The 121896-nt window shown below is 45.3% G+C and overlaps 2 protein-coding genes and 1 non-coding gene across 5 annotated transcripts; 2 read left to right on the forward strand and 1 right to left on the reverse strand.

Annotated features, from left to right (window-relative positions):
- The first annotated feature begins 8303 nt into the window (after nt 1-8303).
- trnas-uga (transfer RNA serine (anticodon UGA)) lies at nt 8304-8385 on the forward strand. The gene has a single exon. It is a non-coding gene; the product is annotated as a tRNA-Ser (tRNA).
- A 26375-nt stretch (nt 8386-34760) lies between these two features.
- dnajc12 (DnaJ (Hsp40) homolog, subfamily C, member 12) lies at nt 34761-70237 on the reverse strand. Its single transcript, XM_048550887.2, has 5 exons — nt 70040-70237; nt 57008-57086; nt 42074-42213; nt 36959-37175; nt 34761-35232 (listed from the first exon to the last, which is right to left on the reverse strand). The coding sequence occupies exons 1-5, from the start codon at nt 70115-70117 to the stop codon at nt 35138-35140; spliced, it is 609 nt and encodes a 202-aa protein (XP_048406844.1). The 5' UTR covers nt 70118-70237; the 3' UTR covers nt 34761-35137.
- A 12626-nt stretch (nt 70238-82863) lies between these two features.
- Nucleotides 82864-121244, forward strand: sirt1 (sirtuin 1). Of its 3 annotated transcripts, none has more exons than XM_048550885.2 (9): nt 82864-83083; nt 92024-92176; nt 98436-98677; nt 100005-100157; nt 107852-107999; nt 108926-109005; nt 110849-111035; nt 113418-114008; nt 118461-121244. In XM_048550885.2, the coding sequence occupies exons 1-9, from the start codon at nt 82903-82905 to the stop codon at nt 118790-118792; spliced, it is 2067 nt and encodes a 688-aa protein (XP_048406842.1). In that variant the 5' UTR covers nt 82864-82902; the 3' UTR covers nt 118793-121244. The 3 variants fall into 3 exon arrangements, with proteins under 3 accessions (XP_048406842.1, XP_048406843.1, XP_059509150.1); XM_048550886.2 differs by having other exon boundaries at nt 92027-92176; XM_059653167.1 differs by lacking the exon at nt 100005-100157.
- Nucleotides 121245-121896: the final 652 nt, after the last annotated feature.

The following is a 121896-nucleotide window of genomic DNA, read 5'->3' on the forward strand; positions in this document are numbered from 1 at the left end:
GATCGCAGATGTGTGTGGGCAGGGATGGGACTAGGGGGAAAAAAAACAAGTGAAGATAGGAAGAGATGAATTCTGTGGGACAGGAGTAGGCTGAAACAATGGGTCTACCCAGGCAGCCCTGTTTGTGGAGTTTTGGATGGAGGTAGAAGTGAGCTGCGTGGGGCTGGGGAATTATCAGCTTGGAGGCAGTGGAGGGCAGATCACCAGGTGAAATGAGGTCAGTGACAATACGAGCTACACTGGCCTGAAGTTCCATGGTGTAGTCATGGTCCAGGAAGAGATTGGAGAAGGTATCTGAGAGCTGGCACTCAGCCTCTGCAATGAAGAGGTCAATTATTGCAGCTCCTTTTATGTTTCTGGCATGAGCCCTAACCAATGTGTGAGGGGCAGTGCCACGATGGTGCCAGTCCTGCTACACTGGCAGCTGGAATGAAGTGGCTGACATTAATTGCCCATGAGACATGAGATGGAGATGCCTGGCCCCCAGCCTCCTGGGAGACAGTGCCCTGCAAAGGCAGCCTCACAATGCTCCCTCCTGTCCCAGCGAAGCCAAAGCACTGGGTGGCGGTTCAGACCCTGGCAGAGAGCAGCCGATCAGTCACTTTCTTGTGGTACTGGAGCCAGGTTCTCCTGAGGCAGCCAGTGGAATTGAGCCCCACAGTCCCCTCTGCCCAGGCTGCTCTGCTCTGTCGGGATGCCCTCCTGTTCCCATCCAGGATGTGGGCAGGAACTTCCCTTCTGTCCTGGACAGTCTTCAGGAGAGCCGCTAGGGAGCCCTCGCTACCGAGTGATGATACTTTATCCCCGGTCTGTGCCATCTCCAGGGGTGTTCTGGGGCTGACGGCCAGAGATGGGTGATGCTGCTGGGTTAGGGAGAATGATCAGTAATGATCAGTAATGATGCAGGGTCATGTGAGGGCTAACACATTCCAAACCCCACCCACTTTCTGCATAACGGGTTTTCCTCTCTGGCAAGCAATTGAAAAGCAGTTCAGGCTGGGTTGTCTCATTATTGATCCATCAGCCAATGGAAGCAGTATCCAGCCACTTCCTAATGTTACACACCTCCATCATATCCCTCCAAAACTCTTGACCCTTAGCTTTTCCGTAATCCCTCATTCCTGAAGTAGTTCCAGTAAATCTCTTCTGAATCCTTTAGAAATCCTTCCACCAGCCAGAATTATAAACCATTGTCGCAGTGAGGTTGAGCTGTTTTTGATCAGTTCAGAAAAAAACCCTCTTCACTGTTGTGCTTACTGCTTCCATTGAGAGACAGAGACAGAGATACAGAGACAGAGAACAAGAGATAGCAAAAGAGAGGGACAGGGACAGTGAGAGACAGAGACGGATGCAGCAACCAGAGAGAGAGAGGGAGGGACAAGGACAGAGAGAAATAGCAACAGAGGGACAGATACAGTGACAGCAACCGAGAGAGAGACAGGAACAGATACAGCAACAGAGAGACAGAAAGAGAGAAACAGAGAGAGAGGCAGTGACAGAGACAGAGACAGAGAGAGAAATAGCAAAAGAGAGAGAGACAGGGACAGCGACAGTGAGAGACAGAGATAGATACAGCGACAGAGAAAGAGACAGACAGAGACAGCAACTGCCCCCTACTGCTCATTTTATGATTTCCTCCTCGTACAAATAAACTTGCCAAAAAAAATTAATTCAACAAGAAATAATTGAGTGCTTCTCAAACTATTCACGGTAACACATTTCAAGGAAGGTGGAGTTAGTCACAGTTCGAGACAGAAAAAATAAATAACATTTCAAGAATTTAAAAGCAACGTCACTGTAAAACCTGCTATGTAGTTATAGAATACCTACAGTGCAGATAAAGGCTATTCGAAACGAACAACTGCATAAAGGCTATTCAGCCCATTGAGTCTGTACCAGCCCTTGAAAGAGCCTCCCACCCTAATCCCACAATCTTGCATTTACCAAAGCCAACCTTCCTAACCTACACATACCTGGACATTATGGGCAATTAACACTGGCCTATCCATCCGAATCTGCACATCCTTGGGCTATGAGAGGAAACCAGATCACCAGGAAGAAACCCACACAGACACAGAGAGAATGTGCAAACTCTGCACAGTCACTCGAGGCTGGAATAAAACCCAGGCCCTTGGCATTGTGAGACAGCAGAGCTAACCACTGAGGCACCATATATGCGAGCAAACCCAAACTGGAGCATGATCTTGGAAGGTGACATCCAGGAGAACAATGGAAATGCTTAAGGGATGGGGGGAGGGAGGGGGCAGTGTTAGTTGGATGAGGAACCACACAGTTGCACAAATGCTCTATATTATATTTCTCTGGATAGAACATAGAACATAGAACAATACAGCACAGAACAGGCCCTTCAGCCCTCGATGTTGCGCTGACTTGTGAACTAATCTAAGCCCCTCCCCCGACACTATCCCATCATTATCCGCATGTTTATCCAAGGACTGTTTAAATGCCCCTAATGTGGCTGAGTTAACTACATTGGCAGGCAGGGCGTTCCACGCCCTTACCACTCTCTGAGTAAAGAACCTGCCTCTGACATCTGTCTTACATCTATCACCCCTCAATTTGAAGCGATGGCCCTCGTACAAGCTGACATCATCATCCCAAAATATCCAAATAGGTTACTTTAGAAGTGTGACCACTGGTTGCTATGGCAGCAAACACAGGAGCCAGGTTGCACACAGCAAGATCCCAGCACCGAAATGAGTGAGCACTCAGCCAGTTTGTTAAAGCTGTTGATAGAGAGGATGCGGTAACATTAGGATAAGTCAGAACCAGCACTGTACAGCACAATGGGGTCTTTACTATCAATCTGAGCAAGCATTGGTTTGTTTACTCCTTCCTACCTGATAGATTGTGTATGTCTCATAGTGGCATTTCACCACCTTCATGATACCACTTCATTTTAATGGACTCTAGAGTCTCACCACTCTCCTTACGTTTTCGCTTTTCCTCCCTTCAGAAAGGTTCCTCTAGAACTCAAACAGTGCTCGAGAATTCTCACCAAAGCTATTTATCCTGCTCTAAACCTCTTTAAGAAAGCTTCATGTCAGAACTGGATTTACATTCCATTTTATAGACAATACTCTGCATGGACTCAGGGGGAGCAATGGTAAACCACCCTGGAGCTGAACTGCTGGGTGGCCGGGATTATTTAAAGTGGGCAAATCTGAAGAGATCCAATTGGAAAAGGATGCCTAACCTTGGCAATATAAATGGTGCTGTCGTGGAGAGTGTGACACGGAGACGGATTTACTGCATCGATCAAAGCTGTTGTCAGTATCGCCCAGAGAAAACCAGATCAGGAACAGGTTCTGAGTTCACACAGGTATGGTCTAATACCTGCATAGAAGATTGTACAATTCTGCTCACTGTTCCAGAGAGATATCCAGGTAGAGAAGAGAGTACTGCCGAGCTCACCTGAAGATAGATGACATTTACCAGCTGAGCCTTTCAGAGCACACTGTGGTAGGGCGGACATAGGGTAGGGGTTGCTGGTAGATGGCTGGCTATAGAACATAGAACATAGAACAATACAGCGCAGAACAGGCCCTTCGGCCCTTGATGTTGCGCCAACCTGTGAACTAATCTAAGCCCCGCCCCCTACACTATCCCATCATTATCCATATGCTTATCCAAGGACTGTTTAAATGCCCCTAATGTGGCTGAGTTAACTACATGGGCAGGCAGGATGTTCCACGCCCTTACCACTCTCTGAGTAAAGAACCTGCCTCTGACATCTGTCTTAAATCTATCACCTCTCAATTTGTAGCTATGCCCCCTCGTACAAGCTGAAGTCATCATCCTCGGAAAAAGACTCTCATTGTCCACCCTATCTTATCCTCTGATCATCTTGCATGTCTCTATTAAATCCCCTCGTAGCCTTCTTCTCTCCAATGAGAACACTCCCAAGTACCTCAGCCTTTCTTCATAGGGCCTGCGCTCCAGACCAGGCGACATCCTGGTAAATCTCCTCTGCACCTTTTCCAAAGCTTCCACATCCTTCCTGCAATGGGGCGACTGGAACTGCAAGCAATATTCCAAATGAGGCCACACTAGCATTTTGTACAGTTGCAGCATGCTGGAGAAAGCTCTGAATATATTCTGCTGAGAACAGCACCGTGTAATTTTCCATAAAGCACTTGGCAAGCTTGTGAAAGGCACTATAGAAACATATGTCTTTCTTCCTTAAGGCAAATTAAATCCACAGTACAGATATTTTTAACATACCAAAAAAAAATCACCAATTCAGTGGCGCATTCTTGTCAGGTCATTGTTTCTCCTGATTTAAGGGGTTGGTCATCACCATTTATTCTCTAACCAAAGTGAAGTTCTAAAGGTTTTCATAATGGGTGAAGGGCAGAAGGGACTCAGTTGGACGAGGGATTGTGAACGCAGTACTGCTCCAATCTAAACAGTGGCTGTTCTGCCAAATGCATTTACCGATCCTCTGAGTATGTAAAGATATCTCAGATTTCACAGTCCTCTTCTTTGCTTTGCAGTACAAAGCATTTGCAGTTTGGATATCTGTTTGGCATTTAAATTGAGTTACAGCAATATCTTCATGTAAATTGCAATATAGTCCTTTTGATGTTAAGATGATGCATGGTTGATTCGGTAGCAGAGAGAGAAAATGTGTGAACAGCTACAGAAAGAGGAACGCTACATTAAGAAGGCAAACACGACTTAGTTACAACCCTGGGATAACACAACGTGGAGCTGGATGAACACAGCAGACCAAGCAACATCAGAGGAGCAGGAAAGCTGACGTTTCAGGTCGGGATCCTTCATCTGAACGAGGACCCAGACCCGAAACGTCAGCTTTCCTGCTCCTCTGATGCTGCCTGGCCTGCTGTGTTCCTCCAGCTCCACACCATGTTATCTCTGACTCCAGCATTGACAGCTCTTGCTGTCTCTTAGTTACAACCCTATTTGTATGTATAGCAACACCCACACTTAACTGTTGTAAAAAAGAACAGCAGAAATACTGCCAATATTGGAAATGCGAAATAAACACAGAAAATGCTGGAAATGCTCAGCAGCCGCGGAGGTGGTAACAGAGCCAGAATTAACGCCAGATCACAGCCCTCCAACAGCAGTTCATAGCTGGGTTAACTGTGGGAAATGCAGGGTTGCAGGGATAGGGTAAGGGAGTGGGATACTCTTCAGAAGGGTGGAATGGACTCGATGGGCCACATGGCATGCTTCCATACTGTGGGGATTCTATGATTCTTTGATTGGACTCGAACAATGTAGAAAATATACAAAACAGCAGCAGTGGTAGGCCATTCAGTCCATCAAACTTGCCCCACCATTCAGTTAGAGAGTGGCTGGCCTGATTCCTGCACATTTCCATCCTTTTCCTGTTAACATATACGCACACTCTTCCCTTCCTTAACAAGAATTCATCCACCTTCACGTTAAAGATGTTCAAAAGCTGTGCTTCCACCACCTTTTGAGGAGAGGAATTCCACCAGAGACCTAGGTTCGATTCCAGCCTCAGGTGACTGTATGTGTGGAGCATAGAACATAAAACATATGTGGAGTTTTCACATTCTCCCTGTGTCTGCATGGGTTTCCTCCACAGGTTAAAGATGTGCAGGTTAGATGCTAAATTACCCATAGTGTCCAAAGGTGCGCAGGTTAGATGGATTGGCCATGGGAAATGCTCTGTTACAGGGATACAGTTGGAAGGGGGGTCTTGGTGGGATGTTCTTCAGAGGGTCACTGCAGACCCAATGGGTAGAATGGCCTCTTTCCGATCTGTAGGAGTTGTCTGATTCTGTGAAAGACTCAGAACCCTCGGTGAGAAAAAGAATTCTCTGTATTCAGTGGGCAAACCATGTTTTGTAAACAACGAGGCCTTGCTCTAACATAACTAAAACCAAATTGGCACAGAGGGAGACAGCAAGCTCATGGCTCCTGTGCGTGTATCTGTCTGAAGAAGGGAGATGGCAGGTACTGAATCTTGGAGCTGCTGTAGGATTCAGCCTCTGCAAAGGCATTGATAGCTGTTCAGGAAGGAAGGAGGCAGCTTCTCAGATTTTCCTGGGTAGTTTCGAGCCCTGCAGACTCCAGCAGCCAGACCAGGTTGTGGTTAGGGACTCAGCTAACGTCTGTAACAAGTCAAAGAGTTGATGGTGAGTGTACCCAGAGCTCACAGTGTTCCAGAGCTGATAAATTCAATAACAAGGTACAGTACCAGCTGGGTGAGGCAAACCAGAGCTTTAAACATCATCACAAGTAATTTAGACAAGATCTTATGTAATACAGTGCTGTATTGAACTGTGTATCTTGTTTGGTATCAATGAGGCTTTGCCTACTGCCTGGGTTTATGATGTAGATGATCTAGATAAACTCAACGTCAAATAAAAATGAGGTGCTGCAGTTGCTGGGCACACAAGTTCTGAAGGAGAGTTGTATCAAAACTTGAGACATTAACTTGCCGAGTCATTCAGCATGGAAACAGATCGTTCAGCACATCTCCACAATGTCGATTAGATCTCCCTAACTGAACTCATCCCATTTGCCTGCATTTAACCCATATCCCTTTTAAAATGCCCTATCTATATGCCTGTCCAAACATCTTTTAAATGTCGTCTCTCTCTCTCCACGGCCACATACCTGCTGAGTTTCTCCAGCACTTTCTGTTTTTATTTTTTAGTCCAAGGCAGTTTCAGTCAAAAAACAAATTTTAAATTCAGCAACTTCATTGTTATTTAGCGGAAGATGTGGGGAGCTGGGGGTGACAGTAACGTGATGGTGCTGGTCAAGGAACCAGAGCCTGGAGAGACGATGTAGAGATTCAGGTCCAAATCTCACAGTAGCAGCAATTCAATTCCATTAACAATTGAAATAAATCAGGAATTTATGGTACTGTTGACCATACATGCCCCAGAGTGGCATTAAGCACTAACATCGGAAGGAGACCTGCCATTTAGACTTGGCCTGGTCTGTACCTGATCAGTGATAAGGTAAACCCTCAGTTCCTCACTGAAGTAGCTCAACAACACATCCCTTTGTGTCAGTGTCACAACCACTGTCAGATGGAGTGTAGCAGTTCAACAGGGCAACTCAGAAACACTGTCCACAGGGCAGTTAGGGATGGAGGTGGGGTAAATATCGACCTGGGCACTTCCAGTCACCTTCACAAAGGTGAATAGGTGAAGTTGAGTAATGTGGGTTTGTACCAGGTGTTAAAGAGCAAACCCAGCACCTTTGGAAACATGCCACTGTGACCTGACACACAAAACCTCAGTCAGATACAAACTCTTTCCAATTGTGAGATCACAATTTAAAATCTGAGATAACAAGGTGTAGAGCTGGGTGGACATAGTAGGCCAGGCAGCATCAGAGGAGCAGGAAGGCTGACGTTTCAGGCTGAGACCCTTCTTCAGAAATTTCAGAAACTTCAGCTTTCCTGCTTCCCTGATGCTGCTCGGCCTGCTGTATTCTGCAGATGATGGAGAATCCGAGATACCAAAGTGTGGAGCTGGATGAACACGTCAGGCCAAGCAGCATCTCAGGAGCACAAAAGCTGATGTGCTCTCTGAATGCCTGTTCTGTACTCACTCATGCCTCAATCGTCTTTAAAAACCCTTTCAAAACCATCCCCTCTTTCAGTCTCTTGTCCCTCACACTGACACAACACAGCCTCTGCAGCATTTTACTATATTAATGTGTCACAAGGGCAGTACATCGTAATATAACCAGGGCCGTCCATTTGAAAAGCTCACATGACTGACAGGGTGAAATCAGAGGGTCATAGGACACATTAAAATCCAGCTGCTTGCCTCAGTGTGCTCCTTTATAACAGTGAACACACTTAAAACTGGGAGGCAGGAACACCACAGCGACACCTGTACACCTTTGTTGAGATTGGGCACGTGTGCTGCTTATCCACAGTAAATGGGTGAAGGGGTGTGCCTTATTTACAGTAAATGGGTGAAAGGGTGTGTCTTATTTACAGTAAGGGGGTGAAAGGGTGCAGCTTATTTACAGTAACTGGATGAAGGGGTGCAGCTTATTTACAGTAAATGGGTGGGCAGGGTGTCTGGTTCACAGCCGGTACCCTGCTCTGGGCTTGGTGCTCGGTGCTATGGGCTCGATGCTCCGGACTCTGTGCTGTGGGCTCTCGACTCTGTGCTATGGGCTTTAGAGTCTGTGTTGTCGGCTATGAGCTCTGGGCTTTAGGCTCTGTGCTGTGGGCTCCGGGCAGGAGAGTGTGAGCAGGTAGCAAAGGGCTGCCGTGCCTGGTGAAATCCTTCCTCTGCCACGTTATGCATATAGCAGCGATGGCCGAGTGGTTAAGGCGTTGGACTTGAAATCCAATGGGGTCTCCCCGCGCAGGTTCGAACCCTGCTCGTTGCGGCACTGACTTTTTTTCTGAATCCTGGTAACATTTTGTTGTTTCAGGTAAAAATACCCGAGCTGCAAACGCTCCTGCTCGGCAGCGTCGGAGAAGCGTGAATCTCAGCCTCAGGTCCTGCTGCAGATATATTGCACAGCCACCAAACGACGCGTCCCTAACCCCAGGGTTATCGAAATTAAATCACAGTTTCCAATCCCATTCCCGGTCCACGCAGCGTCATCCCAGTTTCTGGAAATATGCAAAAAAAACGGAAATATGCAAGAAAAACGGAAATCCCTCAGAATTGAGGAAGGGTCACTCGACCCGAAACGTTAACTCTGATTTCCCTCAACAGATGCTGCCAGACCTGCTGAGCTTTTCCGGCAACTTCTGAGTATTATATGATTCACAACACCCCCAGCTCTTTCGGTTTCAATTCAGGAAATATGCATCCCGATAAAGTTAGGACAATTTCAGTTCCCCGTCAGTTTCGGGACAATATTAGCTCCTAGGAAACAATGCACCCTGTCGGTTTTGAGTCCAAGGCCGACACACACTGCACATTCACGACTGGAAATTACATTGGGAGAGTCACTCTTATAAAGCACCAGACACTGCATTTTCTGCATTACGGTGTTGTGCACTTATGGTTTTGTTCAGGTTTCTTGTACTGATCAGTGCGAGATACATGTTTGCACCCTGTCTAATGCGTCCCAGCCAGTGGTCGCTGCCTGCATTCTATGGAGACGAAGACAACCCTCAGCAGAAATCAGAGTATACTCAGGGCCAATAGCTCAAGCTGAATGTTCAAGCTCACCCTTCACCCATTGGTCACCTTTTATGTCTATCATTGAACCGCCCCATCCTACACCAATCAGAAAACAGATATCTCTCCCATTAACCGAGCGGATCATTCCAAGCTGTCAATCAAACAGCCAACTCGACCAAACAGTTTGAAGGGTCCCGACCTGACAGATAAACTGTCCTGTTTTTCTGATGCTGCGTGGCCTGCTGTGTTCCTTCAGTTCCGCACTGTATTGACAGCCAAACAAACAAAACAGTTGCTTAACAAAGAAATGCAAACCACGATTTAAAATTAAAACGAGCAATCCCTTTCCAATGGAATGATGCAGTTGCTGAGGGAGGGATGGTGAAGTGGTTATTCACTAACATAACACATGAACAAGTCCAGCAATTGTTTTCCTAAACAACAGCAGAAATAGCTAGAAAAGCTCAGCAGATCTGGCAGCGTCTGTGGAGGGAAATCTGAGTTAACGTTTCGGATCCAACAGCCCTTTCTCAGAGATAATGGGAACTGCAGATGCTGGAGAATCCAAGATAAAGTGTGGGGCTGGATGAACACAGCAGGCCAAGCAGCATCTCAGGAGCACAAAAGCTGACGTTTCGGGCCTAGACCCTTCATCAGAAAAGGGGGATGGGGAGATGGTTCTGAAATAAATAAGGAGAGAGGGGGAGGCGGACCGAAGATGGATAGAAGAGAAGATAGGTGGAGAGGAGAGTATAGGTGGGGAGGTAATAGGTCAGTCCAGGGAGGACGGACAGGTCAAGGAGGTGGGATGAGGTTAATAGGTAGGAAATGGAGATGCAACTTGAGGTGGGAGGAGGGGATAAGTGAGAGGAAGAACAGGTTAGGGAGGCGGGGACGAGCAGGGCTGGTTTTGGGATGCAGTGGGGGGAGGGGAAGAACTGGGCTGGTTTTGGGATGCGGTGGGGGAAGGGGAGATTTTGAAGCTGGTGAAGTCCACATTGATACAATTAGGCTGCAGGGTTCCCAAGCGGAATATGAGTTGCTGTTCCTGCAACCTTCGGGTGGCATCATTGTGGCACTGCAGGAGGCCCATGATGGACATGTCATCTAAAGAATGGGAGGGGGAGTGGAAATGGTTTGTGACTGGGAGGTGCAGTTGTTTATTGCGAACCGAGCGGAGGTGTTCTGCAAAGCAGTCCCCAAGCCTCCGCTTGGTTTCCCCAATGTAGAGGAAGCCACACCGGGTACAATGGATACGTATACTACATTGGCAGATGTGCAGGTGAACATCTGCTTGATGTGGAAAGTCATCTTGGGGCCTGGGATATGGGTGAGGGAGGAGGTGTGGGGACAAGTGTAGCACTTCCTGTGGTTGCAGGGGAAGGTGCCGGGTGTGGTGGGGTTGGAGGGGAGTGTGGAGCTGACAATGGAGTCACGGAGAGAGTGGTCTCTCCAGAAGGCAGACAAGGGTGGGGATGGAAAAATGTCTTGGGTGGTGGGGTCGGATTGTAGATGGCGGAAGTGTCGGAGGATGATGTGTTGTATCCGGAGGTTGGTGGGGTGGTATGTGAGAACAAGGGGAATTCTCTTAGAGTGGTTATTGCGGGGGCAGGGTGTGAGAGATGTGTTGCAGGAAATGTGGGAGACACGGTCAAGGGCGTTCTCGACCACTGCGGTGGGGGGGGGGGAGGTGTTGCGATCCTTGAAGAACGCGGACATCTGGGATGTACGGGAGTGGAATGCCTCATCCTGGGAGCAGATTGTGGCAGAGGCAAAGGAATTGGGAATAGGGGATGGAATTTTTGCAGGAAGGTGGGTGGGAGGAGGTGTATTCTAGGTAGCTGTGGGAGTCGGTGGGCTTGAAGTGGACATCAGTTTCTAGCTCGTTGCCCGAGATGGAGACGGAGAGGTTCAGGAAGGTGAGGGATGTGTTGGAGATGGCCCAGGTGAACTTGAGGTTGGAGTGGAAGGTGTTGGTGAATTGGTGAATTTCCAGCATCTGCAGTTCTTACGGTTTTTATTCAGCAATTGCATTCAATGCTCTGAGCTCCTACAGTTGGGGTGTACGGTTGGTTCTGAAATTCAACAGATGAAATGGATCAACTGAGAAGGAGCTAGTCAGGCAGATTGACCCACATTCAATATGGTTGACTCTGAATTTCCCTCTTTAGGGTTAGCCAGTAGGTGCTAGGCCAGGCAGTGATGCCCACATCCTGTGAATGACTAAAAGAAAACCTGGGATCGGAGATAATGGGAACTGCAGATGCTGGAGAATCCGAGATAACAAGGTGTGGAGTTGGATGAACACAGCAGGCCAAGCAGCATCTCAGGAGCACAAAAGCTGACGTTTCGGGCATAGACCCTTCATCAGAAAAGGGGGATGGGGAGAGGATTCTGAAATAAATAGGGCGAGAGGGGGAGGTGGATCGAAGATGGATGGAGGAGAAGATAGGTGGAGAGGAGACAGACAAGTTAAAGGGGTGGGGATGGAGCCTGTAGAGGAGCGTATAGGTGGGGAGGTAGGGAGGGAATATGTCAGTCCGGGGAGGACGGACAGGTCAAGGAGGCGGTATGAGGTTAGTATGTTGGAAATGGAGGTGCGGCTTGAGGTGGAATGAGGGGATAGGTGAGAGGAAGAACAGGTTAGGGAGTCAGGGACGAGCTGGGCTGGTTTTGGGATGCAGTGGTGGGGAGGGGAGATTTTGAAGCTTGTGAAATCCACACTGATACCATTGGGCTGCCGGGTTCCCAAGCGAAATATGAGTTGCTGTTCCTGCAACCTTTGGGTGTCATCATTGTGGCACTGCAGGAGGCCCACGATGGACATGTCGTCTGAGGAATGGGAGGGGGAAAGAAAACCTGGAATTGTTTAGATCATAGAATCCCTACAGTGTGGAAACCGACCCTTTGGCCCAACAAGTCCACACCGATACTTGGAACATTCCAGCCAGACCCATCACCCATAACAACTAATCTACACATACCTGAACACTATGGGGCAATTTAACACAGCCAATCCACCCTAACCTGCATATCTTTGGAGAGTGGGAGGAAACCGGAGCACCCAGAGGAAACCCACGTAGACACGGGGAGAATGTGCAAACTCCACACAGTCGCCCAAGGCTGGAATCGATCCCGGTTCCCTGGTGCTGTGAGGTATTTACTTGAAGGCCCACAGTAGGGAATTGTAGCCCTGAAGAGCTGTCGCACTGGGCTCGAGAAATGGCCAAAGGCAACAGTGATGATCAGAGTAAACCCTCGAAATCACCACTGCCCAGCCAAGATCGTGCAGTGGAAGTTTGGACAAACTGCTAATATGCCACATTATAGTGAGGAAAAAGCACTTGGAGTGGATTGGGCTCATTCCAGGACACAATCCTCAGTCATCTTCTGCAGTGACTCTGTTTTCACTATTATGTTTCTGTATTCTTTGATTTATTTGTGCCCATGAATTGATTGCTCCATGGTTTGAATATTCTCAATGACTGAGGGTCCGCAGCTTTCTAGGGAGGCAGTTCTGAACATCCACTACAGCTGATCGAAAACCTTTCTCCTTGTCTCAGTCCAAAGGGCTGATCCCATATTGCGACCCTGCGCTCCCTGATTGTAGACACTACAGTCAGAAGTTAATGCCCAATCAAGGCCTAGCTAGGAAACAGAGCAGGATAAGAAAATGTGCCAAGAATGAAAGCAGGCATTAAACTGATAACATTCTCCAAAGAGAGAGAGAGAAAGAGATAGTCATAGAGCCACAGAACTGTACAGCAAGGAAACACACCTTTCAGTCCAACTTGTTCATGATGACCAAATACCCTAAATTTATCTATTCCTATTTCTCAGTTTTTGGTCCATTTTCCTCTCAACCCTTCCTATTCATATACCCATCCACATGCCTTTTAATTGTCATAATTGCACCAGCCTCCACCACTTCCTCTGGAAGCTCACTCCATAAATGCGCCACCCTCTGCATGAAAAAGTTGCCCATTAGTTCCCTTTTAAATCTTTCCCCTCTCACCTTGAACCTTTGGCCTCTAATTTTGGACTCCCCCCTACCCGGGGAAAAGACCTTGACTATTCACCCTATCCATGCCCCTCATGATTGCGTAAACCTCTACAAGGTCTCCCCTCGACCTCCGATACTCCAGGGAAAATAGCCCCGGTCTATTCAACTTCTCCCTACAGCTCAAACCCTCCAACCTGGCAACATCCTTGTAAATCTTTTCTGAACCCTTCCTATAGCAAGGAGACCTAAAGCGAGCACAGTATTCCAAAAGTTGCCATACTAATGTTCTGTAGAGCTGCAGCATGACCTCCCAACTCCTATACTCAATGCACTGACCAATAAAGGCAAGTGTCAGAAATGCCTTCTTTACTACCTTGTCTACCTGAGACTCCACTTTCAAGGAACTATGAACCTGCACTTGTTTGGCAACACTCCCCAGGACTTTACTGTTAAGTGTGTAAGTCCTGCCCTGATTTGCACTTCCACAGCAGTGGTGCAGATCTTTAAGCAGGATGATAGGTGAGAAAAACCGCAGAAAAGATCATTGTGATCTCAGGTTGTATATTTAGAAAATAGGAACAGGAGTAGGCCATTGATTCCTTTAAGCCTGCTCCACCATTCAAAATGATCATGGCTGATCCATATTCCCCAAGCAATGGTGAGCCTTCCAATGTATGCATGAAGTACTGTGAACAGCACAGGCAATAACACTGAGACCAGAGGGTGGATGTACTGTTGAAACATTAGTCAGTGATAGCACTCTCACCCTATGGTTTGGAGAGACTGAGGTCCAGGATGATTCATTTCAGTGTTGCCCTGAGAAAGTGCTGCAATGTCTGAAGTCCTCTCTTTCAGGGCCAAGGTCCCCATTTGCTCCCTCAGATTCTACCATGGGAGTTGCAAACAGGGCAGCTGTCCCCAGTGTCCTAGCGAACATGTATCACTTAACCAGCACTGCCAAATGCAGGTAAATCTGGTTTTTTCACCTCACTGCTTTCTGTGGAACCGGTACATGTACATTGCAATAATTCCCAAGCTACAACAGTGGCTATGTTTGAAAGAATATGAGTCTGAAACATTTTGGGGTTCTGAAAGATGCAATGTAAACACAATGTTCCTTTACTGGAGAGGTAGGACTTAATAATGATGAAAGACCTAAGAAAATGAGGCCTGCATTCACGTTAACAAGGAATTGTTAAAACTGGAATGTAAATCTGCTAAAAGTTCTCAAGGATTAGTGAAGGGATCGAGAGTGCAGACAGTGAAAACTAATTCCCACTGGTTGGTGCATCAGTATAATGAGGAGGAATAGATTGGCTTGTATTAATCGAATCATAACAGGGAAAGTTTTTGAATGCAAAACGCTGTGGAATGCAACACCACAGCTAAGTATTGAGGCTAGTATTTTGAGGGAAATGATAAGTTTCCTCTATGGTATACCCAGCTGTTGAATCCAGAAGGATTCACATTTCTATGCCCATTCTTTCAATATCAAGTCATGTCGAAAGGCAACGGGAGATGAGTTCAGATCTTTGGAATGAGGAATAATTAAATGTGTGTCCCTGGGAGATGGCAGGATTCTGGGACAAAACTAATTGGATGGATTTGGAACAGAACATGACCAACTTTATGATCAACTGAAATATTCCGCTATGAATCGTTAAGATTTTTTGTACATTTGTTCTCATTCAATATTTGTTCTTGAAGCATCGAGCTCTGACCACTGAGCAGCTGATCAACTCGTTTGGGTGATTTGATTGGTTGCTTTGATGGTGATTGGCAGCTGTATCGCCTTCCTGGTGAATAGATTAGATTAGATGCAGTGCTAACCACTGAGCCACCATGCCATCCTAACTTAGAACTTAGCCAAAAACAAAGATTCCTCAATATCAGCAGGGCATGTTGAGATTGAGTGGAGTGAGTCTCGCTGTGAGGCAAGTGAGCTTTTCTCACCATATCTCAGCACTAATACAGTGGGATGGCATGGTAGCTAGCACTGCTGCCACATAGCACCAGGGCCCTGAGTTCGATTCCAGCCTCGGGAGACTGTGTGGAGTTTGCATGTTCTCCCTGTGTCTGCATGTGTTTCCTCTCAGTCTAAAGATGTGCAGGTTAGGGTGGATTGGCCATGCTAAATTGCCCACAGTGTCTAGGGATGTGCAGGCTGGGTGGGGTTAGACGTGGGGAAAATGCAGGGTTACAGAAATTGGGTGGGATGGACTTCAGACGGTTGATGTGGACTCAATGGGCTGAATGGCCTGCTTCCACACTGTAGGAAAAAAAAGATTGAACTTGCCACTTTAATTACCATTCAAATCCTTGCCCTGAGAATCTCATCCTATTTTCACCCCCAATCTTATCAAATCCCATTCACAGAGGAACTTGCTGCTCAGCCATGGTCATCCACTAGCCCAACATCCCTTGGGGCAGCTCCAATAGTTCACACTTGCCCAGCTGTGTTCAGCATCAGGGAGATGGCAGAGTAATGGGGAGGATGTGGAAATATTGGCTTCTCTTAGATTGGCCAAGGGGACTCTGGAGGTCCGTTGTGGATGAGATGGTGGAGCGAAGAGGAGCAATACCATCGCCAGGGTGAGGAAGGCTGGGCTACAGTGAACCTTTCACCTCTCCTGAGTGAGTGCAGATCTCCACTGTGCCAGCACAGCAATCTGACACCCCCTCCTTCCCTCACTCAGCCTGATTACCTCCCACACAACTGTGTGACCTCATGCTGCCTCCTCACTCCCCTATGAACCTCCCACATCTTTCCTCATGTGCCCCAGCCCTAGCAGCCCTCTACCCTCGTGCATCTTAGCCGTTTTCCCCCTTCATGTCATTACGTCCCATAATAGGAAGAGCACAGGGTGGAGTGAGCTGTTGAATACCTGTGACCTCAGGCCCCTCTGAGAGAGGACAGGAAACCTCGTTGAAGGGATGCTGTCACATCCATGAGTTAGAAAGCCTTGCCATTTCACTGCAATGGTCACATTGACCAGGTTTGAAGACCACAGCTTATCAACGAGTGCAATGCCCTCTGCATCCTGGGTCTCACAGCAGCCCATCATCACCCACCCACAGAGAGGAGAGCCCCTGAATCTCCCCTGATCACTGGAGGGGCCAGAGTTGGCCCTGGCTCCTGGAATACCAGCAGCACGAACAGTGATATCTCACTGGCCTCTGGCACATCCCCCGCTGAGTCTCAGACTCCTGCAGTCTCTCAGACACTGGGAAGGGAGAGATGCCTTAGGCCATATGCAGTCAGAACACTGGCTGAGGTCCAGGCACGAGGGGACCTTGTGGACCTGGCCAGGAGGGGACAAGGTGGTCCTCGGCAGAAGGGGGCCTTGTGGCCCGGCCTGGAGGGGACCTGTAGCCCTGGGCAGGAGGGGACCTGTGGTCCTGGCCAGGAGGAGAACGTGTGGTCCTGTGCAGGAGGGGAGACTGTGGTCCTGGGCAGGAGGGGACACTGTGGTCCTCAGCAGGAGGGTATCCTGTGGTGCTGGGCAGGAGGGGACCCTGTGGTCCTGAGCAGGAGGGGACCCTGTGGTCCTGGGCAGGAGGGGACCCTGTGGTCATGGCCAGGAGGGGACTCTGTGGCCATGGCCAGGAGGAACTTGACGCAGATGCACAGGGAGCAACAACAGTAGCAGCCAGGTGTCCACGAGGCACTCATCCTCATTCCTGACTCACTGTTTGTAAATGCTGAGACACTGCAGCAGCACAGCTAATCACAGAGTCATACGCACACAGACCCTTCAGTCCAACCAGCCCATGCTGACCATAATCCCAATCTAACCTAGCCCCACCTGCCTGCTCCTGGCCTATATCCCACCAAACCTTTCCTATTCATGTACTTAATCTAAGTGTCTTTTAAATGTTGTAACTGTACCCATACCCACCACATCTTCAGGAAGTTCATTCCACACACGAACCTCCCACTCTGTAAAAAATTTGCCCCCATGTCTTTTTTTAAATCTCTCTCCTCTCACCTTGAAAATGTACCCTGCAGTTTTGAAATCTCCCATCCTAGGCTTAATGGTGAGAGTCTTTTCCCTATCTGTACCTCTCATGATCATTTAAACCTCTGTAAGGTGACCACTCCACCTGCTATCCCCAGTGGAAAAATGTCCCAAACTTTTTCAAACCTTTCATACCTGGCAAAATCCAAGTAAATCTCTTCTGAACCCTCTGCAGCTTGATAATGTCCTTCTTATAACAGGGAGACCAGAACTGGACATTGTGCTCCAGAACCGGCCTCACCAATGTCCTGGAATTTCTCAAGAAGGATCGAGGCCCACAACGTCAGCTTTCCTGCTCCTCTGATGCTGCTTGGCCTGCTGTGTTCATCCAGCTCTGCACCTTGTTATCTCAATCCTGTCCTGTACACCATCCTTTACTCCAAAATAAAGTTTCAGGGAAGCAAGATGGCACCAGCAAGCAAGAAGTTGGTTTAAGTGTGTCTACTTCAATGCCAGCAGCGTCCGGAATAAGGTGGGTTAACTTGGAGCATGGGTTAGTACCTGGGACTTCGATGTTGTGGCCATTTCGGAGACATGGATAGAGCAGGGACAGGAATGGTTGTTGCAGGTTCCGGGATTTAGATGTTTCAGTAAGAACAAAGAAGATGGTAAAAGGGGCAGAGGTGTGGCATTGTTGGTCAAGGACAGGACTACAGTTGCAGAAAGGATGTTTGAGGACTCGTCAACTGAGGTAGTATGGGCTGAGGTTAGAAACAGGAAAGGAGAAGTCACTCTGTTGGGAGTTTTCTATAGGCCTCCGAATAGTTCCAGAGATGTAGAGGAAAGGATAGCAAAGATGATTCTCGATAGGAGTGAGAGAGACAGGGTAGTTGTCATGGGAGACTTCAACTTTCCAAATATTGACTGGGAACACTATAGTTCAAGTACTATAGATGGGTCAGTTTTTGTCCAGTGTGTGCAGGAGGGCTTCCTGACACAGTATGTAGATAGGCCAACAAGGGGCGAAGCCACATTAGATTTGGTACTGGGCAATGAGCCCGGCCAGGTGTTAGATTTGGAAGTAGGTGAGCACTTTGGTGATAGCGATCACAATGCTGTTATGTTTACTTTAGTGATGGAAAGGGATAGGTGTATACCACTGGGCAAGAGTTATAGCTGGGGGAAAGGCAATTACGATGAGATTAGGCAAGATTTAGGGAGCATAGAATGGGGAAGGAAACTGCAGGGGATGGGCACATTAGAAATGTGGAGCTTATTCAAGGAAAAGCTCCTGTGTATCCTAGATAAATAGGTACCTGTCAGGCAGGGAGGAAGCTGTAGAGTGCAGGAGCGTGGTTTACGAAGGAGGTGGAATCTCTGGTCAAGAGGAAGAAGAAGGCTTATGTTAGGATGAGATGTGAAGGCTCAGTTAGGGTGCTTGAGGGCTACGAGGTAGCCAGGAAAGACCTAAAGAGAGATCTCAGAAGAGCCAGGAAGAGACATGAGAAGTTGTTGGCGGATAGGATCAGGGTAAACCCTAAGGCTTTCTATAGGTATTTAAGGAATAAAAGAATGACGAAAGTAAGTTTAGGCCCAATCAAGGATAGTAGTGGTAAGTTGTGTGTGGAGTCAGATGAGATAGGGGAAGACCTAAATGAATATTTTTCAACAGTATTCACTCTAGAAAATGACAATGTTGTCGAGGAGAATACTGAGATACAGGCTACTAGACGAGGTGAGATTGAGGTTCACACGGAAGAGGTATTAGAAATCCTTCAAAAGGTGAAGATAGATAAGTCCCCTGGGCCAGATGGGATTTATCCTCGGATCCCCTGGGAAGCCAGGGAGGAGATTGCCAGGTCTTTGGCATTGATATTTAACTCGTCATTGTCTACAGGAATAGTGCCAGATGACTGAAGGATAGCAAATGTTGTTCCCCTGTTCAAGAAGGGGAGTAGAGACAACCCTGGTAATTATAGACCAGTGAGCCTTACCTCAGTTGTTGGTAAAGTGTTGTAAAAGGTTATAAGGGATAGGATTTATAACCATCTAGAAAAGAATAAATTGATTAGGGATAGTCAGCATGGTTTTGTGAAGGGAAGGTCGTGCCTCACAAACCTTATTGAGTTCTTTGAGAAGGTGACCAAACAGGTAGATGAGAGTAAACCAGTTGATGTGGTGTATATGGATTTCAGTAAGGCGTTCGATAAGATTCCCCACAATAGGCTATTGTACAAAATGCGGAGGAATGGAATTGTGGGAGATAGAGCAGTTTGGATTGGAAATTGGCTTGCTGAAAGAAGACAGAGGGTGGTAGTTGATGGGAAATGTTCATCCTGGAGACCAGTTACTAGTGGTGTACCGCAAGGGTCAGTGTTGGGTCCACTGCTGTTTGTCATTTTTATAAATGACCTGGATGAGGGTGTAGAAGGATGGGTCAGTAAATTTGCCGACGACACAAAGGTCGGTGGAGTTGTGGATAGTGACAAAGGATGCTGTAGGTTGCAGAGAGACATAGATAACCTGCGGAGCTGGGCTGAGAGGTGGCAAATGGAGTTTAATGCAGACAAGTGTGAGGTGATGCACTTTGGTAGGAGTAACCGGAAGGCAAAGTACATGGCTAATGGTAAGATTCTTAGTAGTGTAGATGAGCAGAGAGATCTCGGTGTCCATGTACACAGATCCTTGAAATTTGCCACCCAGGTTGACAGGGCTGTTAAGAAGGCATACAGTGTTTTAGCTTTTATTAATAGAGGGATCAAGTTCCGGAACCAAGAGGTTATGGTGAAGCTGTACAAAACTCTGGTGCGGCCGCACTTGGAGTATTGTGTACAGTTCTGGTCACTGCATTATAAGAAGGATGTGGAAGCTTTGGAAAGGGTGCAGAGGAGATTTTACTAGGATGTTGCCTGGTATGGAGGGGAGGTCTTACAAGGAAAGGCTGAGGGACTTGAGGCTGTTTTCATTGGAGAGAAGGAGGTTGAGAGGTGACTTAATTGAAACATATCAAGTAATCAGAGGGTTAGATAGGGTGGATAGGGAGAGCCTTTTTCCTAGGATGGTGACGGCGAGGACGAGGGGGCATAGCTTTAAATTGAGGGGTGAAAGATATAGGACAGATGTCAGAGGTAGTTTCTTTACTCAGAGAGTAATAAGGGAATGGAACGCTTTACCTGCAATGGTAGTAGATTCGCCAACTTTAGGTACATTTAAGTCGTCATTGGATAAGCATATGGACGTACATGGAATAGTGCAAGTTAGATGGGCTTCAGATCGGTATGACAGGTCGGCACAACATCGAGGGCCAAAGGGCCTGTACTGTGCTGTAATGTTCTATGTTCTATGTTCTATGACTGAGAAATTAAGGCAAATGTATCAAGCATCTTCTCAACTGCCCTGTCTACATGTGACACAAACTTCAAAGAACATGCCTGCCTTGATCCTCAGATTGGCATCTGACAGGGAAAGCCATGCCCTGTGCCCTCAGGGCTGCTGAACAGACACTAATGGCTGCAGTCTATTACCCCAGGCATTGACCATCAGGATGGAAGGCAGGATGAGAGTTGGGTCAAGTCCTCCCCCTCATAAGGAGAGGCACCAAGCCAGAGGAGGAGTCACACACAGCTCCCTTGATTCCCTCCCCTCAGCTCTTCGCAGACCACCACCTCCATACTGCCCAGAACTTCCTATCACCTTTGGACGTATATCACACAGGGGTTGGTACCCTCCCTGCCTTTCGGGGTGGAGGACAGTGTGAAGGCCCAGTGAATGATGAGCACTGCAAGAGTGACCAGCAACTGAGAACTCACAGCTCCCTGGTCAGGATGTCAGCACACCACGTTGACTAAAGGGAGGGAGTTATGATGCCATGATCAAGGCTGGGATGACTATCTCGCCACCCTCACCTTCTTGTAAACCCAGGTTAAGATTCCAATCTTCATGAATGGAGAATTTAAGCGAGTTACCACAATTAATTTGAAAGGTGGCTGGGAGGAGGCCTGAGGAGGTGCAGGGGATATTTACCAGAATGCTTCAAGGGATATGAAGTGTTTTAGACATAGAACATAGAACATTACAGCATGGTACAGGCCCTTCGGCCTTCGATGTTGTGCCGACCTGTCATACCGATCTCAAGCCCTTCTAACCTACACTATTCCATGTACGTCCATATGCTTATCCAATGACGACTTAAATGTACCGAAAGTTGGTGAATCTACAACCGTTGCAGGCAAAGCGTTCCATTCCCTCACTACTCTCTGAGTAAAGAAACTACCTCTGACATCTGTCCTATATCTTTCACCCCTCAATTTAAAGCTATGCCCCCTCGTGCTCGCCGTCACCATCCTAGGAAAAAGGCTCTCCCTATCCACCCTATCTAACCCTCTGATTATTTTATATGTTTCAATTAAGTCACCTCTCAACCTTCTTTTCTCTAATGAAAACAGCCTCAGGTCCCTCAGCCTTTCCTCGTAAGACCTTCCCTCCATACCAGGCAACATCCTAGTAAATCTCCTCTGCACCCTTTCCAAAGCTTCCACATCCTTCTTATAATGCGGTGACCAGAACTGTACACAATACTCCAAGTGCGGTCACACCAGAGTTTTGTACAGTTTCACCATAACCTCTTGGTTCCGAAACTCGATCCCTCTATTAATAAAAGCTAAAACACTGTATGCCTTCTTAACAGCCCTGTCAACCTGGGTGGCAACTTTCAAGGATCTGTGTACATGGACACCGAGATCTCTCTGCTCATCTACACTACTAAGAATCTTACCATTAGCCCAGTACTTTGCCTTCCAGTTACTCCTACCAAAGTGCATCACCTCACACTTGTCTGCATTAAACTCCATTTGCCACCTCTCAGCCCAGCTCTACAGCTTATCTATGTCTCTCTGCAACCTACAGCATCCTTTGTCACTATCCACAACTCCACCAACCTTAGTGTCGTCTGCAAATTTACTAACCCATCCTTCTACGCCCTCATCCAGGTCATTTATAAAATTAACAAACAGCAGTGGTCCCAACACCGACCCTTGCGGTACACCACTAGTAACTGGTCTCCAGGATGAACATTTCCCATCAACTACCACCCTCTGTCTTCTTTCAACAAGCAAATTTACGATCCAAACTGCTATATCTCCCACAATTCTATTCCTCCGCATTTTGTACAATAGCCTATTGTGGGGAATCTTATCGAACGCCTTGCTGAAATCCATATACACCACATCAACTGGTTTACTCTCATCTACCTGTTTGGTCACCTTCTCAAAGGACTCAATAAGGTTTGTGAGGCACAACCTACCCTTCACAAAACCATGCTGACTATCCCTAATCAATTTATTCTTTTCTAGATGATTATAAATCCTATCCCTTATAACCTTTTACAACACTTTACCAACAACTGAGGTAAGGCTCACTGGTCCATAATTACCAGGGTTGTCTCTACTCCCCTTCTTGAACAGGGGAACCACATTTGCTATCCTCCAGTCATCTGGCACTATTCCTGCAGACAATGACGAGTTAAAGATCAATGCCAAAGGCTCAGCAATCTCCTCCCTGGCTTCCCAGAGGATCCTAGGATAAATCCCATCCGGCCCAGGGGACTTATCTATCTTCACCCTCTGTAGGATTTCTAATACCTCTTCCATGTGAACCTCAATCTCACCTAGTCTAGTAGCCTGTATCTCAGTATTCTCCGCGACAACATTGTCGTTTTCTAGAGTGAATACTGTTGAAAAATATTCATTTAGGTCTTCCCCTATCTCATCTGACTCCACACACAACTTACCACTATTATCCTTGATTGGGCCTAATCTTACTTCCGTCATTCTTTTATTCCTTAAGTACCTATAGAAAGCCTTAGGGCTTACCATGATCCTATCCGCCAACAACTTCTCATGTCTCCCCCTGGCCCTTCTGAGCTCTCTCTTTAGGTCTTTCCTGGCTAACTTGTAGCCCTCAAGCACCCTAAATGAGCCTTCACATCTCATCCTAACATAAGCCTTCTTCTTCCTCTTGACCAGAGATTCCACCTCCTTCGTAAACCACGGCTCCTGCACTCTACAGCTTCCTCCCTGCCTGACAGGTACATATTTATCTAGGATACACAGGAGCTTTTCCTTGAATAAGCTCCACATTTCTAATGTGCCCATCCCCTGCAGTTTCCTTCCCCATCCTATGCTCCCTAAATCTTGCCTAATCTCATCATAATTGCCTTTTCCCCTGCTATTACTCTTGTCCAGTGGTATACACCTATCCCTTTCCATCACTAAAGTAAATATAACAGCATTGTGATCGCTATCACCAAAGTACTCACCTACTTCCAAATCTAACAACTGGCCGGGCTCATTGCCCAGTACCAAATCTAATGTGGCTTCATCCCTTGTTGGCCTATCTACATACTGTGTCAGGAAGCCCTCCTGTACACACTGAACAAAAACTGACCCATCTATAGTACTTGAACTATAGTGTTCCCAGTCAATATTTGGAAAGTTGAAGTCCCCCATGACAACTACCCTGTCTCTCTCACTCCTATCGAGAATCGTCTTTGCTATCCTTTCCTCTATATTCTGGAACTATTAGGAGGCCTATAGAAAACTCCCAACAGGGTGACTTCTCCTTTCCTGTTTCTAACCTCAGCCCATACTACCTCAGTTGACGAGTCCCCAAACATGCTTTCTGCACCTGTAGTACTGTCCTTGACCAACAATGCCACACCTCCGCCCCTTTTACCATCTTCTCTGTTCTTACTGAAACATCTAAATCCCGGAACCTGCAACAACCATTCCTGTCCCTGCTCTATCCATATCTCCGAAATGGCCACAACATCGAAGTCCCAGGTACTAACCCATGCTGCAAGTTCACCCACCTTATTCCGGATGCTCCTGGCATTGAAGTAGACACACTTCAAACCACCTTCTTGCTTGCCGGTGCCATCTTGCTTCCATGAAACTTTATTTCGGACCACCCTACTCTCAACTTTTTCTATAGTCGAACTACAATTTTGGTTCCCATCCCCCTGCTGAATTAGTTTAAACCCACCCGAATAGCCTTAGCAAATTTCCCCCCAAGGATATTGGTACCCCTCTGGTTCAGGTGAAGGCCATCTTGCTTGTAGAGGTCCCACCTACCCCAGAAAGAGCCCCAATTATCCAAGAATCCAAAACCCTCCCTCCTGCACCATCCCTGTAGCCATGTGTTCAACTCCTCTCTCTCCCTATTCCTCGCCTCACTCGCACATGGCACGGGCAACAAATCAGAGACAACAACTCTGTTCATCCTAGCTCTCAGCTTCCATCCTAGCTCCCTGAATTTCTGCCTTAAATCCCCATCTCTCTTCCTACCTATGTCGTTGGTGCCAATGTGGACCATGACTTGGGGCTGCTCGCCCTCCCCCTTAAGGATCCCAAAAACACGATCAGAGACATCACGCACCCTATCACCTGGGAGGCAACACACCAACCGTGAGTCTCTCTTGTCCCCACAGAACCTCCTATCTGTCCCCCTAACTATGGTGTCCCCAATGACTACTGCTCTGCTCCTCTTCCCCCTTCCCTTCTGAGCAGCAGGGACAGACTCTGTGCCAGAGACCTGTGCCCCGCTGCTTTCCCCTGGTAAGTTGTCACCCCCAACAGTATCCAAAACGGTATACTTATTGTTGAGGGGAATGGCCACAGGGGATCCCTGCACTGCCTGCCGGTTCCCTTTCCGTCCCCTGACCGTAACCCATCTGCCTTTTTCCTGTACCTGAGGAGTGACTGCCTCCCTGTAACTCCTCTCAATAACCCCTTCTGCCTCCCAAATGATCCGAAGTTCATCCAGCTCCAGCTCCAGTTCCCTAACGCGGTTTTCAAGGAGCTGGAGTTGGGTGCACTTCCCGCAGATGTAGTCAGCAGGGAGACTAGTGGTGAACCTCAGCTCCCACATTCTGCAGGAGGAACATTCAACTGCCCTGACCTCCGTTCCCATTATTCTAAATTCCCAAGACTGTTAAAAAATAAAGAATAAAATATAAACTTGTTCCCTTACCAATAAGGCACACAGAACTGTTTTTTTGGTTAGAGGAGGAGGATGGGTGGGAGACACGACCCGAGTAGTGTTTCGGGCAACACAACCACATATTACCTCACTCACTCACCAGTCCCGTGTCGGCTCCTGCTCAGCGTACCCTCCGCCTATTCACGAGCTAAGCTTTTTGTAGATTCAAAGACAGTGACTCACCGGCTTCCCAACAGGCCCCTGCTCCAAGCTCCCGCTCGTGCTGCTGCTGAACCAGAAATGCTGTGAGGTTAGTTTGGAGGACTTCGCTTTTCACCTTACAATGTAGAGTTGAGATTAAAATCAGATCAGCCATGACCTTATTGAATGGTGGAGTTGGCTTTGAGGGCCGAATAGCCTATTCTTGTTTGTACTGCAGTAGGTGGCCAGGAGAGAGCATTGCTACCTTTGTGGGTCTCTATGCCTATTAGGAGCAAAGCCCTTAAGTTAGTGCCGTCCTTTGTGTCTCCGTCTTTGTCCTCCTCCATCCTCCTCTCCAATTACAGTGAAGTCTCCCAGTTTTCCTGGGATTTACTTCTATGCTGTATCCAGCTCCTCTTCTCCTTCATAGATGACAAAGTGTGGGGCTGGGTGAACACAACAGGCCAAGCAGCATCTCAGGAGCACAAAAGCTGACGTTTCGGGCCTAGACCCTTCATCAGAAAAGGGGGATGGGGAGGAGGGTTCTGAAATAAATAGGGAGAGAGGGGGAGGCGGATCGAGGATGGATAGAGGAGAAGGTAGGTGGAGAGGAGACAGACAGGTCAAAGAGGCGGGGATGGAGCCAGTAATGGTGAGTGTAGGTGGGGAGGTAGGGAGGGGATAGGTCAGTCCAGGGAGGACGGACAGGTTAAGGGGGCGGGATGAGGTTAGTAGGTAGAAAATGGGGTTGCTGCTTGAGGTGTGAGGAGGGTATAGGTGAGAGGACGAACAGGTTAGGGAGGTGGGGATGAGCTAGGCTGGTTTTGGGATGGAGTAGGAGGAGGGGAGATTAGGCCCGAAACGTCAGCTTTTGTGCTCCTGAGATGCTGCTTGGCCTGCTATGTTCATCCAGCCCCACACTTTGTTGTCTTGCATTCTCCAACACCTGCAGTTCCCATTATCACTTCTCCTTCAAACTGCTGGTAATCCCAGCAATGGTCACTTACCCTCACCCTGGTGCTGCTGAGCCTGCAGAGCTGTCAGCCAATCAGATTGTCCAGAAGTTGGTTTAGAGACAGTAGGAACTGCAGATCCTGGAGAATCTGAGATAACAAGGTGTAGAGCTGGAAGAACACAGCAAGCCTAGGAGCATCAGAGGAGCAGGAAGGCTGATGTTTTGAGCCGAAGAAGGGTCTAGGCCCAAAATGTCAGCCTTCCTGCTCCTCTGATGCTGCTTGGCCTGCTGTGTTCATCCAGCTCTACACCATGTTATTTCAGATTGCCCAGAAGCTGTCCAAGGCAGGGCTTCCTATCCCCCTGGGGTAGAGAGCCCACTCTCATCCAGTTTATCCTGCTGCCAGTCTGCCAGTGTAGGAGGGCAGCCAGCTTTCACACTGGCAAGGGAGTGTGTAATCAGTCCCTCTGTAAAATCTCCACAATCAGCTCTGACATATTGCCCTGGATTACTCTGGATCCTGCTGCTTCTCAATATGATCAACCTCTGGGCCATTTGCTGCTGGCCTGGTAGAATATAATTTCAAATCTTGGTACAATGTCTTCAGTATTGACTTGAATTGATCAAAACTGTGGTCTTCCTGTTTGTAGCCTCAGTGCCATGTTCCTGAGGTCAGCCCTGCAAGGGTGCTCTGTGGATTATCATATTTCCTGGGAGACTAAGGCAGTGGTTGTCGACTTTATTGTTGCTGTTCAATTCCCAGTTGCTGTGTTATTAGCATATTTTCAGTTCATTAGGGCAAAGGATTTCACTTAGAAAGTCATAGTCATTTGGAACAACAGGATTTAGGTGAAGGTCTTGAACAAGAATCGACACAGATTCGACACAGAGAACACACCAGGCCAGGCAGCATCGGGGAGTGGGAGAGTTGATGGTTTGAGTCTGAACCCCTCATCAGTCCAGATGCCAGCATCTGCAGTTCTTGCTACCTCTGACTTCAATGAGACATTTTTTTGCAATATTCAGAAATTGATCTCATATTCCACAGTTATCCTGCCCTTTGGTGTTCTTTGTCATTTCCCCTTGATATATAACACTGTGACTCCACAGATCGGTTACAGATATGTCCTGATCATTGATTTCTTCAGCCTTTTGAACATAAGAAAAACTTTTCCCTTTTGCAAGTTCAGTTGAGCAGCTAATTGCAAGCAGCTATCAAACATGTTTGTTATTACTTTTAGCGAGAGGTTACCTTGTTCATCAAAGTTAAAATTGTTCAAAACTTTCTGAAGTCAAATGAGAAAGAAGCAAGCAGGAGATTGGCCCATTACTGCTCATAGAAAAGTGAAAGTATTGATTTATTTTGTCGTGCCTGTTAATGAATTTTTGTCTGATTGTGGAGATTTTAAAGTGTACCCGTTTATCGTCCATGCAACTTTGTAACATCCCCATTATGATCTACTTATTTAACAATGGACAGAATCTTAATAACACCCTTTCAATGAAAGATGATGACAGCCTGTGATAAAGTCCAACCGTATGTAGAATTATCAATGCTTTGCTTCTAGTTACTGTGTTTTATCGGGACACTGTACCTGTTGGTGCCTTTACATCTCACCCCATTGTAACAGGGATATCACTGTTCTGTGCACTCATTTTCTGTTCTGTGCTGGGGAAAATTATTCCCTTAAAAACCCAGGCTCTCCAAGTTTCAGCACATATACCACACATAGGGAAATGGTTGCAGAATGTTTCACTCACTGATAGATGCTATCTGTGGTATAGCAACCTGTTTGTGAGTTCGACGATTGGAAAGCAAGGCTGTCATAGATACATTGACAAGCTGCTGAAGGTATTACTTGGGTTCTCACCATCAAGAAAGAACAGAATTGTCTTTATACTGTGACACACAGCAAAGCTGGACAACTAACATTGGGGGAATACAGTAGTCTCCCACAATTATTAAATCTTAATGTACACAGCCACACTTACTGCTCTTCATAAACAGTAGACCAGAAGTCATAGTCCCCAACTCCTTGCCTGTCACCCTTGTTGCCCCAATTGATATACAAACCCGATTGAGCTGCGCAGTTGATTCTTAAGCCAATGTTTTAGCAACTGGCCACCTGCTATCACCAGGGTATTTCTCGAAGTTATTCCGTGGTAGAGCTGTGGATACATTGCACCTTCTCCCAGTGTCAGAAGATAGGGACAGTTTTCAGCGTGGAGCAGATGGAAGGCAGATGACATTGATGTCCTTGGGCCTAGACCTTGACCAGTGTGATTATGTAATCTCTTCTCACAGAATCCTTACAGTGCAGAAGCAGGCCATTCAGCCTATCGAAACCACACCAACCCTCTGGAGAGCATCCCAACCAGACCCATATCCCTACCCCATTACCCAACATTCCCCATGGCCAATCCACCTAACCTGCAGATCTTTGGATTGAGGGGTGGGGGGGGTGCGGTAGCAGAGGACACACAGACACGGGGAGAATGTACAAACTCCACACAGACAGTCGCCCAAGGATGGAATCAGACCGTGGCTTTGTGAGGCAGCAGTGCTAACCACTGAGAGCTGCTGTGCCATCCTAGCTCTTGTTTATTGGGTGAATATTAACAACAAAGACACTTGTATATATAATGTGTCTCTAAATGATGGAACGTGCTAAGCTAGTTTACTGCAGCAAGATCAAACAGAATTTGACACTGAACCACATAAAACGCTATTAGGAGAGGTGACCAGAAAGCTTCATCATAGAACTAGGTTCTGGGCAGCACCTTAGAGGAGGTGAGAAAGGCAGCTTACAGAGTAATCTCTTCAAACCAACCTGCTACAGACAGAGTTCTCCAATCATGTGAAACAAAGCTGGCATTTCAGACAATATTTGTGCCCCATTAAAAAATCCATGAATGTCAATCAGTGCAGTCTCTGGGTTAAAGGTAAGATTTTGGGTGCCCTTCCAAATTTAACATTTTGTGCAGAAGGACATCAAGCACCACTATCTCCTCCCACCAGCCAAGTGTGACATTTTACAATAGTCACAAAGTATTTCCAACTCCTGCAACACTCCACTTCACACTTTAGCCCCAGTTGAGGAATTTCTAAACATAGGCTCTTAAATGGTTAACAACAAATTCCTGCCTGCATCATTCTATTGTTAAATTAATTTGTGCGATAAATCATCTAACACACAGCACCTCAATAACAACAAACAAAGTTGGCTCAGAGATAGTAAGAACTGCAGATGCTGGAGAATCAGAGATAACAAGGTGTGGAGCCGGATGAACATAGCAGGCCAAGCAGCATCAGAGGAGCAAGAAAACTGACGTTTCGGGTCTGGACCCTTCTTCAGAAATGGGGGTGAGAAGGGGGCTCTGAACTAAATAGAGAGAGGGGAGGTGATGACAGAAGGTGGATAGTGGAGCAGATAGATGGAGAGAAGACAGACAGGTCAAGGAGGCAGGGATGCAGCTAATTGGTGAGTGTAAGTAGGGAGTTGGGATGGGCGTTGGTCAGTGAAGAGGGAGGAGCAGATAGGTGGGGGAGAAGACGGACAGGTTAAGGATGCAGGGACGAGGTGGGGTGGTCTTGGGATGAGGTTGGGGCTGGGAGGTTTTGAAGCTTGTAGAGTCCACATTGAGACCATTGGACCGCAGGGTTCCCAGGCGGAATATGAAGTGCTCTTCCTGCAAGCTTCGGGTGGCATCGTTGTGGCACCGCAGGAGGCCCAGGATGGACATGTCATCCAAGGAGTGGGAAGGGGAGTTGAAATGGTTTGCGACTGGGAGGTGCAGTTGTTTGTCACGAACCGAGCATAGGTATTCCACAAAGTAGTCCCCAAGCCTCTGCTTGGTCACCTCAGTGTACAGGAGGTCACATCAGGAACAGTGGCTACAGTATACCACATCAGCAGATGTGCAAGTGAACATCTATTTAATGTGGAAGGTTAGTTTGGGGCCTGGGATGGAGGTGAGGGGGGAGGTGTAGCACTTCCTGCGGTTGCAGGGAAAGGTGCTGGGGGAGGGTGGTGGAGCTAGTGCGGTGTGTGGAGCAGACAAGGGATTTACAGGGAAAGTGGTCCAGAAGGCAGACAAGGGTGGGGAGGGAAATATATCCTTCACAGTGGGGTCAGATTGCAGACGACGGAAGTGGTGGAGAATGATGCGTTAAATCCGGAGGTAAGGCATTTGATAAGGTTCCCCATGGCAGGCTGATGGAGAAAGTGAAGTCACATGGGGTCCAGGGTGTGCTAGCTAGATGGATAAAAAACTGGCTGGGCAACAGGAAGCAGAGGGTAGTAGTAGAAGGGAGTTTCACAAATTGGAGACCTGTAACCATTGGTGTTCCACAGGGATCTGTGCTGGGACCACTGTTGTTTGTGATATATGTAAATGATTTGGAGGAAGGTGTAGGTGGTCTGATCAGCAAGTTTGCTGATGACACTAAGATTGGTGGAGTAGCTGACAGTGAAGGGGACTGTCAGAAATTACAGCAGAATATAGATAGACTGGAGAGTTGGGCAGATAAATGGCAGATGGAGTTATCCAGGCAAATGCGAGGTGATGCATTTTGGAAGATCAAATTCAAGGGCGAACTATGCCGTAAATGGAAAAGCCCTAGGGAAAATTGATGAACAGAGAGATCTGGGTGTTCAGGTCCAATGTTCCCTGAAGGTGACAATGCAGGTCAATAGGGTGGTCAAGAAGGCATATGGCGTGCTTTCCTTCATTGGGCGGGGTATTGAGTACAAGAGTTGGCAGGTCATGTTGCAGTTGTACAGGACTTTGGTTCGGCCACATTTGGAGTACTGTGTACAGTTCTGGTCGCCACATTACCAAAAGGATGTGGATGCTTTGGAGAGGGTGCAGAGGAGGTTCACCAGGATGTTGCCTGGTAAGGAGGGTGCTAGCTGTGAAGAGAGGTTGAGTAGGTTAGGATTATTTTCATTAGAAAGGCAGAGATTGAGGGGTGACCTGATTGAGGTCTACAAAATCATCAGGGGTACAGACAGGGTGGATAGCAAAAAGCTTTTTCCCAGAGTGGGGGACTCAATTACTAGGGGTCATAAGTTCAAAGTGAGAGGAGGAATGTTTAATGGAGATATGCGTGGAAAGTTCTCTACACAGAGGGTGGTGGGTACTGGAACGCGTTGCCAGCAGAGGTGGTAGACACAGACACGTTAGCATTTTTTAAGATATATTTGGACAGGTACATGGGTGGGTGGGGAGCAAATGGACACAGACCGTTAGAAAATAGATGACAAGTTAGACAGAGGATCTTGATCGGCGCAGACTTGGAGGGCTGAAGGGCCTGTTCCTGTGCTGTAGGTTTCTTTGCTTGTTTGTTTCTTTTCTTTGTCAATGGGGTGATATGTGAGGTCAAGGGGGATTCTGTCTTTGCTCACAAGCTTCAAAATTTCCCCACCCCTGACCTCATCCTGAGTTCAGCCCATCTCATCCCTGCCTCCTTGGCCCGTCTGCCTCCCCTCCCACCTACCCATCCCTCCATTCTCACTGACCAACCCCCATCCCAACTCCCGACCTACTCTCACCTGTACTGGGTCCATCCCTGCCTCCTTGACCTGTCCAACTTCTTTCCACCTATCTACTCCTCTATCCACCTTCTATCATTGCCTCCCCCCCTCTCTATTTATGTCAGAGCCCCCTCCGCTCCCCCATTTCTGAAGAGGGGTCCAGGCCCAAAACATCAGCTTTCCTGCTCCTCTGATGCTACTTGACTAGTTTGTTTAGTTATTTAGATTTACTTCCACTTACTTATTACAGTTATGGTCAGATGTATTGTTTGTACATGTTAAAATTTTCAGCTTGTACCTGAGATTTTCCATACAGGCCTGATAGCAGTTTCCTGCAGGGAGAGAGCATGAAGCCTATATGGACCATTTTGACAAGCAGCAGCTCACTATTGTAATTTATTTCGCTCGATCCTGGCTGATTGTCTCCAAGGAATTTGCCACAGGATGGCAGTATTGTAGCAGTTACTTGACACGGACTTGCCTTTTGCTGAGTTTTTCACTGAAAGAGGGCAGAAAAAGGCTTGGTTCAACTGCACAAATCTATAATGAAATACTGCGATCGGCATTAAATCGTTGTTTTGTTAAATCAGGTGCTGCAAATGCGCAAAGAACTCCAGGAAATGGGAGAACAGGAGCCAGTTTGCACAGACAATGGGTACTAAACCTCAGAATAAAAGAGCAGCAGTTGGCTCAGACTTGGCAAGGCCGAACACAACAAAATTGATAGCATTTGCCATCATTTCCCAGGGCCTGCATCTAGCAGCAGCTTCTGGTGTTCACAGTAACGCAGGTGAACCCAGAGATCCAGCAGATCCAAGAGTCAATGTCAGTTGGTTGCTGGTCATCCACAGGGTGCAATGTTCAAGGTGCCCAGATGGAAATCTGGAATCATCCGAAGGAATAAGAGCTGGCCTTACTATTAAAACATTGAAAATGTTGTCCCTTTGTTGATTGGGTTTACCCTGGTTTAACATGCTAAATTCGTCATTGTATAGTCAAACATCACGAAAACAGACGCTTCCATCACACTCATCCAAACCAACCAGACATCTGAATCACCAGCCCACTCTCACCCACTCGCTTCCCTGCTCTCACAGTCTCTCCCTCCCACCCTCACTGTCACTCCCTCCTGCCCTCACTGTCACTCCCTCCCGCCCTCACTGTCACTCCCTCCCGCTCTCACTGTCACTCCCTCCCGCTCTCACTGTCACTCCCTCCCGCTCTCACCGTCACTGCCTCCCGCTCTCACCGTCACTCCCTCCCGCTCTCACCGTCACTGCCTCCCGCTCTCACCGTCACTCCCTCCCGCCCTCACCGTCACTCCCTCCCGCCCTCACCGTCACTCCCTCCCGCTCTCACCGTCACTCCCTCCCGCTCTCACCGTCACTCCCTCCTGCTCTCACCGTCACTCCCTCCCGCCCTCACCGTCACTCCCTCCCGCCCTCACCGTCACTCCCTCCCGCTCTCACCGTCACTCCCTCCCGCTCTCACCGTCACTCCCTCCCGCTCTCACCGTCACTCCCTCCCGCCCTCACCGTCACTCCCTCCCGCCCTCACCGTCATTCCCTCCCGCCCTCACCGTCACTCACTCCCGCTCTCACCGTCACTCCCTCCCGCTCTCACCGTCACTCCCTCCCGCTCTCACCGTCACTCCCTCCCGCTCTCACCGTCACTCCCTCCCGCTCTCACCGTCACTCCCTCCCGCTCTCACCGTCACTCCCTCCTGCTCTCACCGTCACTCCCTCCCGCCCTCACTGTCACTCCCTCCCGCTCTCACCGTCACTCCCTCCTGCTCTCACCATCACTCCCTCCCACTCTCAGCATCTCACCCTCCAGCTCTCGCCATCATTCCCTCCTGGTCTCACCGTCACTCCCTCCCAGTCTCACCATCACTCCCTCCCGCTCTCACCGTCTCTCCCTCCCGCTCTCACCGTCACTCCCTCCTGCTCTCACCGTCACTCCCTCCCGCTCTCACCGTCACTCCGTCCCACTCTCACCGTCTCACCCTCCAGCTCTCGCCATCATTCCCTCCTGGTCTCACCGTCACTCCCTCCCACTCTCACCGTCTCTCCCTTCCACTCTCACCGTCACTCCCTCCCGTTCTCACCATCCCTCCCTCCCGCTCTCACCGTCTCTCACTCCCGCTCTCACTGTCTCTCCCTCCCGGTCTCAACCCCTCACTTCCCCGCTCTCATCCCCTCACTTCCCTGCTCTCACTCCCGCACTTCCCTGCTCTCACCCCATCACATTCCCACTCTCACCGTCACACCCTCCCACTCTCACCATCTCTCCCTCCTGCTCTCTCCCCCTGTCTTCCCCACCCTCACTGTCACTGCCCAGCCTACTTAGCCACTTCTATAACTCAAACCCTCCAATCTCAGCAACATCCCTGTACATTTTTTCTGAACCCTTTATGAGTAGGACAGGTTTAGAGGGATCAGGGCAAAATACTGGCAAATGGGACCAGATTAATTGAGGCTATCTGGCTGTGATATCACGTGGAGTGAATCGAATTGGCTGAAGGCTGGTATCTGTAACGCTGGGGACCTGTAATGCTGGGGACCTGTGATGTTGGGGACCTGTAATGCTGGGGACGTGTGATGCTGGGGACCTGTGATTCTGGGGACCTGTGATGTTGAGTGTCACAGATGAAGGACAGGGTTAATGTAGATAGAATTATGGATTTTTTTTACCAAACACAATGAATAGAACATGGAGCAGAGACCGCAGTGTCCTATAGGAAGGAAGATTTTCAAAGGACACATATCAAAAGAGTGTTAGAAATAAATACTTGGTTTGAAAGGCTAGGTACACAAGGCTAATGGGCTGAAAAGCCTCCCTTATTGCTGTGATTTTTATGATCTGGTGCTCACATGCTCAATCAACCAAGTATTGTTGATTATTAGGGACTTTGGAACTCACTTCTGAAAACAAAGGCTGCAGAGTATTCTGACATTAAATACAATGATTAATTTAACATACCCTTTAAATAAATTAAGAAGGTGTAACATCACATTTTTATTTGCTACGTAAAATGATGCTCCAAGATCACATATAGCTCCACATATATCTACAACACTCACAGGTAAACTCAATAATATTAATATTTAACAATCAAGGGGTAACCAAAGAGGGGGAGGGGTGTAGTTTTATCATTTCTAACCATTGGTCCCATCTGTCTCTCTCTCTCTCTCTCTGGTAAGGAATTACTATGAGGTGTTTATTTTTCACCAAGACTGGAAGTGCACAAGATAACACAGTAAAAAGACTCTGCACAACATCAACAGTTAGAGGAGGAACTTATCACAATGAAAGACATTTTCACAAATTGACTGAGAAACGAGATGACCCATCCAGTGGTCGAGCCAGTTTCAGATTTCATAGTTCCTGAATTTCCGGAGCAGTTCTGAGGGAGAGTCTGCTGACCAGCGGAAAATGTAATGGCAGTGGTTCACGTTGGAAAAGCCTGGAAGAAAACAGATATCAAACAGGTCGGGATGTGGTTCCCCAGCGGCGTTGCTCATAGCGAGTCACAGGACATTCCACTGTGAATTGGCATGTCTGTACCAGGGGGTGGGGGTAAAATGTTCCATTGAGTACCTGCGCTGCATACATTACATGACGTACAAGACTTTAACATGTTATAAATGTTTAAACAGTTTGGACTCAATAGCGGGTTCAATAGCTTTAGGGCTTGACCTCTCCCATGTCCTTACCCGCACCCACAAACACCAGGCCTTGTTATCACATGTTCTGAGGAAGGGTCACCATTCCCAAAATGTTAACTCTGTTTTTTCCTTCACAGATGCTGCCAGATTTGCTGAGTTTTTCCAGCAATTCCTATTTTTTGTCCATGTTATCACATAGTCTGCAATTACATAGAACCAACTGTTAGCCACTTACAGCCCCTAGTATTAGCTATTCATGCTCCTAGCCAGACTGTCATCTACTCCTTTTGTTTGTCCAACTGTTCTTCTCTCTCCTTAGGCTCTATCCTCAGCTATCATTTACTCCTTATCCCTTTCCTCTATCCTAGTGTCTATGTATAAACGGACACTTTCCCAGCTACCATCCGTTCTGAGGAAGGGTCATTCGACCCAGAACATGAACTAATTTCTTGCCACAGATGCCTCCAGACCTGGTCTGCTCCAATGTAACAATAGTACCCAGATTGTAGCACATAGTTCATCGATCATAGGTCATCATAGGATCCCTACAGTGTGGAAACAGGCCCTTCGGCCCAACAAGTCCACAACAACCTTCACAGCACCCACCCTGAACCCAAATGGGCAATTTTCCATGGCACCTAACCTGCACATCTTTGGGCTGTGGGAGGAAACCAGAGCACCTGGAGGAAACCCACGCAGAGAATATGCAAACTCCACACAGACAGTCACCCATGGGTGGAATCGAACCCAGGTCCCTGGCGCTGTGAAGCAGCAGTGCTATCCACTGAGCCACCATGCTAACCATCTCTTTGGGATTTTTGTTTCCACTTTGTTCATTCATGTGATGAAGGTGTCACTGACCAGGCAGCATTTATTGCCCATCCCTAATTGCCCAGAAGGCACATTGCTGTGGGTCTGGAGTCAGACCGGGTAAGGACGGCAGTTTCCTTCCCTAAAAGACATTAGTGAACCAGGTAGGATTTCCCCAACAATTGGCAAATGGATTCATGATCATCATTAGACTCGTAATTCAAACTCCCAACATTTGCTGTGGTGGGATTCGAAACTGGGTCCCTGGGATGCTATCTGGGTCCCTCCAGCAATAGTACCACTAGGTCATCACCTCCCTATAAATAAAAGGACAGATCCCATTCACAAACATTGACCATCCTTAGCTGCTGCCAATCAGCTATTTATAACCTAAGTAAACACTGGGTGAACCGTGATTATATAAATTCAATGAGCTTTTCACCTCATGGTCATGATTAATCCTCTATGCTGGCTGGAATATAAAGGTCTATTGATTTCAAGCATATTGAAGGTATATTTCTTCCAGTGTGTATTCTCACATTGGTCTGTAAAACTGGTTGCTTCAGTTTTGCGCCATTTTATATCAGGAACGTGCTGAAATATTTATAGCCCTCACTTTTACTTCATGTCTCCAGCCCCTGTTAAGTTGTCATTTCCACAGCATTTACATTCTGCTTAAATTTTTAAAAATAAAAGTTAGTCCTTAGTACTCACACTGAGAGGAGAGGCTTTCGGAACAACTTGGGTCTTCACTAGCCATTTTTTTCTCTTCGATCCCAGCACCAGCCTGTTCCTTATTGTCCTGAGACACTGGAGTCCATTCCTCCTCTGCTTGCTCTCTCCGTTCCCCTGTCTGGGTCGAGCTCTCTGGATGTACAAATGGTGCCTCCAGCATTGGCTCCTTCTTCCCTCTCACAGCCCAGTGCATGGACTAGGAAACACAAGGGATGTCAAGGCGGTAACGTTTCACCAACTTCTGCTCAGGTCACAACTTTTACATTCATGTCCTTCATGTGGGGTTTTTTTATTTTTTTATTTTGCAATTATACAGATCTTGCCCCTGAAACTCTGAAAACTGCAGCACAGTATTTGAAATGAAGGGTAAACACGGTGAATTGTCACACAGGAGGCAGTCTTTCACACAACATCCATTGATCCAGATCTGGGAGTGAAGGTTAGTCTGCCCTGCATGCTATTCTATTTGTTAATCAACTTGGACCTTCCTCAGCAATGCAAAACGTATCTTATGGGTGGGAGGGTAGAGAGATTTTAAATCTGAATGCAAAGTCCACTTCAACAATAAAACTTCCCACATGTGAATTGTTGCTATGTTAGCCTCGAGCAGTTAAACACTCCGTGATTAGCTGTCCAAGAGACCCCCTATCCAGAGCCAGTGCTTTAGAAACTGATTGGTTATTTTGGGCGTGCCTGGTGTTCACTGTAAAGGTCAGGGTGCATTCTCAAGGCATTCATCCCACAAAGAACAGAAACATTGATGGATTTCCCACAAAGATTATCACGTTCACATTAAACACCGACACCTGTCTGTCTCACACATCGATCAACTCAACCAGCACACAGCACGCCGTCACACTCACACCGACTCACACTCACACCGACTCACATGGACACACTCGCACCGACACACACCATCACACTCACAACGACACACATGATCACACAGACATACACCATCACACTCACACCGACACACACCATCACACTCACAAACGGACACACTCACACAGACATACACCGTCACACTCACACCAACGCACACCATCATACTCACACCGACTCACACTGACACTCACACCATCACACACCGTCACACTCACACCATCACACACCGTCACACTCACACAGACACACACCGTCACACTCACGCTGACACTCACACCAACACACACCGTCACACTCACACCGACTCACACTGACACACTCACACTGTCACAATCACACTGACACACTCGCACTGACACACGCACACTGACACACACTAACACATTCACATGACACACTCACACTGACACACGTACACCTATATACACACTGACACACACCTTCACACTCACACGGTGACACACATCGACACACTCGCATGGTGGCACACACTGACACACTCACACTAACACAGACCAACACTGTCACACTGACACACTCACACCGACACACACCATCACACTCACACCGTTATACTCATGCCAACACACGCACACTGACACAATCACACCGACACGCTCAGCATGTCTGTACTAATTCTGTGGCTAAAGCTAATCTTCTGCCTTTTCCCCATGTCCCTATATACCATTTCTATCCAAATACCCACCCGAGGCCGCTCTTGAATGCCTCAAATGAAGCGGCCTCCACCACATTTGCAGGCAGTGCATTCCACACCTTAACTACTCACTGTGTGACAAACAGCTTTTCCACACCAGCCTTGCTTTGTTCTTCCATCACTTTGAATCCACGTCTCTCTTGTTCTTGTTCCCTTTTACCAGCGAGAATAGTCTCTCCCCATCCAGCCCCCTCATGATTTTATCTTCACCCACACTAAATTGCATGAGGTACAGAACAATAGCTCCACACTCAAAAACATTAAAAAAGGGAGTTATTCTAAATGTGATCAAGTAAACATTACAGATCCTTATCCAATACCTTTTTGATTAATATTACAGTCTTTGCTGGATAAACCATTTGTTGTGAAACATTTCAACTTTGAAAGAGCTTGTGCTGTTGTTTCATTCACCCGTTACTTTTAATTTATAATCTTCATTCTAGTTTACAGTTTCAGTTCTGCAGGAATATGGACAATGATACACTGATGTAAGTTGTTGATCTTCTAACTTTATTCCTTTATTCTCCTGGTTTATATTAAGAAGGACTTCAATGTTAATTACTGCCTTATTTCTTTATTTTTCTACTAATTTTATAAAGGTAACACTTGAATTTTTAATCTTTGTTTATTTTATTACATTGCACCTAAGTACCTTTGTACTTAAGATGTGCGCAATATTGTACATTTTTCACTGTACCCCTGTACCTGAGTAGACAATAAATTCTAAATCTAAATTAGCCTGGGGGGGAACAAGGATTTTGAAAAATATATATTTATTTATAATGCTCTCCTTCACTACTGTCTGTTCTTTCTCCCTGCAGTTCCAGTGTAAGAAACACAAAGAATAATGCTCAAAGGAATCTTAATGTAAATCTTTTTGAAAGATAGGGGTCTGGTTTAGTGCCACACTACCTAAGTAAATGCCCTTCCAGTCTCCAAATTCACCATCACTGATAGCAGAAGATTTCACCCTGACTTCTACATTGCTGTATCGTCTAATGAGAATAGTGAAATATCAGCCTGCACACACACACACACACACAAACACACACACATACACACACACACACATACACAGGCACACACACACATGTACCCATGCACACGTACGCATGGACTCTCACACAAGCATGCACACACACGCACACACGTACGCATACACACATACATATACACACACACATGCACACGTACACACGGACTCTCACACAAGCATGCACACGCACACACACATGCACAACATGACAAATGTAAAACCCAGCAGACTGAAAACACCGGCCATTCACAAGGAACAGAAGATATGTATGGAGAAACCGAATCAATGGCAGGGTGAAGCAAGCTCCCAAAACAAACACAGTTTTTCCATGCAAGTTCCTTTTAAAAGGGGTATGTGACCAAATATTGAAGTTCAAAGTCCTGATTTCAAATAATAATGTAAACAGCAGGTTATGTTAGACTAGGTATTAACAGGACTAAATAATTAGTTACCTCAAAATAAAGGCACCTCTAGGCAGCATTGACCACATCAGATTGAATATCATATCAAATCTGAAAGAAGGTAGGGTCCAAGTATTAAACTTAAATACGGGCCGTGATTTTGGCACAGACGCTGAGCTAGCTGAAGTAACCTGGCACATTTATTCAAGAGACCGATCACTGAGAAACAGAGGTAGAGATTTAAAGCAATATTTCAGAATTCTCAGAATAAATACATTCCTCCTGTAAAGAAGAATTCTAAGGAGAGCACCCACTATCCGGGATTAACTGAAGGAGTTAGGGAAAGCATCAAAATTAAGAGAAAAAGCTTATAATTGTGCAAAGATGCAAGGCAGGTAAGATTTTCAGAATATAAAGAATGGCAGAGAATGATGAAGAGGTTAATCAATAAAATAAATCAGACAATGAGATGAAACTAGCTCAGAATTCAAACAGACACAGTAGCTGTACCAACAGGCATTTACAAATGAAAATAGTAAATAAAGCAAGTGTCCACAGAGTGAGAACGTAAAGTTAATCACAAGAATTAGGAAATGGTGGATGAAATTAACAAATATTTTGCTTTTGTCTTCATCATAGAGGATACAAAAAGCATTCTAGTAATAGTGGCAATTCAGGAAGTGGGAAGGAGCGAGGAACTTGGTGAAATCATAATCACAAGGGAAATAGGACTGAACAAACTGATGGAGATGTGGGCCAATAAGTCTCTGGCTCCTGATGGACTTCACTCCTGGGTTTTAAAAGTGGTGGCTCATGAGGTAGTAGATGCTTTGCTTTTGATTTTCCAAAATTCACTAGATTCTGGATAGATTGCGTCAGACTAGACAGCTGTCAATTTTACAAGAGAGGAAACTACAGGCCATTTGGCTTGAATTCTGATAAGGGGAATGCATTGGAATTGATTGTTAAGATGCTTATAACTGTGCACTTTGAGCATCTCAAAGGAATTGAAAAAATCTGCATTGTTTTGTGTTGGGTAAATTGTATTTAACCAATCTTTTGGCATTCCTGAAGGAACAACATGCACACTGGATAAAAGGCTTCCTGTAGATATACTGCACTTAGATTTCCAGAAGGAAATTTGACAAAATATCAATTAAAAGAAGTTATTGCACAAATTAGGAGAGTATGGTTCGGTGGGTAACATATTAACATGAACTGAGGATTGGGGTTAGCTGGCGGAAAACAGAGTTTGAATAAATGGTTTCTTGACTGATTGACAAGATATAACGAGGTGAGTCCCGCTGGACTCTCTTCTAGAGCATCAACTTTTTACAATTTATATCAGCGACTTAGGTGAGGGGAGCAGTGGCATGGTAACTAAATTTGCAGATGACATACGATAGGTAGGAAAATATGTTGCTAAAAGGACAGAGGTTGTGGGTGGGTATAGGTAGGTTGAGTGAGTAGGCCAAAATATTGCAGATGATTTGTAACATGGAAACAGTGAAATTGTTCACATTAGCAGGAAAGAAATTAAAAAGAGTGTTCCCTAAAGAGAGAATGACTGCAAAATTCCAAGGTGCAGAAGGATCAAAGTTAGTGTACAGCAAGTGACTAAGAAGGCTAATGGATGCTATCCTTCATTATGCAAGGAATTGTACGTAAAAGTAAGCACATTATGCTTCAGTTGTATAGGGCGATGGTGGTGCCACATCTTGAACACTGTGCGCAGTTTTGGTCTCCTCATTTTAGGAAAGTGTAAATGTGTTGAAGGAGGTTTTTACAGCACACAAAGAGCTAAGTGCACACATTAAATTAGCAAATGCATCCTTCTCCAAAATAATAGAAAAATCTGTGGAGAGAAAGTAGAGTTAATCTTTCAGAATGAAGAAGGGTCACTAGACCTGAAACATTAACACAGCTTTCTCTCCACAGATCCTGCCAGACCTGCTGAGGTTTTCCAGCAACTTGTGTTTTTATTATTCTAGATCAACATTGTCTGACTGTGCATTTCGAATGGGAAATCAGGGCTTAATCCATAAGCTACACACCATTCTAACAGTATCACTCAGTGTCTCCCACTGCTGAAATGGAATCACTATCCTGCTGCGACACCATTGGTCATAACGGGAGCGCCTCTCTTCATTGGTCAAGGTCTCTTTCGCTTGTTGCAGTTTCTGAAATTGCTCCACTGGATTGGGGAGAGAGAGAGAGAGAGAGAGAGAGAACAAAGCTCACTTAATGAAGCTGGTAGAACATGGAACTTTAACCTGTACAGTGCACATATTTATTGCTCATTGAGAAAGCATCCCCCTGCACTATTCACTGATAGGATCAGAACTTATTTCTGGCTGTAGCTTGCTGAAGGGTCCAAATGTGAATGTTGATGTAAACTCACCATTCTGACTTAGAAATATATTGCTGTTCCTTCACTGTCACTTGATCAAAATCCTGCAATACCCTCCATAAGGACATGTCAGTCTATGAAAAGTACATGGGCTGCAGCAGTTCAAGAAGGCAGTTCACCACCACCACCTCAATGGGGTAACTAGGGACGGGCAATAAATGCTGCCCAGCCAATGGTGCCCGCATCCCTTCAGTGGATAAAGAAAATAGAATCTCTACCACTGGACAAGCCAATGAGGTTCACTGAGAACACCTTCACTTAACCAAGCATCACAAAATTGGAAAATAGACACAGTACAGAAAGGCCATTTGGACCATCATAACTCATCAGGTTTTGCCTCTGTTATCCCAGCTTTTTCAGAGCACGATTCGAAGTGTGGATCACCCTTGCCTGAAGCTGTTCATAAGTTTCCCATCACCAGTCCTGAGCCTGGGTCACCTGGGAATTAATATGTTGACTAGCACATGGAATCAGTATTGGGTACACCATGAAATAATGCTTTATGAGAGACATAGAAATAAGGAGCATTTGGCTCTTCAAGCCTGATTTGACTTTCAATGTGACCATGAACTCTATCTCACTCCCCATCCCCCTTGATGCCTTCAAAATCTAAACGTCTGTCTTTTTCTCTCCTTTGAATGCATTCAATGACTCGGCCTCTATAACTGTCTGTGGAAGAGAATTCCACAGGTTCACTAACTTCTGTATGAAGAATTATTTTCATATCTCAGTCCTAAATAGTCTCCTCCATACCCTAAGACTGGGTCCCATAAGTGTAGACCTCCCTACCAGGAAAACATCCCCCTCGAATTAGTCTTGCAGCACTGTTGGAATTTTATTCTTTTCAATCACACCTACTCGCACCCTTCAAAACTTTAGTGAATTTAAGCCAAGCCAAGTCAAACCAATCTCTCCTCATGGGACAGTCCTGCCATCACTAGCATCACCACTGTGGTCCTCCACTCTGTAACCTGCTACAGCCTTTCTTAGGTAGGGAGACAAAACTCCAGGTATGGTCTCGCCCAAGTCCCTAAATAACAGCAGTAAAACATCCCTTTTTCTAAACTCATATTTATCCATACCTTTTATATCGTTCTGTAAGACGCTCTCTCTACCATGTCTTTTCTAAGTTAAGAAGCCTCCTAACAGCCTGATTCTAATGCAGGGCAAGTGTTTGGATTTTGACTCAGTTACAAAATAGCCTCTCATTTTCTGTTCACTCAATGCCACAGATCAAGTCTTGTGGTCCCTGGGCTTGAATAATTCCAATAAAGCTTTGTGATTAAAACCAAAAGATAAATCTTCAAGCTGCCTCGGCTAGGCTCAAAGAATGGTTAGAGAAACAACTGGGATGGTTACAGTAACAACTGAGATGGTTGGAGTAATAATTTGGATGGTTGGAGTAATAATTGGGATGGTTAAAGTAACAACTGAAATAGTGAGAGAAACAACCAGGATGGTTACAGTAATAATTGGGATGGTTAGAGTAACACCTGAGGAGAAAGCAAACAAGCACTGGCCATTCAGCCCCTTGACCTGGCCCTGCTGTTGAATTAACTCGTAGAAGAACTTCAGCTCAAGTCTATGCAGCCTCCTTTGTTCCATTTCCCTCAATCCCCTAAACTAATGAAAATCTCAGCTGAACCCTGTGTTTTGGGAGAAAGACAACAAGCCTTCCCTCTCAGCTGCTTTTGGGTCCTAATATGTCTCTACCCATTTTGGGGGTAGGTCTAACAAAAGGTCCCTTTGCAAGGTCTAGGTATGGTGTGTGACCCTTCAATATGCCCTCACAATCCTCATGCCAGCTCATAACTGGCAACAGTTTGATGGACGTGTTACAAAACCAGCAATTGTCAGGGAGTTTGGGAAATGCGGGTTGAAAGCGTGGATAGGGGCATCACACTGTCTACCTTAGTTTAAAGATAGCCATCCCAAAGAGAGAGAGCAGAACCTTCACAGAGCAAGATATATCCCATCTCCCAGATACCACAACACTATTTAAAAGGAAAGCATTGAACTAACCCTAAGCACCATATTTTGTCACATAGACCTGTTTTCAATATGATGTTGCTTATCATTGGAATGTTCAAAGAAATTAATTCTGACTGACACACACGCCTGTGTTATTACTTGGCTTTTTGACGCCAAAGTGTGTGCAATTACACACACACAAGCTTAATACACATCTGTATCTTAGCTTTCATCCTCCTGAATCGAATGGGTGGCCCGGTGGTTAGCATCTGCTGCCTCACAGCGCCAGCGACCCAGGTTCAGTTCCACCATCAAGCGACTGTCTGTGTGGAGTTTGCACATTCTCCCCGTGTCTGTGTGAGTTTTCCTCCGGGTGCTCCGGTTTCCTCCCACAGTCCAAAGATGAACAGGCTAAGTGGATTGGCCGTGCTAAATTTTTCATAGCGTCCAATGATGTATAGGCTAGGTGGGTTAGCCATGGGAAATGCGGGGTTGAGGTAGGCTTTATGGAGAGTCAGCTCAAACTCTCAGCTGAATCTCTCCTGTCCTTCCAACTAATTTCAAAAATTGCATTGTTGCAAAGATCAGCTGAACAGAGACAAATATTTGATTTAAAGCGTATTGTTTTTGTAAACCATCTGGGTGGATTCCCAGCTCCAAACAGAAACATGCAGATTCTAACAGCCCGAACTGGCTAGTGTCAGGTTTCAGGACTGAAAGGAGGTTTTCTTCAAATAAAATACTGAAAGGTCAATTTTACTCAGGGTTACTCAGTGACTGAAGTTTCCACTTTTATGAAAGCAGACAGGAGTGACCGTTGCATCATTATTTCTGGTCAACAAACTCCAGGAACAAACACTTTTGCAAACATGACTACAGTAAAAGTGCCTGCACAATCAAATGGTGCCAAAGTATGGTGACTCTTTGTGAGCTTTCTATAGCAGACCTTATTCTTACATAGCTTACAATTGTTAACACTGCATTCCTCGTTCCGTTCTATTATCCTAATGCACTTTGTATGGTATGATCTGCCTGCACTGCATGCAAAACAAAACTTTTCACTGTACGTCAGCACACGTGACAATAATAATTTAAACAATCCATGACGCATCATGGTAACCCATTTCAGGAAATTTCAAGCAGCATGGATCATTGAACTATCCTTTTGGAGTTCTTATTTTATTCATTCGATGTGGCCAACTCTTATTGCCCATTCCCAATGCCCTTGAATTGCACAGCTTGCTCCTCTACTTCAGAGGGCATTCAACCACAATGCTTTGGGTCTGGAGTCACATGGAGGCCAGACCAGGTAAGGATGGCAGTTTCCTTCCCTAAAGGACATTTCTTTGACAATAGTTTCACGGTCATCATTAGACTTTTAATTGCAGAATTGTCCTGAATTCAAATTTTATTGTGGTGGGATTTAAAGCCTGGTCCCCAGAACATTACCTGGGCTGCTGGATTACTAGTCCAGCCACAACACCATTGTACCATCACTTCTCAAAGAGTGAGGAAGTGAGTCAGTCAGCTGTCTCTGCAAAAGTGACTCAATGAGAAAGGAGCTGCAATACTCTGATGGTTGTCCCTCCATTGCTGTCCAACTGCAACCCAGTGTTGCTTGGCTTGCCTGCCTCAACCTTATTAGACAGTGTTAGTATTCCTTAACTTGACACTTTCAGTGTCAGCACATTCACTGTGATCTTTGAAGGCACTGACACAAGCAGGTCGCTCATTTCAGTTACACTGAGTAGGGTTGGAGGCAGAGATTCCTCAACAGAGAGCTCTCAAGAAGTGACCTCCAGCCACTCGATGGCGCCAACTGTGGAGAATGTAGCCCCACACTGTGCCCAGGCCAAATGCATCATTTAATCCCACCATCGAGGAATGCTCAGTTCAAACACCAACACTGCCATGGGATATGCAGCTGAACATAGAACATAGAACATAGAACAGTACAGCACAGAACAGGCCCTTCAGCCCACAATGTTGTGCCGACCATTGATCCTCATGTAAGCACCCTCAAATTTCTGTGACCATATACATGTCCAGCAGTCTCTTAAATGACCCCAATGACCTTGCTTCCACAACTGCTGCTGGCAACGCATTCCATGCTCTCACAACTCTCTGCGTAAAGAACCTGCCTCTGACATCCCCTCTATACTTTCCACCAACCAGCTTAAAACTATGACCCCTCGTGCTAGCCATTTCTGCCCTGGGAAATAGTCTCTGGCTATCAACTCTATCTATGCCTCTCATTATCTTGTATACCTCAATTAGGTCCCCTCTCCTCCTCCTTTTCTCCAATGAAAAGAGACCGAGCTCAGTCAACCTCTCTTCATAAGATAAGCCCTCCAGTCCAGGCAGCATCCTGGTAAACCTCCTCTGAACCCTCTCCAAAGCATCCACATCTTTCCTATAATAGGGCGCCCAGAACTGGACGCAGTATTCCAAGTGCGGTCTAACCAAAGTTTTATAGAGCTGCAACAAGATCTCACGACTCTTAAACTCAATCCCCCTGTTAATGAAAGCCAAAACACCATATGCTTTCTTAACAACCCTGTCCACTTGGGTGGCCATTTTAAGGGATCTATGTATCTGCACACCAAGATCCCTCTGTTCCTCCACGCTGCCAAGAATCCTATCCTTAATCCTGTACTCAGCTTTCAAATTCGACCTTCCAAAATGCATCACCTCGCATTTATCCAGGTTGAACTCCATCTGCCACCTCTCAGCCCATCTCTGCATCCTGTCAATGTCCCGCTGCAGCCTACAACAGCCCTCTACACTGTCAACGACACCTCCGACCTTTGTGTCGTCTGCAAACTTGCTGACCCATCCTTCAATTCCCTCGTCCAAGTCATTAATAAAAATTACAAACAGTAGAGGCCCAAGGACAGAGCCCTGTGGAACTCCACTCACCACTGACTTCCAGGCAGAACCATTAGTGAGATGCAGAGGTTGGGAATTCTACGACTGAAAGGTTCACCTCCCATCAAAGCTTTATCAGCAACATTCGTTATATCCACCACCAAGAGTGGCTCAACAGCAGCACTAGTGATCAAGCTGGTTGGGTACTAAAGGACATAGCTGCTAGACTGAGTCTGCGGCAGGTGGTGAGGGAACCAACAAGAGGGAAAAACATACTTAACCTCATCCTTACTAATCTGCCAGTTGCAGATGCATCTGTCCATGACAGTGTTGGTAAGATTGACCATCGCACAGTCCTTGAGGAGACAAAGTCCCACTTACACATTGAGAGCAACCTCCATCGTGTTTTGTGGCACTATCACCATGCTCAATGGGACAGACTTCACACAGAGCTACCAACTCAAAACTGGGTATCCATGAGGCGCTGTGGGCCATCAACAGCAGCAGCATTGTACTCCAGCACAATCTGTAACCTCAAGGCCCGGCATATCCCCCACTCAACCATTACCATCAAACCAGGGAATCAACCCTGGCTCAATGGAGAGTGCAGCCGCGCAGAGCAGGAACAACACTAGGCGTAGCTGAAGATGAAATGTCAACCTGGTGAAGCCACCAAACAGGGCTACTTGTACGACAAATACCGAAAGCAGCATGTGATAGAGAGCGCTAAGCAATCCCACAAACAACGGATCAGATCTAAGCTCTGCAGTCCTGCCACATCCAGTTGTGAATGATGGTGGACAATTAAACAACTCACTGGAGGAGGAGGCTCCTCAAATATCCCCATCCTCGATGGAAGAGGCCAGTATATCAAGGCAAAAGATAAGACTGAAGTATTCACAGCAATCTTCAGCCAGAAGTGCCGAGTGGACGATCCTTCCCAGACTCCTCCAGTGGTACCCTGCATTACTAGTATGAGGTGATTAGGTGATTGGATGTTAGGGTGGCACGGTGGCTCAGTGGTTAACACTGCTGCCTCATAGCACCAGGGACTCGCGTTCAATTCTGCCTCGGGTGACTGTTTGTGTGGCGTTTGCGCATTCTCCCTGTGTCTATGTGGGTTTCCTCCAGGTGCTCCGGTTTCCTCCCACAGCCCAAAGATGTGCAGGATAGGTGGATTGGCCATGGAAAATTGCCCATTTGTAGATTAGGTGAGTTATAGAGGGAACGGTCTGGGTGGGATACGTTGAGAGTTGGTGTGGATTGTTGGGCCAAAGGGTCTGTTTTCCACACTCTAGGGATTCTATGATTCTATGATTACAGATAAGAGTCTTCAGCCAGTTCTACACGATATCAAGAAACAGTTTGAGACACTGGATACTGCAAAGGCTACAGACCCTCCCTGACAACACTTCGGCAATTGTGCTGAAGCCTTGTGCTCCAGAACTTGCCGCTCCCTGAGCCAAGCTGTTCCAGTATAGTTACAGCACTGGTATCTACCCAGCAATGTGGAAAATTGCCAAGTTATGTATTGTAGATAAAAAACAGGACAAATCCAACCCGGCCAATTGCCGCCTCATCAGTCTCCTCTTGATCATCAGTAACGTGATGGAAGGTGTCAGTAACAGCGCCACCAAGCAGCACCTGCCCAGCAATAACCTGCTCAGTGACACCCAGTTTGGGTTCCGCCAGGGCCACTCAGCTCCTGACCTCATTACAGCCTTGGTTCAAACATGGACAAAAGAGCTGAATTCCAGAGGTGAGGTGAGAGTGACAGCCCTTGACATCGAGGCTGCATTCAACTGAGTATGGCATCAAGGAGCATAACTGGAATTGGGATAAAATCTCTGCTGGTTGGAGTCATACCTGACACATAGGAAGATGGTCATGGTTGTGGGATGTTAATCATCTCAGGTCCAGGACATCTCTGCAGGAGTTCCTCAGGGTAGTCTCCTGGGACCAACCATTTTCAACTGTTTCATCCATCATACAATCAGAAGTGGGGATGTTCATCAATGATTGCACAATGTTCAGCACCATTTGTGACTCCTCAGATACTGAAGCAGTCCATGTTCACATGCAACAAGATCTGGACAATATCCAGCCTTGGGCTGACAAGTGGCAAGTAACATTCGCGCCACACAAATGCCAGGCTATGACCATCACCAATAAGAGACAATCTACCCACCACACCTTGACATTCAATGGTATCACCATCACTGAAACCCCACTATCAACATCCTGGGGGTTACCATTGACCAGAAACTCAACTGGACTCATCACATAAACACAATGGCTACACAAGCAAGTCAGAAGCTAGGAATACTGAGGTCTGCAACTCACCTCCTGACTCTCCAAAGTCTCACCATCTACAAGACACAAGTCTGGAGTGTGATGGAATACTTCCCACTTGCTGGATGGGTGCAGCTCCAACAGCACTCAAGAAGCTGGACCCCATCCAGGACAAAGCAACTTGATTGGCACCAAATCCACAAACATCCACTCCCTCCACCACTGACACTCAGTACCAGCAGTGTGTACCATCTCAAGAGGTACTGCAGAAATTCACCAAAGATCCTCCGACAGCACCTTCCAAACCTACGACCACGCCCATCCAGAAGGACAAAGGCAGTAGATACATGGGAACACCACCACCTCCAAGTCACTCACCATCGTGGCTTGGAAATATACCACCACTCCTTCACTGAAATGAAAGGTGTAGAGCTGGATGAACACAGCAGGCCAAGCAGCATCAGAGGAGTAGGAAAGCTGACGTTTTGGGTCTAGACCCTTCTTCAGAAATGGGAGGGGAAGGGGATTCTGAAATAAACAGGAAAGGCAGATAGAAGACGGATAGAGGAAAAGATAGGTGGAGAGGAGACAGACAGGTCAAGAAGGCGGGATTGGAACCAGTAAAGGTGAGTGTAGGTAGGGAGTAAAGGAGGGGATAGGTCAGTCCAGGGAGGACAGACAGATCAAGGAGGCAGGATGAGGCTAGTAGGTAGGAGATAGGGGTGGGGCTTGAGGTAGGAGTGGATAGGTGAGAGGACAGGTTAAGGAGGCGGGGATGAGCTGGGCTGGTTTTGCGATGCAGTGGGGGAAGGGAGATTTTGAAGCTTGTGAAATCTACATTGATACCACTGGGCTGCAGGGTTCCCAAGTGGAATATGAGTTGCTGTTCCTGCAATCTTCAGGTGGCATCATTGTGGCACTGCAGGAGGCCCAGGATGGACATGTCGTCTAAGGAATGGGAGGGGGAGTTGAAATAGTTTGTGACTGAGAGTTGCAGTTGTTTATTGCAAACTGAGCATAGGCGGTCCACAAAGCAGTCCCCAAGCTTCCACTTTGGTTTCCCCAATGTAGAGGGAGCCACAATGGGTACAGCGGATGCAGTATACCACATTGGCGGATGTGCAGGTGAACATCTGCTTGATGTGGAAAGTCATCTTGGGGCCTGGGGTGGGGGTGAGGGAGGAGGTGTGGGGGCAAGTGTAGCACTTCCTGCGGTTGCAGTGGAAAGTGCCGGGTGTGGTGGGGTTGGAGGGGAGCGTGGAGCGGGCAAGGGAATCACAGAGAGAGTGGTCCCTCTTGAAAGCAGACAAGGGTGGGAGGGAAAAGAGTCTTTGGTGGTGGGGTCAGATTGCAGATGGCAGAAGTGTGGGAGGATAATGTGTTGGATCCAGAGGTTGGTGGGGTGGTGTGTGAGGACAAGGGGGAATTCTCTTTTGATTGTTATTGCGGGGAGTGGGTGTGAGGGATGAGTTGTGGAAAATGCGAGAGACACGGTCGAGGGCATTTTCGACCACCATGGAGGGGAAGTTGCTGTCCTTGAAAAACGAGGACATCTGTTGGCAATGGAGGCCAACTCTCTGGATGCTTTCAAAAAAGAGATAGACAGAGCTCTTAAAGATAGTGGAATCAAGGGTTATGGGGATAAGGCAGGAACAGGATACTGATTGTGGATGATCAGCCATGATCATAATGAATGGTGGTGCTAGCTCGAAGGGCCGAATGGCCAACTCCAGCACCTATTGTCTATTGTCTATCTGGGATGTCTGGGAGTGGAATGCTTCATCTTGGGAGCAGATGCAACAGAGGAGAAGGAATCGGGAATAGGGGATGGTCTTTTCGCAGGAAGGTGGGTGGGAGGAGGTGTATTCTAGGCAGCTGTGGGTGTTGGTGGGCTTGAAGTGGATATCGGTTTCTTGATGGTTGTCAGAGATGGAGACAGAGAGGTCCAGGAAGGAGAGAGAGGTATCAGAGATGGTCCAGGTGAACCCGAGGAGGTAGAGGGCGTGGATGGTGTCACGGACGTAGGTAGGGAGTTCCTGGGCCAAGGGAGAGAAAATAGAGTCCAGATAGGTGGAGATGAGTTCAGTGGGGCAGGAGCAGGTGGAGACAATGGGTCGACCAGGGCAGGCATTCCTACTATTGCCATTCCTTCACTGTTCTTGGGTCAACATCCTGGAATTTGCTCCCAAATGGCATTGTGGGTCAACCCACAGCAGGAGGACTGCCACGGTTCAAGAAGGCAGCTCACCCCCACTTTCTCAAGGGCACTAGGGATGGGCAAGAAATGCTGGGCCAGACAGCAATGCCCACATCCCACAGAATGAATGGAAAAAAAATTCGGCATGCAGGAATACAAGCCTTGGCTTGGGAGACTGTAGTTACAGCAGCACTGGACTGCAGGGCTCATTACCATCCAGAACGAATTCAGTGAGGGCACTAGCTCCAGTCTCAATATCCACTGAGACCATGGTTTATATTATTTACAAAATACATCACAGCAACCTCCTAAGACAACCTTAAAAGTGCACCACAACACTGTGATCTTGTGCACCTGAATAATCAAAAGAAGCAAGATGAGAGGATCACCAAACACCTTCAAAGGCTCCAATTCACTCACCATCATGACTTAGACATACATCAGTATTGAGCAGCAGACACCAGGCTCATGTTCAGCTGAATAGGGAAGATTAAGATAATCTAATGGAGCCATTTAAAATGATTAAAGGATTAGATAGGCTGGACAGAGAGAATCTATTCCCATTGGTTGTGAAATCTAGAGCAACAAAACGTAAACATAAAATTAGAGCAAAGTGGTTTAGGGGTGATGTCAGGACGTACACTTTTACACAAAGTGAAATCTAAATCTCACATGGTGGCTGCTCAGTGGGTTAGCCTTGCTACCTCTCAGTGCCAGGGACCTGGGTTCGATTCCACCCTCGGGCGACTGTCTGTGTGGAGTTTGTACATTCTCCCACAATCCAAAGATGTGCAGGTGAGGTGGATTGGCCGAGCTAAATTGTTCATAGTGTCCAGGGATGTGCAGGCTAGGTGGATTAGCCATGGAAAATGCTGGGTTACAGGCATAGGGTAAGGGGCATGGGGTTGAACTTGATGGGCCAAATGGCCTCCTTTCACCCTGAAGGGGATTCTATAATTCTAAATCCGGTACTGTCTTCCACCAAACAGCTGTTGAAATTGGGGAACTGTTGTAAATTTCAGAACTGCTATTCATTAGGCAAGAGAATTAAAGAATACAGAAACAGACTAAGTGTGCAGAGTTGAGGCAAAAGGTGAGCTTGAGTGAAATTAATTGAGGTGAAACGGTGAGACACGAGGAGCTGGCTGGTCTACCTCCACTCCTTCATCGTTGTTGAATCAATATCCTGGAACTCATTACCAAGCTCTACTGAGGAAGTATCTTCAATTCCAAGAATGTGGGCTTTGAGGAAGAGATCCAGCATCTGTTCAGGGAACTGAGCTTCAAAAAAAAGATGCATTTTCACCAGGATCACCCACAGACAGAGGGAATTAAAGAAGCTGGAAAGTAAGGAGCACTGCACCAGATTCAATCCTAGAGGTGAAAAGGCCAGTGTCCCACCCATTCCAACCCCTCATCCAGTGGAAAACCTGCCGCACCATGTCGTAGGCCAAAGAGATCGAAATTTAGGAGGTCAAAAGGTCGTGAGAAATAAGAGCTGGAGTAGGTTTGTTGGTGCATCAAGATCAAGTGCTCAATGGAGCGTGAAGCTACAAACTCTTGCCTATGAGGCAAGAACACTGGCAGTCAGATAAAGCAACATTATCACTGTGGTATCATTCCCAAAACACACATGATCAGGAAGGAATTTTCCTGCACTAATTGGAAGGAAATATTACTATAGCCCACTCAACTGAACACCTGGCAAATCTAGTTGTAGATATTTCTTAAAGAGCCATATGCACTGTGAATAATATTCCCATTGCATTGCTAAAACAAAGCAAATGAATTTAGCCAAAATTAATTTTAAAATAACAGACAACTCTTTGTTCCGACCTGCACTGTCGGTATGGCAGGGTGAGCTTGGTCCCAGTCTCACACATCAAATACATTTTACAAAATAAGCATAGGAGTTTGTTTTGTTTCGATGCATGTCCCTGAATAAGGAGGATCTGGGACAGGAATAAAATCACCTGAGTTCCGAAGTTTCATCAAAGCCAGTGGAAAATGGAAATCCGCTGTTTACAGGTTACCCATAGCAACGCATGTGTGACGTACTTTCTATCAGTGATCTGGGTAGATGTATGCTAAAGAAACATACCACGCATCACCCCCGTGCCTATTGATACTGCCTACTGCTGATGAGATTCTGTTTAGTTTACTGTTTTTCCATCATTTTCAAGGTCATTGTGAGACAGAGACAAAGAAATTTGTTCATGAAAAATTGGAGCTATTGTGTCCAGGTTTAATATAACACAGCCTTGTAAACACCAGCATAAAACACTCCATGACTCATACATCAGTGACGTGGCTCAATTTAAATTCATCTCATGACAATCAATCAGCGCATGTAATGAAACTATCTGAACAAGTCTTCTTTAAACTGTACCCTTGCCACAAGAATGAATGAGCATCTCTTGCTCAGACTTTTATTTTACATTTTTACACAGAATTTGTACCTGGAAGATTGCTGGGTAGCACACAGGATATTCTTTGTAAGATTCTGCAATGAACATTGGACATACTTAACAGTCAAAGCAATTTTTTTTGTTATTGTCAGATGTGCCTTATTGAAATGACCATCTAGTACCGAGGGGGCACTGTCAGGAACAGTTAGCATTCAAAGGGAGATGCTGTCTGGTTTGACAGTGTTTCTGAAAGGTCAATAGTTTACTGGCAATTTGCTTCTTATTCAGTCTAACATTCTTGTCCATCGACTTCAACTACCAACTAAACCATTGGCGAGAAAACAAGAGCACTGAGATTTTTAGTTCTCTTTACGAAAACCTTTCTCCCTGTAATCTTGCTTTGTACACCGAGTTAGAATTCTAAAATACCATATACATTTTAACACAAAAAGTAATTTGCCAACAATATTATGAAACATTTCCATGTGGAATCTCTTCTGCATTCCAAATTTCTTCGATTGCATTTGCTCCTTGCTCCTACACACTGTCACAAAAACCAGTCCATATTTAAGGGGCTAACTTTGCTCCAACTAGGCTTTGTGTACAGGTTGGTTCCTGCTTTAATTTTCCAGTTTACTCCTGATGCCCACATTACTCAACCTACTTGCTCCATCCCGTAGGCATGTTCCAAATACCAGTGGGAAATGTTGTACAAGGGTAGAAGTGTTAATACTGAGGAGTCCATTTAGCACCATCCATTACAATAATGTCAGATGGATCTGGTAGTAGAAAACCTATGGACTGCAAAACAGTAAGACTTACTGTGCAAAGCCTCCTCATAGTCTATGTCTATTACATTTTGGAAAAGCAAATCAGAGCAGGACATATACACTTAACAGTAAGGTCCTGGGGAGTGTTGCCAAACAAAGAGACCTTGGAGTGCAGGTTCATAGTTCCTTGAAAGTGCAGTCACAGGTAGATAGGACAGTGAAGAAGGCATTTGGTACGCTTGTCTTTATTGGTCAGTGCATTGAGTATAGGAGTTGGGAGGGCATCTTCGTTTGGACACTTTTGGAATACTGCATGCAATTCTGGTGTCCCTGATGTAGGAACGATGTTGTTAAACTTGAAAGCTTCAGAAAAGATTTACAAGGATGTTGCCAGAGTTGGAGGGTTTGAGCTATAGGGGGAGGCTGAATAGGCAGGGGCTATTATCCCTGGAGCATCGGAAACTGAGGGGTAATCTTATCAATGTTTGTAAAATCATGAAAGGCATAGATAGGATGAATAGTCAATGTCTTTTCTCCAGGATAGGGGAGTCTAAAACTAGAGGGCATAGGTTTAAGGTGTGAAGGGAAAGATTTAAAAGAGGCCTAAACTGCAATGTTTTCAGACAGAGGGTGGTGTGTGTACGGAATGAGCTGCCAGAGGGTCCAACAGAGGCTGGTACAGTTACAACATTTAAAAGGCACCAGATGGGTGCATAAATAGGAAGGGATATGGGCCAAATTCTGGCAATTTGGATTAGATTAATTTTGGATATTTTAATGATTTGGGGAAAGTTGAACCAAACAGTCTGTTTCTGTGCTGTATATCTCTACGACTCTATTATCTATCAGTTGTTACTATCATACAATAAACTACATCTTGTTAAAAGGCAAGAGACTGCTTCTCATTGGACTACTAGGTGGTTTCCATCTATCACACCAGATCAACCTGGCAATACCAGAAAACAGGATGGTACCAACATTTCTACCTTAGAGCACAGTGAGCACTAGTGAAGATTCATCTTACATAAGGTAAAGGTAAAGGGCAGGCATTCTCAATAGGAAATGCTCGCAGCGAGTTATATTACCACCGACTGAGTTAGAATGCTTCATGGACAGAAAACGGTAACATAGGAGTAGGCCATTCAGCCCTTTGCCGCTGCTCAGCTATTCTAGATTATGGCTGATCTCCTACATCAAAGACCTTTTTCTCACTATTCCCCATCCCTTGATATCTTCAAAACCTAGAATTCTATCGTCCTCTGTCTTGAATACAATTACTGAGCTTCCACCAATGAAAAACAATCTTTTAGGTCTGAAGGGAGAAAGAGATTTGAAAGAAAACTTCTCACCGTTGAATCAAAATGTGTATTTAATCCTTCATTGTGAACATAAATGCAGTCATAATGCTGCCAAGCCTGCAAGCTTGGCCTGGGGGCATTCTTGGAGATCTGATCATGTAATGTACTGATCACATGATGCCATGTCACGTTATATCTGCACACATGACGCATGTTAAGTTACAGCATTTGTGTAGTAAGAGGCCATTTCACTGTATTGGGGTAGTTATGTTTGTGGGCTTTTCTTGCTCATGGTTTTGGTCCAAGTGGTAGAAACAGGAAGGAGAAGGCCATAAATTGAAGGTGGGGAAGAGATGTAACCTGAGCGCAGGAGTAAGAAGAAAAGACTAATGACAGGAGCATGGAGAAATGAAGCGTGGAGAAATGGTGGGGGCGGGGGGGGGGGGGGGGGGGTGGTAACGGTGATGGCAGTGAAGGAAACCAACATAAAAGAGAGGGGAGACTCACTCACAGAATGGACATTGCTTCGCCTGGTCATTGCTGAAAATATTCCTCTGTCTCCCTCTCTCCGTCTGTTAGATTTCCCCTCTCCCCCCTCTCCTCAGTTTTCCTCCCCACTGACCTGCACCCTCCGCCACTTCCCCAGTCACCCCCTCCCTATGCTCTCTCCGCCAGACGTTCTCAAGGTTCAGGCTCTCAGGCAGTGGGTGAATCGCTGAATTCAGTGCAGCATTGCCAGGGCAGAGCTTGCAGTTTCTCAGATAACACACTTACCTGCTTTCGGGTTGTGTGGGTGCTTGTCAGGATGGCAGGTCAGTGCTTTTGCTTTGAACTCTGCAACGATCTGCTCTGTCTGACAAAATAAAAGTTCAGTCAGTAAACAACTTGCAGCACAAAAGATAAACCTTACATCACCAATACCAACTGGAAAGCAATTATTCATTCTGTCGGATGCAACGAATCAGCAACTCCTTTTGTGCATTTATTGTTTCTTTTTGGACAGTTTACTTTGCATTGAGGAAGTTGGTAGCTTGCTTTGAATGTAATACATTCATCATGGTAACAGCTGGCATTAGGCTTTCTACACGCACAGCAGCCATCACGGTAACTGCTCATCAAATACAATCAAAATTTAAAATTTTTCACATCATAACTCTGACGTGTGAGCTAAATGCAATTATTCAGTAAGACAACATAGAAAGAGGAATGATCTTGAAATATTTGAGTTTGAGTGGGTTTTCCAAATACAATGGGTATTTTCTGTTCTATGAGATCTCAGGGATGTGCTTTACAGAAACAGGTGATACACAGACACACACACAGACCCCTGTAAACTTCCATTCATAGCACAACTACAGACCCTTCAGCCCAACCAGTCCATGCTGATCATAATCCCAAATTAAACTAGTAGGGAGGTCCAAAACGTTATCTTTTGTGCTCCTAAGATGCTGCTTGGCCTGCTGTGTTCATCCAGCCCCACACTTTGTTATCCTAAACTCGTTCCAACTGCCTACACTTGGCCCATATCCCTCCAAACATTTCCTATTCATGTTCCTATCCAAATATTTTTTAAACATTGCAACCGTCCTGCGTCCACCATGTCCTCTGGGATTCACTCCACACACAAATCACTCTCCATATGAAAAAAAAGTTGCACCCATGACTTTTTTACATCTTTCTCCTATCACCTTAAAAATATATCCCCCCCGAGCCCCCACCCGTCCCCCCCCTCATCCCCGTCCCCCCCATCCTCCCCCCCCCCCGCCCCGTCTTGAAATCCCTGGGGAAAGGACACCTGCCATTCACCTTAACTATGATTTTATAATGATTTTATAAACCTCTGCAAGGTCATCCCTCAACCTCCCAAGCTCCAGAGAAAGAAGTCCCAGATTATCCAGCCTTTCTTTATAACTCAAACCGTCCATTCACAGCAGCATCCTGGTAAATCTTTTCTGAATCCTCTCCAACTTAATAACATCCTTTCGATAACAGGGTGACTATATCTGGACACAGTATTCCACAAGAGGCCTCATCAACATTCTGTACAACCTCAACGTGACATCCCACATCCTATTCTGGAAGGTCTGAGTAATGAAGGCAAGTGATCTAAACATCTTCTTAACTGCCCTGTCTACATGTGATGCAAATTTCAAATAATTCTCTCCCTGAACCCATAGGTCTCTCTGTTCTACAACACCACCCCAGTTTTGGGTCTTTAAGCTGTTATAATTACTCAGGATCTCCAATCTAAAGAAAAGGCCCTTATATCGAACATCGAACATAAAGCAGTACAGCACAGTACAGGGCCTTCAGCCCACAATGTTGTGCCAAACTTTTACGCTAAACCTAAGGTCTATCTAACCTCCATCGTTATCTCATACTATCATCCATATGCCTATCTAATAGCCACTTAAATGCCCCTAATGAGGCCGACTTCACTACCCTTTCCAGCAATGCATTCCACTCCACTACCACTCTCTAAGTAAAGAACCTACCACTGACATCTCCCCTGTATCTACCTCCATTCACTTTAAAACTATGCCCCTTCATAATAGCTACCTCAACCCTAGGAAAAAGTCTCTGGCTGTCCACTCTATCTATACCTCTGATCATTTTGTACCCCTCTATCACGTTACCTCTTATCCTTCATCATCCCAAAGAGAAAAGCCCTAGCTCTCTCAACACCTTCTCGTAAGACCTTGCCTCCATTCCAGGCAACATCCTGGTAAATCTCCTCTGCACCTTTTCCAACACTTCCACATCCTTCCTGTAAGGAGGTGACCAGAACTGGACACAATACTCCAGATGTGGCTGAACCAGGCTTTTGTATAGCTGGAGCAAAACTTCACAGCTCTTGAACTCAATCCCTCTATTAATGAAAGCTAACACACCATACGCCTTAACAACTCTATCCACCTGGGTGGCAGCTTTCAGAGAACTATGGACATGAACCCCAAGATCTCTCTGCTCCTCCACACTGCCAAGAATCTTTCCACTAACCCTGTATTCTGCTTTCAAGTTTGTCCTTCCAAAGTGAATCACCTCACACTTTTCAGGGCTAAACTCCATCTGCCACTTCTCAGCTCAGCTCTGCATCCTATCAATGTCCCTTTGTAACCTAGAACAGTCCTCCACACCATCCACAACATGCCCCACTGTACCCATTGTATTTGGAAAACCCACTCAAACTCAAATATTTCAAGATCATTCCTCTTTCTATGTTGTCTTCGTATCATCTGCGAACTTACTAATCCACCCTTCCAGTCCCACATCAAAATCATTTACAAAAATCACAAATAGAAGAGGACCCAGAACAGATCCTTGTGGTACACCACTCGTAACTGAGTACCATGTTGAATATTTTCCACCCACTACCACCCTTTGTCTTCTAAGAGTCAGCCAATTCTGAATCCAATCTGCTACATTTCCCTCATCCCACGCCTCTTTACCTTCTGTATGAGCCTATCATGGGGAACCTTATCAAATGCCTTACTTAAATCCATTTATACCACATACTCTGCTCTACCTTCATCCACATGTTTGGTCACCTCTTCAAAGAATTCAATAAGGTTTGTGATGCATGACATATAGCTACAATCTTTAGTCTCTGCACCCCCTAGACCTTTAGGTTTCTGTCCTCCCTCAGTTTGTCCTTGGTAATCTGCCCCCAGGGTCTGTGGTGTTACACACTGCCTGTGACCTCGCACTGTCCTGGGAGACAGAGAATGGCTGGAGAAACTCTGTTTCTCTCCCCACAGATGCTGCTAGAACTGCAGAGTTATTATTTCCAGTCTGGTACGACTCTTCTTCACACCTTTGATGGGTTTCAATACCTGCAAATATTTTCACACCACCGGGAAAGGACTCTCCACACGCAAGTCGAAAAACATTGCATTCTAATGACTCTTTTTTTTAGAAAAATCAGATCAGCAATCTAATACAAACATTCCTGGTTGCATGGGCAATTCTTGCTTCATTCCTAATTGTCCTAGAGAAAGTCGTGCCAAGTTTCCTTCTTGAACTTTGATGTCATCCAACAGTTTGGGAGTTATGAATGATGCAGGACATGCAGAGAGTTTGGAATCAGAAGTAACCTGGAATCAGGAGGTAACCAATAGATTGAGGAGTGTTCCATACAGGTAGTGATGTGAGTGGATGTTTGATGGCCGTAAGTCTTTGCGATGGAGAGGCCAGGGTCATATAGAAAGTGGAGGTTGCTTACAGTCTCCTTCAGCCTGAGGACGTGTCGAGGGAAGATGTCGGTGATCAGGGAGCCAGGCCTTGTGGTGGGAGCTCCAAAGTTGATCCTGCCTACTGTTCACTCCAGCGTCACTCTGGAATGTGAAGATTATCCCTGTTTCTTTTCTCCACTTCCAATGGTCTCCTCAAACTCTTGCCGCCTGCATGTGGCACCTTTACCTCCAAAGTTTCAATGTCAGAACTAAGTTGAACAGGCAATCTGACAACACTGTAGAGGGATCCAATTGGATGCCCATCAGCATCAATGTGTTTTTCATAGAATCATAGAATCCCTACAGTCTGGAAGCAGGCCATTCAGCCCATCGAGTCCACACCAACCATCTGAAGACCATTCCAGCCAGACACACATCCTGACCCTATCCCTCTAACCCTCCATTTCCCACACACAATCCTGCTCAGTACAGACAATTTAGCTTGGCCAATCTACCTAAACTGCACATCTTTGGACTGTGGGAGGAAACCGGAGCACCCGGAGGAAACCCACACAGACACTGGGAGAATGTGCAAACTCCACACAGACAGCCGCCTGAGGCTGGAACCTGGGTCCCTGGTGCTGTGAGACAGCACAGAGCCACCTTGCACCCTTTTAGAGCAGACTGCTAGAAGAAACAGGGAGATGAGCAATAGAAACAATTCCGGTGGAGATGGGAAACGATCAGGTTATAAGGGGGTAGATAGGAATGGAACTGAAGTGTCGAGGATGGTACAGAGAAATTAGTGTGATCAATCGTGTCAATGTCTGTGAACAAGTAAAGGAAGTTAGAAAAGGATAAGATGTCACAGTCACAATCACAAGGGAAGTCATTGTAACCTTGTGAAAATGTTATGACAGGTTAGAAACCCGATTCCAGGAGTTCAACAACAAAATTGTATGTAGGATGGACACAGATTTGGGAGCAAACTAAACTTTGAAGGACTCAAGAGGACAGAAATACAGCAGCACTGAGACAGAATGTCTTTAAAAAGAAGAGTGATGATGGCTGAATAGAAAGGAAGAGTTCTATACCTGACAAAAGGGAACCATTTCCAATATCACCCAGTATGGGACCAGGCAGGGGAGGTAGGTGATCAGTCATCCAATGGGAATCAGGCTGAGCAAACATAAGGTAAGTCTCATGGGCCCAATGAAATCAGAGTGCAGACCCGAGGGGATTTGAGATAAACTACAGTGAAATGCAGTTGAAGGCTAGGTCAGAGACAATGATGGGGGATACTTGGCTCAGTAGGCTAGTGAGGACAGCAATGTGGCTGAGGCCATTTCAAACTTAATGAAAGGCTCGTGGGTTTTCTGTACTTTCTTTGGAGGTGAAGGTGCAACATGCAGGAGGCAAGAGTTTGAGGAGATCATTGGAAGTAGAGAAAAGAAACAGGGATAATCTTCACATTCCAGAGTGACGCTGGAGTAAACAGCAGAGTTTAGGCAGGATCTAACAGTGCTTGAGGAAGTTAAATGGATACAATACAATTAATTACTGAGCCATAAAGTCCAAAAGGTTCTAAGTTTGATTACAAAACGTGTCCTACAATTGGCCACAGCTCCCAGATTGGGGTAATGTCAGAGACGTTCACGAGAATGGTCCCAGGAATGAAAAGCTTGACATATGAGGAACATTCAAGGACTCCGCGACTATACTCATTGGAATTTAGAAGGATGAGAGGAATCTAATTGAAACTTACAGAATACTGAATGGGCTGGACAGAGTGGATGCTGGGAAGATGCTTTCATTGGTAGGAGAGACTAGGACCCGAGGCCACAGCCTCAGAGTAAAGGGAAGACCTTTTGGAACAGAGATAAGGAGAAACGTCTTCAGCCAGAGAGTGATGAATCTATGGAATTCACTGCCACAGAAGACTATGGAGGCCAGATCATTGATTACATTTAAGTCTGAGATAGATAGGTTCTTGATTGTCAAGAGGATCAAGGGTTACGGGGAGAAAGCAGGAGAGTGGGGTTGAGGAATTTATCAGTCATGTTCCATCCAACCATGAGCAGACTCAATCGGCTGAATGGCCCAATTTCTGCCCCTGTCCTGTTTTTGTTTGCAAGTGTGTACAGTATCTACCTGGTTAAGAAAGGATGAGTTGGGTCAGGAGGGATGCCCACACATTTGATTAGGCTCTCACAACGGAGAATGGCTGCTTCTATGAGTTACCCAGCCTTCACTAAAACCTTAGCCCAACAAGGTCAGGTGAAGAGAAATGGACAGAATATGCAAATCAGTCACAATGAATCACAAACCTATTATGCAGGCACAGGTAATAAGGAAGTCAAATGGAATTTTGGCATTTATTGCTAAAGGAATAGCATATAAAAGTAGGGAAGTGTTGCTGTAAATGTACATGGCAATAGTGAGACCACATCTGGAATATTGCCTAACAGTTTTGGTGCTCTTACCTGAGCAGGGATGTAGCTGTATCACACACAGTTCAAAGGAGGTTCACTAGATTGATTCTAGAGATGAGGGACTTGTCTTATGAAGACAGATTGAGCAGTTTAAGCCATACTGACTGGGGTTTAGAAGAATGAGAGGAGATTGAATTAAAGTACATATAAGATGCTTACAAGATAAAGAGGATTGACAAGGTAGACATGTGTCCTCATGTAGGACAATCTAGAACAAGAGAACATGAAGTTGTAGCAGATTTCAAACAAAGATGAGGAGAGATTACTTCTCTCGAAGGGTCATGAATCTGTGGAATTCACTGCCTTAGAATGCAAGGTGATTCTAGGACATTTAGTACATTTAAGGAGGAGGTAAACAGAGTTTTAATTAGTAATGGGTTGGAGGATTGTGGAGAACAGGCAATAAAGTGGAGTTGAGGCCAAGATGGGATCAGCCATGACCATATTAAATGGCTGAGCAGGCTCTTGGAGCTGAATTGCCCACTCCTGTTCCTAGTTCTCAAACACTTTTGTTTAGTGAGGAAGTCGCATTCCATTGCACACTCAAACCACTGTACTGAAACTTTAAAAAGAAACAGAGTATAACGATCATGTTACTGAACTTGCATCTAAATAGAATGACAGCGTGTAAAGCACAGAAATGGGCCATGCAGCTGAGCCTTTGTTTCACATAAACAGATCCTCGACTCTCACCATCTCACCCACCTACACAGTCTTTTCTCCCTTATGCACTTTTCCAACTTCTCCTTTAGATTTTCCCTGTTCTGCACCTTAACTACTCTCTGCTTAGTGGTTCTAACATTTTTACCGGCCTTTGGGTGGAAATTTTCCTCTTCAATTCAATTTTGGATTTATTAGTGACATTTTGTGTCTCCCAGTTTTGATCATTTCCACATTTTCATTTTCCTTATCAAACTCCTTCATAACCTTAATCTATTAGGTAGTCCTCAGCTATCTCTTCTACAGAAAATTGCCTCAACCTGGTCAGCCTTTCATGATAAATACACATTCTTTGTGCTGATATCAAACGTGCAAATCACTTTTTGACCCTCTCCAGCACTTCTTTACCTTTAACATAACTTGATACCAGAATGGTGCATTGTACTCTGAGAGTGATCGAACCCAGGCTTGAGATATGTTTAATCTAACTTTACTGCTTTTCAATTTTATCTCTCCAGAACTAACACCTAGTTCCTTATTCCCTTTTCCTGCCCTTATCTGTAGTGCTGCTTTGAGCGATTTGTGTACCTGTAGAATTGTACAGTGACAGTCATTTCACAGCCTGGAAACAGATGCTTCAGTCCAACCAGTCCACGCTGACCATAATCCCAAACTGAGCTAGTCCCACCTGCCTGCACTTGGCCCAAATCTTTCCAAACATTCCGCTCTAATGGAAAGTCATCTAGACTCGAAACGTTAACTTGCTCTCTATCCATGGATGCTCTGACCTGCTGTGATCTCCAGCTATTGTTGTTTTCAGTGCAGATTCCAGCTTCTGCAGTAAGTTGCTCCCTCCAGACATTTCTCATTGTACTTCTCCAACATGTCTTGTAAACATTGTAACTGTATCCACATCCACAACTTGCTCTGGAAGTTCATTCCACACATGAACTTCCCTCTGTGTAAAATAGTTGCCCTTTAATGTCCTTTTTAAATCTTTCTCCTCCAAATCCCTTATCTCCTACACCCCAATTTACTTTTCATTAACCCCAACAGTACATCCTCCTTATTCTAATTCCCAAAATACAATTCTTCAGAAGTATCTCTTCTGAAGTTAATTTGCCACTGATATATCCATTCTATAAACCATCAACATCCTCCCATATCTTGTCACTGTTTTCCTTAGTCATCCAAATAACATTGTACCACTTCAGAGTTCCAAAAAGAGGCTTAAAACTTTGTCCTTCCTCAGTTAACCAAAGCATTTCAACAGGGTGCCATCTAAAAATTTTCAAATTTGAACTTCCAATTGCTGATTCCAAATTCTTAAATTGTAAACAACTGTGGACCTTTTGGGGCACGGCTTTCCACCTTTTTACCAATCTAAATACCTTGGATGCCTATTCTGTATTTAGGTTACTTTTCTACTGAGTAAACAACACAAAATCCTGCAGACGCTGTAAATCTGAAAGAAACACAGAAAATGCCAGGGAAGCTCGGGTCTAGCAGCATTTAATGGAGACAGAAGCTGAGCCCCATGTCCAGACTTTGGTCATGGGTCTACTCGATGGTCAAAGGATTAGAGATGTAGGCTACCAAAAGATATGAACTGACATCTCATGAAGCCACATAGCTCTAGGTCAAACATGGAGAAAAGGCCTCCTGCAGATATCATTCTCCCCGAGTGGATGAATTGGCACTCTTGCATGATAGAGAAGCACTGAGGATAAAAAGGGCAAAAATATACTCCGAGTGGGTACTCTGATTGCTATCAGTGTGAATGGTTCAGTAACACTACTTCTGACAAGGCTGGCTGAGTCCTGAAGCATATATCTGCCAGAGTAGGGCAGTGGCAGCTGGAGAGAACCAACACAAGGGAAAAGCCCAACTAACTTCATTTTCAAATATTTACATTTCCCTGATGCACAGTAGTCCGTAACATAAAGTAAAACACACCCAGCAGCTCAAAGCTGGGCTTCTGTAAGACCATCAGCTACAGCAGCTGATTTTTATTAAACCACACTCTGTAATCCCATGGCCGAGCACATTCCACACTCTGCTGTGGCGAATGTTCATTATACATTAACATTATTGTTTAGAAACTTGAGTCCTGAACTGGACAAATGATTTATAACTTTCAGTTTGATGTCTAGCTCTTAGTTACATGTGTTAGGAAGGGAGTGGCAAAGATTTAAGCCTCTTTTTGAGCTTGGTGAGTGGTACAAGGTTATCTAGAAGAATTTCAGCCTCAGCATTTTTAATGAATGTTTATGGCCATAAACTTGAACTTGAGGTGAACTGTTCAGTGCATTAGAAATAAAGGTAGAAAAGAACACTATTGTTGCTTCACAACAAAGGTCCAGTATCTCATAAACGGCAGAATAACCCAGAAGGTAAGACACTGTATGTAGTTTCAGTTAGTGCAAAAAGATGCTGCTAATATACAATAGTCAGGGCTGAGGAAAAACAAAATCTCAGAAGCAGAAAACTGCTGAAAGCTGAGGGTGTGAAAAATTAGAGATAATAAGGTGCGGAGCTGGATGAACACAGCAGACTAAGCAGTATCAGAGGAGCAGGAAAGCTGACGTTTCGGGTCGAGACCCTTCTTCGGAAAACGTTTTTTCTGAAGAAGGGTCTAAGCCCAAAACATCAGCTTTCCTGCTCCTCTGATGCTGCTTGGCCTGCTGTGTTCATCCAGCTCTGCACCGTGTTGTCTCAGATTCTCCAGCATCTGCAGTTCCTACTATCTCTGTGTGGAAAATTATATCTTTGCTCTAAAGGCCAGTGGGAAGAAACTCCTCATACTGACTGTCGCCATGCCAACTGAAGAGGAGCTTTGAAGTGGAAAGTTTCCACTGAAGTTTGAGTATCTCTAAAGTTGTTGGTGAGGGTAAAATGGTTAAATCTTTATTTTGGATATTTATATTAGGTATGTTCAAATAGTTCTTATATCATGTTAAACAGTTTCTGTGTTTTCTCCCTTCTTGTGTAACGTTCAAAGTGCATTGGCAGGCTCTTGTCAATACTTTCAGAGAGTGACCGCTAAGGTAAATAAATAGCAGAAACAACACGTTGGGTCCATTAAGCCAGGTTTCATTCTGGGAGCTGATTTGTCCAATGCAGGATTAACAGTGGAAGCAGCGATGTGTTAAAGAGAGCTAAGCAATCTCAAAATCAACAAATCAGGTCAAAGCTCTGCAGTCCTGTCTCATCCATCGCCACAGATAACCCCATCCTGATAGATGGGGGAACCCAACACATCGGTGCTAAAGGCTGTGCATTTATCTCCATGATTAGCTCGAATTGCTGAGAGGATGCATCATCCAGCTCTGTCTCCAAGTAACTCCCTTCATCATCAGAGTTGCCAGCCTTCAGCTAATTCAATTCATTTCAGGTGACATCAGTAAACAGTTGGAGGCATTCGATACTTCAAAGGCAATGGGCCTAACAATATTCTGAGAATCGTATTGATGTCTTATGTTCCAGACTTGCCACGTTCATAGCCAAACTGTTCCACTATAGCTGCAACACCAGCAATTTTTAAAAATCATTTATGGCATGAGGGTGTCACTGGCCGTTTATTGCGCATCCCTAATTGCCTAGATGTCAGTTAAGAGTCAACCACATTAGAGTCCCATGTCAGCCAGACTAAGTCAGGGTGGCAGTTTCCATCCCTAAAGGACATTAGTGAACCAGATGGGTTTTTCCAACGATTGCCAATGGATTCACGGTCATCGTTAGATCCTTTAATTCCAAAGTTTTATTGAATTCAAATTCTGCCATCTGCTTTGGTGGGATTTGAAACAAAGTTCCCCAGAATATTACCTGGGTCTCTGAATTAACAGTCTAGCAAAAATAACACCAGACCATCACCTCCCCATCTATCCAAATACATGGAAATTAGGCCTGGTATGTCCTGTACGCACACAGCAGGACAAATCCAATGCAGCAAACACCACCCCATGAGTCTAGTCTCAATCAAAGTCTACTAATGTCCTTTAAGAAAGGAAATTTGCCATTATTACCTGGTCTGGTTTATGGTGACTCCAGACCCAAGGTGATATGGTTGATTTTTAACTGCTGTCTATACAATTCGGGATGAGCAATGAATGCCAACCTAGTCACTGGTACCCACATCTCATGAAGAAATATCTGCACCTGATGAATTGCTGTGATTCAGTCGGCAGCTCACCACAGCCTTCCCCAGGGCAATTAGTGATGGGAAATAAATGCTAGCCTCGCCAGCAAGGGCCACCTTCCACGAATGACTAAAAATAAATCTTGTACTTCTGACCATTGGTCCCCTGCAGACCAATTTTAAATTGCTTATCCTTATGCCGCTCCATAGCCTCACATCTTTTCATCTGTGTAACTTCTGTCAGCCCTAAAACCCTCCAAGATCTCTGCATTTCTTCATCTACAGCCATATGCACATGACCCCAGATTCCCATCATTGGTAGCTCCACTTTCAGCTGCTGAGGCCGTAAACATTGGAATTCTCTCCTCAAATCTCTCTGCCTATCTAATGTCCTCCACTTCTTTAAGATTCTCTTCAAAACCTACCTGTTTAATGCAAAGTAGTCTACTGGCCAAATGACGCCTCCTTCGGTTTAGTCTCAGTTTCTTTCTGAATATGCTGATTAAAAGTGCTTTGGTACATTCTATTATAGTTAAAGGTGCTATATAAATGTAAGTGTGAGATTGGTATTTTGGTTTAAAAAATGCACAAAGCAAATTTCATTCAGTATGGCATTTACAATTGCACAAGAAAGCTCACTCACTCCTGACTTTGGAGTATAGAAGGAACAGTGCTATTTAATATTGATGGATAGAAGGGTCACATGAGGAGTTATTGCTAAAGATAGAGCTTAGAGGTATATATGTTCTATCACACTGCAAACTGTCGAAAAATTATTTCAGATTGCATATGAATAAAAAAATCCATCAAATTCCTGTATTTGAAAAACTGCTAATCAATCACCAATTATTCACAATATCAGGTGAAGTCAGCGGAACTGAGAATCATCATTTTCTTGGCTCAGTGGTTAGCACTACAGCTTCACAGCACCAGGGACCAGGGTTCAACTCCACCTTCGGGTGACTGTCTGTGTGGAGCTTGCACATTCTCCCTGTGTCTGTGTGGGTTTCCTCCGGGTGCTCCGGTTTCCTCCCACAGTCCAAAGATGTGCAGTTTAGGGTGGATTGGCCATGCTAAATTACTCAGTGTTCAGGGGTGTGTAGGTTAGGTGGACTAACCATGAAGAATCTAGGATTATGGGGATAGGGTAGGGAGTTGGGTCTGGGTGGGATGTTCTTTGGAGGGTTGGTGTGGCCTTAATGGGCCGAATGGCCTGCTTCCAAACTGTAAGGATTCTATGATTGCATAAAACGTCTGGACCACAAACCTGACGACTATATGGAGTCCCAATAAAACAAATACCCTCTGGGTGGCTTGAAGTTGGCAACCGTATACCCCCAGGAAGATATAAAGAATGAACAATCTGCAACAGTTTGAAACCTTCTCCATCATTGAGAATATTTTTCACATGTACCACGTCACCATGATCAATGCATTGAGTAATTATGTATTTCCTGCAAGAAAATATACTCTAAATCACTTCAGTGTAATTCACTCAGTGATATGCAACAGATTTCAACATGAAGGCAAAACCCACACCGCACTGACTCCAAACTGAGAAAAGCAAAAGAAACAAAACTGAAAGACTGAGATAACAAGATGTAGAGCTGGATGAACACAGCAGGCCAAGCAGCATCAGAGGAGCAGGAAGGCTGACGTTTCGGGGCTAGACTCTTCTTCAGAAAATGAAGAAGGGTCCAGACCCCAAACGTAAACTTTCCTGCTCCTCTGATGCTGCTTGGCCTGCTGTGTTCATCCAGTTCTACACCTTGTTACCTCAGATTCTGCAGCATCTGTAGCTCCTACTATCTCCAAAACGGAAAGACTTGTATTTTTTTGTTGCTCCTTCAGCAAAGAGCCCATGACATTTTGAGGCAGCAAGGTACGTTCAGAGCATAACAAATGTGGTGACCAAACAGTGCATAGCACGCTCCTGTGGATAGCAATGTGATAAGGACCAGGTGAAGTATTATTCCGGGCATAGATAAAGTCAACTATTGGCCATGACACCAGGCACAACACAATCTCCAAAACTGTGTCCCGGGTACCCTTACTGCCACAGTCTCATCCAGACCAGAAACACTGACTGCCATAAAGCCGACCTCCACAACATGTTGTATGCGGCACGCCACTCACTAACTTAAGGAAGGGAGAAAAGTAGACTATCAGCTGAACCGCACACACCACTGAACATTGAAATAAAATTGGTCTGATAAGCTACAATTCCGGCCAGGCTGCATACTGGCAAACACCAAACCACGAACTGGTCATTGCTGATTTCCAAAGGCAGGCTCTGAGCCAGTTTAATTCGGCCGAAGCGGATGAAAACCCCGGTCTCTCTCACCGTGGACAGCTCATCGCAGCCCAGCAGTTGGTAGTAATTCTCGGGATCCTGAGCGCTGCCGTTCAGTATCCCGTCCATCTGCAACGATGCTCCTCAGCGCAGCTCCCCGCTGTCTGGTTGCGTCTTGGGTTTACCTCCTTATATAGGACGCAGTGTACTGCCCAGCGGATGTACCGCCCACTGACCGAGTTTGCTGTTAAACTCACACATACACCCAGAGAGACGGTACGGCCAGACCTCTGGGCGTTGCAGTTTTGAGGTGCCACAGCTAGACACTCTCAGTTACTGCCCTCTGCAATACTACACAGACACGGCCCTCGCTTAAAACCGAGGTATAACGGTCAAGGAGGCGAGGGACTGAGTTCCGAAACAATACCAACTTGCATTGGTATAGCGCCTTCAAAGGGGGCAACTTGTGCTGTTCACAAAATCTTATTCAGACAAGATTTGAGGGTGAACTATATCAGGAGCTATCAACTGCAGGCCAAAATATATTTCTCAAAGAAACGGGTTTTAAAAAGCACACAGAGAGGATGGATATTGAAGCAAGAATTGGTGTAGCACTGAAATCCCAGCGGGTTGCAGATCAGAAACTCACTCCCAACAGTGATTTAAATCCAACATTTGTCAGAGAGCAGGTAACTGTAGACTCGAGTCCAGCTTCGGGACTGTTGTTGGGGCTGCATTCATCCAGGCAAGTGGGTAGTACTCCGTCACACTTCTAACTTGTGCCTTGTAGCTGGTGGGCAGGCTTTGCGGAGTCAGGTGGTGAGTTATTTACGACGGGCCTCTGACCTGCTATTGTAGCCAGTTATAAATGAACGGTGCAGTTAAACGTGTGAGGTTCTGGATGTGAGTTTGCTCGCTGAGCTGGAAGGTTAGTTTTCAGACGTTTCGTCACCTTTTTTTGATTTGAAAAAATATACTTTATTCATATGATGTACAAAAAATAAAACATTTATACACCTACCCAGCCATGCAAGCTGCTCCGGGCTACCTAGGGGGTACATACACCAACTAAAGGAAAAAAACAAAGAACAAAAAAAAGCAAAGCAAAGAAAATACCCCGGCAGTGGTCACCCCGCACAGTCCCCGTTGGCGCCCTGACCAGTTGGGGAAGGCACCAGCTGGGCCCAGTTACCACATAGGGCCCTTTTTTCTATTCTGGACGAGGGGTTTCATACCGTGGTCTTTCCCCACTGCGCCTTGGCAGCGGCTGCCCCAAGCTTTACTGCGTCCCTCAGCACATAGTCCTGGTCCTTGGAGTGCGCCAGTCTGCAACATTCAGTGGGGGTCAGTTCTTTCAGCTGGCAGACCAGCAAGTTGCGGGCAGACCAAAGAGCGTCTTTCACCGCATTGATGGTCCTCCAGGCAGTTGATGTTGGTCTCAGTGTGCATCCCGGGAAACAGCCCGTAGAGCACAGAGTCCCGCGTCACGGAGCTGCTCGGGACGAACCTCGGCAAATACCACTGCATCCCCCTCCAGACCTCCTGAGCATAGGCACACTCCAGAAGGAAGTGATAGACAGTCTCGTTCCCCCTCCCCCCCCCCCCACCGCAGCCGCCTCGAGGGCAGCGTGCGGTGGCGCAGAGATTCCGGGCATGCATAAAGGATCTCACTGGCAGAGCCCCTCTCACCGCCAGCCAAGCAATGTCCTTGTGCTTGTTTGAAAGTTCTGGCGATGAGGCATTCTGCCAAACGACTTTGGCAGTCTGTGTGGGGAACCACATGACGGGATTCACCCTCTCCTTTTCCCGAAGGGTCTCGAGGATACTACATGCTGACCACTGCCTGACGGCCTTGTGGTCAAAGGTGTTTCCCTTCAAAAATTTCTCCACGAAGGACAGGTGGTAGGGGACGGTCCAACTACTCAGAGCGTTCCGCGGCAACGAGGCCAGGCCCATCCTTCGCAACACCGGGGACAGGTAGAACCTCAGTAAGTAGTGACGCTTGGTTATTGCGTACTGAAGATCTACACACAGCTTGATGCAGCCGCACACAAAGGTAGCCATCAGGGCAAGGGTGGCGTTCGGTACGCCCTTTCCCCCATTTTCCAGGTCTTTGTACATGGTGTCCCTGCGGACCCCGTCCATCCTCGACCCCCAAATGAAGTGGAAGATGGCCCGGGTGACTGCAGCGGCACAGGTCCAGGGAATAGGCCAGGCCTGCGCCACATACAACAGTACCGAAAACCCCTCGCACCTGACAACCAGGTTCTTACCTGTGATGGAGAGGGACCGGAGCATCCACCTGCCCAGCTTCTGCTTCAGTTTGGTGATACACTCCTCCCAAGTCTTAGTGCACGCCCCAGCTCCACCGAACCAAACGCCCAGCACCTTCAGGTAGTCTGTCCTGATGGTGAAGGGGATGAAGGAGCAGTTGTCCCAGTTCCCGAAGAACATGACCTCGCTCTTACCCCTATTGACTTTGGCACCCGAGGCCAGTTCAAACTGGCCGCAGATGTCCAACAGCCTACTCACCGACCGATGATCAATGCAGAAGATGGCGACATCGTCCATTTACAGGGAGGTCTTGACCTGAAGGCCTCCGCTGCCTGGGATAATCACGCCCTTCAGGCTCATGTCCTTCCTGATGGATGCGGCGAAGGGCTCCACACAGCACACGAACAAGGCAGGAGAGAGCGGGAGGCCCTGCCTGACTCCAGATCTGACGGGAAAACTGTCCAATTCCCACCCGTTGATCGAGACTGCGCTAACGATGTTGGTGTAGAGCAGCCGGATCCAATTGCGGATGCCCTCCCCGAACCCCAATTTGGAGAGGACCTTTCAAAGGCCTTCTCTTGGTCCAGGCTGACAAGGCAGGTGTCCACCCGCCTGTCCTGCACGTAGGCGATCGTATCCCTGATGAGCACGAGGCTCTCAGCGATCTTCCTGCCCGGCACAGCACAGGTTTGGTCAGGGTGAATCACTGACTCCAGGACAGACCTGACCCGGTTGGCTATGACTTTGGCCAGGATTTTGTAGTCCACATTCAATAGTGAAATGGGACGCCAATTCTTAATTTCTTCCCTCTCCCTCTTCCTCTTGTAAATGAGGGTGATGATGCCCTTCCTCATGGACTTGCACATTTCCCCTGCCCGAAGCGCACTATCGTACACCTCCAGCAGGTCCTGGCTGACCAGGTCCCACAGAGCGGAATACAGCTCGACCGGTAAGCCGTCGCTCCCGGGAGTCTTATTCCTCTCCAAGGACTTGAGGGCTCTGGTCAACTTGTCCAGGGATATCGGCCGGTCCAGCCACTCCCTTGTGCCGTTGTCTAAGACCTCCGTGATAGATGACAGGAACGACTCGGAGGCTGTGCTGTCCGTGGGCTTCGCGTCGTACAGTCCGGCATAGAAGGATCTGCTGATCCTCAAAATGTCGGGCCGAGACGACGTCACCGAGCTGTCATCCTTCTTCAGCCAGCTAAGCACAGAGATCTCTTTGTGCACCTTCTGAAAGGAGAAATGCAAGCACGTCTCGTCCTGCTCCACGGAGCGGACCCTGGACTGGAAGATTATCCTGGAGGCCTCCGCGGCGAAGAGCGAGGCTTGCTGGCCCCTCACCTCGCGGAGGTCCTCCGTGACATCGACCCCCATCAACTGCAGAAGAAGCAGGCTCTGCACCCTTTTCTGGAGTCGCGACAGCGTTCCCCGCCTCTCTCTCGCCTTCCGAACACCCTTGGAGGACAAAGAACCTCTTGATGTTCTCCTTCACCGTCTCCCACCAGTTGCCCGGAGACTCAAAGAGGGGTTTCACGGTTCTCCAACCAGCGTACTCTCTGTTAAGCTCCTCGACGTTCTCTGGGGTCAACAGTCGTGTGGAGCTTCCACGTCCCCTTGCCGGCCTGCTGGTCGTCCTGTAAGTGACAGTTGGCCAGCAGGAGGCAGTGGTCAGAGAAGAACACCGGCTCGACGCCGGTGGTCCTGACTGAGAACGCCCGTGACACAAACAGGAAGTCTATCCTTGAGCAAATAGACCCGTCTGGCTGCGACCAGGTGTATCTCTGCTGTGCTCCGTCTGCAGGGGTGCTGAAGATGTCAAACAGCTTGGTGTCCTTCCCTATGCCCATCAGGAATCTGGACGTGACGTCCAGTTGATTCCCCCACCCGCTGTCCCCATGCCGGATCTTCCATCTGCATCGATGATGCAGTTGAAGTCTCCGCCTAGGATGACCGGCCTGGATGTAGCCAGCAGGGGTGGAAGCTGCTGCAGGACGGCCAACCGCTCACTCCGTACCGCTGGGGCGTACACGTTGATCAGCCTCAGGGGAGCATTCCTGTAGGTGACATCAGCCACTAGGAGGCGCCCCCCCCACCACCTCCTGAACTTGAGAGATGGTGAAGTTGCGCCCCCGCAGCAGAATAGCCAGGCCCGAGGAGCGACAGTCGTTACCCCCCGACCAGATCGAAGGCCCACAGGTCCAGGCGCCGGACCATTTCCCGTACCTGCTGAGGTGCGGTATCCTGCACTCCTGCAGAAACAGGAGGTCTGCCTTGACGGTGGTCAGGAAGGCCAACGTGGACACACATCTTGCAGTGGACTTGACGCTGCGCACATTAATGCTCGCAACTCGTACGCCCATTGTGGGCAGTGACCGCAGTACCCTCCCCAAGTCCAAGGTCCAGCACCTCCATCTGTCCCTTCATGCCCATTGCCCAGGCTAACTGCTGGACGTTCTCCGGGCTCAGGAAACCGTCCGTGCTGCCTTCTGGGCGGCATCCCCCCATCGGGGGTACGGAGGTGGGAGAGTCCGGCTCTGGGTCAGGCTGGGGACATGCTGTTTCCTCCTTCCCACCTGAAAGTTCCGGGCGCCCTCCAGGGCCCCAGCAGCGCATGGCTGGGTGTCGGAGGGAGCCTCAGGATGCCTCCCATCACTTGGAATCGGGGTGCCGCTTTCCTTCTCCCTTGAGATCTTTAGCTTCTTCTTTGGGCGGGCCTCCTCCAAATCTCCCTCGTCAGAAGAGCTCTTATCGCCCCCCTGTACCTGCCTTTTCCTGCCTGATGGTTGTGGTGCCAGGGCCTGCCGGTGCGCCTTCCTCCTTGCTTTCTGGACCATCGTCCACTCCCCTGGGTCACCTGTCAGCTCCTCCATCGACTCCGGGTTGTCGGGGGGGTGGGGGGGGGGGAGCGGAGCCTGCAGGGGCGCTTTGCTGGCCTCGGGTCCATCTTGCGGGGCTGGGCCGTCCTGCACGACCTGGCCCTCCTGCACATTAGGTGGGGTCCTTGTAGGGGCCTGGTGCCTTCCTCTCCTCCGGGGGACTTGCCCCGCATTGCCCCTGCCGGTGACCTGGGCATAGGTGGTCCCCCACTGCGGGCATGCCATATAGAGGTGGCCCGCTTCCTCGCAAAGGTTGCAGCTTTTCTCTTGTGGGCAATCCTTTGCAAGGTGTCCGTCCTCCCTGCAGTTCCTGCAGATGGTGGCTTACAGTCGGCCGCCACATGACTTGACCTCCCACAGGCATGGCAGACTTTAGGTTGCCCTGCGTAGGTCAATTAGCCCTTGCTCCCGCCGATCGCGAAGCTGGACGATGGGTGTATGATGTTCCCGTCCGAGCCCGTCCTTAGCGTCACCCTGACTGCCTCTTACTGGTCCAGATCCCGAAGGGGTCCATGATGTTGGTTAGGTCCCCTTCCACATTCACGTACCTTCCAAGGAAGGTCAGGACATCAACTGCTGGCACATGCAGGTTGTACATGTGTACAGTCACCATACGGCTCCTCTGCACCGGCATCACGAACAGCGGGACAGCAGTCAGTACGGAGAGGGGGCCCTCACCTCCTTTCTCCTTGAACACCTCCAGGAAGCGCTCGCAAAGCTTGGCACTCCTGAAGGTCACATCGTAAAAACCCCCTCCGGGGAAATCCTGCAGGCAGTAAATGTCCGCAGCAGCAAACCCACAACAGTCCAACAGGACCCTCTTCATGAAGAAGGTGCGGTCCACAGGTGCACCTTCATCACGGTAACGCAGATGGTGTTCCGGACCCCCTGACCCGGGGCATGAGCAGTCGCTGCAGCCATCGTTGCAGGTTGGCTGCTCCCCTGAACCAGCGTTAGGCCGAAGCCAGCATTAAGAACCACCGGTTGCAAGGGTGCACAGCCAACCTGACGTCTTCCTTCCACTTCCAACACAGTTGTGCTCTCCTCTTTTCGGTCCACAAAAGAGTGGGTCTTTATTTTGTTCCGGATGTAAGCTGGTTCACTGAGCTGGAAGGTTAGTTTTCAGACGTTTCGTCACCATTCTAGGTAACATCATCAGTGAGCCTCCGATGAAGCACTGGTGTTATGTCCTGCTTTCTATTTATCTGTTTAGGTTTCCTTGGGTTGGTGATGTCATTTCCTGCATTGGTGATGTCATTTCCTGTTCTTTTTCTCAGTGGATGGTAGATGGGCTCCAAATCAATGTGTTTGTTGATGGAGTTCCGGTTGGAATGCCATGCTTCTAGGAATTCTTGTGCGTGTCTTTGTTTGGCTTGTCCTAGGATGGATGTGTTGTCCCAATCAAAGTGGTGTCCTTCCTCATCTGTATGTAAGGATACTAGTGATAGTGGGTCACGAACCATGAACCATAAACCATAACCACTCTCCCCTACATCAAAGACATTTCCAAAATGACTGCCAGGCTACTCAGACCTCTTGGCATCACGGTGGCCCACAAACCCACCAACACACTAAAACAGCAGCTAATGAACTTAAAAAACCCTATACAGACAACAAGCAAAATGAACGTCATCTACAAAATACTTTGCAAGAACTGTGACAAACACTACATTGGACAAACAGGCAGAAAGCTAGTCACCAGGATACATGAACATCAACTAGCCACAAAACGACATGACCCGCTATCACTCGTATCCTTAGATACAGATGAGGAAGGACACCACTTTGATTGGGACAATACATCCATCCTAGGACAAGCCAAACAGAGACACGCACAAGAATTCCTAGAAGCATGGCATTCCAACCGGAACTCCATCAACAAACACATTCTTTTGGAGCCCATCTACCACCCTCTGAGAAAAAGACAAGGAACTGACATCACCAATGCAGGAAATGACATCACCAACCCAAGGAAACCTAAACAGATAAATAGAAAGCCAGACATAACACCAGCGCTTCGTCGGAGGCTCACTGATGATGTTACCTAGTATGGTGACGAAACGTCTGAAAACTAACCTTCCAGCTCTGCGAGCAAACTCACATCCAGAACCTCAACCTGAGCTACAAATCTTCTCAAAACTCGTGTGTAATTCATATAGATCATCCTTGTCGGTATTTTGGATGTAAGAGTTAGTTATTCCTGTGAACGGTTTTTTCCTTTTTACAAAGAAAGGTCATAAAGTCCATCCAGAACAGTGATTTAAATCCAACTTCCTTCAAAGAGCAGGTGACTGTGGACCTTGTGGTTAATGGAAAGATGTGTATACAATTCTGTTCACAATAGACAGGTTAAACATCTAAGATTATTAGCTTTGTTATGAGCTCAGAAGAGCTTAGGATGGGCAAAATGTTTTTGAATTTGGTTCAGAAGACACCATTTTCTCCTGAAAGGAGGATTTGGAGCAGTTCAGAGAACTATCACTTCAACAGGATTTAGTTTGTGAAATTTCTAAACTAGCGTTTGGTTAGTAATCTACAGGCTGTTGGTGCCAGGTTTAAGCTCTCAGATTTGTGAAAGGTTCACATCAGCAGATTTGAAAATGGCACATTGAGGTCTTCATAGTCCAAAAGGAAACCACCAGTCAGTTAAATACAACATGAGAGAACTGAGATAGGGAAGTAATTTCTCTAGACTTCAATCTATCGATCAGACAGTGTCACAAAACAGGTTGAAGTGTTGTTTTGCTGTGTGTTTAGATCTCGCTAGCTGTATTCTGAAGGGGTTGAAAGTTTTAGTTAGTTAATGATTAAATTCTCAGTCATTCTCATGGCAAATGGGAACCAGATGTACAAAGGCAGACGATAAGCTTAAGAGCTGCACTATCCGCAACATAGAGCCAATGCTGTGAGAGACACAGATGGTGTTTGTAAAAAGTGTGGGGAAAAAGTACAAACATAGCAACTGTACAAAGGGGTCGGACTTTCTGGGAACTGACCACAAACAACGGAATTCGGTTCTTGCAAAGCTTCACCAAAAAGCAGCAAACCAGATGCATGTGTAGTCCACAAAGCTGATCTCATCTACGCGTGGAAATATCTTCACTACTTTTGCCCCACTAAACTCTTTTGTAACTTAAGAAGAGCTCCAACACATCACACTCCAAACACACTAACCAACTGCCACTTCTCTGGCTCAGTCACTCACCTACCATCTGAACCTCTCATCCACCCCATCATGTTATCACTTCCTCGCCTATCACTTTACCCCCTCACTCACCACCTTAACCCTCCTGTCACTCAATCCCTCATCTTCCATAACACACCACCACCCCATCCCCTCATTCTCCTGTCACTTGTGTTTTACCCACCTGCCATCTGGGGGGGGGTGGAGGCAATTAGATCAGTTGGAGGGAGCATTGGTTTGTGCTGCAGAGCATTCATTTCCCACATCAGCTGAGGTTACCATGAAGATCCTACCTTCTCAACCTTGCACCTCACCTGACTCTCAGGTTAAACCTACCGCCGACTGTCTCTATCCAGTGAGTGAGTGTCCCTGTGGTGAATGTTAACTTAGGCATCTGCCGCAACGTCCCAAAACATCGGCAATCGCTGGAAAAGCTCAGCAGGTCCGGCAGCATCCGTGGAGAGAAATCAGAGTTAATTTTACTGGGCGAGTGGCGCTTCCTCAGAACCAAGCTCAGTTCTCACCTTGACCCCGAACGGTAACTCTGATTTCTCTCCACAGATGCTGCCGGACCTGCTGAGCTTTTCTAACAGTTTCTGTCTCTCATTTACAACTTTTTTCTGGTTTTGCCGAAACAACACACCAGCTGACCGTATCGCCCATTTATTTTAAAGACTTACCTTCACTCAACAGTTTCTCTTTGGGCATTTAATGGAATGAGGCAACTCATACCATCAAAAAGGAGCCCTAGTTTCCACAAGAGGCTCTCTGATGAAGGGTCTAGGCCCGAAACGTCAGCTTTTGTGCTCCTGAGATGCTGCTTGGCCTGCTGTGTTCATCCAGCCTCACATTTTATTATCTTGGAATCTCCAGCATCTGCAGTTCCCATTATCTCCGAGTGCCTTGTATTGCTTGGGTGAGGAGTGGGGTTGCCGAATGGGCAAGAAACAATTTACCCAAGAACATAGCAGAGACTTAGGAATTGGGAGGGGCAGAAGTGAGTGAGCTGAGGCCAGAGAGGTTAGGACACAGTGTCACATCACTACCTAGCCCTTGGAGGGTTTGAGACTCAGCAAAATATCGATGGTAATGACAAACAAATAGGCCTTATAGTTTATTTCAGGTTTACAGCATCTGTGGCATTCTCACTGGATCACCACCATAGTGCCAACTACTGCCTTCAGTAGGGTATACGTATCAGAGATAATGGGGACTGCAGATGCTGGAGAATCCGAGATAACAAAGTGTGGAGCTGGATGAACACAGCAGGCCAAGCAGCATCTTGTGCTCCTAACATGCTGCTTGGCCTGCAGTGTTCATCCAGCTCCACACTTTGTTATCTCGGGTATACGTATCTGTTGAGTGCTTATGTTAGCTCCTACAACTTAACAAGGCAACAGTGTAATGAATGAGGTAACTGACACTACTGAAGCTCCTGGTACATACATACATTACAGTTGCAGGTACTTCAGTGTTTAGGCTAAGATGAAGCTACTCAATTACAAATGGTAGCATCTTCAAGTGGCCCTGGTTAACATGGAATATGAGACCTTTATACCCTTAGGTCGCCTGGCATGATGTGGCGATGATTTCATGAGCACATCTCTTCGAAATATATTACATACAAGCTGTGAGACATAACAACAGACCATAGAAATTCAGTGCGGGACAGAACAACAAATGCTTCAAAGAAGGTTACACAGAACTGATGATGCCATCTACAAGGGAGACGAAATATTTGCATTAAAGCCAGTCAGCTCGGCGAACCAACCAACAACTCCAATGTAACAAATTATCTAACGTGGGGTGGCACGGTGGCTCAGTGGTTAGCACGGCTATCTCACAGCACCAGGGACCCTGGTTCAATTCCAGCCTCAGTTAACTGTCCGTGTGCAGTTTGCACGTTCTCCCCGTGTCTGTCTGTGTGGGTTTCCTCCGGGTACTCCGGTTTCCTCCCACAGTCCAAAGATGTGGGTTGGCCATGCTAAATTGCCCATAGTGTTCCGGCATATGTAGATTAGGTGTTATGGGGGATGGGATGCTCTGAGGGCTGGTGTGGACTTTTTGGGCCGAAGGGCCTGTTTCCACCCTGTAGGGATTCTAGGACCGAAGTTCTGACAGTGCATTCATGCCCACGCATCACACTAAGTCAGATTTCTTACAAGTTAGGTTAGAAGTCATTGCACAGGAATGAAATGTCACAAATGAACTATGTGCCCATTAGAGTTCCCATATATCACTAACCAGTTTGGCAAGAATTGGAGGATTTGCTATTTTATTATCATCATCAACAGTCTGCATTTATACATTGTTTTTAATATAATATTGATTACAGTAAAAATAGATGATCAATATCAAATCCCATCATCTAAGAGTCATTCCTGAGACCCTTTCCAGAGCAAAACACTGGTTTTAAAAAAGGACAGATATTGGCTGCTGTGATCACTTGTCCAGTTTGAGCCAAATTCATGAGCACATCAATAGACAAAGATTAGTGAGCTGAAAGTAACATTGTTCTAAATGCCACTGAACATCCTGACTGCTTCACAATTTCCTGGAAGTTACACATTGGAATCCACAAAAGAATTCTATTTCAGGAAATTGCTTTTGAGCAGAGAGAGTGAAAAATATGAAATAGCATACTATAACCAGGAAGTCTCTCTCCTTTTTCTGAAGAGGGATCCCGGCCGGAAACATCAGCTTTCCTGCTCCTCTGACGCTGCCTAGCCACCTGTGTTCATCCAGCTCCACGTTATCTATCTCAACCTCAAGATCATTGCCCAATGATAAACAACTTGTAAACTCATTGACTAAAATCCCAAATCTACAGATTTACCTTTACTGCAAAATAGAAGTCAACAATTTAATGTTTTATCAAAGATCTGTAGCTCGGACTGCATTTGGAGTTGTTGATTGGCGTGTCGAGCTGATTGATTTTCATGCAGAGACAGTAGGAACTGCAGATTCTGGAGAGTCTGAGATAAAAAGATGTACAGCTGGATGAACACAGCATGCCAAGCAGCATCAGAGGAGCAGGAAGGCTGACGTTTTGGGCCTAGACGCTTCGTCTTTTTCTGATCAGGGTAATAGAGCAGAATGCAGAAGGATAGGAAGATGAAGGAGGCAAGGATCAGTGCCAAACCAATACACTATCCAATACATGTTGTTCCTGTAGTCAATTCTGCAGGTTGTGAGGGATTGCTGGTTGGTATCACTGAGGGGTGGTCCACACAGTTGTGACAGTAACATATCCTTAATTGATGAATTGGTGAGACCTGATGAGTCAATCAGGATCACTGCAGAGCTAACCAACCAGGGTAGTGACAAGCAGGTAGGCAATAGAATCTTACAAAAGAAACATTCACCCAACACCCACTCTTTCTTTCCCTGTTAACCACCCCGACCAAACAACCTCACAGTCCCCCAGTGAAAAACAACAGAATTTGAATACAGTGGACCTGCATTTTGAAGTACACAAGATGGTTTGGAGCAGTATGCTTCATTCATAAATTATGCTTGTTTATCCTTATCATCTCCCCCGTGAACAACCGCTTGCACACACCCCTCTCCCCATCCCCACACCCACTCTACCCCTGTAACCCACACCCACCACCCCCAGCCCCATCCCCAACCCCCTTACGCAGACCTTCCACCCAACCCCCCTTATCCACACCTTCCAACCCCTTTACCCACACCTTCCATCCTCTTCCGACCCTTACCCACACCTTCCACCCGCATCCCCTTACCCACACCTTCCACCCGCATCCCCTTACCCACACCTTCCATTCTCCCTTACCCCCACCTTCCACCCCTCCCCCATTACCCCCACCTTCCAAACCCCCTTACCCCCACCTTCCACCCCTCCCCCATTACCCCCACCTTCCACCCCTCCCCCATTACCCCCACCTTCCAAACCCCCTTACCCCCACCTTCCACCCCTCCCCCATTACCCCCACCTTCCACCCCTCCCCCATTATCCCCACCTTCCACCCCTCCCCCATTACCCCCACCTTCCACCCCTCCCCCATTACCCCCACCTTCCACCCCTCCCCCATTACCCCACCTTCCACCCCTCCCCCATTACCCCCACCTTCCACCCCTCCCCCATTACCCCCACCTTCCACCCCTCCCCCATTACCCCCACCTTCCACCCCTCCCCCATTACCCCCACCTTCCACCCCTCCCCCATTACCCCCACCTTCCACCCCTCCCCCATTACCCCCACCTTCCAAACCCCCTTACCCACACCTTCCCCCCCTTACCCACACCTTCCCCGTTACCCCTTTACCCACACCTTCCACCTCCCCTTACGCAAACGTTCCCCTAAACCCCCCCCTTACCCACACCCTCCTCACCCATACTCCCCCCCACCCCCACCCCCACCCCCTCCCCCTCCCCCTCTTTGCGTACTCTTTCCCCACTCCCCTTACCCACACCTTCGATCCGCTCCCCTCCCTCAACCCCATTTTCCTCACCTCACCCTCATCCACCCAGCCCCCGGGCTCCTTTTGCGCAGGCGCGGCTGTCGGTGCCCCCTGACCCCAGGCCCACGTGACGGCTGGGGCGGTGCTGGGGAAGATGGCGGACGGCGATCAGCTCCGGAAGAGAGCCCGGCTCGACGGCCCGGCACCAGGCCCCGCTGGCACCGGGGACCGCCGGCGGAGGGCGCCTGGCGCCGAGCAGCAGGACTCCGCCACCGACAGCCGGCACGATCTGCCGCCGAGTGACAGCCCGGAGAATGGGGCGGCGCCGGGGGAAGGTACCGGGGCCTGGGGCAAGGGCAGGTGGGGGTGTGGTGTAAGTGTAGGGAGTACCGTGGAGGGTGATTGAAGCCTGTGTGCATGGGTCATGTCGAAAGGGAAGGTTGGTGTGGGAGAGGTGGTATGTGATGGTGGGCTGGGAGAGTCTGGCACAGGGGGAGTGAGGCAGGGGGTGTGTGTACTCTGGGGAGGAGAGCAGTGGGTAACAAAGGCAGACAGCTATCAAATGCAGCTGAGGTAAGGGGTGAGGTGGCAAAGGGTGGTAAGTGGGTACTGAATGACATTTGGCTGATTACAGGAAATAGGGCAGGAGGTGGCACCCTGGTATTACCATTAGACCCTGGCGTTGTACTGAGTTCAATTCCCACCGTGGCAGATGAAGAGCTTTGAACTCACCAGAGTCTAATTGCCACGAAACCATTGACCGAAAAATCTGTTTGATTTGCTGATGTTCTCTAGGGAAGGTAACTTCTGCTCTTATCTGGCCTGGCCTACATTACCCCAGTTCTACTGCAATATTTTTGAGAAGACTTGTAGCTCAGGTTGTGGATGAGGTTGTTGGCTTGCTCTCCAAATCGGTGTGTTTGATTGCAGACACTTCGGCACCCTGTAGGTAACATTGTCAGTGCGCCCCGGTGAGCACTGACAACATCATCTAGCAGGATGACGAAACATTTGCAATCAAACACACTGGTTCGGCAAGCAAATCTACAGCCTACAGCAATATGGTTGACTTTTCCCTGCTATCTACGACTGACTTGTGAAAATGACTAGAACGTCTTATGGAAGAAGTAAAATCAGACTACTACCTCATTTTGACCTAGGTACCAGAAACAGCACCAGCAAACACAGCTCTGCTGACCCTGCGAAACCCTCCTTAGATACACTGGGGGCCAGTGCTAAAACTGGGAGAGCTGTCTCACACTCACAGAATCATGTCTTGTAGATGATGTCCCACTGTCAGGCAGACGCAGCAAAGCTGGTCACACAGCAGTACATATTTGGGGTGGTGTTGTGGGAGTGGGGGATGTGTTTGGGGAAGGGTGATGGGGCCAGGGAAATTACCCTGGGTGTCCTCAACATTGACTCCTCATTGGAGTCTCAAGGCACTAGGCCAAATGTGGACAAAAAATTTCCTGCTGATTACCACATGCCATCCTCCCTTGGCTGATGAATCAGTACTTCTCCATGTTAAACAATACTTGGAGGAAGGAATGAGGGTGACAAAATGTACCCTGGGTGTGGGATTTCAGTATCCACCACCAAGAATTTCTTGATAGCTGCACTACTCATTGAGCTGTTCGGATCCTAAAAGACATTGCTGCTAGACTGGATTTGCAGCAGGTGTGAGGGAATAAAACAAGAGAACATAGCTGACGTTACCCTCACCAATCTCATCCCCTCAAATCTGCTATACCGCAGATGCATCTGTCCATGACAGTATTGGTAAGCGTGACCACCATACAGTCCTTGTTGAGACAAGGCCTGGTCTTCTTGTTGAGAATACCCTCCATCGTGTTTGTGTGTCACTAAATGAGATTGACTAGATCTCACAACTGAAGACTGTGCATCAGTGAGACAACATGGATCATCAACAGCAAGAGAATTCTGTTCGAACACAATGTGCAACCTCATGGCCTGGCATATTTTCCCCACTCTGGCTTTGACATCAAGCCAGAGGATCAACCCTGATTCAAGTGCAGGAGGCCATGCCAGGAACAGCAGCTATCATTCCCAAAAAATAGGTGTCAACTGGTGTAATGACGAAGCAGGGCTACATGTGTGTCAAACAGCATCAGCAGCACGTGATAGACAGAGCTAAGCAATTCCACAACCAACAGATCGGATCTAAGCTCTGCAGTTCTGCCACGTCCAGAACTGAATGGTGGTGGACAATTAAACAACTCACTGGCGGAGTTCCATCCTCAACAATGGGGATGGCTACCACACCTGTGTGAAACATAAGGCTGAAGCATTTGCAAAAACCTTCAACCAGCATTGCCAAATGGATAATCCCTCTTGGCCTTCTCCAGTTGTCCTCAACATCATATGTCAGTCTTCAGCCAATTCAATTCAGTCTGTGCAATATCAAGAAACAGTTGAAGACATAGGATCCTGTGAAGGTTCTGGGTCCTCACAACATGCCGATAATAGAACTTTGAAGTTTGCATCACATATGGGGTGATTAAGAAGGTGTTAGCATGCTTGCCTTCATTGCGCAGACTTTTGAGAATGGGAGCTGGGACATTACTTTGAGGCTGTACTGGACATTAATAAGCCCTCTTCTGGAGTACTGTGTCCATTTTTGATCTCCCTGTTAAAGGAAGGATATTATTAAACTGGAGAGGGTTCAGAAGAGATTTACCAGGATGTTGTGGGAACATAGGGCTTGTGTTATAAGTAGAGGTTGCATAAGGTGGGACTTCTTTGCTAGAGGAGGTTATTATCATTATTTTATAAATCTCTATGGGAACTATAGTTAAGGTGAATGGCAGGTGTCCTTTCCCTAGGGTGGGGATTTCAAGTCGGGGGGAGCATATTTTTAAGGTGAGAGGAGAAAGATTTTAAGGAGACACAAGGGTTTTTGTTTACACACTGTGGTTTGTGTGTAGAATGAACTTTCAGAGGAAGTGGTTAATGCGGGTACGGTTACTACATTTAAAAGACACTTTGGGTAAGTACATGAGTAAGAAATGTTTGGAGGGATATGGGCCAACCTCAGGCAAGTGGGACTAGATTAAGGTCAGCATGCACTGGTTGGACTGAAGGGTCTGTCTCCATGCTGTTTGACTCTGGAATTGAAGAAACATGTACTTGAATAATTAGGTTTTAATAAAATGTACAGACGGGGAGGGGCAAAGCAAGGGGAAATAATTTCAGGAGGAAGTTCTAGTCAGAGATTAAAATCAAAGTTCTGCCATCAATAGCGGCACACAAGGTGGACGGACGTAGTGAGGCCTTTGTTAGGGGAACGAGCTTATCTATATACAGGAAATACAACAACCGAAACTATAAAAATAATTAAAAGTAGAGCTGCTTAAAAGTTATGTTTATCCTAGGTTACAGTTTGAAGAAGGAAGGGTACAGATGGCATAGTGCAGTTTGAGTATCAGAGTTTAAAGAGGCCCTGTGTGCCTGGGTCAGTTAGTACATACCAAACTAATCTAGTCCCATGTTCCAGCACTTGTCCCTTGGTCTTGTATGCTGTGGTGTTTCAATTACTAATGTACTTTCAAGTACTTCTTAAACGTGAGGGTTTGAATTCCAAAACCTTTGCAAACAATAAATTCCAAACTTCTATCACCCCCTCAGTGATAAACAGTGATTTGAGCAAAGAATTTAAGCTGTGGGAGAATCCATATCCAATTTAAATACAACCTTAAGCCATAATTGGAAATAAAAAGCCCCATAAATTACAGGTGCAGAGAATTCTGAACACTGTCTTTCTCAGCGTTGCCAAAAAAAACATGGCTGATATCAAAAGCTGTTTGTGGACTTGGATTGCTGTTTACAAATTGGCTGCCAGCTTTCCGACATTTTAACATTTCAAAAAGTATTCCTGAAAAAATGTACATTTTGTTGCAACTGCTGCTTGCAAACTTAGTAAGGGTCCAGCATTAAATGCAATTCTGTGATTGGACAGTATTTGTTAATCTTTTAAAACTGATAACTGTTCAGGTTCTCATGCTGTGCACTGGAATCTGTGTTTATTAATGCACAGGCCCCTGTTCTTTCGTAGAAGCCACACAGTGTGGAAGCAGGCCATTTAACCTATCCTGTCCCCAGGGACCCTCTGAGGAACATCCCACCCAGTCCCTGTAACCCTGCATTTCCCATGGCTCACCCACTTAAACTGCACAACCCTGAACGCGACAGGCCATTTAGCATGGCCAGTCCACCTAACCTCCGCATCTTTAGACTATGGGAAGAAACCAGAGGACCCGGAGGAAACCCAGGCAGACATGGGGAAAATGCGCTAACTACTGAGCCACTGTACCCCTTTTACAGGCAAAAGGAGCATGTGCACTAACTTTGTTGGTTTCAACTTTCAAAATAGGTGACTGCCATTCTCTAGTGCATTTTTGAGTCAATGTCTTGGAGTCAATTCCGAGTCTACTTGCTTGGTTTAAAATTTAAACAAAGCCAGCAGTTAACTGTCAGTCATGAAGTACTCCATTCTCCACAGTAGTTCCTGTCTCCATGACTCATCAGTTCTTTCAAAGTGTAGATATTTTTCGTTTACTTAGGTATTTCCTGCAAATTGCATTCTTGCATACAAGGTAAAAAGTTTCAACAAAATATGGCCTTTCAATGATTACAAATTCTATATCACCAAATGACTTGTTCAAAAAGTACTTCATTACTAGACAGTTTGGAACATCCTGAGTTTATCGAAGTTGCTTTATAAGTGCAGTCTTTTTAGTACTTTTAATTGAGAAGCAGTTTCAGTAATATTCAGCTGAAAATTTATATGTAGAAACAGCTCATAACTGTCACCAAAATATTCATGACGATAATGCAGCCTGATGATTTTTTTTTAAAACTGGTGACTTCTGTTTTCTATCATGACTTTGTTTGATATTTTGGGTAAGGGATAGACCATTTAGGACTGAGATGAGGAGGAATTTCTTTGCTCTGAGGCTGGTGAATCTTTAAAATTCTCTACCGCAGAGGAATACAGTGACTGACTCACTGAGATAGATAGATTCTAGTTACTAGATACATTGAGATTGGAAGTATAAGAAAATGGCATTGATGTAGAAGATCAGCCATTGTCAAATTGAGTGGCAGAGAAATTCCAGGGGACGAATGGCCTATTGCTGCTCGTATTAATTAGAGAACCATAGAGTGATACAGCATGGAAACTGACCTCTCAGTACAATTCGTCCATGCTGACCACGTATCTTAAATTAATCTAGTCCCATTTGGCAGCATTTGACCCATATCCCTCTTAAACCCTTCTTATACATATACCCATCCCAATGCCTTTTAGATGTTGTATTTGTACCAACCTCCACCACTTCCTCTGGCAAGTCACTCCATACACACAACATCCTCTGCATGAATAGGTTGCCCTTTCGGTCTCTCTTAAATCTTTCCCCCTCACCCTAAACCCATGCCTTATAATTATGGACTCCCCCACCCCACTTGTCTATTTACCCTGTTCATGCCCCTTGTGATTTTATAAACCTCCATAAGCACCCCTCAGCCTCCAATGCTCCAAGGGAAAAGAGCCCCAGCCTAGTCAGCCTCTCTCCCTCGCTCAAACCCTCCAACTCTGGTAACATCCTTGCAAATCTTTTCTGAACCCTTTCAAGTTATGCACTGTCCTTCCTTAAGCATGGAGACCAGAATTGAATGCTGTTTTCCAATAGTGGCCTAACCAATATCCTGTACAGTCACAACATGACTTTCAAATCCTACACTGAATGCACTGATCAATAAAGGCAAGCATACCAAATACCTTCACTGTCCTGTCCACTGGCTCTGCACTTTCAAGGAACTGTGAACCTGCATTCCAAGCAACAGTCCCTAAGACCTTACCCTTAAGTGCATAAGCCCTGCCTTGGCTTGCCTTTCCAAAATGCAGCACCTCGAGTTTATCTAAACTAAATTCCGTCTGCCACTCCTCGGCCCATTGGCCCATATGATCACCATCCTTTTGTACTCTGAGGTATCTATCTTTGCTGTTCACTACACCTCCAATATTGGCATCATCTCTAAATTTACTAACCATGCTCCCTATGTTCACATCCAAGTCTTTTATATAAAATGACAAAAAACAGTCAACCTAGCACTGATCTTCGTGGCACACCACTGGTCAAAGGCCTCCAATCTGAAAAACAACCTTCCACCACCTTCTGTCTTCTACCTTTGATGCAGTTCTGTACCTACATGGCTAGTTCTCCCTCTATTCAATGTGATCTAACCTTGCTAACCTGTCTACCATGAGGAACCTTGTCAAACGCCTTACTGAAGTCCATACAGAACACATCCACGCCCTTGTCCTCTGCAATCCTCTTCATTACTTCTTCAAAAAACTCAGTCAAGTTAGACACAATTTCCTACACACAAAGCCATGTTGACTATCCCTAATCAGTCCTTGCCTTTCCAGATGCATGTAAATCCTGTCCCTCAGGATTCCCTCCAACAACTTATACACTGCCCATGTCAGGCTCACCAGTCTATAGTTCCATGGTTTTTCCTTATCACCTATTTAAAAAAGAGACCCCATGTTAGGCACCCTCCAGTCTTCTGGCACCTCAACTGTGGCTATCTCAGCAAGGGACCCATCAATTACTTCCCTAGCTTACCACAGAGCTCTAGGGTACACCTGATCAGGACTTGGGGATGTATCCAACTTTATGCATTTTAAGACATCCAGCACCACCACCTGTGAATATGGACATTTTTCAAGATGTCACTATTTATTTCCACACGCTTTCTATCATCCATATCCTTCTCCACAGTAAACACTGATACAGAAAACTCATTTAGTATCTCCCCCATCTCCTGCAGTTCCACACAATAGCAGCCTTGTGGATCTTTAAAGGGTCCTATTCTCTCCCGAGTTACTGTTTTGCTTTTAATGTATTTGTAGAATCCCTTTGGATTCTCCTTAATCGTATTTGCCAAAGCTATTTCGTGTACCTTTCTCGCCTGCTTGATTTCCCTCCTGCTTTTATACTGTTCTCGGGATTCACTCAATACCCGCTGTCTAAAGCTATCATATACTTCCGTCTTTTTCTTCACCAACAGCTCAAGTTCTGTAGTCATCCAGCATTCCCTACACCTACCAGTCTTTCCCTTCACCCTAACAGGAGCATACTGTCTCTGGACTCTTGTTATCTCATTTTTGAAGGTTTCCTATTTTCCAGCCACCCCTTTACCTGCAAACATCCACCCGCAATCAACTTTTGAAAGATCTTGCCTAATATGGTCAAAACTGGCCTTGCTCTGATTTAGAACTTTAACTTTTGGATCTGGTCTATCTTCTTCCATCATTATTATAAAACTAGAAGATTATGGTCACTGGCCCCAAAGTGCTCCCTCACTAACATCTCAGTCACCTGCCCTGCCTTATTTCCCAAGAGTACGTCATGTTTTGCCCCTTCTCTAGTTAGTACAATTCACATAGAGTGAGAAAACGTTCTCATACACCATTAAATTCCTCTCTATTTAAGTGCGTAACACGATGGCAGTCCCAGTGTATGTTTGAAAAGTTTAAAATCCCCATCCATAAACACCTTAGTATTCTTACAGATAACTGAAATCTCCTTTCAAATTTGTTTTCTCAATTTCCTGTTGACTATTGGGGTGTCTATAGTATAATCGCAGTAAGGTGATCATTCCTCTCTTACGTCTCCATCCTACTCAAATAACTTCCCTGGACGTATTCCTGGTAGCATCCTTCATAAGTACAGCTGTAATGTTATCTGTCATCAAAAACGCCACTCCACATCCTCGCTTGAGCTCCTCCCACGCCCACACACCACCCCCCCCCCATCCTATAGCATCTATACCCTAACATTAAGTTGCCAGACCTGTCCAACCTGAGCCATGCCTCTGTAATAGTTACGATATCCCAGTCCCGTGTTTCCACTCATGCCCTGAGTTCACCTGCCTTAGGGCATTGAATGCAGTTCTTACATTGAAATAAATGCAGTTTAATTGATCAGTCCTACCTTGTTCTTTGCTTTGTTCCTGCCTGCCCTGACTGTTTGACTTGTTCCTTTTCCCAACTGCACCAGTTTCAAACTGATCTCGTTCCTCACTATGTTCTATTGACAGTAAATGCTAACACGTTAGATAGGAAGGTCTGATCATTAATATGTGGCTCAGTTGTCTGCTTCTCAGCGCCATGGACCTGGGTTCGATTCCACCCTTGGGTAACTGGGAAATAAGGCAGGGCAGGTGACTGAGATGTTAGTGAGGGAGCACTTTGGGGCCAGTGACCATAATCTTCTAGTTTTATAATAATGATGGAAGAAGATAGACCAGATCCAAAAGGTAACTGTGTGCAGTTTGCACTTTCTCCCTGTGTCTGCGTGGGTTTCTTCCGGGTGCTCCAGTTTCCTCCCACACTACAAAGATGTGCAGGTTAGGTGGATTGGCCATGTTAAATTGCCCATAGTGTCCAGGGGCGTGTAAGTTAAATGGATTGGCCATGGGAAATGCAGGGTTACAAGGAAAAGGGTGGAGGAATGAGTCTGCGTGGAATGTTCTTCGGAGGAGCGGTGTGAATTTGTTGGGCCAAATGGCTTGTTTTTACACTGTAGGGATTCTGAGAGTCTTATTTCATCAGTCCGTACTCACAACAGTGGATCTTATTTGCTCCAACAAGCTATTCACCATGGTGGGCTGTCTTTGGCTTTCTGTTGAACGGGTCACAACCTTGATTAAAGTTTTGTGTGGAGTTAGATTTGCTGTGAAATTTACCAGGACGTGCAGTATTTGTCGTTAGTCATCTGCCAGGCAGAATGTTTGTTTAAATTGTCATGTGTCTGTGTTGAGTGCGTGTTAATTCCAAGGACTTTGTGTGATCTGTTTTCTCCTCATAACCACAAAATGAGAAACTAATTGTAACGTGTGCTCAGTGACAGTGCCCAAATTTTACCGTGCATTTAAGACAGGAGTACACGTTAAATGATGCATTTCTGTGGTTTAGATGCACCATAAAAATGTGGGATTGCAGGAAAATACTTAGTTAGAAGCACACTAGGATGGGGAGCCAGGTGAACACCTTCCCACAGTGTTTCCTTCAAAAACCTGCTCAGAAGTAAGAAGTTAGGCTTGGTAAACCCAAACCACAGTCAGCTAGTTGATAATTTCACATGATTCCATGTAGCATAATATTGCAGAGCCCAGCTGATCACTTTCTCATTAAAATTGACTTTTATGAACTGTAGTTTTACAGGGTTTGTTCTTTTTTTTAAAAGAAGTTTCAGCCTGCTTACCTGGAGAACATGAGGTAAATGCTGCTTCTGAGGAAATTGTTCCGAATGGTGTTCGTTCCTGGGAAAGTGATGACGATGACAAAACCTCACACGCCAGCTCAAGTGACTGGACTCCACGTACCCGGATAGGTGCAGGTTAATATGTAATTAATGGATTATTTTACTGGGAGAGCTGGAAGCTCAAATAGTATTAATTTGTGCGCAAGTTACTTTTCATCTCTACATAGTATGATTTTATTGGCACTCGGTGTGCTCACTGGAGGTTAGTAGAATTTATTTTCCTGCTTGACTCCTATTCTGTCCCACTCCACCTCATTGTCTGTTGTCAAGAATTCTAAAATTTTTCTTCTGAAACTCTCTGCTTTACAGCATGCAGCTTGGCATAGTGAAACTGTTTGATCTTAGTGTTTCAAGGTATGTTTTTAAAACAGTGTACTTTTTAAATACTGTGTTGGTGTCATCTGGGGTATATGTCTGACTGCAGTCATGTTCCTTTTCATCAGTAGTGAGTTTATATTGCAGCTTCCAATTAAACTCAGGCATACCATTAGCCATTTCAAGTGACCTAATTTAGGAGATGGTGATTTAGTGGTGCCACTTGTGTGCATGCAAGCTGCCTTATGAAGGAGAAAATCTGCTGAGTAAAGGAGGCAAATATATAGAGATTTCGCAGATTTATTCCCAGTGTAGCCTTATCATTTTGAGCCAGACTCTCTCATGCCCTAAATTTTTGTTTTAGTCACCAATAAACCATTACACACACAGATGCAAGAATTATTATCCTCCTCCAGTTGCAGAGTGTGGCCCATCTTATTCTATGCCTCTGGATAATCAGGTCAATATTGGTAGAAGTGACCCCTGCACAGCCCTTGTGGAGAAGTCATCCCATTTCCCTCTATTAAGAATATCTTCAATTGTGTCGTGTGGCACTCCTATTGTGCTAAGTGAGATTGACTTTGAAGAGGTCTGGCAGTTCAAAACTAGACATTCCATGAGGCGGGGCATCACTTGCCAAAAAACTCGACCACAACCTGTAATCTTGTGTACCATCATCATGTAACTTGGGGAAACAGCCCTGGTTTAATGAAGAATGCAGAGTATGTTGAGCAGCAGCAGGCATACCTACAGAATGAAGATACAAAGCAGAACTACTCGCATGTCAAGTTGTGGAATCCACATGTGATAGAGCCAAGCAATCCACAGTCTGCAGATAAAGTCTAACCTCTGCATCTTGCCACATCTAGTCACGAATTGTGGTTGAATTAAACAATTAACTAGGGTGAGATGAAGCATTTACATTCATCTTCAGCAAAGAACAGTTGAGCAGATGATCCACCTTGGCCATCTCCTGAGATTCCCAGCATTACAAGTACAAAACTTCAGCCAATTCAATTCAGTTCACATAATATCAAGATGGAGTCATTGAATACTTCAAAGCCTATGGGCCCGAACAACATTCCAGTAATAATATTGAAGATCTGTGCTCCAGAATTAACCATGTCCCCAGCCAACATTTCCCAATACAGCTACAACAGTAGCATTTGTCTGGCAATGTGGGAAGTAGGTATCTCCTATTCACAAAAGCAGAATGAATCCAACCAGGCCAATTATTGTTCTGTCAGTCTGTTCGTGATCAGAACGCTGATGGAAGGAGTCATTGACATTTTGTTCTGAAGAACTTGCTCAGCAATAACCTGCCCACTGATGCTCAGTTCGGGTTCCTTCAGGATCACTCAGCTCCTGACCTCATTACAACCTTGGTTCACGTGCAGACCGAGAGAGCTGAGAGAGTGACTGCCTCATTTGTAACTCTTAGAATCATGATGTGGAGGTGTTGGTATTGGACTGGGGTGGGCAAGGTCAGAAATCACCCAACACCAGGTTAGAGTCCAACAGATTTATTTGAAAACACAGGCTTTCAGAGTGAGGCTCTGAAAGCTTGTGATTTCAAATAAACCTGTTGGACTATAACCTGATGTCGTGTGATTTCTGACCTTAAATCTGTCGCAGCATAGAAAATAGAAGCAACAACAAACCATTTGGCCCTGTTCAAATTTGTCATGGCTGATGTTCTTGTTTGCCATACACCTACTCTCTCCCTATAACCTCTTGACATCTTTAGGGTCTGGAAATCTATGTATATTTCTTTTTTAAACATACACAGTGACTTGACCACTACAGCCTTCTTTACTATCGAGTTCTCCAGGTTCACCAATTTGCGTGAGTAAATCTTTCCTCGGCTCAGTCTGTAATGGTCTAACCTGTATTCTGAGGCTGTTCCCTTATACTCTGGGCTCCCCTTGGCTAAGGGGAACATACCTAGTCCTGTCCAGCAGTACAGGATTTTATATGTTGCAGTCTTTTAACGTCCACTGATTACAGGCCTTATTGACACAGCCTTTCCTCATCTACAAACTTGCCATCCCAGGAATCTACCTGAAACAGTGCCATTTCCAAATGGAGCAAGACCCAGACAACAGCCAGGCTTAGGTTGATATCTGATGGGAGTGTTAGTTACTAACACTTAAGCACCAGGTAATGCCCCCCTATAATGAGAATCTAACCATTTCTCCTTGAAGTTCATTAGGACTGTCATCGCCAAAGCTTTCACCAGCAACAGACCAGAAACTGGACTGAATCAGGTATATAATATTGTAACTAGAAGAGTAAGTCAAAGACTAGTGCTGTGCAATTCATCTCCTAACTCCCCAAAACCTGGTCATCGGAAGGCACAAATAAGGAGTGAGGTGGAATACACCCTATTAACTTGGGTAATAGCAGCTCCAACAATAGCTTGACACCATCCAGGACAAAGCACCTGCTGAATTGATATGCCATTCTCCTCCAGCGATGCAAGGTGGCAGCAGGGTGAGCAACTGCAACAATTCACTTAGACAGCACTTTCCAAACCTTGGATCTCAAACATCTAGAAGGTCAAGGGCAGAAAATAACACGGGCATACCATGGGCAAGTTCCCCACCAACCTACTCAACATCCTAACCACAAAATATATTGCTGCTCCTTCACAGTCGCTGGGTCTACATCCTGGAATTCCCCCCTTATGGCATTATGTGTCTACCTACAGCACATGGACTACAGCAGTTCAAGAAAGCAGCTCGCCACCACTTTCTTCAGGCCAATGAAAAACGGTCAATAAAAGCTGGTCCAGCACATCCCATGAATTGTCTTTAAGCTATCTGAACTGAACAAAACTATTTACAAACTTGATATACTTGACCTTGACCTTAATTGAGTTTCCAACTCCATATCATTCTCTCCAAGATTAACAACACACTGCTCTCAATCCTGCATCAATCTACCTGTTGTTGAAAACTGCATCCCTGCATTTGTTACTCTACCATCCTTTTACAGTGTTCCACTGCACACCACTTACCTGCCATTTTCCAAAAACATGAGCTCGTTCCAAATTCTGCTGCCCACATCGTACTTGCATCAAACCTTGCATCCATCACTCATGCTGGCTAATCTGCACTGCTTCTGGTCTGGCAGCTGTTTGATTTGGAAATTCTTATCCTTGTATTCAAATCCCTTCATGTCCTTGGACCTCCTATCTTTAATTTCTTTCAGTCATACAATCCTCTGAGGTGTCTCTCTTCCTCCAATATTAGCTTCTCGCACATCTCCAGTTTTAATCTTTACACCATTGGTGGCCATGCTTTAGTTCTGTGCTGTGACATTTAGAAATTATTTGTCTCTAGCTTCTTGTTTTTGGACAGTTGTTCTGACTATCAGAATTCGGCCTGATAATGCTTCTGTGAAATGCTTGGGGACAATTTGCACTGTTAAAGGAACTATATCAAGACAGGTTGGCATTTTTGAATAGTGGAGAAAAGTGACACCTCTACTTTAGTTTTGTCGCCATTTCTTATCACTTGTGAAGCTGTTTTTTGTATGCAGGTATGTTAAAAACTTACAAAGTTGGAATTGAAATAGGCCATTGGCTCTTCAGTTCTGCTTTATCATTCAGTAAGATGATCTTGCACCTCAATTCCATGAGTCAACCTATTTATATGTCCTTTGAGTCCTTTAGTATTCAAATCTATCAGCTTGTATCTTGGAAATGCTGAATGACTAAACATCTGCTGCCTTTTGGACTGGAGAGTTTTTTGATTTGATTTTATTATCGTCACACGAACCTAGGTACAGTGAATAGTTTTGTTCTGCGTGCAGTGCAGGCAGATTGTACCATACAAAATGCGTAAGAGTATTAGAACAGTGCGAAGAATACAATGTTATGGCTGCACAGAAGGTGCACAGTGAGCAAGTTCAACATTAAGTTTGAAATTTGAGAGGTCCAATCTGAAGTCTATTAAGAGTGGGTAAGAAGCTGTTCTTGAATCTGTTGGAATGTGTGTAATGCTTTTGAGGTTGGAAGAGATTATAACCAAGGTGGGAGGGATCTTTGATTACATTGGCTGCTTTTCTGAGGCAGCGGGAAATATAGTTGGAGTCAATGGTTAGAATATTGGCTTGTGTGATGGACTGGGCTGTGTTTACAATGCTGTAATTTCTCATGGTACTGGGCAGAGCAGTTGCCGTTCCAAACTTTGATGCATCTGGATGGAATGCTTTCTACGGTGCATCTGTAAAAACTGGTAAGGATCTTTATGGACCTGCCGAACTTCCTTGACCTCTTGAGAAAGTAAGAGCATTGTTGCGTTTTCTTGATGGTCACATCAGTCAGAGTTCCAGAAAATCTTGATTCTCTGAATAAATTCCTTCTCGTCTTAGTCCTGAATGGTCAATGCCTTACAGAGAGATTGACTGAACTCCCCAGATTCACCATCCTGAGAAATATCCTCCTCAGCACCTATCCTTTCAAGCCCCTTAAGAATTTTATGCTTCAAAGTGATCATGTTTCAATGTGTTAATTTCTAGACAATTAGGCCTAGTCTGCTACTCAAGCTCTCCTCACTCAAGAAGTGAGGGACAGGCAGAGGGCTGGAGCAGAGAGCTATCCGTCTGCTTGGCAGAGGCATGGCATTGCCCAGACAGCTCTGGGGTGGACAGGGAGAGGTAAGGATAAAAAAGAAATGTTCGACATGGTGGCTCAGTGGTTAGCACTGCTGCCTCAAAGGGCCTGTTTCCACACAGTAGGGATTCTGTGACAACACTGTCATTCCCAGAATGAATCTAGCAAACTTTCATTGCATTCGTTTTAGACCAAGAATATCCTTCTTTCCGTGAGAGGAACAAAACTGTAACATAATTACTACAGGTGTGTGTCACCAGTCTCACTAAGGTCCTTTACAATTACAAAAGTAGTAAGGCTTTTGTAACACTATATTCCAAAGTAGAAGTGTGAAGTAATTCAGAGATAATATAAAACGAAGGGTATAATTCAAAAGGAGGTGTAAGAGCAAAGGGACCTGGATTTTATGTACACCAATCATTGACTGTTCAATGGCAGGTTGAGAAAGCAGTTAATAAAACATATAGAATCCTAGGTTTATAAAATAGAATCTAAACATACGGAAATTATGATAAACTTGCATAAAACATTGGTTTTGCATTTGAAAGAATGAAGTTCCTTATCCCTGGACGCAGTTGAATGAATAGATTGGAAAACTTGAACTGTCTTCCAAGGAGAAGAGAAGGTTAGGAGAAGATAAAAGTTTTCCAATCTAAGGGCTGTGGATATGGGATAAATTACTCCTGCTGATGGAAGTATCCAAAACCAGAACATCACAATGTAAAAAGTGATTGTTAAAATAAACCAAGGCCACAAAAATGTTTTATGTGGTGACTTGTTAGGATCTGGAATGCGCTGTCTGAGAGTTCAGTGAATGCAAATTCTGTAATGTATTTTAAAATAGTATTGGGTAATTGTCTGAAGGGCTGGGGGTGAAAGATCAGCAGGACTATGGGGAGACGCCAGGGGTTGGGTCTAGTTGAGCCCCTCTTGCAGTGAGTCATCATGGACACAATGGACCACTGGCTTCCTCCTATGCAGTAACCATCTGATTCCATGATCCTTTTCTAGTAAAAGCTAGCATACCATTTAGTTTTCTCGTTACTTGTTATAACTGCATGTTCACTGTCTACAGAGACACACTTCATTTGCCACGGATAATGTTTCCCAGCCTCCTGTTTTAGTTTCTTTATGATTTTCAATTTCACAAGCTTTCAGAATCTGCTCAAGTCACCCCATTCACCTGTTAGCTTTAATGGTGAGAGTGACGACTGTGGAAGCCAAAGAGCATGCTCCATTTCACATGATGTTCGCTGGTATGTGCTTCCACAGCTGGTGGAATTCGAGTGGAAGAATTTGTAGCCCTCAGATGATTTGAGAAATCATAGACACTGTTCAGTTTACTTTTGGAATATTTTACTTTTAAAATGCCTGACTTTACCCATTCCCCTTTCTGGCTAGGTCCTTACAGTTTTGTCCAGCAGCATCTTATGCTAGGTACAGATCCACGGTCTATCCTGAAGGATCTATTGAGAGGGAGCAGTCCTCCACCTGATCTCGATGACATGACACTGTGGCAGATTGTTCTCAACATTTTGTCTGAACCACCAAAACGGAAGAAGCGCAAAGATATTAACACCCTGGAGGATGTGGTGAGGATCTTGAAAGAGAGCAAAAAAATCATGGTCCTCACTGGAGCTGGGGTAAGTGTTGGATAATATTACAATTTTACAATCCTCTTACCTGTTGTAAGGCCACCACTTCCAGGCTGTTATCAAATTCAAATTGTCTTTCACAGCTAAGATCCTTGTCATTTTCAAAGAGTTTATTTTTAGTTAGTATTTTTTAGTACTGTAAACGTGAAATACTTTTTATCAAGCTTATCTTTTTGACCTGTCTGCAGTTGTGTAAATATACTTGCTGATTGGGAGAATGCATTGGTTTTTCTTCGTTCTCAGTTTGAAGTCATAGAGTCAAAGTCCTAAAGGTCTACAGAATAGAAACAGGCCCTTCAGCTCAATGTGTGCATGCTGCCCAGTTTTCACAGTTAAACTAGTCTCATTTGTCTACATTTGGTCCATATCCGTCCATACCTATCCCACACATTTACCTGTCTAAATATTTCTGAAATGACAAAATTGTACTCGCTTCCACAACTAGACCTGGCAGTCCGTTACAGACACTCACCACCCTCTGAAAAAATTGCCCCCCGGACCCTTTTCTGTCTCTCCCCTATCACCTTAAACCTATGCCCTCTAGTTTTAGACTTCCTTACCATGGGGAATAGTTGTCAGCTATCTACCTTATCTGTGCCTCTCGTGGTTCCTCCTCTATGTAAAATTGTTGTTGATCAGCCTGGGCTTAGTCTGTAGTGTAACACAGCAAAGTGCTGGAGAAATTCAATGAGTCTGGCAGCACGTGTGGAGAAAGAACCAGAGTTAGTGTTTTAATTACTTCAGATTTCCAGCAACTTTTATCTTCATTCCAAATGATTGGCCTAAATGGCTTATTATGCAAACAGAAGACCTCCTATTGCTGTGGAGAAAACTGGTATAGATGATACCATTGGTTCCTTATGTTTAAATTGAATCTTTGCTGGAAACATGCTGGCAATTCTGCTTTGCATCACATTTTCTAACTGGAGCATGAAATTACATGACAGGAGCAGCAAGGAAAAAATATACAAATGTCCAAACTTTCTCTGGTGGCGTTAATGTGCCATGTGTGGAAAAAAAATTGTAAAACTGACTAGGAGTAAATCCTTTAGTCTTTTAGCATGTTTGTATTTTGTTTGCAGTGATTTAGAAATGTCAGTATTTTATTAGTCTCTTAGTGCCTCTGCATTGTTCACCAGTTTAGCTCAACATTTAGCCAACCAGCCCCACTGTACAAGATAGATGTTTTAACATTGTACTGGCAAAGCAGGTTGAATTTTTGAAGCTTTTAAGGAGAAATAGCAGTTGAAAATCAAACAAAGTTAAATATCTTCTTTATCTTTGAGTCGATTGATATGCTTTTGGGTTTTTCCAGGTTTCTGTTTCATGTGGAATACCAGACTTCAGATCGAGAGATGGCATCTACGCTAGATTAGCAGTAGATTTTCCAGATCTTCCAGATCCTCATGCCATGTTTGATATTGAATATTTTAGGAAAGACCCTCGGCCATTTTTTAAGTTTGCAAAGGTAAATATCTCGCATGGGAATTTTTAAAAAAACTTATTACATGCTTATCAGCATTGATTTAAAAGTTGAGATACAGAGAGAGGGGGTCAAATAGAGAGAGAGAGAGAGAGACTGAGATAGTAAGGTTAGAACAAAAAAGACAGATCCTGAAACACATTTACACAAACAGTGTCACCTGGTTACTGCTTATTTACAAATTTTACCCCATTGATCATTTGTGAGCATGAACAAAAGTGCCTATACATTCACAAAGAGACAAGTTGATGAGGTTGAATGTAATTGACATGCTGAAATGAGTTTGCGTCAGAGAGATGCCAGGCCCATAGGCCATACATCCCAAGTGGTGGACCGTTTCAGACAATACATTGACCATTCACAGCTGGCATCATGCTAATTGTGCTCAACCTGCCTATGTTTGCAATCCTCAGAAAAGTATATTCACTATTGGATATGATTCTCCGATTGGAAATAATATGTTAAATAATCAGGACTGTGCTCATTTTTTTAAAAAAAGTCATTTTGAAGCCATTAAGTGGGCTTGTAGTGGGATGTACTTGTGTCGGCTCGAAATGTCTACATAAATGAACCCTGCTTTATGGAGGCGGAAGGAATTTGTATATACGTTGCATCTTTTTCATAAAACAGGGTCATTGAGACAGTCAAGTGCTGCTGCATTCCTGTCGCAATATCCTGACCAATCAGAATCTACCAGGTTTGAGAATTAAGATTGACGGTTAACTGTTACTGTTGTATCTCCATGCCAGTGATGGCCCAACCAATCAGAACCCACGTCTTATTGCATATAGAATTGTATTCCTTTTGGAAGGCTGTTTCTTCTATCCGAGTTTGGTGAGGGCAAGACCAAAAGGTTCAACCGCTTGTCAATTTTTAGCGATGCTTAAGCTCTGTACTACCAAGCAGCACTGTTTATGCTGGTACGTAGAGATCTCATTGCTCGTTGTTTTCCTTAACTTTTATTCATTCTCATTAATGCTATTGGTTGCTTCATGCTCCTCGTGCTTACCTTGTCTTTATCGCCAAGTTGCTGCTTTTGCCTCGTTTCAGATTGCATTTGCCCCTCCTGAGGTTTTCCTGCTATCTCCAAATTTGTGCTGGCACTCTCAAAGTCACAAAAGAGCCTAGACTTGCTCTGCCTTCATGCTGGCACGACCACAACCAAAGACTTACCTGTCTCCGGTTTCAAACCAGTCTCCCTCTTGGCCCAAAGATGTGGAACATGGAATAACGTTGAAGCTTGAGTCTCCACGTGTGATTGGCCCCAATGTCTACTTTATTATGCTTCCACAGTTGTTTTTTGCAGCTTACCATGGTCCAAGTTCCCCTCTGCATCAAGGTCCATCTTCTGTGGATTCCGATGCTCTAGACCTGACCATGGATGAAAACATTCCTCCTTTTCCATTATGGAATTCCATACTTTTGAAACGCCTTTGCTGCCTTTTCTTTATAATTCACTGTGGGACGTGGGTGCTGGTGGTTGGCCAGCATTTCTTGCCCCTCCTAGTTGCCCTTGAGAAGGTGGTGGTGAGCTGCTTCCTTGATCTGCTGTAGTCCATGTGCTGTAGCTAGACTCACATTCCCATTAGCGGGGGGAGTTCAAAGATTCTGACCCAGCACCAGTGAAGGAACAACAATATGTTTCCAAGCTAGGATGGTGAGTCGTTTTGAAGAGACCTTGCAGTTGCATGTATTCCCGTGAATCTGCTGCCGTTGTTTTTTGAGGTGGAAGTGGTTGTGGGTTGGAAGGTTCTGTCAAAGTACCTTTGGTAAATTTCTGCAGTACATTTTGTAGATAGCCACACTGCTGCTGCTAAGTGTCAGTGGTGGAGGAAGTGGATGCTTGTGGATGTGGTGCCAATCAAGCGGCTGTTTTGTACTGCATGATACCAAGCTTCTCGAGTGTTGTTGGAGCTGCATCCTTCCAGGCATGTGGGGAATTACTTATCACACTCCTGACTTGTGCCTTGGAGATGGTGGACGGGTTTTGGAGAGTCAAGCAGTGAGTAACTAGCTGCAGTATTCCTAGCCTCTGAGCTGATCTTGTAGCATATGGCAACTCTAGTTGAGATTCTGGTCAATGGTAAACCCCCAGATTGTTGATAGTGAGGTTTTCAGCGATAATAACATCAGTGAATGTCAAAGGGTGGTGGTTAAATTGTCTCTTAGAGGAGAGGCTCATTGCCTGGCACTTGTGTTGTGCGAATGTTACTTACCACTTGTCAACCCAGGCCTAGATATCACCCAGATCTTGTCACATTTGAACATGGACTACTTCAGTACCTGAGGAGTCACAAATGGTGCAATTGTGCAAACACTATGCAGTCATTGGTGAACGTCCTTAATTCTAATTTTATGTTGGAGCAAAGATCGTTGAAGGTGTTTGGGTCGAGCACAGTAGCCTAAGGAGCTCCTGCAGAGATGTCCTGGAGTGAGATGACCTCCAATAACCACAAGCACGTTCATATTTGCCAGGTATGACTCTAACCAGGAGAGAGTTTGCCCCGGATGCCCATTTATACCAGTTTTGCTAGATTTTTGCTGGTCTTTGCTTCAAGAAGACCACTATCATCCGAGTTCCAAAGACAACGCATGCAACAGTGAGATGGGTCTGGGTGGGATGCTTCAAGGGGCGGTGTGGACTTGTTGGGCCGAAGAGCCTGTTTCCACACTGTAGGGAATCTAATCAATTCAACATGCCTCAATGACTACCGCCCAGTGGCTGTGACCTCCATAATGATGAATTGCTTCGGGAGGTTAGTCATGGTCCACATCAACTCTAGTCCCCCAACCTGCTTCAACCCCCTGCAAGTTTGCCTACTGGTGAAACAGGTGCATAGCTGATGCCATTTCCCTAGCCCTGCACTCATTCCTGGAACATCTGAATAACAAGGACCCTTACATAAGCCCCTACTCATTGACTACAGCTCTGCCTTTAACACCATAATCCTGACCAGACTAATGTCAGAACTCTAAGACTTAGGTTTAGGCTCCACCCTCTACAGTTGGATCCTCAGCTTCCTGATCGACAAACTGCAATCAGTGAAGATAGCAGCACTTCCTCCACAATAATCCTCAACACTGGAGCCCTGCAAGGATGCATTACTCAACGCCCAACAGTACACGTGACTGTGTAGCCAAATTTTGTATAAACGCAATCTACAAGTTCACTGACAACGCCACGATTGTAGTCCAGATATCAAACAATGATGAGTCAGAATACAAGAAGGAAACTGCTTGGTGTCATGGTGCAGTAATAATAACTTCTCCCTTTGTCAGTAAAACAAAAGAACTGATCGTTGACATCAGGCAGGAAGGAGGAGGATATGCCCCTATCTACATCAACATGCTGAGGTTGAGAGCATTTAGTTCCTAGCAATGACAATAACCAACATTCTGTCCTGTACCTATCATGTAGATACGAAGGTCAAGAAGGCACAACAACACCTCCTCTTACTCAGGCAGCTTAGGAAATTTGCCATGTCTATAAGGTATGGTAACTGCTGTGCCCAGGACCGCAGGAAACTGCAAAAAATTGTGTGCACAGCCAAGACCATCACGGAAGCCAACCTCCCATCCGTGGACTCTATCAATACTCTAAATTGCCATAAAAAGGCTGCCAACATCATCAAAGATCACTCCCACCCTGGTAATACCCTCTTCAAATCTCTTCTGTCGGGCAGAAGATACAGAAGCTTAAACACACATACCAACAGATTCAATAACAGTTTCTTCCTTGCAGTAATTAGACTGCTGAATGGACATCTGGTTTCAAACCTAATGTTGGTCTTGTTTTTGTACACCTGTGCACCCATAACCTTATGTTTCACTCTGTCTAAGCTCTCTATAATCTGCCTGTACTGCTTGCAAAACAAAGCTTTTTCACTGTACTTAAGTACATGTGACAACAATAAATCAGATCTCCTTAATGCCACACTCAGTCAAATGCAGCCTTGATGTCAAGGGCTGTCAGACTCTCATCACCTCTAGAATTCAGCTCTTTTGTCCTTGTTTGAACCAAGGTTGTAATGAGATCAGGAACTGACTGGCCCTGTGGGACCCAAACTGAGTATGGCTGAGCAAGTGCTGCTTGATAGCACTGTTGACGACACCTTGCATCACCTTACTGATAATTGAGACTAACACCTGGAGGCTAGTCCCAAAACTGGGAGACCCATGCAGGGACGATGGAATAGTCGGGAGCTGCTGTTCTGACAGCTCTCAACATCGACTGTGGATCCCATGAAGTGTCATTGCTCCAGGTAATTGGCCTGGTTGGATTTGTCCAACGTTTTACATACAGGGCATACCTGGGCAATTTTCCACTTTTTGGGTCGATGCTAGTGTTGTGGCTGGAAGAACTTGTCTAGGATGCAGCAAGTTCTGGAGCACAAGCCGTCAGTACAATTGCCAGAATGTTGTCAGGGCTCAATAGCATTTTTAGTATCCAGTGCCTCTAACCATTTCTTGATATCACGTGGAGTGAATTGAATTGGCTGAATCCTGATATCTAATACCGAAGACCAGTAAGGGAAGCTAAGATGGATCATCCACGTGGCACCTGTGGCTAAAGATTGCTGTGAACGATTAGCTTCATCTTTTGCATTGAAAATGGGGGTATTTGTACAGCCACCTCATCTTCCAGTGAGCTGTTTAATCACCCACCACCATTCACAACTGAATGCAGGCGTGACTGCAGAATTTAGATCTGATCCATTAGTTGTGGGATAGCTTAGCTTTGGCTTTCATTTGGTGATGCTGCTGTTTGGCATGCAAGTAGTCCTGTTTGGTATCTTCACCAGACTGACACCTCATTTTCGGGTATGCCTGGTGCTGCCCCTGGCAAGCCCTCCTGCACTCTCCATTGAACCAGGCTTGATCCCCCAGATTGATAGTAATGGTTGATTGGGGGGTATGCCTGGCTATGAGGTTGCATATTGTACTGGAGTGTAATTCTGCTGCTGTTGATGGCGCACAGCGCCTCATGAATGCTCAGACTTGAGTTGCTAGATCTGTTCAAAGTCTGTCCCATTTAGTGTGACGATAGTGCTACACAAAACAGTGGAGGGTATTCTCAATACAAAGGTGGTACTTTGTGTCCACAAGGACTGAGTATTTGTCACTCTTACCAATGCTGTCATGGGCGTATGTATCTGCACACGGTAGATTTGGTAAGGATGAGGTCAAATATGTATTTTGCACTTGCTGGTTCTCTTACTACCTGCCACAGACCAAGTCCAGCAGCTTCTGTCCTTTTAGGACCCTACCAGCTCTATCAGTAGTGCTGCTGCCGAGCTAGTCTTGGTGGTGGACAATGAAATCCCTCACCCAGAGTACATTTGCACTGTTGTCACCCTAGGTGCTTCGCGCAAGTGTTGCTCAACATTGAGGAGTACTGATTCATCAGCTGAGCAAGAACAGTCCTTTGAAATAGCAGGAGGTTCCTTTTCTCCGCGTTTAACCTGGAGCAATGACACTTCGTGGGATCCACAGTCGATGTTGAAAGCTGCCAGAACAGCAGCTCCCAACTATTCCATCGTCCCTGCCCGGGTCTCCCAGTTTTGGGACTAGCCTCCAGATGTTAGTAAGGAGGACTTTGCACAGTCAACAAGTAGTCTGTCTGGTTTCATTTCTTCCTTGCAACTTTTGTAGTGATTGATATAAATGAATACCTTGCCAGGCCATTTCAGAGGGCAGTTGAGAGTCAGCCACGTTGCTATCGCTCTAGAGTCACATGTAGGCCAGACCAGGTGAGATGACAGTTTCCTTTCCTGAAGGACAGTAACAAACCAGATCAGTTTTTCTGACAACCTACAGTAGTTTCATGGTCATCGCTGGAATCTTAATTCCAGATTTTTAAATTGAATTCAGATTTCACCATCTGTTGTGACAGTGTTTGAACCTGCGTCCCCAAAACAATAATTGAGTTTCTGGGTTAATATTCTGGTGATAATACCAATAAGCCATGGGTGCCTCTCTCTGGTCCTTTGCTTCACTTTTGCTCAATCCAGCAGTCATGTGCTTTGGTATGAACTTCATCCTGTGTTACACGCACTTTGGCCAAGGTTACTTTGCAATAATACAAATATATTAGTCCACTGTCTTGATAACTAAAGGAAATCAATTGGAAAACTAATATTTCCAATTAAAAGCTAATAACTCCATTCACTGGAAATGGCTTAAAGGTCTTTGTATTTCACTGCAGAGTGTAATTTTCTCTGCCATCACCCTACAACTACTTTGTGCTGTAATGTGTACATGATTGTCACAAATACTTCTTAGATTCTTTTTGTCTTCATCCATATTCATCCCGGGTGATTAATTGTCATCTGCAAATTCCTCTAGGCCTTGCCACTCTCTCTTACTCTCCCAGCTTTCTCTGCTGCAGGCGCACATTTGTCTACTTCTCATCTTCACTGCCTTCATGCAAACATCATGATACGCCTTTTCTCCTGTGCTTTCAAACTCAATTGGCATCTCTCTGTGCCTATTAAAAACCTCAAGACTAACAGCTGAGTCCATGCTTTAGCCATTCCCTGATCCTGTTTCTATTTTTGGCTTGCACTGTTTTAGAGCTTTAATTGCTATGCAATCCACAGCTTTTGTTTTCTATTATTCAGTCATGGAGTGTGGGTCACATGCTAGGTCAGCATTATTCCAGAGGGCTGTTAAGAGTCAACCACGTTGCCATGCATCTGGAGTCATATGTACGTCAAACCAGGTCAGGGTGCAGATTTCCTTCCCTAAAGAATGTTAATGAACCAAATTATTTTAAAAATTGACTGATTATGTGGTTGCCATTAAATTTGTTTTTTTTGTTTCAGATTTTACTTTACTAAATTTAAATGTCTCCTTCTATCATCGTGGCATTTGAACTTCTGTCCTCGGAACATAAAGCTTGGGGTTCTGGGTTACTGCTCAGTGACACTATCACTAAGCAACTGCCCCCCCCCCCCCCCCCCCAACAATTGGTATATCTGACTGTTCTTTTTTAAAAAAAGCTGACTCCTATTTGCTAGTGTGACTGGCCAAGCAGTGTGATCTGTTCAGTGAGCTGATCCGTGAGCTACCCTCAATATTATGGAGCCAAAAGGCTTGCCATGATCTTGTAGTAGTATTGCTTCTTACTTCTTGCTTCTTTATTGACTTTTAAATGAGCTTCAGTTGAAGTAGTGAAAGCTATCCTTGTTAAATGTAAAGGGAATTTGCTGCAAAATTGCTCTGTGGAGAGGGGAGACAAACAATTTAAACCGTTTTAAATTCATTGCTTGAATACTTGAGCTAGCACACCCACTACAATCAGAATTCCTGAAGCCTGATCAGATAAAAACCTCATGACTGATGAAGTCAACACAGTGTGGAGCTGGCGGAACACAGCAGATCAGGCAGCATCAAAGGAGCATGAAAGTTGATGTTTTGGGTCAGGGCCCTTCTTTAGAACTGGACTTCTGATGAAGGGTCCCGACCCGAAACATTGACTTTTCTGCTCCTCCGATACTGCCTGACCTGCTGTGTTCCTCCAGCTTCACACTTGTGTTGACTCTGACTCCAGTATCTGCAGTTCTTGCTATCTCTCATTGTTGATGAAATTGTGTGTTAAGTTGGTTTGTTGCTTAATTCAGTATTAATATCTGAACTTCTTAAATTTGAGTGTAATTCCTTGTATTTTTATTACACAGGAGATTTATCCTGGCCAGTTCCAGCCATCTCTTTGCCACAAATTTATAGCTTTGCTCGATAAACAAGACAGGCTGCTGCGGAATTACACCCAGAACATCGACACCCTGGAACAGGTTGCTGGCATTCGCAGGATTGTTGAGTGTCATGGTTAGTTGAGGATAATCTCTTAACTAGGTACTAAAATTACTGAATGAGTTTTCCATCACTTTTCCCTGCGCCCTCTGCTCCCCTCCCTAGATCCTTGCCGATCCCCCATATCCTTGGCAATTGCATGCTTTCATGAACAGAAAGCATTGTAGTTTACATTTGCTGTTTTTTTGGGTGGGATACAAATATTATAATAAAAGCAGTTCTGAACAATTATAAGTCTGTGAATGCATTGACCTTCTATTAAACACATGGTCTCTGTGACCTTGCATCTCAAGTACAAGGTTACGTGGCTCCAGTCAGTGGCATGTATTTGAAACCGAGCATTCCACACCACTTTGGCATTGTGCCATCTACATTCTGTCACTTCTGACTTGACCTGGCAGATGATGGGATCATTTGTCCGGCCAGGCTGTTTGTGTTTGGGGAGTGGAGTATGTAATGTTGAGTTTGTCTGGTATTCCTTGTTCAGTCCAATTTAAACACACCGGAGTGTACTGACATTCTCTAATCAACATATGTTCAGCGATATGATTTCACAACCCTGTGGAGCAGATGGGACTTGAACCTGGGCCTCCTGAGTTAGAGGTAGGGACATTGCCACTGCAGGACAAAAGACCTGCTCGGAGTTTGTAATGCAGTGGAGAAGAGCTCACATCTAGCAAAAGACAAAAGAAATTATTTTTGTTGTTTAGGGAAAGAATTTCTTATATATTGCTGAAATGATGGTGTAACTTCTATATGTGAAATGTTGGACACCTTTGTCCTGACATCACTTTGGAGGAACCATTATTTGGATCAGTTTGCAGCTTTGGATTTGCTACACTTTCCAAACTAAGCTTTTAAGCATTAATAAATTTCTGTGCACATTTTTCCCCTTGATTAGTAGCAAAACTGTTGCCTTATTTTCTGGAATTTTTCTGCAGGTTCATTTGCAATGGCTTCTTGTTTGATGTGCAAATATAAAGTTGATTGTGAAACAATCAGAAAAGATGTTTTCAACCAGGTAAGGACAAGCCTGTTTGTTGAATATTTGTTACAGTTGGTCTTTGATATCAGTAGTTTCCTCTAAGGCGTGTAATGGGCATACCTCTCCTTGCCTTTTTTAATTCATTCACGGGATGAGGGTGTCGCTGGCTAAGTAGTATCTACTGCCCATCCCTAATTGCCCAGAAGGCAATTAAAAGTCACATGTAGGCCGAACCAGGTAAGGATGGCACTTTCCTTCCTAAAGGACATTATTGAACTAGATGGGCTTTTCCGATAATGGATTTATGGTCATTATTATATTCTTATTTCCAGATATTTATTGAATTCAAATTCCACCATTTGCCATGTGGGGGGACACATGCCTGTGTTCTGATGATAACATCAGGCTGCTTTTTCATCTGCTGTTTGGTTGCTAAATGTGGAGACTTGACAGTTACCACAGTTTGCAAGGTCAATCCCATTCTGTCCTCTAGTATATTAGACCGTATAGGGGTAGGCCTTTTTTAAAATTTATTTGTCACATGTACTAAGTATAGGAACACATAAATATAGTAAAAAAGTGCGCAAAGTTGCTATTCACTGGTGCCCACTTGGTTACAAAAACCAGAATTTATCCCCTCAAACCTCCTCCGCCATTCAGTCAGATCATGGCTAATCCAGAGTTCCTCATGTCTACTTTCCTGGCTTTTCCCCTTAACCCTTGCTTCTCTTATTAATCAAGACTTTTTTTCTATTTCAGCCTTAAATATATACAAGGAGACTGCCTCACAGCTCTCTGTGGCAAGATATTTCAGAGACACGCAACCCTCAGAGGGAAGGTTCCTCCTCATCTCAGCCTTAAATTTGCGCCCCTTTATTATGAGACTATGCCTCTGGTCCTAGACTGTCCCATGCGGGGAAATATCCTCGCAGCATTTATCCTATCAAGCCCCTTAAGAATTGAACCTGTCTCAATGACATCACCCCTCACTGTTCTAAACTCCAGTGAGTAGAGTCCCAACCTGTTTAACCTTCGCTCATAAGACAATCCCTCCACACCAGAGATCATCCTAGTGCCCCTTTTCTGAACAGCCTCCAATGAAATGAAAGCTTTCCTTAAATAAGGGGCCCAGAACTGCTGACAGTACTCCAGATGTAGACTCACCTCTACCTTGTACAGTTGCAATAAGACTTTCCTATTCTTGTACTCCATCCTCCTTAAATAAGAACCAGTGTTCTCCATTAGCCTTCCTGATTACCTGCTGTACCTGTGTACTAGTTTTCTGTGCTTCATGTGCATATGCCCCCATATCCCTTTGTATTGCAGCTTAGACTAGCTTCTCTCAATTTAAATAATACCATTGTTTTGTTCTCCCTTCCAAAACAACTTTACATTTTTCCATTTTATTCTCCATTTGCCAACTTTTTGCCACTTAATTAACTTATCAATGTAACTCTGTAAACTGTTTGTATCCCTCTTGCAACCTGCCTTTGCATCTAATTTTAGGGGCGACATGGTGGCTCAGTGGTTAACACTGCAGCCTCACAGCACCAGCGACCCAGGTTTGATTCTAGCCTCGCGCGACTGTCTGTGTGGAGTTTGCACGTTCTCCCCATGCCTGTGTGAGTTTCCTCTGGGTGCTCCAGTTTCCTCCCACAGTCCAAAGATGTGCAGGCTAGGTGGTTCGGCCAGGCTAAATTGCCCGTAGTGTTCAGGGGTGTGTGGGTTATAGGGGGGATGGGTCTGGGTGGGATTTTCTGGAGTTTATATACCAGGACTAATTTATAGATCAATATATGCTTGTTGAGAGATGTGTGTGACTAATTAAGCAGAATAGCTTGGAGTGTAGAACTAATCTATGTATTCCATTCCTCATTAGGTGGTGCCCCGGTGCCCAAAGTGTCCACTTGATATTCCTCTTGCGATTATGAAGCCAGATATAGTGTTCTTTGGAGAAAACCTACCAGAGCAATTCCACAGAAGTATGAAATATGACAAAGACGAAGTTGATCTCTTGATTGTGATCGGATCTTCCTTAAAAGTGCGGCCAGTGGCCCTCATTCCAAGTAAGACATTCTACCCTTTGTTTAGGCCCACATTGATGGCTTGTGCTGCTCAGGTCGTATCACAGGCAGCAGAGTTTGAATTCTGGAAAGTTGAAGGTCATTGACTTGTAACATTATTTCTACTCAGTCCACAGTAGCTGTCTGACCTCCTAAATATTTCCAGTCTTCTCAGTTGTTATTTGAAATGTTGAAGTTGGGCATCTACATTCACATCAGTTCAAATAGTGCCGCACCATTTTAAAAAAAGGGCTATTTGGATGTAGTGCCCCTTTTGTCCAGTGCTTTCAACAGAAGTTCAGCTTTTGATGTTTAGCTAAATTTGCACTCAAAGCTTGAGTTCTTCCCTTAGTATGTTCTGTATGGAAGTGTATTTGGTTTGTGTCATGTTACATATAGTTTTGCAACTGTTGCATAGTCTGTCAGTAATTGCTCTTTGTATAAATTTTGAAGCAGATAAAAATTATTTTGTGTTTTTAATCAAAATTTATAGTTTGAAACTGTTGGTGATTGAACATTGGTGTGTCAGCTGTAGAATTTGGGATTTCTAACATACTGATAGTTTTTTGGCCATAAGGCATTTATGTAAAGTGAGTTTTGGTCATCTCAGGTCAGCAAGCCATGATCCCATCTTAAAGGAGAAGGGGACCAGATCTATATGGGCAATGCTACGTGCAAGTTCCAAACCAAGGCACAGGACATCCTGGCTTGGAATTATATTGCTCATCCTCCACTGTCAATGGGTCAAAATCGAAAACCTCCTTTCCAAACACGACTGTGTGTGACCCTGCATGCCAAGCATAAAAATGGTTCAAAATGTTCCAGGGCAGTATGGGATGGGTAATAAATGCAAGCCTAGACACCCATATCACACAAATAAATATTTCAAACTCAGAACGTGAGAAAGGCCTCACAGAAGTGTGGGCAAAAGGGTATTGTTACAACAAGGTTCTGAACAGTGAGGCCAAGGAATGTTGTTAATGCTGAGTAAGAGAGATTTATTCCGCAGAAATTGGAGCACACACGCCACAGAAATTATGAAAGTCTAGACGTATGTCCAAAATGAACATTAAAAAAACAGAGTTACTTTTGATGAGATCATAGAATCCCCGCAGTGTGGAAACAGGTCCTTTAGCCCAACAAGTCCACACCGACCCTTGGAACATCCCATCCAGACCCTTCTCCCAACAACCCACCTCACGTAAACATCCCTGGACTCTATGGGCAATTTAGCATGGCCAGTCTACCTAGCCTGCACAGCTGATTGGAAATCCGTTTTGTCTCTTTCTCTCCAGCAGTGAAGATATCCTTGTACTTATTTTTGTTTTTGGTATTAATAATGTAAAAAATGCAAAACAAGCTGCAGCTGAACTTTTCCCTGTGTTCTTAATGGTGGTCGGCATGTGCAGTTGATGAAGTTGAGCTTTAAAATGTCTTTGCTCTTCAAAATGTAATGATTTATGTTGGCAGCCAGTTTTGAAAGTGCAAGCAGTACATGTAGCACTTTGTGACTGTTCACAGGTGAAGATGACACAAATTCCAAACTCAAGTCACAGAGCCATATTGGACTTGAAACACTGACACTGTTTCTGTCTCCACAAATGCTGCCAGACTTGTTGAGTTACTCTGCACTTCTGATGCATTATTGAGTACGTACTGTCTGCCAGGGTTTCAGTTTGGTTTGGAGCCAGCTCTGACCCTGGCCCAAATAAGACAAACTAACTCCTTCAGCTGCAGCCAAGCTAATTTAGTAGGATTGAGGAATAGTGTTTTAGGTACGCACAGTTCAGTGTCGCATTTAGGAGTTATCAAAGGAGATGTGCTGCAATTTAGCTTCAAAACTAAAGCCAGTTACTTTTACTTTGTTCTGTCCGTGGGGTGCAAGTGTTTGCTGCTGAATCCAGAAGGTGGTGGCGGCGAACTGCCTTCTTGAACCAGTCCTATCCACATTGTGTAGGGGCACCCACGGTTCTACTGAGAGGAAATTCCAGGATCTGGCCCTGTGACAGTGAAGGAATGGCAGTATAACTTGTTTATTGCAGTTGTTCCAGTTTGTAATTCATGGTCTGAAATTGGCAAACAATTAAGTGTGTTTCCAGATCTTATTTGTGAATGGAAGGAGAGTTGCAGATACAGAAAGCTTTGAAAGAAAAGTCAAGTAAGCTGGAACTATCTGATCATTTAGTCAGTATTTATCAAAGAAGGAAACAGATTGAAGCTTCAGGTATGAGTCTTTCATCACACTCTGTAACACACCTTAAAATGCTAATTTGGCATTCTCTGTATAGGTCAGAATTTCCAAGCATTGTTTCCATCATTTAGTTGTGCAATTTTGTAGTCTTCTGTGTAGTATGATCCTAACCCTATTTCTTGAATTTTATATAGGCTCTGTACCACACCATGTGCCTCAAATACTCATTAATAGAGAGCCCTTGAATCACCTGAACTTTGATGTAGAGCTGTTGGGTGACTGTGACGTTGTCATTAATGAGCTATTTCATCGTTTGGGTGGAGAGTTTGAAGAACTTTGCAGCAATCCCATAAAGCTGACAGAAATCACTGAAAAGCCTCCACGATTGCAAAAGGAGTCTAAATGTCCACAGTTTGATCTTCCACCCACTCCTCCCATTTTAACCGAAGATTCTAGTTCATGTGAACAAGAAATGGAGTCTCACAAATTGATCGGAAGAAAAGATTCGGTTGCTAAAAGTTGTGAACCTGTTGCGGAATCTATGACAAGCTCTGTAAATGAAAGTCCAAAGCAATCTGAGATCGAAAAGAATCTTCATGAGAAGCAGCTGGAGAGCAAGACTTCTGTGGAGGAAAGTTCTGGAAATTGCACTGACGAACCTGTTGAGGATAGTTGTCCAAACCTGGGGCATCATGTTCCAAGCGGTATAAAGCATGCAAAAGAAGCCTTTAAAAGAGGATGGAGCATTAAATGTCCAAAAGAACAAATCAGCAAAAGATTGGGTGGTAAGTCATTCTTGTAGAAATTTTGCCCCCATGTGTTCTTGAGTGTTGATCTATTCCATGCACTGGACAGTAAAGGCTAGTGACCAATACTCTATTCACTGGCAACCCACCAGAAATATTAGCAAGTCTATGTGTAGAATCTCCTGAGGGTGCTGTTGAATTACCTTCTTGAACCATGTCCACTATTGCATATATCTATATGGAGAAGGACCTGGACATTGACCTTAGCTATTTGAGCATAGGGTTCGTGACAGCCAGGGTCAGTACTGTCCTCATTTCCAACACTGAACAACAGCTAGAAGTGGGCATCCTTATTGTTGCCCTCCTTTCCCCCATCTTTAACCCAGATGGTATCAGTTGTAACAGTTCTAAGCTTGGTAATGCAATAATACTTTGTGTGTGTGTGTGTGTAGGGGGTTTGTTAGCTGGTGGGGAGCAGGGCACAGTTATAATCACTTTTAATGTGTCTGTTTGGACATGTTATGACACATCTTTGAGGCAGGTGGAACTTGAACCCAGACCTTCTGGCTTAGAGGTAGGAGTCTACCACTGCACCACTAGAGTGACTGACCAAGGAGCTGATGAAAGAACTTTGAAAGCAGCAGGGAATACAGTTGAGCCAATAAATAACGATGACCAAGCTTCTAGCTGCGGGAGATGAGGAAAGAGTTAGTGCTAATAAGAAGGACAAACTGCAGCCTTTGTCCAAACTGAGGTGTTTAATGAATCTGAGTGGACCTTTTTGTTGGACTAGTTATGGTGAACTGGTATCTTGTGCTTGTGGAAATTCATTTGTCTCCAAACCGAGTGACTGAGAAACCTAGTCATACTCAGTTCTACCAATTGTTACAAAGCCTCAACAATGAAATGAAACCTGTCAACCCTGCAGAGTCCTCTTTACCAACTTCCAAGGGTCTTGTACCACAATTGGGAGGGCTATCTCATAGACTAGTCAAGCAACAGTCTGATAAATCATAAACGTAGAATCATGCCTTACAGACAATGTCCCAGACACCACATTACCATCCCTGCATATGTCCTGTTCCACTAGTAGGATAGACCCAGCAGAGGTAGTGGCTCAGTGGTATACAGTCGGGAGGAATTGCCTTCAGAGCGCTCAACATTGTGTTGCCATGAAGCCTCATAGCATCAAGTCAAACATGGACAAAAACACTTCATGCTGATTACCTTGCACTGTCCTCATTCGGCTAATGAATCGCTACTCTCCATGTTGAGCAACACTCGGAAGAAGTACTGAGGGCAATAAGCATCCCCCCCGGATGGTGGTTCAGCAGCAGTACTAATGATCGAGCTGATCAGGTCCTGAAGGACATGGCTGCTAGACTGGGTCTGGGGCAAGTGGTAAGGGAACCAGCAAGAGGGATAAATATACTTGACCTCATCCTTGCCAATCTGCTGGCCACAAATGTATCTGTCCATGACAATGTTGGTAGGATTGACCACTCCATAGATCTTGTGGAGACAAATTCACACCTTCACATTGACAGTAACCTCCATCGTGTTGTATGGCACTATCACCGTGCTAAATGGGACAGACTTCGGACGGATTTAGCAACTCAGGACTAAGTCTCTGTGAGGCACTGTGGGCCATCAACAGCAGAATTGTAGTCTAGCACAACCTGCAATCTCATGGCCCTGCATATCCTGTACTCAACCATTACCATCAAGCCAGGGGATCAGTCCTGGTTCAATGGAGAGTGCAGGGGGGATAGCAGGAACAACACCAGGCATGTCTAAAAATGTGTCAACCTGGTGAAGTTACTAAACGAGACTACTTGCATGCCAAATAACAAATGCAAAAAGTGATAGACAGAGCTAAGCGATCCTGCAACAAACAGATCAGATCTAAGATCTACAGTCCTGTCATAACCAGTTGTGATTGGTAGTCAGCCACCCATTCTCAATGATGGAAGTGCCCAGCATGATAGTGCAAAATATAAGGCTGAAGTTATTTGCAGCAATCTTCAACCAGAAGTGCCAAGTGGATGATCCATCTTGGCCTCCTCTAATGGTCCCCAGTATCACAGATACCAGTTCTCAACGAACTTGATTCACTCCATGCGATTTGAGGAAATGGTTGGAGACATTGGACACTGTAAAGGCCATGACAACATTCTGGCAGTAACGTGCTCCAGAACTCACTGTTCCCTTGTCCGAGCTGTTCCAGTACTGCTACGACAGTGGCACCTACCTGACAGTGTGGAAAATTGTCCAGATGTGTCCTGTACACAAAGCAGGGCAACTTTAACCTGGCCAATTTCTACTCTCAATCACAGTAAAGGTGTCATTGACAATGCTGTCAAGCAGCACCTCCTCAGCAATAACCTGCACAGTTACGTCCAGTTTGGGTTCCACCAGGGCCACCCAGCTCCTGATCTCATTACAGCCTTTGTTCAAACATGGACAAAAGAGCTGAATTCCAGGGGTAAGGTGAGAGTGACAGCCCTTGACATAAAGGCCACATTCAACCACATGTGGCATTGAGGAGATCTAATAAAACAAGAGAATTAAAAAGTACTTGGCTTTATTTAGGTTTCCATTGTTAGTACCCACCCCCCCCATTCATCCATTTTATGTGGCTGCTTATGTGTTCATTGACCAAACATCTCCCATGTTCAACGTAAATGTGCCCAAGAAGGGCCTGGTTATTTTTTTTGATGACACCATGTCAATCCTGTGAGTTAATCCTTTCAGAAAACCAAAACCTTGTTCCCAGTGACAGTGATAGGTTGGCTACTCGTGCGATTGTAGCTTCCAAAAAGAATGTGGATAAAACCTTAAAGCAGCAAAAGGTTTAGTTATACTAGGAGAGAGCAATGGAGAGAGAAGAACCGGGTTGTGCTTTGAAAGAGCTATCTTGAACTTGTCCTCTCTGGGCTCTTTCTGTGCTCTGCTTAGGTAAGATGTTGTGGCCTGATCAATGTGGATCTATTGGCAGGCAGATTGGTTTGCATTAGGCTAAGGTAAGGCCAGTGCTGTGCACATTCTCTCAAATAGGCACCGATGATGTCAGTTACTCTGCATTTCGTGAATATGGTGAGGAGTAAAGATTAGCCGAAGATATCCCAATGGAAAGAGAGTTACTTGAGCAGCACAGTCTCGTATTGTACATTGGGACCATCCTGACCTAGCTGACTCCAGGGAATTACACAGGAAATTTCTTTTGTCTGGAACTCTCTGAGAAAGCCCTTAAAATCAGAGAATTCAGAAGATTCTGACTGAACCTAATTGTTACCAGGAGGCAATAGAAGATTTAAAACCTAGTCTGACTCCCTACAACTATTAATCTCAACCCCAACTCATTGTTGACCACTAACCCTCAACAAGCACCCTTCACTCAGCCCTTGGTCCTCTGTAATCTTCCAGACCCAATGCTCCAAAAGCTCATAGCTCTACCTCTTTATTGTGGTGTGTTGTCAGTCTTGATTTTGTGCTCAAGTTTCTGCTGTTGGTTTTTGTGACCTAGCTCAGGCAGTAGGTAGGTAGGACTCGCATCAACAGCTAACTCTAAGAATGTGTATATGTTTGTAGGACATCTGTTAGGTCAGTGACTTTTAAGTACAAATAAAGATCGGAAGAGAAGTGATAGATTTTACAAAGGTATTCCCAGCTTCAAAGGTCAAGGTTATTCTCAGCGAGACTGGAAAGTATGGATCCTGTAGGTTAAAAAGTTGTCAGGTTACACAATGTTGCCAGGGTTGGTGGGTTTGAGCTATAGCGAGACGCTGAATAAGCTAGGCCTATTTTCCCTGGAGCATCCGAGGCTGAGGCGTGACCTTAGAGAGGTTTATAAAATCATGAGGAGCATGGAAGGAGTAAATACTCAAGGTCTTTTCCGAAGGGTAGGGGACCAAAACCAGAGGGCATAAGTTTAAGGCAAGCAGGGAAAGATTTAGAGGGGACCTAAGGGCAACTTTTTCGTGCAGAGGGTAGTGCATGCATGGAACGAGCTGCCAGAGGAAATGATGGAGGCTGGTGCAGTTATAACATTTAAAAGGCATTTGAATGGGTGGATGAATAGGAAGGGTTTAGAGGGATATGGGTCAAATGCTGGCAAATGGGACTAGATTAATTTAGGACATCTGGTTGGTGTGGGCAGGTTGGACCAAATGGTCTGTTTCCATGCTGTGCAACTCTACAACTATGTGAAATAAGCAGATTTCTTTGCCTCTGGAATGTGCTTCCTCACATCCAAATCTTGCAGTTTGGTGCAATGTGCAATAAATTAACAAAGAACCTTGTGCCTGGTTGTCAAATAGTTTATTTTACCTCCCACCTATCAAATGCAGATATCTTTGTAGAATTCCTCAGTACTAAACTTCACACATTTAATGTTGCAAGTGGAGGTGCTGGGGAAGGGATCTATCTGCCTGTTGCATATTTGTAACTTATCGCAGTGGCCTTACAACATTTTCATTTCTCAATTTTCAGATTCCCAGTATCTGTTTCTGGCACCCAATCGGTACATCTTCCACGGTGCTGAAGTCTACTCTGATTCTGAGGGAGATGACTGCTCGTCTTCTGGCAACAGTGTTACTGACAATGAGTCCTGCAGCAGCCAAAGTGTTGGTGATGGGGAGGAGGAGAGTGAGATTGAAGAATTTCCTCATGGAATAGAGGAGGAAGGAATTGGTGCTCATTATGGAGCTTTGGGGATGTACTTTGAGGCTGAGACTGAGCAAGTCACAGATGGCAATATGTTAAGTGAGTCTGTCGAAAACCCCATACAAAATGAATGTGAAGATGCTAATCTGTTGGACTAAGAGATATAATTGCATGATACTGTTTTGTTAAGCTATATACCAGCATTAAGCCACTTTTAGGACCCTCCTTACAGTCATTGAGCTATCCTGGATGTACAGTGGCTGTATTGATCATGCAGAACTTCAGTCCGAAACTACTTGTTCAGTCTATTACACACTGAAACACTAGGCCACCTTTACTAACTCCTTTTCACTGAACATGGTACATTTACCAAATACAAATTTTGCATTTTCGGACAACTGTTTTAACACTTGAGTTCATTTGCATTGCCTTTATGTGAGCGTTTATTTTTACAATCAGGGCGGACTGTCTTCCCTCCCAAAACGTTTCACTTTATTTTAGTTTTCTTTAGTTTTGATTTAAATGCTTTGAGTTGTACAGCTATTTAATAGAGTTCTTCAGAAGCTAAAATGAATCTTCTGTGTATATTTTTGTGGATGCTTGTTCAAAAGCATTTACTTACTGAAAAGGATAAAAAGGGAGCAAAGAGAATAATAAGACCAAAGAACAGTGGGCAATCTCGATGACTACAGCTGCAACATAAGTTTAAGAAATTGTGCTGCAGAATTTTTTTTTGGGCGATGGGTTGTTTGTTGAAGCATATTGCAGTTTTTATTTCCAGTTTGTATCTTCTCTCATGAAGGTCATAATGTTTTCTGAGATGAGCTGGCAGCTAATTTAGATACCAAGGTTACTTGTTTTTATTGAGCTTAAACTGTATATTAGAAACTGGTAAGTACCTTTAAGGTGTACTTGAGTGGATTCAAGAAAATATGTAGCACTTGTAGTTACATGCTGCCTTATAGAGATTAGTAGAGTTTGCTCCTGTGCCCGGTTCTGCTCAGGCCTGGTTTCAGGTTTGGTATATAGCAGGTTCATGTTGTTCCTTGCATTTTCTTCCTGTGGAAATGAGATGTAAAGTGTGTAATTTAAAATAAAAACTGAAATATTTGGACACCATTGCAGAATTGAAGATGGAACACAATAGTGAGCTCTAATTCCTGCTGATGTGTCTACATTCTACTTACCCCTGTTGTGTTGGAAAGCTAAATTATTTTCTTCAAATCTTTTGACTGTTAATTACATGGAATAAGCTTAGCATTTAATAAAACCTTAAATTGCCTGCCAGATACAAATTATGCAATTATTAACATACAATTTGATCCAGTGGCCCTTTATAAATGTGATGGTCCAGCAATAATGAGACTTTGATTCTGCAGTCTGCAGAACAAATAGTGCAACTGAAGTCTTGAGGAAATCTTTGCTTGGATGTTAAAGTGGGTACAGTATATTTTGCTTAGAATTTATAAGCTGAGGATGTCTTAAATTTGTAAATGTCTTGTTAAGCATATGTTCTTGTTCAGTAAAACAACTAAAGGGTTGATTTCTTTTGTATACTACAAGAATTAAACATGAGCAATTGTTGACATTTAAACATGTGAACACAAATTTCTCACATCCATACCTGGAACACTGCTCTTTCACCACATCTGCAATTATTTTTCTCAATTCTTCTTAATATTCTATAAAATCACACTTTTATTCTGTACCTTGCTTTCTACATGTAGTGTTCACTATTCTTCATGTGTAGAACTCCTTTTAGTTTTCATTGGATGGAGGGGCAGGAGTCAGGCAATGGAACGTGATTGAGAAGAAGCCTGGTTAAAATCCTTGAGCAATGGCAAGAAAACGTTTGGTGAAATTTGAGTAAATTGTTTTCAATGATGCTGACCTTGGCTTTAACAGAGATGCGTGAGACGAACTTTGCTAACCTCAGTTATTGCAAAGTAATTCCAGCACACTGGCAGTTTTAATCCTGTGGTTACATTCTTTTTGTTCTGCAACTAAGAAACAATATAGGCCCATACTGCCCATATTCAGTCTGGTTTACCCTGGGATTCATTCAGGTAATGTTCTTTAAACTTTCTTAGGTTGATTCCATGGTCGGTCAGCACAACGAGTATCTTACCAATATCATTGAAGAAATTTTATGATATGATCTAATTTATGATCATCAAAATGTGAGGTACTGAATGTGAGCCACATCTGTTATTTTGCAGGACGGTGTTCAAATGATTTTCTCTTGTCCTTTTGTACATACTGAATAATTAATGTATTCAAACTACTTTTATAAGAAGCAGTTATTAAAAAGTAACTTGTTTTCAGATACAAAAACAATTTCATACTTAAAAGTTTTGGGTCTTAAATTTTTTTATGCATTTAACATCCTCCAATTTGAATTTCCAGGCTTTTACAAGAGAAATGCTTTTTGAAATTGACAAATGGACTGTTGGAATACTGTGACTAATGGAATTGTTCTGCCAGTTTAAACTGAGTATAAAAATTTAAAAGCTTGTTCCTCTTCCATATACCACAGTCTCTGTTCTCTGTGCTTCTCTTTTAAAGATGTATTTGGATGGATAATATATTGCAATAAATCTCCTTAAACTATTTGGCTTCAGATTCATAATTGAAATTAACCTTTCGAAGGACTGTTTTGGTGCACTGAAATGTCATGGGTTCTGAACTGCAACAATTTTTCATCAATATCAGTTTTTTTTAATAGAGGAATCTCTTTTTGAACGTTAGGACATTAAAACGTGTCATTTTGTAAAGTCCGAGAGCTGTTTGTCACTATCTATTGTTTTATTCAAAATGACCATAAATGGCAGAGACTTCTTACATGATTATATTGGTAAAATTACTCCAAATCATTATTTCCTTTTCTTTCCCAAGTATTTTAAATATGTAAACCTATGGGAGGAAACCCATTACACTAAAATAGTGATTGTAGTCACATTTTTTTGTATTTTGTTTGGAAATGGGATGTGCAGCACCGTTCCATAATTAAACGAGCTTGAGATTTTCTCTGTTTGCATCTACTGAGAGTGTATCTATCTCACCCATGAGCACTTCAAGTTATTTTTCCATGACACTGTGTTCAGGGATTGTAACCTCTGCAGTTTCCAAGGTTTGCATGTGTTCTTATAAAGTGATGGAGGGGCACTTATCCCAGAAAGAGAAATAGCTAAAAGCAGAAGGAGGTGACAACAAAACCACCAATTATGGTGATTTTGTAGTATCTGTTAAGACATCAAGAGGT

This window comes from Stegostoma tigrinum, chromosome 20, assembly GCF_030684315.1.
Source record: "Stegostoma tigrinum isolate sSteTig4 chromosome 20, sSteTig4.hap1, whole genome shotgun sequence".
Taxonomy (NCBI): Eukaryota; Metazoa; Chordata; class Chondrichthyes; order Orectolobiformes; family Stegostomatidae; genus Stegostoma; species Stegostoma tigrinum.

Bases quoted from the DNA above. Each gene is read 5' to 3' on its own strand.
- dnajc12 (XM_048550887.2), bottom strand. From the start codon at position 70,117: ATGGACGGGATACTGAACGGCAGCGCTCAGGATCCCGAGAATTACTAC. The intron at 42,214-57,007 runs GTAAGTGTGTTA...TCCCCAATCCAG, and splicing joins CCCACACAACCCGAAAGCAG to TGGAGCAATTTCAGAAACTG. The intron at 37,176-42,073 runs GTGTGTAGCTTA...TGTGTTTCCTAG, and splicing joins TGAGTGATACTGTTAGAATG to TCCATGCACTGGGCTGTGAG.
- sirt1 (XM_048550885.2), top strand. From the start codon at position 82,903: ATGGCGGACGGCGATCAGCTCCGGAAGAGAGCCCGGCTCGACGGCCCG. The intron at 92,177-98,435 runs GTTAATATGTAA...CTTTCTGGCTAG, and splicing joins ACGTACCCGGATAGGTGCAG to GTCCTTACAGTTTTGTCCAG. The intron at 108,000-108,925 runs GTTAGTTGAGGA...ATTTTTCTGCAG, and splicing joins CAGGATTGTTGAGTGTCATG to GTTCATTTGCAATGGCTTCT.